Here is a 109,051-nt window from a genome sequence, read left to right on the forward strand (position 1 = left end):
GAAGACTTCTTCTTCCAATAATCATTTAGAAATGGTAATCCTTAAGCTTTGAAGTACTCGTGTATGTGCCCATTAGTTTTACTCACAGAAGTGTTTTGGATATCTAGGAAGTTGATGAACCTATTACCACTTCTATTGAGGACAAGATAGCTGGAAGCAAATGTATGCGTACTACAAGTTTATCTGTGGTGCTTGGTTTTTTTTTTTTTGTTTACTTCTTTGATTAAACTTAGCTTCATATAAACTCTCGTTTTGATTTCAGTAAGCGGTAAGAAAAGGACGGCGCAACAAACTTTCAAGGACGAAGAGTTCTATATCAGCTCCATACCTGTTAACCACGTATGTTTTAGCTCTCAAAGCTACAATGCTTATGATCATTTTGTTTATTCTACTGATGTGGAGATGAACGCATGAGTTTGACTCTTTGTTTCTCTTATTAACGCAGCATTCGGAGGCAGGACTATCTGTGAGGGGTAATGAAGGGTTTGGATCAAATAGGTAACAAGATGTGTGCCTTTTTTTTTAGTTATAGTTCTTTTTCTGTATGATATTGACAAGCCTTATGTCCTTGTTTCGGATTGTAGATTGGACGCTGCTGTTCTAGATCTAGTGGCAGATGATGGCCAGGGAATGAAGCAGCAGAAAACTAATTATCACTGGGACAAGGTGATAAAGAGTTAAGATACATCATAATAATGTCCCAAACTGTAATCTTATTTAACTGGATTTGTCTTTGGTAAACAGAAAAGTAAGAAATTCATCAAGTTGAACAATGGAGATCGTGTAACAGCCAGTGGCAAGGTAATAAGAAACTTGTCTTTTGGTTAAAAGAATGTTTGATGGTTTTTAACTTGCAGCTCTCTTGTAACTAAATACAGATAAAGACAGAGAGTGGAGCTAAGGTGAGGGCAAACAAAACAGGTGCAATATACAAGAAATGGAAAGATAGCACGCACAAGAAAGCGTTCAGCCGTGAGGATGGTGATGGAGACGACACACCAAGCATGTCAGGTAGAGGTGGGCGACGCGGGAAGAGATGGTCAGCATCAGTGCCTAACGCGCATGTGCGTTCAGAGATCAAAGATCTGGAGCAGGTGCGCAAGGAGAGGCAGGAGAAAGCTAACAAACTGTCTTATCTGCATAGCAAGAGAGGTGGTGGCAGAGGAGGGGCCAGGGGAGGTCGTGGTGGAGGAAGGGGAAGCGGCAGGGACTTTGATGGTGGAAGCGGGAGGGACTTTGCCGGTAGAAGCAGTAGAGGGGGAAGAGGTGGCGGAAGCAGTAGAGGAGGAAGAGGTGGTGGATTTGGCGGCGGAAGAGGTGGTGGGTCTGGCGGTGGCCGCGGTGGTAGTAGCAGAGGTGGTGGTGGAGGGAAACGTGGGAGAGGGAGATAGCCGTGAAGACTGTACTGACGAGTTCAGAAGAATCGTCAAAACTTTTGAGCCTATGCGAAACTATATTCTACTCAAGTGTTATGTTACTTACAGAACCATTCTCTACTCAAATGTTGTGCAACAAATTTTTACATTCTTGTTTGATTTTCTCCAGCTTTTTTTCAAGCGTATTCTACTATTCTATGTCAGAAATGGACAAGTGTAGTAAAATGGACAAGTGTTGAAGCTCAAGCTGATTCATGATTGGAACATAAGCTACATAATGATGCACAAGAAGAAAGACAAGAAGGTTCTATGGTGTAGTGGTTAGCACTCTGGACTTTGAATCCAGCGACATTTTAACGAAATCATAAGCTATTTTTTTGTCTCCGAAAAAATTTAAATCAAACATCAAACTATTTATATATGACAAAAAATTTCATATATTGCAAAACTGTGGTTACAATGGACAAGTGTAGTAAAATGGACAAGTGTTGAAGCGCAAGCTGATTCATGATTGGAACATAAGCTACATAATGATGCACAAGAAGAAAGACAAGAAGGTTCTATGGTGTAGTGGTTAGCACTCTGGACTTTGAATCCAGCGACCTGGGTTCGAATCCCGGTAGGACCTTTACTTTTTATTAGATTTTGTTTCTTTGCAAAATTTTAACGAAATCAGGGGATTTACTTGCATATGTAGACATAATGTTATTTTACCTATATTTGGATATTTGATTTCTTATTAATTTAAAAATCAGTACGATAAGCTATTTTTTTGTCTTCGAAAAAATTTAAATCAAACATCAAACTATTTATATATGACAAAAAATTTCATCAAATATATATATATATATATATATATATATATATATGTTTTTATTGTTTAAAGTCACTCACATATTAGAAATATATTTATACAAATATTTTTGTTTGATTATATTTAATTATAAATTACTTTTTATCTTAATTTTTAACCGTTATGATAAAAATATTATTTCTCGATAGCAACATAATATATATAAGAATTATATTATTTCCTAAAGTATCTTCTTGTCAATGATCTACTATAAAATATAAATATAATATATCGAACATAAAATTTGATTTTATTAAAAAACAAATTATATGTAAAAATTCATTGATAGTATAAACGATATTAACGTTCTACCGTTTAACGTGATAGCTTTGTTGCAAAAATCACACGTTAGAAATATTTTAGAAAATATATTTATACAAATGTTTTTGTATGATTATATTTTAATTATAAATTATTTATATCTTAAATTTTCAATTCTTATAATAGAAAATATTATTTTTAGATAACAACAAAATATATATAGGAATTATCTTTTTAAGAATATTTATTAGTTCAAAACAAACTAGCACAATAAGTTATTATTTATGTCAAAATTAAATCAAAACTCAAAATTATTTATATTTGCTAATTTTTTTCATTTTAAACACTCGGATATAAAATATTTTAGAAAATATCTTTATGAAATTTTTTTTACTTGATTAATATTTGATTATAAATTGTTGTATATCCTAATTTAAAAATCTTATAATAGAAAAATATTATTTCAAGATAACAACACAATATATCAGAATTATCTTATTTTTAGAAAATATTTTTAGTTATAATATATATATATATATATATATATGTAAATTCATTAAGATAACTACACAATATATATGAATTATCTTCTTTTTTTTAAAAAAAATTGATATTATTAATATAAATTCGTTTTTTATTATATAATAAAATATATAAAAATTCATTAAGGATAACTAGGACATTAACGAGTTTAACTTTTAACGTGAGATCTCCTTTTTGAAAAATTATTTCACAAATAATAGTATAGATGTATACTCTTCGAGGTGCTATTACATGATTAATCATCATTTTTTCAAAGTTCAACAATACAGTAAAGAAATGGGTTCTTGTTTAATAATGTAAACAATGATTTTGAAAAGCATGAGATGAATGAATGATATAAAGCACAAAGTGAACAGTCAGAAAAAGAAGAAAGGGAAGGTGTGATTATTAGCTCTTCAAAAGGCATAATTGTAAGGCAATCTTTTTTTTTTTGCATCTTCAAGCAGATCGCCCTATAGAAACTAGCTTCCAAAAACTCGTGTAATAACTCAACAAATAAGAATAACTATTTTATTAATTTTGGTTTAATATCTAGGTAAACGTTTTTATTCAAATTCACATAAACAATATTAATAAGTAATGTATTATTTCGTCCTAAACATATTGAGAGAGTGAGCCTTCTAATGGATTGGGAAGACTTTAATTTTTAACCACAGTTTTAACCATAATCCGTTTATATAATTTTATTAACCAACCAACAACTTTATGTATCATGTCTAATATATTAAGTAAACTAGGGGAAACCCGCACTCCGCGCGGGACATTATATCTTTTATTTTGTGTTTGCTAAGAAAGATGTTGATTATATGTTTCGATGTTTGTTTAGGACATGTACATGGTTTTTTTTTTTTTTTTTTTTTGCAGTGGTGGGCTACATGTAGGTGATATGCTGAGAATGTGGGCAAATAATAATGTGTGTTTAAGAAATGACGTAGGTTTTGTTTTTACTTTACCATTGGTCGTACGTGCTATATACATTTGGGTGTGGTAGAAAAAGAGAAAATGGGAGAATTTTAATAATTATGATAATAGAGATAGAGATATGATCAACTTGACTGAGGTCGGGGTAAATATATCTTTTATTCAGTCACACCCAATGGTCGATGAAAAATATGTGGAGTTGAATTGAACGAATTTTGTCTCACTGCTAAGCTTAGCTCTGAAACAGAAAGACCAAAGTTTTAGATTTCTTTTGAGGTTTCTTACTCTAGAATATGAGAACCAACACTTAATGAATAACTTGAAAGATGTTACTATCTATGGAAGAAGAAGCGAACATGGTTCAGATATCATAAAACTGTTATAAAACTTGTAGAAAAAAGATGGTTCAAATAGGGTCTTAAGTTCCATCACTTCAGCAACTACTCCGCGCGTGCTTTTTAGTGTGTTTACTGCAGCTGGAACCAGTTGTTCCTCTGCATTGCTTCCGCCAGAAGTGGGCTGCTCAGCAGCGGCTGTTGCATTCGATGCACCAGGGTGGATTGAGAGGTTGTCATCACCTCAGATGATCTGGTCAGTAGCTGTTTTCTCACCATCTAAGAAGTTGCAGGTGATACCTCTAGGATAGTTGTGCCTTGCCTGTTTTAAATGAAAAACGTTAAGCTTCATGTCAATAAAGAGGTGTGCAAAGTATGAACTGAATTTGGGCTGTATCAACATCAAATGTTGCTGTAGAGAGACGATGGTGGCGATCCAACATGAGTGCAAGAGTGAAGGTCTGATGTATTGAGGAGAAATTGAACTCAGTTTGCTTCAGCTGGAACGTGTATGTCTTCCCCACAATTTCTTGTATAAATCGTGGGACCTCTGCATCTAAAGGATCTCCAACACCAGCACCATGCATAACGACAGATCTTTATATATAGATATATATATTCTGTCATTTATGTTTCACTATATTCTAGCCGATAGTTACAGGGTGGTGACAGATCATCATCATATTAATTAAGATCGGAAGCTTAGAACACTATTAACATGAGTTTACGATCAGAATCACACTGAGAAAGAAATATAATCAACAAACAATTTATAAATTGATATGAAAATGAGTTAAGAACACTTTGACATGAGTTTAGTTTAAGAACAATATGAACATGATTTAGAAAAAAACAAAATCATTAAGAACACTATTAATAGAAGTTTACGAACAGAAACACCTAACAAAGATCTAAATTCAAAACCTTGCTAATGTTAAGATTACACGCCGAAATAGTTTAACCTAACTATGACCACCAATTCAAAAACAGTATGAGAATATCCACGCCGATCCGCGTTTGAGGTTTCAGGCTTTCCAGCATCTGAGCAATCTCACCTCCATGGTTGAAGAACAACGGCCTGACTACAAACTTCAAATCGGAAAAAAAAAGATCGATGAATCAGCCATTTCAGAGAAAACGGTTTTTTACTGTTTCCACAAGTTTAGATGATGATGATGTTCAAGGAAAAAGGCTTACCTTTTATAGAAGTAGATACCGAGGGGTCATGGAGTCAAGGAGTATGATGAATCAATCAGGCGAAACGTTTCCGTTGATTAGATGAGAAGAGAAAACGCCGGGATCGAAGATTCACAAATCTGGTTTGTTTTGGGCTGAATCAAAGAACACGAAACCCTAAAAATCTGGTTTCATTGTTTTGGGCTGAATCAAGGGAATAAGACCCACTACATATGAGAAACAAATAATTGAAATGCTGCAACCCAATGCCACTTTCATGAAACGCAGAGTTTGGCTAAGAAGAGACACGTGTCATGCTCTGGTGAATCTATTTAGTGACATGGCAGCTTATGAGTAGAGAATCACTCTGCTTTATATTATTAGATTAGATGTCTACTATTTAATATGGTAATCAAACCGTATATATCCAAAATCACATATCTAGTTAAAATAATATAATATTATTAATATAAATTATAGGTATAAATTATAAAATAGTTTAAAATTGAAATTAAATAATCAATGAATTATTATAATATATTTGCTTCATAAATATTTATATTCTTGCACAAGCACATAACAATCATATAGTAATATGTATAGGGGTAACAATGTCACAAATAAATATACAGAGTGGTCAAAATAGTTATAATTGGTAGATAGCTAAATAGTCAAAAGTTGTTTGATAGGAGTCCCAATTTATCTTAATACATACTATATAACAAAAAAAAATTACTAGCTTTACTATAAAATTAACATAATTTAATAAAATAATAACTTTTATAAATATTTTTTAGTTCAAGTAATACTATAAATATATATATTTAGAACATATACATATATATATACTAAACTAAAAGTTAATTTAATATTATTTGTTTTCATACTCAAAATTAAAATATCATCACTATCATCCAAACTATTTTACTACATCAAACATGTCTAAATTTATAAAGAGTTTTAAATGTGGTAATTTATTTAGAGCATCTCCAAAAGTGGCAAAACTTCATATTTGAAGTTGGCAAAACTTCATATTTGAAGTTTGAGGGTGGATCTCTCCAAAAGAAAATTTTCAAATTCAATTTTAAAAGATTATATTTTAGAAACTCTATAAGTTGATAAATTAATAAACACTATAGATTAATAAATTTTCTCGGTCCTAAGTTGGGCCAATGTAAAATACACGATTCAATAAGATAATAAAATAATAGTATTTTAAAAAATTTAAGGTAAATATATGGTCTCATTAAGATCATAGTTTAATAACTACTATAGATAAAATTATATAAATATACACAAAGCATCTGGTTGTTTATTTTCTTCAAAATAAAATTCATCTCTAATTTTATATTTCATTTTATTGAACAACATATAAAAGTGATTGTATGTTATGATATGTTTCAACATATATAAAATAAACTTTTTCTTTCTTTTGCAATTAAATATGAATGCCTTCAGTCAAAAAAACATATATAAAATATTGAACAAAAAAACCAAACAAGCTCTGTGAGGTCCAATGTCTAACCCGTGGGCTACAGGTAGCCGCTCCTCCGCCTCGCCTCCGTCGTCTTGTACCTCCGGTGATAAGAGAAACCTCATCCCCCCAGATCCACCTGACCCTCTCTCCCATCTTCCCTTAGCTCAGTACCCTCCTCTCTTCCCAACCATCCCTTCCCGCCGTTCCAGAGCAATAGCTTCCTCAACTGTTGCTCCTCTACTCTCCACCCCAACTGTCCAGCAGATCTCTGCTAGTCTCTCTTCAACTGATATTGCTCCCTACAATATCGATACTGAAATGGTTTTGTAAAACGCATCTGATGTAGGTCCATAAACCAGATCTGAAGCAACTGTTGATAACACAATAGTTCCTCGGACCCAATCAACAACTACTGTAGCTAGCTCTACATATCTGACTAATACCTCGTCTGAAAACTTTACTGTACTGCCGCCAAAGCCTACCTCCCCAATCCAAACAAATAAAGCGTCCTCCTCATTCACAACTGTTGCTAGTGTCTTTTCTGATGCTGCTCCTCTGCCTTCTGAACAAACCACAACCCCCCCTCCTCCTACCTCTGTTCGCCCTCAAACCTCTGTTAACCCTCCGCCCCTTCCTTCCAACCCTATTCTTGTGGAAAACATTCGCAGATTTGAAGACAAAACCCTTAAAAGAATAGCACCCGCTACCATCTCAGCGTCGGGAAGACCGACTGTCATGATTCCAGATACTGTCTTCCAAAAGGGAACTGATCTGCACAAGGACTTCATTGTCTGTGTTTTCAATGGCAGATCCCTCCCCTTCAGTCAGATACAAAGTGTTCTTAATCACTTATGGGGTAAGGGAAAGAGATTGGAGATTCATAACAATCCTTCTTCCCGAACTGTTCTCGTTCGCATTACGAGCGATTACTTGAAGCAAAAAATCTTGGAAAAAGGATACTGGTATGTTGGTGATTCCTTGTTCCACACTCAGCAGTGGACATCTACTACGAAGTCTACGGCACCATCCTTCTCATCAATCAAAATTTGGGTGCACCTTACTGGTATTCCTCTTGATCTCCGACACCAGGATGGTCTCAGTCTGGTAGCGGGCCTTGTAGGTGAACCTAAAGAAACAGATGATTTCACAAAGAACCTTGTTAGCCCTACTCTTGCGCATGCCAAAGTGGAAGTTGATCTAACCAAACCTTTACCTGATGTTGTTGAATTCACTAGACAGACGGGAGAGGTTGTTGAAGTTCTTGTCACTTATCCTTGGCTTCCTCCTTCTTGCTCCCATTGTAAAGAGCTAGGGCATATCGCGAAGAATTGCCTCCTTATTCCTCCCCCTCAGAAGGCTCCCCCCCCTCCTGCACCGCGAACCAAAATTCCTCATGCCCCCAAAGAACCACCAGTAGCCAATCATCACCATTCGCCCCCATCAAAAACTCCTGCCAAACCTTCAGCTAAAACAACACCAAAAACTCCAATTCCCATTAATCCTCCCATCGCTCATTTAACTGCTACAACTACTCTCTCTATAAAGCCGAGTCCCTTCATGCCTCAACTTGATCCTACTTTTGCTGTACCTCTTTCAAACCCCTTAGAATCCCCCTCTGCTGGCTGTTCTTCTTCCTCTTTCTCCACCCCTAAAAAATTAAAAGCAAAAAGTTTATCAATTCTAAACACTACTACACCCATTTCATTCTCATCTGCCAATCACCCTACCCTCAATATACCTAGCCCCTCCTATCAACCTTCCCTAAAACGCTCCCATTCTGACCCCTCTATCTCACCCCCGAACTCCTTAAGCCTCCTTTCCAGCTCCTCCAAACCCCTCATTTACCCTCCCTCCTCTAACCATTTCTCTCTTTTGGCCACCTTAGACTCCTCCCATCCTATGGGTGAGTCTAACCCCTCTTCTTAATGTGTACAAAACTATTTTTTTGGAACGTCTGGGGTATAAATGACCCGGGCAAGCACACCCCTTTTTGTGATTGGATTCGATTCCATAAACCCTCTTTTGGTGTACTACTAGAAACCCATATTAAAGATCAGAATGTTGCTAACCTTATGTCTACTCTGTGTCGGGGATGGCGATACGCATCTAATCATGACTCTGATGAAGATGGTAGAATAATAATTGTCTGGAAGGATGATGTTAGTGTCACGGTCATGCACCAGTCAAGACAATCCATGACCTGTCAAGTTACTCTTCCGTCTACTGCTCCTTTTATCTACACTGCAGTCTACGCTTCAAACTTCAGAATGGAGAGGATTGATTTATGGGTTGAGCTCCTGAATGTCTTTTAGACATTCGATCTCCACCTTCAACCTTGGATTGTGGGAGGCGATTTTAATGCGATCATGCATCCCTCGGAACACTCCCTCATGGAAGTATGCATTACTACTCCGCAGATGCAAGAGCTCAAAGACTGCTTGCAGCAGCTAGAGGTCTTTGATATGAGATTTCAAGGTCCTCTCTTCACGTGGAGTAATCACTGTCCTGAGAGCCCCATAGCCAAGAGGCTGGACCGCTTGCTAGTCAACCCCAATGTCATCTCCATATTCCCTAACTGCTCAGCCACTTTCCACCCTACCCTTTTCTCAGACCATAGCCCTTGCATCCTTGACCTAGCTCACCACCTCCCTCTTGCTGGAACCAAGCCATTCCGATTCTATAATTATCTTATCCGTCACCCCTCGTATCACCAATTGGTACTTGAGACATGGAGTCAAGCCGGAAGTCCGGCCCTGAACCTCACAAAACTGAGCTGGAAGCAAAAGAGTGTTAAGGGAGTGTTAAAAAAACTAAACCGAGAGAATTTTTCAAATATACGAGTGAGGGTTTTAGAAGCTAACAGTTTGTTACAATCTGTGCAGGTACAAGCTCTAACTGATCCCTCCACTGTTAATTTTCAAGAAGAAAGACGCCTCCATGAGAGTTGGGTCTTCCTTCGTGGTATATAAGTGAGCTATTTTCGACAAAAGTCAAGGATCAACTGGCTGCTTGAAGGATATCGGAACACCGCCTACTTCTTCAGGATTTTTCAAACTCGGTGTAGCTACAACTCCATAGATCCTTCGCTCTGGCCTCGGGGATCATCATTACGGACCCTCGCATGATGAGTCTGCATGCTATCACTCACTTCCGTAATATTTTGGGGCCTGACATAGTAGTTGTTCCTCCAATTTACTCATCTCCGGCTTGGTTTGGGTTGTTAACATCATTCTCTCCCAGTGATGCTCAGATCTCCTCCATGATTACGATTCCATCTACTAAGGAAATAACTTCGCTACTCTTCAAACTGAACCCCAACAAGGCGCCTGGCCCCGATGGTCTAACCTCAGCTTTCTACAAATCTTCTTGGAGCTTTCTTGGGCAAGAAGTTGTGGCAGCAACAACCCATTTCTTCCATCACTCTTTTATGCCCTCTTCTACCAACTCAACTATCTTCGCTCTCGCTCCAAAGTTCCCTGGTGCTTCTCTCATCTAGAATATAGACCTATCAGTTGCCTTAACACCCTCTACAAGCTGGTAGCAAGGCTCCTGGTGCGGCGGCTGAAGCCAATTCTCCCAACCTTAATTGTCCCTAACCAAACGGCTTTTGTCAAGGACAGGCTGATAGTGGAGAACACAACACTAGAAGGGGAATTGGTAAATGGTTACCATCGCAGACAAGGGCCCAAAAGAATCACTATCAAGGTGGACATAGCGAAAGCCTTCGACAGCATCTCCTGGGAATTTCTTCTCAACTGTCTACAAGGACTTCATGTTCCCTCTCAGCTCATAGGATGGCTCAAAGCGTGTGTCTGCTCCACAAACTTTACTATTGGCTACAATGGCATGATCCATGGATATTTCAAAGGCAATCGAGGTCTCCGGCAAGGGGATCCCCTCTCCCCATACCTTTTTGTTATTGCAATGAATATCCTGTCTATCATGTTGAACAATGCGGCTGCTGACCTACGGATTAAGTATCACCATAAATGCTCATCCTCAAGGCTCACACACTTATGCTTTGCAGATGATCTCCTGATCTTTATAGACGGCTCCATTGACTCTGTGCAGAATGTTCTTCAGGTTCTAAAAGAGTTTGAGCTACGCTCTGGTCTAGCAGTGAGTGTACAGAAAAGATGTTTCTTTGCGTCTGGCCTGTCACAGCAAGAAGTTGACTCTATCAAAGCTTCGACGGGCATTCCAAATGGTCTCCTCCCTGTGCGATACCTTGGTGTCCCCTTATGTACAAAGAAGCTCACTCTCTCCAACTGTGAGGTCCTGCTACAACAAATCAAGGCAAAATTCAACTTGTGGACAGTTAAGACCCTATTATTTGCGGGAAGATTATTGCTAATCAAAACTGTCATTGCGGGGATAACAAACTTTTGGTTCTCTAACTTCTTACTTCCTAAGGCGTGTATTGCAAGGATAAACTCTCTCTGTGGGATGTTTCTGTGGAAAGGCTCTATAGAGGGATATCACACTGCTAGAGTATCTTGGGAGACGGTAACGAAATCGCGAGAAGGCAGGGGACTAGGAATCAAAGATTTGGGGACATGGAACAAAGCTTGCTGTCTTAAGCTAATTTGGATGCTGTTCTTCCAAGGAGGGTCAGTATGGGTAGCTTGGTTCAAGACAGAGATCCTAAATGGCAACCTATCTAACTACTGGACGGTAAACACGAGCCCATCAAATTCTTGGTTGGCCAACAAATTAATTAAGATGAGAGGGGAAGTATATACCTGGATAGGGCTGAGAGTTGGGAATGGAGTGAATTGTCGCTTCTGGATTGATAACTGGTTATCGCTTGGATCACTCAAAGATTACTTTGCACTGAATGCGTCCTCGAGGCAAGGTATTCCCCTGTCCGCTACTCTGTCTGATTTAAATTGAGCTGGAGATTGGAATCTCCCTCAGCCTCGATCGGAAGCAATGTTGCAGGCGCATATAGCATTGACTACGATATCACTGGTGGAAGAAGAGGACAGTCATGAGTGGGTAGTTACTGGTGTACCTACAGGGAGGTACAAAACCTCACTGATTTACTGGAAATTGAAGGGTGAAGAACAGACGGTGCCTTGGGCGAAGATTGTTTGGACAAAGGGTGGGATTCCTAAGTATAACTTCTGTTGGTCAAAAATCAACGCATGCAAGTTGGTGATTGTGAAGAACACGTTTTTTTTTTGTTTTTTGGTTGGTAAGTTTGGTTGTTACACCAACTCACCACCAACTCACAAATCCCCCTCCTATAAATACATGCATGAAGGAGGAGGGGAAATTCATCCCAAACAAGAAAAACAGAGAGAAGAAGAAGAGAAGAAGAAGAGAAAAAACGTGAGAGAGAGAGAGAAAAAAAAAAAATTTCTTTTTTCACAAATATCTTCCGTAAGAAATTACGAGTAATTTCTGATTGTATTTGGGATCGGGGTTGAGTTGAGAGCTTGTAAACATTTCCCGGTGATAATAAAAAGATCTGTAGCAGGTCCGGAGACGTAGGCAAAAGTTGGCCGAACTCTGTTAACAATTTTGTGTGTGTTTTCCCGCTCCCATAAATTCCGCAAATTCTGGTTTTCCGCAAAATTTGACCGCGTATTTCCTAACAACTGGTATCAGAGCTTGAGTTACGGTGATCGGTTAAATTTTTTTTTTGCGGAGTTACTATTCACGTGAACAGTAATTCGTGAATAGTAAATTTTGTCGGTAACATCGGTTTGTCGACGTAGGTGTTCTAATACACGGTGGTTCCAGAAACGATGGGAGGCGAAGACGGTTCAGCGCACAGTATCGGGAAATTTGACGGTACAGATTATGCATTTTGGAGAATGCAAATTGAAGATTATCTGTACGGAAAGAAGCTTCATCAACCGCTGAGCAAAACGCCTGAGAAGATGGATCAGGATGAGTGGGAGCTCCTTGACAGACAAGTTCTGGGTGTTATAAGGTTAACACTGTCGAAGAACGTTGCTCACAACGTTGCGAAGGAGAAGACCACAGAAGGGCTCATGAAAGTTCTCTCTGATATGTATGAGAAACCTTCGGCAAACAATAAGGTGTTTCTCATGAAGAAACTCTTTCATCTGAAGATGGAAGAAGGTGGCCTGGTTGCCGCACATGTGAACGAGTTCAACACGATTGTCAACCAACTATCATCAGTTGAAATCGAGTTTGAAGATGAAGTGCGGGCACTGATTTTGTTGGCATCTCTGCCAAATAGTTGGGAGCCAATGAGGGCAGCGGTTAGTAACTCTGTGGGTACTCAAAAGCTCAAATTCAATGATGTTAGAGATCGTATCCTTGCTGAGGAAGTTTGAAGGATAGACTCTGGGGAGGCATCAACGAGCTCTGCTTTCAACGTGGAAAACAGAGGGAGAAACCCAGATAGAAATAACCGGAGTAATGGCAGATCGAAGTCAAGGAATGGACGGGGTCAGTCCAAATTCAGACAGCCTGCAGAGTGCTGGAATTGTGGAAAGACATGCCACATTAAGAAGAATTTCTGGGCACCACCGAAGAAGGAAGACAACACTAGAGGCGGAGCCAATGAAGTGACACGTGAAATCGCTGATGCATTGGTAGTGTCTGTTGATTCTCCGAGGAAAAGTGAAGCTCGTGATGCAGCTGAAAATAACACCAAAGCGTCAATCTCCTATGTTGATAGCCCAGTCGATTCATAGGTTCTTGACTCAGGAGCGTCATTCCACACCACACCGCACCATAACATCATGGAAAATTATGTTGCGGGAAATTACGGAAAGGTATATCTTGCTGATGAATTACCTTTGGACATAGTTGGTATTGGAGATATCAACCTGAAGATGTCAGACGGACGTGTGTGAAAGATTACGAAGGTCAGACATGTGCCAAAGTTGATGCGAAATCTGATCTCAGTAGGTCAACTTGATGATACGGGGCACGATGTTAATTTTGGTGGTGGAGCCTGGAGAGTCAGAAAAGGTTCCATGGTGGTTGCTAGAGGTCATAAAAGAGGTACTCTTTATATGACGACGAGCTATGAAGACACTGTTGCTGTTGTTGAGGATGCCAAACAGACCAAGTTGTGGCATTGTAAATTGGGGCACATGAGTGAGAAAGGGATGAAACTCATGGTGGCAAATGGCGCTCTTCCGGATCTGAAGACGGTGGATCATCAGATGTGTGAAAGCTGCATCCTCGGGAAACAGAAACGAGTTAGTTTCTTTAAAGGAGGAAGAGAGCCAAAATCTGAGAAGTTGGAGCTGGTACACACTGATGTGTGGGGACCCGCTCCTGTTGCATCGCTGGGAGGTTCGTACTACTATGTGACCTTTATCGACGACTCCACAAGAAAAGTGTGGGTTTAGTTCATGAAGAACAAGCATGAAGTGTTCTCGGTTTTCAAGAGATGGAAAACCATGGTTGAGGTTGAGACGAATCTCAAGTTGAAGTGTCTAAGGTCTGATAATGGTGGTGAGTATATCAGCGGCGAGTTCACGAGATACTGCGCTGATAACGGGATCAAGATGGAGAAGACTATTCCTGGAACGCCTCAACAGAATGGAATAGCGGAAAGGATGAACCGAACCTTGAACGAGCGTGCAAGGAGCATGAGATTGCACTGTGGATTACCAAAGACGTTTTGGGCAGATGCAATCAGTACTGCAGCCTACTTAATCAACAGAGGACCGTCTGTGCCGTTGGGATTTAAGATCCCTGAAGAAGTTTGGAGCGGAAAGAAAGTAAACCTTTCTTATCTAAAGGTGTTTGGTTGCTTAGCTTATGTTCACATTGACGATGCTGCAAGAAGTAAACTTGACTCGAAGTCTAAAAAGTGTTACTTCATCGGTTATGGTGACACGGAGTTTGGTTACCGGTTTTGGGATGACGAAAATCGGAAGATCATCCGCAGCAAAAATGTTGTGTTCAACGAAGAAGCGTTGTACAAGGATAAGCTAAGAGAAGGCTCGAAAAGGAAAGAGCTTGGAGCTGTTGACTTAGATGATATCCTGACACCAGGGTTGCCACAGGATACCGCAACAGCAGAAGAAGAAATCTCTCAAGACGAGAGTGGTGAGGCTGAAGAAAGTGATGATTCTGAAGTGGTCCCATATACACCAGTCACAGAGTTACGACGGTCAAGCAGAATCATCAGAAAGCCAGTAAGATTCTCTCCATCGCTCAACTACATTCTGCTTACAGACAGAGGCGAGCCTGAATGTTATGAGGAAGCTATGCAAGTTGATGAGTCGATCAAGTGGGAGCTTGCAATGAATGACGAGATGGACTCGTTGTTATCCAATCACACGTGGGAGTTAGCAGATTTGCCTAAGGAGAAAAAGGCATTGCATAACAAGTGGGTCTACTGAATAAAAGAAGAACCAGATGGGAGTAAGCGCTATAAAGCGAGGCTTGTTGTGAAGGGATTCCAACAAAAAGAAGGCGTTGACTACACCGAAATCTTCTCTCCTGTAGTCAAGATGGTGACCATTAGAACGGTTCTTGGGCTGGTAGCACAAGAAGATCTGCATCTTCAACAGATGGATGTGAAGACGGCATTTCTTCACGGTGATTTGGATGAGGAAATTTATATGAAGCAACCCGAAGGCTTTGAGATCAAAGGGAAGGAAAGCCTTGTTTGCAAGCTGAAAAGGAGTTTGTACGGCTTAAAACAAGTTCCAAGACAGTGGTATAAACGGTTCGACAACTTTATTAAAGGCGTTGGTTTCTTGAGGTGTGAAGCTGACCACTGTTGTTACTTCAAGACGCTTGAAGAGTCCTACTTGATATTGCTCCTATATGTCGATGACATGCTGATAGTAGGAGCAGACTTGTACGAGATCAATAGCTTGAAGACGAAACTCTCAGAAGAGTTTGCGATGAAAGACCTTGGAGAAGCTAGACAGATTCTAGGGATGAGAATCAGTAGGAGCAAGGAAGGTCTTAAGCTATCACAAGAGGAGTATGTGAAGAAAGTTCTCAAGAGGTTTAACATGGATGACGCGAAGCCAGTTAGTACTCCCCTGGCAAGTCACTTTCGGTTATCCAGAGAACAGTCTCCAAAGACGGAAGACGAGATGGCATGTATGGATAAAGTTCCATATGCTTCTGCTATAGGAAGCCTGATGTACGCGGTGATATGTACAAGGCCAGACATTGCACATGCAGTGGGAGTCGTTAGCAGATTTATGAGCAATCCAGGGAAGGAACATTGGGAAGCCGTTAAGTGGATTTTCAGATATCTAAAAGGAAATCCAAGTTTATCGCTATGTTTCACGAAGTCTAAGACGGGATTGCAGGGATATGTTGATGCTGACAATGGAGGTGACATTGACAGCACGAAGAGCACAACCGGGTATGTCTACACCTTTGGCGGTACTGCAATTTGTTGGGTTTCAAAGTTGCAGAAAATTGTATCTCTATCAAGCTGTGAAGCTGAGTATGTTGCGGTAACGGAGGCAACAAAAGAGATGATATGGCTACAGTCTTTTCTAGAGGAGTTAGGCCATGGCCAAGAGAAAAGTGTGTTGTACTGTGATAGTAAGAGTGCCATCGACTTGGCAAAGAATCCAGTTTACCATGCTCGGACGAAGCACATACATCGTCGATATCATTTCATCAGATCAGCGTTGGAAGATGAAATGTTGGTGCTTGAGAAGATCCCAGGAAGCAAGAATCCAGCAGACATGCTAACGAAGGTCGTGCCGTATGATAAGCTGAGGTTGTGTGTAACCTCAGTTGGCTTGTCAGAGTAACAAGCTGAGAAGACCTGCTACATTGATCAAGGTGTGAAGACAGATTGAAATCAGTCTTCAAGTGGGAGATTGTTGGTCAAAAATCAACGCATGCAAGTTGGTGATTGTGAAGAACACGTTTTTTTTTTGGTTTTTTGGTTGGTAAGTTTGGTTGTTACACCAACTCACCACCAACTCACAAATCCCCCTCCTATAAATACATGCATGAAGGAGAAGGGGAAATTCATCCCAAACAAGAAAAACAGAGAGAAGAAGAAGAGAAGAAGAAGAGAAAAAACGTGAGAGAGAGAGAGAAAAAAAATTTCTTTTTTCACAAATATCTTCCGTAAGAAATTACGAATAATTTCTGATTGTATTTGGGATCGGGGTTGAGTTGAGAGCTTGTAAAAATTTCCCGGTGATAATAAAAAGATCTGTAGCAGGTCCGGAGACGTAAACAAAAGTTGGCCGAACTCCGTTAACAATTTTGTGTGTGTTTTCCCGCTCCCATAAATTCCGCAAATTCTGGTTTTCCGCAAAATTTGACCGCGTATTTCCTAACAACTTCCTCACATGGCTTTTCGTTTTGGATAGATGTCCTACTAGGGACAGCCTTCGAAGTTGGGGACTGCCGGTGGACTCAAAATGTTTGCTTTGTAACTTGGAGGATGAAAGTCGAGATCACTTATACTTCAGGTGCTCCTTCTCATGGCGGGTCTGGTCTGAGATTGCTCGTCGATGTTCTATTGTGCCATCTCAATTGTGGTCGGATACGATCAGCCAGCTGATCTCTCTCCAAGGCAACAAACTGCTCAAGCGTTTAGTTCATCTTTCCTGGCAAGGAGTGATATACTCTTTGTGGCGAGAACGGAATCAAAGACTTCACAATCATTGCTTCCAGACTTCAGACACCATCATCGCCATTATCAATCGGCTAATCGAAGATAAGATCCTTAGTTTCAGAACTGCATCTCCATCGCTCTCCTCCTCTCTCATGCAGATGTGGGTAATGACAGAGGCGACTCCTTGATCACGGCTGCTCAGTTTCCCTTCTTGGATTGGGCCTGGCAAATTAGTATTCTGATTTCAACTATGAGTTTAAATTATGGGTTTTTTTAATGAGTTGGGCAATCTAATGTAGGTGTGACTATAACTCTATGTTTGTAAAACTTTTTCTTTCTTTTGCAATTAAATATGAATGCCTTTAGTCAAAAAAACATATATAAAATAGGGAAATTTGTCAATATTGAACTAAATCTGTAAAGTATTGTCCCCTTAAAACTAAATTAAGGGTGTGATTGGTAGTGGCTGTGAGTGCTCTCTACAACCTCATTTCTTTCTAGAGCACTAAATCTACACCAATCTTGATTTCTATTTTTTTTTAAGTTCACAGCTTTTTTATAAAATCCACAGCACTTCTTTGAAATTATGTCTTTACAATTTCTCTGCAGAGACAAAAACCTACAGCCCATATTTAAAGACTTTTAAAAATTAAAAATTTAAAACCAAAGCAATAAAAACCACGGCAATATTTCTACAGTCAAAAAATGAAATCACAATGAAATCACAGCAGTTACCAATCAACCCCTAACTTTTCGCATATTGGCAAATTTCCCTTAAAAAAAAAGGAAATGAAAGGAGGGACTTGTAGAAGAGACGAGAGCTTTTGACATTTCTCTTGGTATCTCACACGTGTCTAGCTGTTACTCGTCATTGCTTCGCCGCATAACCGAGTCGTCTTCATCCTTTTCTATAAATCTAAACCCAAAGACCTCTTCTCTCTCTCACAATTCAGTTTCTCAAAATCAAAAGAAAACAATCAATCCTCTCTCAAATCGCGAGTTACGATCAAGGTAGAGTAGAGATTTTATAATTAGGGTTTCTTCGATCAACTCTTATTTCGTTCTATCGGTTATTGATTCTTCTTCTTCTTTGAATTAGATCTATCTTCTAGGTTTTCGATTAGGGTTTGTATTATTCGCGGCGGATCTCTCTTGTTTATGTGAATTTCGATTATTGACGTTAGCTTTTGTGAACAACAGATGCAGATTTTCGTAAAGACTCTCACGGGAAAGACGATCACCCTCGAGGTGGAAAGCTCAGACACCATTGACAACGTCAAGGCCAAGATCCAGGACAAGGAGGGGATCCCTCCGGACCAGCAGAGGCTCATCTTCGCGGGCAAGCAGCTCGAGGATGGCAGGACTCTAGCTGACTACAACATCCAAAAGGAGTCGACTTTGCATCTCGTCCTCAGGCTCCGTGGTGGTATGCAGATTTTCGTTAAGACTTTGACGGGAAAGACCATTACTTTGGAGGTGGAGAGTTCAGACACTATTGACAATGTCAAGACCAAGATTCAGGACAAGGAGGGTATTCCCCCCGACCAGCAGAGGCTGATCTTTGCTGGAAAGCAGCTTGAAGACGGCAGGACATTGGCTGATTACAACATTCAGAAGGAGTCTACGCTTCACTTGGTCTTGCGTCTACGTGGAGGCATGCAGATTTTCGTTAAGACACTGACCGGGAAGACAATCACTTTGGAGGTGGAGAGTTCAGATACTATTGACAACGTGAAGGCCAAGATTCAGGATAAAGAGGGTATTCCTCCGGACCAGCAGCGTCTGATCTTCGCAGGCAAGCAGCTCGAGGATGGTCGCACCTTGGCTGACTACAACATCCAGAAGGAGTCGACCCTTCACTTGGTGTTGCGTCTACGTGGTGGTTTTTAAAATCTCTCTTCTTGCGTCTCTGTTATGGTTTTAAAAGTCTTGCTGTTTCCTTTGGGGCCTTGTGGTGTTCCCTTGATGAATAATTAATCAACTATGTTTGCGTTCTGAGACCTCTCTTTGTTTTAAAGACAAATCGAATCTCTCTGTTGCAATATATCGTCTTTGCTTTTAATTATCGTTTGTCTCTCCATTCATCTATGATTGCTAGTTACTGTTATCAAGGGGAGACTGGTTGATTTAATATTATTCATGTGAGTTTGGAAACACCGAGTAGGATGTGTTTTTGTAAAGAATTTAGCTCAAGGTGATTGTTTGTTAGCCAGCACATGTAGTTCTCAACTCAACTCTCAAGTGATTCTTTAGCGCCTTGATTGGTTATCTTCCAGTTCAAGGGTTGCTCATACACAATCGATAGGTTGATTAAGTCCATCAAAAACACTCTTGACACTGTAAGATGATATAACCATCAAGAAAAAAAAGTATTACAAACACAAACTTTCCTGTGTGAAGAATTCAGAGATCCAAAAATGGTCCAACAAAAGAACAAAGGAGTGTATTGCAAAGTGTGCAAGTGTTCATATATAAAATGGAATCTACTGCGTTATTAGTATTATTATTGGTCAAGTGGCAGCCATTCAGCTCTAATTCTCCAGACTCTACATTCTGAAGCTTGATCCTGCTTCAATTTCCCATCCACAATGTTAATGATGCTGTCATCTATTAGCAGATTATCATGAGACTTTAGCCATTTTCCCAATCTACATATCCCCAAACATCTCAGGATCCCCAAATGCCATTGCAGATGTTACCAGAGGTTGGATGTCGAGTTCAGCTTCTCACATTATGTCATCAGCAGAGAATGTATCATAATCATACACTTCCTGCAGTCACACACAAACCCATAAGATATATATAACAGATAACAAAACTTTGATGTTCTTAGGATAATAGGCTTACCAATTTCACTAGACCATAGCTCTCAGGAACTGTCTGTTCACAACCGTTGTTTCAAGTTTTTGAACAATCAACAAAACATGACGGTAGCTTTTAAGATCCACTAAGTTAGTACCTTTCTTGACAGTCACCTTCAACAATCCAATAAACTCTACCATTCCTTCCTCAAACTATCAAATTTTATAAATCTATATCAAGAAAGAAACTGTTAGAAAAAAATTGCAAGTTAGAAGTTTCTTTATTTCATTTTGTTAATACGTAAACAAAAAAAAAAAAAAAAAACTTGTAGATTAATTTAACAGTTTACCATAACTAGGTAGGATTAGGAAACTTGATTCTCAAGCTATCTTCAAGCTTACTCCAACACACACACACCCTCTCTTGTGCCCACCTTCTTCCCTACATACAGACACTAAACCAAATATCTTTTCGTTTTGATCAGATCATGGTGAAGGAAACAGTCTACTATGATGTTCTTGGTGTCACTCCCTCAGCTTCCGAGGAAGAGATTTGCAAGGCTTACTACATCAAGGTTGAGTTGTTTCTTATGATTTGTTTTCTCTGTACTTGGATGACTGAATCTTAAATCTGTAGGCAAGACAAGTTCATCCTGATAAGAATCAAGGTGATCCTCTAGCTTCTTAAAAGTTCCAGGCAAGTTCTTTATAATCTCATCCAATTTTCTTGTTTTTGTTTTGATCACATCTAGAGATTTCTTCTTGGCAAGGAACAGGTTCTAGGTGAAGCTTATCAGGTTCTAAGTGATCCTGTTCATCGTGAAGCCTATGATCTAAATGGATTGAGTAAGATTGATACATGCTTAACTCTTCTTTCTCTGGGAATCTGTAATGGCTTGATCAATCAGAGACACTATGGTTGATCCAAGGGCTGTGTTCACTCTTCTCTTTGGAAGTGAACTAGAGGACTATATAGGTCACTTTAGTTGTTGCCTCAATGGCTTCTGAAACCGAAGACTCTGATCAGTTTTATGACAAACAATAGATTATATAGCTAACATAACCATCCTCTGATATGATCTTACATAAACAAAGATCCTTCTTGCAGGCTGTTCACAGAGAAAGAGAAGAGAACCTAGCTAGGTTTCTCATAGATTTTTTTTAAACCAATACGTCCATGGAGACAAAGAATGTTTCATATACCGTGCTGAATCTGAAGCAAAGAGACTATCAAATGCAGGCATTGTCTTCTTTCACTTGTTAGTTAATTATACAAAACATTTGTCTTCTTATAAGTGTATTTGTTATAGCTTTTGGAGCGGATATGTTGCATACAATTGGATATGTATACACAAGACAAGCAGCTGAAGAGCTTGGGAAGAGACTTCTTTACTTAGGAATTCCTTGTTGTGGCTTGTGCAGCAAGAAAAGCAATTGAGGAACAGTACAACGTCAAGAAGAGAAGATGATGACAGTAGCGGTGATGATGATTCTTCACAACCACTTTCATACAGAACTCCTCTGCTCACTCAGGTGAATACTTTCTTTATAGGTCACTCTATAATGAGACTGTTGAACCAATAAACAGATATTTAGATTCTTGACTGAACATTATTATGAAACTGTATACAAAGGCAACTGATCTAACACTACATTCACATTGCACTTGATGGTCTCACATGTGAATGTGATTGCACCCACTAAGTTATGCATTTCTTTATATATATGTTTTGTAATGCTGATGATTTGATGGATCGAACTTACACAAACTTATACAAAATATTGTTAAACAAAGTAAAGAACCTTGTAATCATTTTAAAGGTTGCTGTAATGTAAAATCTTGAGATGGGAAGATAAACTCAAACAAATAAGCTTTTATTTCTTAACCTTGGGCTTATATGTACACATACCAAGGAAGAGAGACCCCTCTGGCTTACACACTGGTGGCTTAATGAGCCGGGTGAGGGAGAGCGGTGTGGGTGCGGTGAGCCTGGAGGATACAGGCACAGTGAACTGATGTTAGGTTCAGACAACCACTCATGACCAGAGAATGCCTGCCTGAGCAAGTGTGGAGCGCAGGGAATGTATCACAGACAGCTTGAACCGCTGAAGGTGTGAGGTAAGTGCATTGGCTAATGTTGAGGCTTCTTAGACCTTCTTCATCGAATTTTCCTTTCTTAACCGACCGCCACATCTCGTTCTTGTTCTTCACTCCACTCTGAGCCAGTGAGTACATTGCTCTGTCTGTTATGTTCCTGCAATAGTATAACCCCAACGACCTCAAGTGTACACACTTATTTGCCAAAGCAACAACACTCTCATCTACAAAAACAACAACAACAACAACAACAATGTCTTAAGACTGATTCAAGTTTTGTAGAGGTGTCTTAAACATTATGAGCTTTACCTGTAATTAGAACACAGCCGCAAAGATCAAGGGTTCTTAGATCAGGACAGCCATAAGCTAGGCTCATGACTCCATCATCACTTATATTCTCACACCATCCCAAGTTTAGTGACTGCATCTCATTGCAGTTTTCTCCAATAGCCTGCATAAATTTTTGTTTCCTTGTTAGGTTGTTGATATAAAGATATTGCAAGGGTGTTGTTAAGAAGGGAACCTGCAATGCATTGTCAGATACAGCTTCCACACAACCACAAAGATTCAGAACTTTGAGCTTCCTGCAAAACCTTGTCAAATAGGCCAAAGCAGTGTCGCTGAATGAAGTGCAGCCGCTAAGGTTGAGTTTAGTGAGGTTTGTGCAACCGCGAGCCAGAGAATAGATAGAATGGTCGGTGAGTTTCAAGCTTTTGCTTAGGTCAAGATCTTGTAGCTCGTGACAGTGATTCGCTATTGCTTCCACTGCGTTGTCCTCAAGCTGAGGGTTGTCCTGTCTCAATACTAATGTCTGAAGCTTGACGAGTTTTGGAGCAAGAGACAGAACCAAACTGTTCAGGTTCTTCTTGCACCTGAAGAAACAAAAAAGTTAAACATCAAAACAAAACCGTACTAGTTTCTTGGTACATATACAAATCAGAATCTTGAACTTGAAACCATCATATCAAGAAACTGTTCTCACAACAAAATCTGATCAATCAACAACAAATTTTGATACTTTCAGTGAGGCATGGACCTTCGTTGTCCCGTTCGGATTCAGTTTGGTTGACTTGGATTAGGATTTTTCTATATTATACTCGTATATCCAACTAGGATTTTACTTATTTTCAGGTGGGGTTTGGTTCCTTTCAGTTTGGATTATAGTCAATGTATAATGTATGAAATCGCTCAATTTTTTAAACTAATGAAATTGACCAAAAATATACTCAAAAATCTAATTAAAAACTAGTTAAACTGCCTAAATTAACCAAAAAAAACATTTGAAATAATCAAAAAAAATATCAAAAATACTATAAAATGTCTAAATAACCGTAACATATGTAAATATATTAATAGATTTAGCGGTTATTTTCGGATCATAGTTCAAAACCCGAAAGTACCTAATTCTTAAGCCTCTTTCGGATAATTTTTTTATAACGGTTCACATTTATATGAATTTCGGTTTTCGGTTTGGATTTTGTTTAGATTTCGGGTTTGGTTAAAAAAAGCCCAGGCCTACTTTCAGTCACATGATCCTGTCAACATAGCAGCCATCAACAAAGAAGATGCTGTGTATACATACCAAGAGAGGGAGAGACGAGTGAGACCAAAGGAAATAGCATCTCTCCAGCCACTGCAAACACCAGAAGCAATGATGACCGTCCGATCATCAACAAGGTTAAGGATCTTCATGAGAAGCTCCACAGGGATATCTTTCCACTCGCTGATCACGATACCTTCCATTTTCATCTTTTCAAAGCATCGGTCAAGTGTTGCTGACCCTTCTTCACTCACCATCTTTTAATACTTCTTGAAGCGGTTTCTTGGTTCTTTACCATCACAAAAAATAAACAGAGATTAGAGAAAATAACAGAGCCTTGAAAGACCAAAACTGTAGGAAAATAATAAGAATGAAACTAAAGATTGAAACTTTGGACTATTCTGATCATACCTCCGTTGCTCTTACAAGTAACGCGTGGATACTCGTGAGGATGATAACGAGAGGAGAAGGAGAGAGAGACAATGAGTTATTTGTTGTAAGGGTAAAAGGGTAACAGACAAAGAGTTAACTTACGGACAATGTATACATGACACGTGTCGGAAATTCAACGGTGACACATTACATACTTTTCTTTAATTTATTTTCGGAAAAGTAAATAGTTGTAATATAAATATTACAAATAACAACACCAAAGTTTCGGGAAAAGTAAATGAAAAGTTAATTAAAAATTAGGGAAAAGTGAAAAGATGATAAACCTTAATTAGGGAAAAGTTAGAAGACGATAAACCTTCTTTTGGATATCAATAGATGGGAAAAGTGAAAGGACCCGACCCATTTTTTCGTAACATGAGTACGAGTCTGGCTCGGCTTCCTCGATCAGACTTGGGCCGTTTTCATATTTTTCCTTACTTAGAATTATTTCAGAGTGTTAGTTCTTTTTCAGACAGTCAAGTAAAGCATAATACGATTTGAATAAATAATCTGAGGTTCGAGTTAACAAGTCAGTTCGCTATAGGCTATTACATGTTAATCTCGTCCTATATCTACCCAAACCCACCATCCTTCCTTCCTGCCCTTGCCTCGCGTTCAAGTTATGTCTTTACCCTTTCGGGTCTGGTCCTGATCTGCATCCAAACAAGAAGGCATAAGCAAACAGTATGCTTAGTGAGAGCGGTCATTCCGTCCCACTCAGCCAAGTAAAGCAATCGAGTCAATCAGTCAATAAACGGACATGCTTATCATCAGTCAGTTACTTAGCCGACCCAATCGTTCCAAGCCAGCGCGCCATCAGATTCAGTCAAGCCCTAGCAGGCCAATACGGCTCTAGGCGCATGATCTGATCCAGATGCGTCGATGGAAGGAACCGACTGTTCGGACCAAGCCAGAACTTAGCAGATAATTTGAATTAGACAAGCAATCAGTACATAGAACATTCCTATCAATCAGACTACGATTCAGTACGATATGCCACAGTCACGCACTCACCTTTGTCTTAGAGTCGGTTTGTTCTGTTTTATTCGGTCTCTTCTGACACCTCTTGAGCGGTTTCTATCGGATCTTCGAACGTTCAGACAGTCGGATTCACCCCACAGACGATCGTTCTTGACTCGGACTTGATCAATCCAGCCAAATATCGAAAACTCTCTCTTAATCGGACTTTTCTCTCTTTGAGTTTCTCTCTGGTTCTTTCTTCCCGTTTCTGTACAGAAATGGCAAAATAAGACAGAGGAGAAGATTAAAATGGGCAGTTGGGTGGTTTAGGCCCGAGAAACTTCCAAGTTAACCGTTTCCGCTTATTTTACACGGGGCTCTTAATCCGTAACCGCCACCCCGCGCTCTAAAGCGTTCCAGCGCGAGTTTTTCCCTTTTTCGGACTTTAACTGTTCCCGCCAGTTTTACTTAGACGAAAATCGAGCTAGAGCTGACTGATCCAGTCGACAACTCTAACCACCTTGTCTGAATCAGACTGATACTACTAAATCAGCTTATCTCAGTTTAGCCGACAGTCTTTACCGCCTTGTCTGATTTCCGACAATCGCTGTCTAGCCGACCAGTTCATCCGTCTTGTACGAATCCAACAACACTTGTCCGGATCCGACCATCGCTGTCCGAAAATTCCGCTTTGCCTGGATTTTCATCGAGTTGTCCAAACATCCTGAGTTCCACAAACCGAACGGCCTGTCCAATAACCCGAGCGTAAGACTGACTGATGGAGCTTTGTTTGGCTCAAAAATAGATCTGTTCCTAGCTTTAATCGGGTACATGGTTCCGCTCTAGTCACTACTAATCAGGCGCCGATCCAAGTTCTCCCATCCACCCACGGAAAGTCCTTCGAACTCTGATCAGCTCTTTCTAGCATCATCCAATCCATTCAGTACGTTCTCACAGTCCGGCCAGTCAGTCCTCAGATCATCCTAACATCGATCTTCGGAACACGGTCGCTACAAAAAGCCCTATGCACAATAGTGCTTATACTTTTTATCATATGATTGTTCAGTTCTAATTGATGGTTTTGGACCTTTTGGCGGAATATATATACTTGTAGGACCTTTCGGTTCTAATTTATGGTTAGAAGACAGTGGAAAATTTTCGACTGTTCCACTGATTACTAACAAAATAATATTTTGCAAGTTCAACTCTTAAATAGCACCCTTGTTCTAAAAATCGGCCGTCTAGGCGCTACGCGTCACTCTTCTGCTCCGATTTATGCCAAATCGGTTAAAAAAATCGGATATCCAATTTTTTCCGCCTAGACCGCCTAAATGACCGCCTAGCCGCCTAGCCGGCCGCCTAATCTATTTTTTTATTATTTTTTATTTTTTTTATTTTTTTTATTTTTATTTTTTTATTTTTTTTTAAATAATATTTTTATTTGTTTATTTGATCTAAAATTTTATAAATATCATTTATATTCATAATTTTGATGAAAATTACACTATATTAAATTTATATATTCTATTTGTGTGTTTTATACAATCTTAAACATGTAAATGTATTAATGTTATACACAATTAAAGATTAACATGTTTTATAACATAGTAAACCATCTAAAAATTCTGCCCCACATAATTTTCGATTAATCCCCGATTTTCTCATTAGGCGCTAGGTCCAACCCGACCGCCCGACTAACGCCTAGCGCGTTCCCGAACAGGGAATAGCACCATCGAAAATCACAACAAAAAATAATAATAACATAGATACAATAATATCCATTGTAAAAAACTAATACTCCCTCTGCACCATTTTAAGTGGTGTTTAAGGTTTTTACACAAAGATTAAGAAAATACAAATTTTTATGTAATTTATCTTGGTTACATAAAATTGCATTAAATAAAATCAGTCTAACCAATAAGAAAAACAAGTAGTATTTTGTAATTAGTTGCAAATTTCAATTGACATTAAATTTTATCTAGTAATGTGAGAACATCACTTATTATGAAACAAAATAAAAATGCTTAAACACCCTTTAAAATAGTACGGAGGGAGTAACTGTTATTGTATTTGTTAGTATTTAATAGTTAGTACACCCTTTTGTTTTTTTTTTGTATTATATAAAACTCTTCATACAACCATCTAAAATTTAATCACCAAAAAAAAATACATTTGACCGTAATAAATAAGAAAAATAAGAGATCCATATAATTAAGAACAGAAGAAAGAATGCAACACGCAATAACGAGACAACATGCACCTTGATGCTCAGGAGGGAGGCCTATGGGTTGGTGAGCACGTTTTTCCAGCGATGGAGGAACTTCCCACCTATACTTCATTCTTCCACTGCTTGAGATTTGATTGGTTCTATTGTTAAGTTACTGACACGTTTTGTTATTAACCAAATATACCGTAATTTAGTAACTATATTGGTACATTCATGACAACACTAATTATACATATGACAGAGTTGATGAATACATCATATTTTTATTATTTCGCCATGTCAACACAAAGATAATCAAAATCTAAACTGTCATATTCACCGGTTTGTTTGTTTGTATGCTCACGTAACATACCGAAAAAGATTTATTCAAGAACATATATATTCAACAGGCAATAACATTTTTATTATTATTTTACATAAATATAAAGAATATACGCAACCTGAATCGTAAACATAAAACGTACCGTGTGGATTGTTTCAACGAGAAGGAGATTGTAATTCTTTTTAGGGGATTACACAACGAGCTTTATTCTGTAAGTACTGCTTAAAAGACATGTATATTTTCAAAAAATAAAATTATTATTATACATCTAACAATATTTCAATTAATAGAAAAATAAATAAAGAATATTGTTAATAAATTTTGCATTAAAATTTTAAAACAAATTTTTATTCTAAAACAATATTTAAATTGAAACGGATAGAGTAGTAACCAAGAAATGACATGGAAACAGCAAGCCGTTAACTTTTTCCCTAGTTTCGTGCATACTTTAGACTAGGCTGTTAGCCTTATCATAGGCCGCACTCCATGCCGTTTTCCACTATTGCTTTTCGACTTTCCCACCTCTACTCTCCATTAGTCTTCCCCATTTCTAGGGCCTAGCCATAACAGAAATATTTAATTTCATTTTGAGTATATAAAAACAATAAATGACGTTTGAGATGAAACTAATAATGCAGTTTCAAACTTGGAGGTGGGCCTGAGCATTTGGGCTCGCAATTGGGTTTCGATTATGTCCAAGGTCTCGGTTATTCGAGTTTATCAAAATCAGCTCCATTCGGATTATATGAAAGTTCGGTTCGAGACTGATTCGGGTTCTATCAGGTTCGAGTCAGAATTATTAAATCTTCAAAGAACCGGTACAACCCGATGTACTTTCGGGTTCGGCTCCCAATCGGTTCTTCGGTTTAAAAATACCTTATTTGTATTAACATAAATAAAATCGGTTCTTCAGTTTTAAAGTACCTGATTTGCACCTATTTTGTAACCAAAACATAACTAAAATCGATTCAAAAATAAGAGAGGAACATAAAAAATGTTCATTCAAAATTAAACGAAAGGTAAACATAGTTATTGATAGAAAGAAAATCAAATAAATGAAAGCATAAAACGAAAATCAAGTTCTCATGATATGAAAAACAATATTCAATGAAAACAAAACCAAAATCTAAAAATTTCAAGATTGAATCGTCACTTTCAACCATCCACCTCCATGTAATAGATAATTATTTTAGATTTTTTCAATAATATCTTAGTGTACCTTTCGTTTACATATTATCAATTGAGATCATGTTTGGTACAAAATAATTTTTGGGATTTTGAATGTTTCAGATTATATCGGGTATCCATTTAGGTTCGGGTTCGGTTCGGATAACACTTATAACCCAAAATACCATAAAATAAGATCCATTTGGTATTTGTGTCGAGTTTGGATCGGTTTGGATTCAATTTTATCGGATCAGGTTCGGTTCGGTTCGGATTTTTGGGATCGGTTTATTTGTCCGGTTCTACTTGGAGGAATTACGAACTTTGGTCCATTTGTCCATAAACTTCTAGTAATTAAGAAATAAACTCATACACTCATTGTCATGGCCAAGTCATACACTCATACAATACCTATGTTTAGTCAATCCTCATTGTCATGGCCAAGTCAGTGCACCAACTTAATAATTGAATCACAACATAGATTCCTCAGAAAAAAAAGTTACATTAAAAAATGACAAATCTTAACAAAATGGATATTATACATTTGGGACAAAGACAATAAGGTCGCGAGGACCGAGTTTCATATACAAAAGCAAACCTTCCAACAGGAAAAGTTCCATATTATTCTACCATGTTCAAACGGTGGACTTCACGGTCATACTATGACTAAAGTAAAACCAAAATCCCTGACCAAGTCAAAACACTCCCACTAGACCTTCTAGATCATACATATTACACATTTTACAGTACATTTTTATCCACACAAATGTAACAACATTTATATACAAGTTACCTTGTCTCTCAAGGCAAGAACTTCTCCAGCAAATTCCCAAAGAAGAAACTGGTTTTGGCCCACCCTCCTCCTGTTCCAGCTTGACCTTCTTCTTTCCATCTCCTGCTAGGTACCTTGTTCTTCACGTTAATCATCATACTGTGTCCAATCTCTCCACGTAACGCCTCTATCGTCTTCACGTCCACTGGATTCCCTGAAGCATCTCTCACATAGAAAACGTTAACCGCTTGTTCTCCAACTGTTGTCACACCAGCTCGAGTCACTGAAAGACCATGCTCTCTCAGAATCCTAGTCACTTCAGACAGAAGTCCAACTCTGTCCTTTGCACATAGCTCCAAACTCCAGCCCTAGAAATAGTTTCAGACAATAACTTAAAGAAATTATTGCTTGTAACGCAAGAAACACTAAAAGAAGATGTATGTGTTTAAGCGTTAACTTACCTAAATACAGTTCAGACAATAACTTAAGGAACTGTTACTTCTAGTGAAAGAAGCATCAAAATAAGATGTGTGTGTTTAAGGGTAAACTTACCTCACTGAATTGAGTTTCAGACTATAACCTAAGGAACTGTTGCTTCTAATGCAAGAAACATCAAAAGAAGATGTGTGTGTGTGTTTAATGGTTGGCTTGTCTCACTAAAATTGAGTTTTAGACAATAACTTAAGGAACTGTTACTTCTATTAAAAGAATAAAACTAAAAGAAGATGTGTGTGGTTAAGGGTTAACTCACCTCTCTGAACTGAGTTTCAGCCAAAATTAAGAAACTGTTACTTCTAGTGCAAGAAACACAAAAAGAAGATGTGTGTGTTTTACCTCGCTGACTCTTCTATGTATTGCAGCTTCTAGGCATTTGATAACTCTCTCTTTCTCTCCTTCAGAGTCAAGAGTGCAACCATCTTTGTGTCTGATGAAATACTCCTGAGAGGCATGAGGACCACTCGATGTAATCGTGGCGTGAAACACAATGTACTGCATATCAGTAAGCGTGCATACAATGTCGAACATCAGCTTAGCTCTATCCTCACAGCTCACGCTTATCACAGAGTAACCTTTCTCTTCACAATGCTCAACAGTGATCTTAGGCTCGAGTCCAGAACCATCAACCTTACTCACTGCATCATAGTCTCTATCAGCGAAAAGCATCTGATGAAGCCTACGGTCAACATGAGTGGACCCAATGGAGAGACTCGTCCGAGCAACTTTCTCATTTTCTTGTTCAGACCCGCGTATCACAAGGTTGAGCTGCTCTTCCATTGCAGACAATCTTTCTGGATCATCAACGGCTCTAGAGGTCTCGTTATCATTCACATAGAGAACACAAGCGATCCTACGGTTATGAGTCCATGCTTCAGCTGCCACTACATTGAAGTGTAGGTCTGCTAGTACAGCTGAGATCTCAGACAAGAGACCAGGACGGTCACGAGCAATGATCTCGATTGATGTGTGGTCGCCTAGTGAGTGGACACCGACTCTTTTACCTGGCCAAGTGTTTTGTGAAGACGCAGCATGACCCTTTGGTCCCAACACCTGACAAGAAGTACAAGAATCATATACTCCCTTTCTTCCACAATGATACATTTTTACTGGTTTCACATATAATAAAAAATGATTAATGTGTAAAAACAACTTCCTATAAATTAACCTATAATTTAAACCAATAGTTTTAATCATAACTACTTGAATTTAACAAATTTTTTTACTTATTAAATATGCATACAAACTTTAAAAAATATAACTTAAAACAAATTTTTTTCTCAAAACATTCATATTCGTGGAGCGGAGAGAGTATATATATACAAAACCATACATTTACAGGTTTTTATTACATACCTTCTCGATGTAATCAATTGTTTTGCTATCAGTAACCTTGTTTCCTTGTTGATCAGTGACATGGAAAACTATTAAGATGTGAAAGATGGAATCAAATGAGTGCTTCATTGGAGTGAAACATTTATATAAATGTGCAGTTATTACCGTCCATGAACCATCCACCATCAGAAGAGATGTATGCTTTGGTGATAGTGAGATCAAGATCGGTTAGAACTTGCACAACTTCTAGTAGTATACCAGGTTTGTTCATACTGTCAACCTATTAATAAACACTCACACACATCAAAATTCAAAACCAATTTCAAATGGTGTTAATTAGAGAAGGAAGGACGCTTTTACCTTGACAAGAGTGCATTGTTTGCAGCTAGTGTTGTCTATAGACACACTTCAACAACAACAACATAGAAGAGTATGAGCTTGATTAAGTATGTGATAATCTTAAAGGAGTTGGTGATTAATATTACCTTGGAGGATTTATTCTGGAGCTCAAGTTCTCATATTCAGGATCAAAGTAGGGCCAGTAAACTTTAGCCATTAATCTTTAAGCTCTTCACACGTTCTGAAGTTAACCAAAAGAAGTTATATATATCAAACAAGACACATAACAAGACAGAGCAGCTCTCAACAAGTTGCAAGAAAAGCTTTTGCCTGCAGGATCAAAATAAGTGAATCTTGGCCTCTAAGTAACTAGACAGAAGAAGAAGATAGAGAGATAAAGATTTTCATAACGAGAAACCACAAACTGAGATTCTCTTTCCTCCTTTTCTAGTCCTTCTCAACCAGAGGAGATAGAAAGAAGAATAGATTCGTAAAAGTCTCTCTCTAAACTATGAAAATCAAAACTAGAAAGATATATTCTGAGCAACTGTTTTAATTCTTTTCTTTCTTTTTTTCTCTAAGAGTTGACATGAGATTCCTCCCTAGTATGCATAAAGGATCCATGAACTTAGAAGTAGCTTTTAAAAGTGAAAAAAACATGGAGGAATATATAAAGTAATAAAAAAAAAACTTTGATGTAAGAAGATATGATTGGTCAAAGATGGAATCTAAAATGTTAACACTGTACACTAGTATAAAAATAAAATAATGACAATATGCCAACTTGCACCACTGAGAACAGCGTCACACAGCCACACCAACAACAACAACAACAATGAAAATGAGACAAACTCTATGTTAGTCGATTCCATGATAAATTTTTTTTTTAAAACCCATTTATGGCAGAATCACAACTTGAGAAAGACAGTGGAGAAAACCTAGAAAGATTACAGATTTGAAGTGTTGAGAGAGTGAGAATCGTTTACCTTTAGTATGAGAGAGCTCAGAGAAAGCTCAAGTTTTGTGGAGACGGTGATAGGAGAGAGACAGAGAGAGAAATCTTGTGGAGAGATTATTACAAATCTTTACATCTTTTAGAAGACAAAAGATACACGGAGGAGACAGAGACAGAAGCAGAGCAAGTGTCCTCAAGCAAAAACAAAAGAGATGTCTGTCTGCCTCTACTCTTTCTTTTCTTTCTCTTTTAATGAGTTTGAAGTAATAGGAATCTTAATACGACAAACCCTCTAAAATTTAATTGAAACTGTTTCATTTCTAGAGCCTTTAATTAAATGAGAATTAATCAGACATGACGAAGCGAACATTATAATTAGTGGTGGTGTTAATACGAAACTATTCCACTCTCTTACTCACGCTAGCTACAGCGCGTGTCTTACACTCTCCATTGTTGATGTTTTTAAGTCCATTAGCACTTAGCAGTGTTTACAACTTGATATTTGATAACATTATGTGTGTGCTTTGTGTTGGAGTTAATAATTGTAGTTTATATCACTAAACAGTCTAATCTCAACAATTACTTTGTGTATAATAACGCAAAGAGCGCGTGAAGATGGAAACGTTTGGATATCACGGTGCGTTTTTTTCACTTGATTGCTTCATCGACATGAAAAACGTCATAAATAGCGTTATAGTGACAAAACTACTGAGTTCAAAAACGGTTAAAGTAAAGGTAGACGATATAACAGACGCGCATAAACAATAACGGCGGTTTAATATAACACTAACACTTTTTTTTTTTTTTTTTGGATCAAAATATAACACTAACACTATTAGATAGGCCTGAGACTTATTATCCGAGATCCGGATTCGATCCGAGATCCGCTCCGGATCCGCTCCGAAAATAGGATATTCGGGGTGCCCGGATCCGAATCCGGATAGTAAAATCTTGGATCCGTGTAAACCGAATCCGGATCCGGATATCTTAATTTTTAGGTCCGGATATCCGGATCCGGATCCGTATTTTTAAAATACATTAAATTTTTAAATTTTATTAATATTTATATTTGATATATTAATATTTATACATGAATTAATCTTATAATATTATAATTTAGCTTTTACAATATTATAAACATATATAAATATATTTATAAATATTTAATTTATGTATTTTATTAAAAACAAATTAGTATTTTTTGTTAAAAAAATTATTTTTAATTATTTTGACGGATTCGGATCCGGATCCAGATATCCGCGGATAATAGAATATCGAGACGGATATCCGAAACCCGGATATCCAGAAACCACGAATCCGGATCCGGATATTAAATCAACGGATCCGACGGATCCGGATCCGGATCCAGATACCCTAAATTTCCCGGATATCCGGATCCGTCCCAGGGCTACTATTAGATAATATTTGTTTGTTTAAAGAGTCTATTTTGGGCTTCATTATTTTCCAGTTGTTACATTTTTGTAAGGCCCAATATTCAAGAAACTCCAAACTGAATTCTAAACATCTCCTCTGATCATCCTTGCAGCTGGTGAGGCAGGTGTTCTACCTCCAGACATGTACTAAGTCTTCTTCAACCTGTTGAGCTTATAGTGGATGCTATTTTTAAAAGCTAATATTCTCAAAAATATCATGAATTCAGTTTCCATTTTTAAAATTACAAATGGCATGTGGCTATATATCATTATTTTTATCATTATATTTGCTTTCCATGGGCTTCTCCTACTACCACCAACACAACTTGCCGTCAATTTGAATGATTCACATCATCCCTTGATATTGTTTCACCAACTTATGTTTCTTTTTTATAGTGGTTGCTATAAATTAATGAAAAATGCCAGTCACAAAAGCTAAGAGAAGATTCCGTATCTTTGCTGTTTAATCTAATGGCCTCCCCTACATTACATCCTCTCGACGTCACTTTACCCCAATGGTCCATTAGTTACTTTATTTTGCTAAACTACACCCATCAACTTTGTCTTATATATCCATGCATACATCACAAACCACTTCACTTATTTTCTTTGTCAACCACAAACAGTACACATATAATCCAGCCAAATCTGCAATAATTCATAACCTCTACCAAGATTCCTATAACAATAAGTGACTGTTTTGAATTCCTCCTTAATGAGATTGTTAACAAGTTCAAAGCATGTGTACTAAAAAGTGACTTAGATTCTGATATTGTAATATGCTGTACTGATAACATATTACACACAATAAAACTATGGTTGAACCGATACCTCAAAGAACATCACTGTAAGAAGAAAGATCAAATTGTTGACCTAGAGAGATGTGAAAGATTGATTCTCCTCAATTATGGGTGGCTCATACTCTCCATTATGCTTTATTTAGATACCTAAATTCGAATTGTTGTGTCACAAAGGATTATTATTGAAATAAAGTTTTGATGACGATAGAAGATGAGAGATTTCTTGAAAAGGAATAAGCTTTTAATAAAAAGGAAACTGGCAAGAGATAGAATTTGATGTGAATGGGAGAGATCTTCAAAAGTCTCAATAATGTATTCCACATTTTGTGTTCCTTGTTAACTCCATCATCCTCTCGCTCTCTATTTTACTTCTATTTTCGTTTACAACACCAACAAGAAAAATAGAGTTATGCCAAAGTGCTTTTCCTACAAAGAACATTACTTAGTGGAACATGTGATGGCCTCAACCTCTCCCACCTTAAATGTTGAACAACAAAAGATATCTTCAAAACACTATTTTTGAAACAACCCTTATGCTTACCACTTTGGTCCACTCAAAAAGATTGGGTGACTCACATGATGCACTCAGACTTTAAAGTCAACAACTACTATTTTTACTTGGACAAGAAAACCAAAGAGGATAGCGATCTTGAGTTTTGTGTCTCAGATTAAAATCCCTTCAACCAATGTTCTTATTCCTGGAGATTCCTGCGGCAGAACATCATATTTAATTGGTGGAAATGTCCATAAAACAATCTAATCCCTTTGTTTTCAATCACAAATCTGTGATGGGTGACATAGAATGACTAACAAAGCTATTCATGTTCTTCTTATTATGTTGCAAAATCAAAATGGATGTGTCTAATTTCGTTTCCAGTCACCAAAAAACCCATAAAAAATGGAGAAGACCTAAAATTGCTATTCTCTATGTAGTAACAATAAGAACTGCTGCATGCACCTCAATAGAAAGGTGAGAACTGACCTCTAATGGTTGTTGATTTGAGATTCTTTTTTGAAGTGAAGGATTATTCCATCTTATATCCTCTGCTTCAAATGTATAGATCATGGTAGTCCTTGGTGCAATAAGTCCAATGCAGAAACCAAGGACCAGAAGCAAATAATTACTTAATGGGCCAGACAGGAACTATGACAGAAGACGTTTAGCTTATGTTCACCAAACGTCAATAAGCAGTTTTGTTTTAATGCAATTTTTCCCAATCCATTTGAAGCATTTCCTCTGACTCAAACTTGGCTTGTTGTTCATCTTCTAATTGGTATTATTCACATTCAAATTTGAGTAATCAACACTCAGCCCAACTGGAACCTGGACTCTTATTTACATGCTTCTCTCTCATCAGTTTTCTTACAAGCGCTGAGCTTTCCCAATCTCCAGAAGTTGCAAATATGGCGGACAACTGCACATAAGCTACTGAGTTCTCCGGTTCCAGCTCTATAATCTTCTCAGCAACTTTCTTTCCCATGGCTTTGTCTCCATTCGCTACACATCCTCTTAGAACAGACGACCACATGCTCGCATCCGCCTCCAAAGGCATCTCTTCCACAAGATCCATAGCTTCTTCCAAATAGCCAGCGCGAGCCAAAAGGTCGACCATACTTGAATAATGCTCCCTGTCTGGAACAAAACCATTATCCAACTTCATTGCCTCGAACAGTTTCCTTCCCTCTTCCACCAAACCACAGTAATTACACGCTGTCAGAACAGCCATAAAGGTGATCCGAGTGGGTCTTACACTCATTTTCTTGAACAGCTCAATCGCTTCAGAACCATAACCATTCGTAGCATAACCTGATATCATCGAGTTCCACGGTACTTCATCTGATTTCACCGTTGTGTCAAACACTCTCCTCCCATGCTCCACTGATCCGCATTTGCAGTAGAGGTCGATGAGAGAGGATGATACTATCTGATCAGAGTCAAGACCAACAATAGTCGCCCTCGCGAAAACCTGCTCGCCCAGTTCGAGAGACGAAACGCTTGCGCACGCGCTGATGACGCTGGAGAGGCTAAACTTATCCGTAGGCAAATCCAGCTTGTGCATTTGGCGGAAGTACTCTAACGTATCGCCTGGACAACCGTTTTGACTGAATCCTACAGTCATTGAGTTCCAAGAAATCAAACTCTTTCTCTCAATCCTCTCAAATACCTTTTTTGCATCTTCAACTCTTCCGCAGCTGAAATATACTTTGATCATAGAGTTCAGTAAGATAGTGTCATAGCTTTTGACCTCGCTGAAAAGTTTGCAAGCTTCGTCCGGGCTCCCACACGTGGAGTACATGTCAAGCAACGTGCTAGCTACAACAATGTCATCACCTAACCCAAATTTATAAGCATGGCAGTGAAACTGTTTCCCAGTCTCTATAATACCCAAACCGCTGCAAGCATTTACAACAGCTGCCAGAGTACGCGAATCTTCCTGAGCTTCATTCCTCATCTCCTTGAAAAGAACCAAGGCCTGCGTTTCCATATTGTTGGCAACATAACCAGAGATCATAGAGTTCCAGAGAAACACACATCTGTTCCTTCTCCTATCGAAGAGTGCTCTAGCCTCATCCACACTCCCACAACTAGCGTAACCCGAGATCAAAGCAGATAGAGAATGGTCATCAGGCTCCCCGACACGATCCACCATACCGCTAGCCATTCTCAAATCACCACACTTTGCATACAAATTAACCAAAGCACTATTCAGCACGTAATCATATTCAACACCACCGATCAAAACCCTCGCATGTATCTCCTTCCCACATTCTAAAGCTTCCAACTTTGCACAAGCCTTTAAAACAGTCGTCAATGTAACAACATCAGCTCTCAATCTCACTTCTTTAAAAAGTCTCAGACTTTCCTCAGCGTAACCGTTTTGAATATAACCGTGAAGCAGAGAGTTCAACGTCTTAACGTCTTTCTCAGGCATAGCGTCGAACAACCTCCTAGCAAGACCTAGCTCGCCGGCTTTAGCGAAACCGGAAACAACCACGTTCCAAGAGTACGAATCTCTCTCTGGCATCGTGTTAAAGAGGTTTAGAGAAGACCCTTTATCCCCAGAGTTCATGTAGCCTTCGAGCATTGTGTTAAATGAGAAAATGTTTCTCTCAGGCATTTCGTCGAGCAGGTTCCGTGCATTGTTCATTCTTCCGCAGCGCGTGTATATTTGGAGGAGGTGGTTAGCGACGATGACGATTGAGCTGAGGAAGCCCTTCTTGAGGAAGAATCCGTGGGTTTGGCGCCATAGAGTTTCTCTGTTGCTGCATGACTGAAGAAGACCGACGTAGCGACGCCGATAGTCTCCTTCCATCAGTCAACAAAACTGGAAAAGGATCAAAATCTTACGAGGACTAAACGGCGCCGTATTATAAGGATCAGAATCACTCGACGGCCAAACGGTGTCGTACGACGAGGATCAAAACGCGCGACTCTCGGATTTTTAAAGAACTTTACAAGAGTTATATTATATTTTTAAAATAAAAAGTAAAAAAAAATAGTAGTTACAGAAAAAAAAATTACAAATTTTTTTTTAACGTCGTCGACAAAACACTAAACCCTAAACCCTTAATCATAAATCCTACACCCTTGGGTAAATCCTAAACCCTTGGTAAACTCTAAACTTTTGGGTAAACCCTAAACCCTTGGATAAATCGTAAACTCTAAATAAAAACACTAAACCCTAAAACTCTAAACCGTAAACCCTTGAGTATTTTAGTGTTTAGTGATTTTGATTTAGAGTTTAAGATTTATCCTAAAGTTTAGGGTTTACCAAAGAGTTTATGGTTTAAAATTTAGGGTTTAGGGATTATGATTTAGGGTTCAATGTTTTGCTGACGAAGTTAAAAATATTTTTTTTTGTAATTACTACTATTTTTTATTTATTTCTTTTTACCTATTAGTTTTAAAAATATAATATAATTTGACAATATTTTGTTTTCTTTTTTAAAAAGATATCAAATATAAAATAACACAATCCTATTGTTCGGTGAATCTAGAGGTGAACCCAAAAATAAATCACTTTATAATCAGGATTGAGGAGTGTGCGTTAAGTAATTCTAGAAGGAAAGCAAAAGGGGAAGAAGTACAACGTTAATTAAAATATACTGTATGTTTTCTTATCAACGTTAAGGGAATATCTGTTGGACGTATTCGTGGTTGATTAATCGGACAAGTAATGTCAACGATTTTGCCTTATTCATAGAAAAAATGAATTATATTGTATATCGAGATAGTGAACGTTTAGCAACAAGACATACAAGTTGACTTTTTATAAAAAAAAATGGACTTGATCAAAATTGCTATCAATGTTATGAATTATTGCTATTATATATATATATGGTTAGGCGTAGTTGTCGAAATTGTTATACCGATTTTAGCTCACATAATTACAATCATAAGGTATCGATTTTTCTTTTCTTTTTTTTGTTAACATAAGGTATCGATTTTAAATTAGTTTTTTTTTTCTCGTTTTTGTAAATTATTTCTTCATAGGTACTAGGTTAGTTTTGCCCATAATTAAGTAACTCTAGTTCTTGTCGAATGTTAAGACAATAAATACTATATACGTTTACTAAAACTAAAACTTTCTAAATTATGAGTGAAAATCAGATTCAGAGAGGTGTTTTTATTCATACGTACGTGCCAATCTTCTTAAACAAAACACGACTTTACTGTATTGAGTTGAAAGCAAGTAAAGCAACATAGAAAGTGTCTCTCACCGTAATATTCTCATGTTCTTTCTTCGTCTTTTTTTTTGGCTTAACATGTTCTTTCTTCGTCTTGATAGATACGTTATGGAATTATGAAGGGAAAAATAATCCATTTGACACGATTATGCCCTTTAGTAGAAACATCAGAATGACTAATGAATTATTGACGTATCTTTAACGCAATGAACGCCTATATACTCCTATTAATAGTCAAATAATGGCAGATTAAACAGTTTTATCTAAAGGAAGTTTCGATGGTTTTTAACTTCTAGAACAAAATATTGAAATATTATTATATTTTCAACTAAATTTCCTTCATGATTTCATCGCATTACAGCAACCGCAATTAACATACTAATAATGATTCAGATGTTATATATACAACAAACTAAAGTATCCTTTTGAAAAAGAAAATAAAAAGTAACATAAACCAGTCATTAAATATAAAGGGAACGTACCAACTAGCAAGGGTTCACATTTCCCGTTATATAAAATCATAAACCCAAATGATTGAGAAAAAAAAACATTTTCTTATGTTAAGGGCGAGAGCATGAAAAAAACATTTTCTTATGTTTAGTGGTTAACAAGTACGGACGAGTAAATTAAACCTAAAAATAGATAACACAACAAAAATGCAGCCGGCAAAAAATAAAAAACCACTATGGTATTAGCATGTAAAAGATTTTCAGAATCTATTAATACATCACATTAAATAATCTATTAATTTACAAATATTATAACCTAATGGATTTAGATTATCTCCGGCGCACGCTTTCTTTTAGAAGATTTGCCTATATCAATAAATCATTATAAAAAAAAACCAAAATAATTGTTTTACTATATTCTATTAATTTCCTAAATGTTTGTCTCTAAAATAAATTGTAGATATAAATACATTATTACACAATGCAGTTGATGCGAAGGGCGTGTATGAACAGAACAGAACAGAGTTTCTTTGTCAAGTTGCGAACAAGACTCTAAACTGTTTGTCCCTTCAAAGCAAGATCCGAAAGATCAACGACCACCATCATCGTCACAAAAAATGTTTGATCCTTCTTCAAAATCGTTCAATACCCATTTGATATTCCCCAGAGCCTTCGATGATCATCCAGATTCCGGCGTCTGCTCGCCTCCTCTGTGGAGAACCAGCCCACCCAAGAGCCCTCAAGCCAATCACCAGAACCTCTCTCCTGTTTCCAAGGCTCAGGTCATCGCTCGTGGTCAACGAGAGCTTATGGAGATGGTTAGCAAGATGCCCGAGTCGTGCTACGAGCTCTCCTTGAAGGATCTCGTTGAGGTGAAAACAGAGGAAGAGGAGAAAGATCCGAAAATGTTCGATGAAATGCCTCAGAGGAGAAAGATGCAGAGCAAAGTCGTGAGGAAGTCAAAGAGCGACAGATGGGTCGATCCGGTGAGAAACAGGGGAGTGAATAACAGTGGGTTTCTTCTGAATTTAGGGTTTCCTGTTAGCTTGGGCGCCAAGAAAAAGACCAAGAAGAAGGATGAAGATGATGGTTCTGTGACAAGCAGAGGCTCTCCCAGGCCTTCCATCTCAGAGGATAAAGATTGGTGGAAGTCAGAATCGAGTAGGAGTCAGAGAGAAGTCTCGAGGATCAACAGTGGGGGCTCAAAGAGCAGTGCTGGTAGTAGTAGCAGAAGCAATAGCTATCGAAGCAGAAGCAATAGGGATCGAAGCAGAAGCAGTCTAAGGTATATCCATAAACTCTGCGGGAAGTTAAAGGTTTTATTTTTAATATATTTTTGATCATAGAAATGCTTTATTAGTTTTAGAGTTGAGAATTGATACAGAAAGAAAACTGAAATATGATTTGGGTCTTAATTCTTACTGATGCCGACGAACTGTTTTGTGATACTCTTGTCTCTTTGTCATGTGAATCTTGTAAGGATACTGTGGTATTGGTCGCTTGTTGTGGTGGGTTTGAAGTTAATGGTCCTAGAAAAGGGTCAATGTAGGTTTGTTAGTTGCACGAGATTTTTCTTTACAGCTTTGGACTTTGTTTGCTCAATGGTGATGACTGAAGATGCTAATCATGTGCTGTGTAGAGCAGTATACATTGATTACATGAGCAACTAAATTTATGCCTAACTCTCTCTCTCTCTCTCTCTCTGTTTCCTAATACAGGGATAAAAACAAAGGATGCTTATCTTTCCTCTGGAATGTAAATCTACGAGATTGAAACGAAATGTTCTTCTTGGTTTATACACTTCTTTGACCAAGAAGATTACTGATTTTTTTTAACCTGAGCTGGATTTAGTGCGTTCTGTAAATCCATGGACGAAGGAATCCAGGAATGGTGAAGTTGGAAGCAGAGGACATGAACATCTTCTTCAATGTACAACCAAATATTCTATCCCTTTGTTCTTCTTATAGTTCTATATACACTGAATTTTCTTTATAAGCATATGTAATGCATGCATAGAGCATATGATGATGATCTTTATAATATGTAGATTGGTACTCTAGCTTTTGCTAACCGATAAAAGTGTACCAATGCTCATCTGTATATATCAAAACTTTACGGTTTTGCTTTGGTCTAAAACTAAATCAATGTCAATAATCTTTGCCTTCGCTTCAAGTTCAAGAAGAGTGAAGTCTTTTGTGTCTGTTTATGCTCTTGTTGGATGATGATAGAGTTTGGTGATCGGTGGGTCCTTCACTCCTTTGTGAGCTTGTGTGAGATCCGTTTAGGCCTAGGCAAAAAAAAACCAGAGATCCGAACCGAAAATCTTTTGTATCCGATACGAATTGTAAAAATATGTAAACGGATTGTATAGAGTTGTATACAATATATCTGAATCCGAACATGTTGCCCAAAAATACGAACATTGACAAATTATTGAGGGTATAAATCGGAAGAATTATATTGTTAAGACTCTCATAAGAAATAAGTTACAATATGTCTCATTTATATAGTAAATGATTTAACATAATATTTTAAATAAATATGGAATAATATATATAGATAATCTAATATATTGATGTATATCTTATTATTGACCATTGGGTTTAGGTCAATCTTTTAGATCTCCCAATAGTCTCTTTCAAGTTCATGCGTTAGACAATTTTTGAAATATAGTAGTAGAAGTAAATCAAGTAGGAGAATCAAATCCTGGGGATTTGTAACATCCAATTGTATGTTCTTATGCACATTGAATTGAGAGCTTATGCACTAATCGTGGACATCATAAAAGCTCTGAGTCGAAGTAGAATTTGCAACTTGACGAAGTTCCTTCTAGTTTATTTGTCGTTGTAAAGTAAAAATTTCATTTTAAAAATAAGTGTTATTTTATAATTTTAATGTAAAATTTATTGACTTTACATTTTAATATATTTTTTTCATTAACTGAAATGTGGTTACATGTATTGATAATGATATTTTTATTTTGAAAATATGCAAAATTATATGTTTTCTTAATCTGTGTGTCCGATTCTAAAACGACAATTAAAATGAAACGGAGGGAGTATTAGGTAGTGGTACGGCTTGATGAAGCGCAATAACTGAAGTAATAACTTGAAGAGAAAACACCATTGGTTTAAGAAACAACGACGGTTATTCATGTTGCGGAAGATTGATGATTTTTGGTTTGATTGTTTGTTTAATTTTATCCATTCTATAATGAGATGATTGTTTGATGTCTAATCTTCATGGTAGGGTGAATTGGCTGCCGGTTTAGATAGGCTGCCGTCAAGAAATCTGAATTTCTTTCGTGAGCTAATAGCCATGCGAAAGTGGATGATGAATGAATGCTTGAATTGTTGAACAATTTCCCTTGCTTCAAATCGAGAAACAAATAAAATGTTAATAGAATTGTTGGGCTACGATTTGCTAGAACAACAAGATTTTAAGAATAGCTGTGAAGATTTTAGTTTTGTTCCCATGACAAATTATTGAGAGGATGAATCTGAAGAATGATATTGTTAGACTCTTATACAATATTTCTAGTTTAGATAGTGAATGTTTTAACCTTATTTCCTAAACTAATATGGAATAATATATATAGATAATGATTAGTATCCTATTTTAATATATCGACCAGTGGATTTGGGTCGATATTCTAGATCTCCCAATAAATATGAAAAATTTTGGTTCTAAAATTCAAATTAGTATCTGAAACCTAAATAAATATTTCTTGCAGATTACAGGAAATGCAGGTTGCAAGTTCCGGAGAAAGCGATTTATTAAACAATTATGCAGACTACGGAAGAAAGACTTACAAGAGATCTTTAACATGGTGCAAATAAATCTGGTCTGACGTGGATCTTCATAGGACGGCAGTATTGTCGGTTGTCGAATCGTCTATGTAATCTTTCTCATATCATAATTGTAATATCATAATAAATTAGCGTTAAAAAAAAGAAACCTAAATAAATATTTAAAATATATAATTTATTATTTTTAATTACTTAAAACTAAAGTACGGGATAAGTTTGAAACCTAAATATATCTTATATAGAATTATAAAATATAGCTAAACTCAAAGTATTATTAACGGAATCCAAACCCAAACATATACAAAACCGTAATGGAGCCTAGAATACTGAACTGGAAAACCCTGAAAGCTCTATCGGGTATCCGAACGGTCATAGCTAGATGAAGTCGTCTTACAAACGCGTTTTCATTTAGTTATTTTATTGCAGTTAGGAAACACGCTTTAATATGGACTCCTAGGAAGACAAGTCAACGAGATAACGTTTTGTGATCGGTTTTACGGGTATTTTTGCCGTGTGTGGACCGATTCTTAATCTTGAATGATTCGAAAGATTGTTAATTGCTCCCCAAGTTTTTAATTTTAATTTATAAAAATGACCAATAAAAAGCAGACGGTGACTTTGCCTTAATGTTTTAGGTATCAAAAGCTAGAGAAAACCCAAAACACAAGTTTGCAACTGTTTGTGCATCTAGAGAAGAATAAAAGTTGGAGTTGACTCTAGACGTGATACGATCAGAAATACACTTACCGTGTCGGAAAGCCCCCTTCAAATTGTTTCATCTCTTTACGAATCCCGAAACTTACAAATCTTTCCTTGTTTCTTGTTCTTCCTTAGGTTTAGGCCTGAACAAGGTATAAGAGTTCTTTGTTTGTTCAGCTTTAAATTTTCTTGTTAGTTATAGCTGTGTACTAAAGACATCATGGTGTCTTCATAGGAATTTCGGAAATTTGGGATTTGATTGATATAAGAGATTCTAAGATGGCAAATGATGCGGGAACATGGGCAGAAAGGGCTACAGATGATATGCTGACTGGTCCAGACTGGGATAGTAACATTGAACTCTGTGATATTATCAACATGGATCCTAGGTTAAAAAAATATATAGTCTCTTACTAGTCACGATTGTCAAGCAAAATTGAAATAGTTTCAGTTTTGGCTTTGCTCATTGAAGTGTAATAGTTTTGACTTTGTTCAATGCCTTTAGTCAAGCAAAAGAAGCAGTGATGGTGCTGAAGAAGCAGTTAGGAAGTGAAAACCCTAAAGTCCAGATTCTTGCACTTCATGTAGGTATTCTTGGATTGAATTATTTGTTTTGGGTTCATCTATGTGTTGACCTCATTTTTAATTTGGATGACGCGTTGCGCAGGCGTTGGAGTCTTTAAGTAAGAATTGTGGTGAGAACGTGGCCAAGCTAATCGTTGACTGTGAACTTTTGATTGACATGGTCAACATAGTGAAGGAAAAGGTGTTTTTTTTTTTTTGTTTCCTGTGCTATAGTTAACCTGCCTCTAATATCTCTGGTAGCCTGGGTTGTAAGTTTCCAACTATAATAATGCAGCCTGGCCTAAATGTGCGGGAAAAAATTCTAAATTTGCTAGACATATGGCAAGAAGCTTTTGGTGGACGTGGTGGTCAATACTCACAATACTACAATGCATATAATGAACTAAGGGTATGTTATCTTTTTATTTCATGGGTTATGACAATTTTATTTAGCAATAAGTTTTTTTGACAAGTTAATGGTTCAGTCTGCTGGAATTGAGTTTCCACCTCGAACGCAAAGTAGTCCACCGTTGTTTACTCCACCTCAGACTCAGCCCGTTCTATCAGATGAAGATGTTGCTATTCAAGCGTTGCTCTTAGGAGATGATGTTTCTAGCCTCAGGTATTCTCTTCTAAGTAGACCATGTTCTGTATCTGTTGGGTTTTGTAAGGGTGAAATGTTGTTTATTTATGTTTTTTCGTTAAAAGCATGGAAGAGATTCAAAGTGCCGAGGGATTAGTTGATGTTTTGATGGACATGCTTGGAGCACTTGATCCCGGTAATCCCGAGGTAAGGATTTGGTTGTACTGTTCCTTACAAGGAACTGACTCTTGTGTTTCAAGTATTGAAGATTAAGTGTTTGTATCTTCTGGATGTTATTAGGGTTTGAAAGAAGAACTCATAGTTGATTTAGTGGAGCAGTGTCGTACTTATCAAAGACGTGTAATGACTCTTGTGAACACTACAACGTGAGTTTTCTTGCTTCATTCCCTGCTGTGATGATGGGTTTTAGTAAACAGTTTTCGTTTTCTTTTCTCCAGAGACGAGGAGCTTATGTGCCAGGGACTGGCATTGAACGATAATTTGCAATGTGTTCTTCAGCATCACGATGATATGGGCTCTGTTACTTCAAATAGAGGCAGCATGACAACTCCTCCAGTTCAGCTAGTCAACAGCAATCATGATGATGACAGTGACGAATCAGATGATTACTTTCAGCTTTCTCACAGGTAAGAGTAGTGTTCCTATTTGGAGAGAGATGATCTCTTGACATTAATTTGAAAAACGATCTTTTAACTTTGCGAATAAATTTACTCTCTACAAGGTCTAATAGAGAGTTGACCTCGATGCTTCCTCCTCCACCACCACCACCTACAGGGAGACCAGTACATGAGACTGATTCAAGCATGGTGGATGATGTCAATAAACTCAAGGCTCCTTACAAGGAGTAAAGCGTCCTCGTCCTCCTGCTGCTTCATCTTCTGCTTTAGATTAAATTATTGTGTCTTTATTTTGTAAGCCTTTATTATACCTCATTTTTCACCTTTTCACTTCACATACAAGTTCTTATTTTGAGTGTCAATTTTAATTTATTTTATTATTCTACATAGTGGTTGCTTATCTTCAACATGAACATATTGAGAAACACAAGAACACTGAAGGAGAAAAGCTTTACTGAATACGTTTTATTGCTTTCAACTTAAGACAACGCTACAACATCATCACCTATTTATACAAAGCTTAGTAAGCCCTAATACACGAAAGCCCTAATACACGAGTCAAGACAATTGAATCTGTTGGAGGTGATGATTTGATGAGCTGGAAATGAGACCGTTGCGGTCATGCCTTACTAAGTTTTGTCGTATCTTGCTTATGGGCTTCAACCTTAACTTCAGTGGGCTTGTCATGAGTTAAGGTAATAGGCTGAGTATGGCTAATGCACCCCCTCAAACTTGGGGTCGGATGAAAAGAGACACCAAGTTTGGTGCGTAGCTTGAGGAAGGCATCATGACCGAGAGGTTTAGTAAAAACATCAGCCAGTTGCAGAGAAGCTGGGATGTGTTTCACCTCAAGAGCCTTCAGTGCAACCCGCTCCCTGACGTAGTGAAAGTCAACATCAAAGTGTTTGGCGCGTTTGTGAAACATCGGGTTTGCTGCAAGACACACGGCGGAGAGGTTGTCACACAGCAGAAGAGGAGTTCTCTGTTGTTTGAAGACCCATGACACGAAGAAGATTCTGAAGCCAGACAATTTCAGAAGCCGCAGCAGACATCGTACGGTATTCAGCCTCAGTCGAAGACTTGGAGACTGTATCATGCCTTTTGGCAGACCACGAGATGACATTAGAGTCGAGAAGAGTACACAATCCACCAGTAGACCGTCTTGTTTCCTTGCACTCTGCCCAATCACTGTCGCTGTAACAGATGAGAGTGGAGTCAGTGTTTGCTTTTATCCCGATTCCCATTGCAAGAGTGCCTTTGACATAGCGAAGAATGCATTTGAGCAGAGCGAAATCGGATTGACTAGGCATGTGCATCTTCTGACAGTTGAAGTTAACAACAAACTGCAGGTCTGGTCTGGTGAGAGTAAGGTATTGAAGCTTACCAGCTAAGCTCCGGAAGTATGAGGGATCAGAGAATGGTTGATCTTGGCCAGGGACCTTATCAAGCTTGAGAGGCAACAGAGTGATCATAGGGGCACAATCTTGCATTCCAGCGGTGATGAGAAGATCAGTGGCATACTTTCCTTGGTTAAGGCACAAGCCGTCTTCATGATGATGAACTTGAACACCAAGAAAATAATGAACAGATCCCAAATCCTTCATACGAAACACTCTATTCAACTGATCAATGAGCTTGTCAAGAAGAACATCATTGTTTCCGGTAATGATCATGTCATCAACATAGAGCAGCAAGTAGATGACATCAGAATCATGGTGATAAATGAACAGAGAATGATCAAGGAAACTGCATTGAAAACCAAAGTCTAGAAGGAAGGAGCTGAACTTATCAAACCAAGCACGTGGAGCCTGTTTCAGACCGTAGATGGCCTTCTTCAGACGCTAAACATAGTCAGGTTTCTCAAGGTCCTCGAATCCAGGAGGTTGTTTCATAAACACATGTTCCTTCAAGTCACCGTGCAAAAATGCGTTTTGCACATCAAGCTGCTTTAATGACCACTTCTTTGTTACAGCTACATGAAGAACCGTTCGAATAGTTGCTGATCGAACCACTGGACTGAATATCTCTATATAATCAAGCCCCTCTTCCTGTTCATTGCCTCTGACAACAAGTCTCGACTTCAGTTTTAGAACAGAACCATCAGCATTTCTTTTGAATTTATGCACCCAGCCACAACTCAAAGGATTCTGATCATCAGACGGGGGAACAAGCTCAAAGGTTTCTGTTTCTGACATGCTATCCATCTCCACGCCCATTGCTTTGTTCCAACCAGGATGTTGTAATGCAGCTTTGAGTGACTTCGGTTATGTGAACTCATCTTTCATTGTGATTAATGCATAGCGTGGGTTTGGTTTGATGATGCCCGCGCGAGCTCGTGTAGTCATATGATGAAGAGGAGGTCGTTCGGCAATTGGAGCTCCTGGTCGTGGATCCTCATCATCAGAGTGTTGATGATAAAACATAACAGGAGATGCAGGAGGAGAAACCACCTCTGGAGCGGCTGGTGTGGTGACAATCGGCACTGGAGCTAGAGGAAGCTCTTCTTCATTAGGAGAATCCTGATCAGAAGAGACAACTTAAGGAGCAAGATGGGCATCTCTCCAGGCTTTGAGAAGATTGGAGTTTGTATCTGTGTGAAACTTGCTGTATAAGTTTTCAAAAGGGAAGGAGTTTTCATCGAATAAGACATGGCGACTGATGAAAACCCTTCCTGTAGGGGGATAGAAGCAACGATAGCCCTTGTACTTCTCATTGTAACCGAGGAAAATGCATGCCAGAGACTTGGGATCGAGCTTATTCTGCATGTAGGGTCGCAAAGAAGGAAAGCACTTGCAGCCAAAAACTCTTAAAGCTGTATACACTAGAGCAGAGTTATGCAACAACTGAAACGGACTCTCGTTGTCAGTAAGAGCAGTGGATGGCAACATATTGATCAAGAACACTACAGTAAAGAAGGCTTCGACCCAAAGCTGATGTGGAACACGCGCATGAAACATCATAGTAAGGCCTAGCTCAGTCAAGTGTCTATGTTTGCGCTCAGACAAGCCGTTTTGCTGAGGGGTATGAGGACAAGAGATTCTCTGTTGAATCCCGGCTTGAGTCAAAAGTGTGAGAAGCTCCTTACTGATAAACTCCCCTCCACCATCAAACTGAAACTGTTGTATGCGACACTCAAATTGATTCTCCACAAGTTGTTTAAACCGCACAAACACAGAGTAGAAATCAGATTTTGTCCTTAAACGGTAGAACCAAGTGAACCGTGTGTGATGATCAATGAATATAACATAGAACTTGAAACCTTGATTAGAAATCACTGGGCTAGGATCCCACAAGTCACATTGTATGCGTTCCAAAGGACGAGAAGATATAAACTCAAATGTAAGAAAGGGAAGTTTACAACTTTTCTCAAAATGACAAGCATCACAAACAGACTGAACACTTGACTTATTTAAAAGGATAGACTTAGTGCTGGATAAAAGGCGAAGAATATCCGCATGAACATGACCTAACCTCTGGTGCCAAATCTTCTCACAAGCAGCTTGTTGTCTTGATGAATAGAAAGCCTGAAACCGGATATCCTTCAGAACATAGAGATCTTTATGCCGTCGACCTTGGGTTATCACCTGCTTTGTCACCTTGTCCTTAACCAATAAACATTTATCATCAAACATAAATTCACATGGGTAGTCTGATGTGAGTTTAGAAACAGACAGTAAGGACTTGGTAATGGCTGGACAAACTAAGACATCAGCTAAAGGAAGTATACCTTTTGGTGTGCGCAGAGGAATAGAACCAATGTGAGTGATTGGCAGATAGTCACCATTTCCTACTATGACCTGATCATTGCCAAGATATGGTTGAGCAGACTGCAACTGAGAACCGTCATTTGTGATAAAGACGCCCCCGAGTCTGGATACCATTCTTGACCCGTGTACTGAGATTGATCAGACAGTTTCATGGCAGATAACGCATTGTGAAGGTTGTCGGGAGTTTGGAAAGCTTGATCAAAGCGATTGTAGCAGTGAGCAGCAGTGTGACCCACACGATTACAGATCTGACAGGTGGGTCTTGAGCCTGAAGTGGCGCTGGAGAACTGCTGGTGAAAACCACAACCACAGTATGAGCCAGAACCACGACCTCTGTTTCCTCTGTTACTGTAATAACCACTCCTTCTGGTAGTGTAGCCACGACCAGTTTGGAAAGCAAGATGAGGAGTAGGTGCAGCTTCACTTTGAGCTTTAAGCTTGTCATCGAAGTTAACAAGCTTGAAAACTGAATCCTCAAAGCTTGCATCCAACACTTAGTCCATAGAGTGCTCTATGACAGTGTATATTGACTCATACTCACGGCCCAAACCATTCAAAGCAGCATAAATCATTTCTTGAGTAGAGACATGACAACCAATAGAATCAAGCTGGCCGCAAACTCCCTTAACATCATTAAGGTATTCAGTCATAGATTTGTCTTTCTTTGACATACCTTGCAGCTTTCTTTGGAGATCAAGTTTGCGAGTAGCAGAGATGCGGTTGTACGTCTTTCCCAAACAGAACCAGACATCTTGAGCCGAGTTGAGCCCATAAACAGAACGCAGTGCTTCTTCAGACAGAGAACCAAACAACCAAGCCATGACAAGTTGATCTCGACGAACCCATTTGACGAAATCAGGATTTGCTTCTTCAGTCACGACATCACCATCTCGCTTTGCAACAGTCGGAGGAGGACGAGGAGCAGATCCATTAATGAACCCGAGAAGAGACTGACTGGAGAGAAAAGACTCGAACTGTGTTTTCCATAGGAGGTAGTTTGTGGAAAAAAGCTTCAATGTCACGCATTGAGAGATACTTAAAGACGGAGTAGAAAACGGATTTGGTGCTTCGGCCATGGCTCAGGATTTACTTGCTGAGCTCTGATACCATGAGAAACACAAGAACACTGAAGGAGAAAAGCTTTATTGAATACGTTTTATAGCTTTCAACTTAAGACAACGCTACAACATCATCACCTATTTATACAAAGCTTAGTAAGCCCTAATACACGAGTCAAAACAATTGAATCTGTTGGAGGTGATGATTTGATGAGCTGGAAATGAGACCGTTGCGGTCATGCCTTGCTCATGCTGTCGTCTTGTACGTTGAGCGTCTACGGCGTGAGACCAGAAGAAGAAAACAGCCTGAGTTTTGTCGTGTTTTGCTTATGGGCTTCAACCTTAACTTCAGTGGGCTTGTCATGAGTTAAGGTAATGGGCTGAGTATGGCTAATACATATCACATATGATAATCATAATTCATCGAATCAATTGTGACATCTGTTATTAGTTTAGATGATGATATATCTTAAATTAGTAATTAAAAATTAAAACATTTATTTTTATCAAATTGCTATTGATACGTTTGCAATGTGTTACAGTTATTCTGCAAAATAAAATCATTAGTAAATAGTCTTTAAGATCATACTCTTACCCTCGTTCTCTATCGATGATGAAATGATCGAAAATCAACATTATGCATCATTTGGTTTCGTGGGAAATATTCATTTACTTCTTGAGGATTGTTCTCTTTGACATGCTGTGTCAATGATCTACCACCCACCACCATCTCAACTACTTCTCACCCATACTCTTAATAACTATCTCTTTGGTACGAATTGAACATGTTGTGTCGATGATCTACCCCAGGCCATCACCCGTTGTTGTTTTCACCCATTGTTTTAATAATTATCTCTAGTTTCATAGTCAGTCTTATCATTTATTGTCTAAGTTTTTCATAATATCACAGTTTTTTTTTTCCTTACCTATACAAATATAGTAAATCTTTATCCTTTAAGAAACTAGTTAACACTGATTTAAAGACAGTTCAAATTAATTAAACTTATCTTCCAAAAATCTCAACTTATTTTGTTTTACTTAAACTGTAAGAAGCACAAAGACCATACGGCAGTACAAAAGTGATGGGTTCTAGTAACTATTATATCCAATCCCGTTAGCCTATGTATTAGGATTTCTTACAAGAGTGATCTCTTATAAAATTCTATGTAATGTGAATGATGAGACTAAGTTTGGCTGCGTTTTAGCAGTCTCTCCTTCTCATATTTATAATCAATAACTCTTGAATCTCTTGAAGGAAATCTACAGCTTCTTTGCTTTCTTGTATTTTTCATAATAAAGCTCTATCATGAGCTATCTATTTCTAGTTTAATAAACTCATCATACATCTGTCTTGTAATGAAACTCCTTCAGTAACTCCCCATGCATGCGCACTTGTATATAATTGCATCAATACTACTACTGCCTGCTACTGGTGAATCCGGGTATTCCTGCAAATATCTAAAGGGGTTTGAAGGGAAAATCTACCTTCAATACGGCTGCAAAGGGGTATATTCTCCTATATTTTCGTTTGCGACTTTCTTGATCCCGAAAATCTTGTACTCAGAGTCATCATGGGGTTGAAGATGGTCCCAAGGGTCCCGTTTATTTTCCACGATTTTGAATTTTCAATAATAATAAATGAGACTTAATTAGGAGTACTAAGCTAGAATTTGAGATCAAGTTCTATGTCAATTTTAAAAAACCTTAACCTTCTTTTTTAGCAAGACTCCTCTAATTCCTCTATTTTTCTGTTCTTACTAGACATCGATGAGTACAAAAGTGAGTTTTCGTTCTTGTGTGAAGCATAAACCTGTAAGAACGTCATTGGATCTTTCCGGTGCAAGAAAAAGTAACAGAGTGGAAGACAATCATTCTTGGTAAGTTCTTACAGGTTTGGTGCTTCCCACAAGAACGAAAACTCATTTGAAGCTAAAACTCAAGCTCTGGAAACCAGAGAACGGTGGAATATTCTTAGTACAAAGACCTCTAGACTCTGGTGCACAATCATCGAATGCATCTGCCAAGATCTTCAGTGAGAAAGAGATCAAGAATGCGACTAAAGGCTATAACGAGACCAGAGTCCTTGGTGCAGGAGACCAAGGAATCATAGACGAAGAAGAGATACTATCAGACAGTGTTGAAGTTGCCAGTAAAAGCTCTCGAGTTGAGAACTGCAAACAAGTGGTTCAAATCAACCTTCCAAACGTGGTGAGGCTTTGAAGTTGCTTTAAAGAAACACAAGTTCACCTCTTGGTTTATGAGTTTGTGTCTGGTGGGACTCTTTTTAACATCTTGGTCGGAAAGGTTGAAGATTGCTGCAGAGATGCCCAAACTCTTATCATACCTCCCGTGATGTCAAGCTTGACAACACTCTCTTGGATGAAATGTTATCTGATTTTGGAGCGTGGAGTGTCTCTACAGCTTCGGCGTGGTGCATGGAACTGGTGTCAGGAGAAAAGGCGTTGTGCTTTAACTGGCCACATGCACAAAATCATCGCTTAAGCGAAGTTCTTACGGATCCGAGGGTGATGAATGCAAAGAATCACGGAGTGATCTATCTAGTAGCTCTGTTGGCGATGAGGTGCACCGGAGTGAACGGAGATGAGAGACAAGTAGCTGCAGAGCTTCGGGTCAAAACGTGTACGTAGGGTCCTCCATCTGTATCCGCTTTTGAAATCGAAGAAATCAACTAACATATCCTTTTGGCTGAAGAAGTTGAAACAAGCAAACTTCCAATATCTTTTGTTTTTTGTCTTCTTGAATATTGTCAATTATCTAAAACGTGTATAACAAGTAATTGGAGAAATAGACTCTCAAAGATAGATATTAATTCAGGTCAGAGGGAAACACTTTCTAAGTCTTGATCCTTCTCTTCGTGTCTGAAAAACCGTGTTCATATATATATATACGCGTTTAGTTGGACTAATTATCTGGGTTGTCTGAACCCATTGCAAAACAAGTTCATATAACCATATACTAAGGAGATAATCACATATGTATATATATCGTCAATCTGAATGTCTATAGCTTTAATATTCCACTAGATTTTGATCCGCGTTTTTAAATCGCGGGATTATTTGTTCATTTTTAAGTTTTGTATATATATATATTTGATTTATGTGTCTGATCTATTTTAGTTATTTTTAAATGTTTAAAATTTTTAGATTTTGAGAAGAATTTTGACCAATGTTATGTCTAGTTTCATTCAATTATTTAAAGGATTTTTAATAATTAAATCCCTCAACTAAAGATGAATCGTAAAAAAAAATCATCAACTAAGATCATGTGAAATAAATCCTCAACTTTAATTTCGTTAACATATGTTACCCTCTGTCTAAAAAACCGCGACGGATGGTGACATACGTTAACGGTTTATAAATTGATGGTTTATAATGTTGAAAACTTATACTTCAAGAAAATGTTGATATTGCGACCAATTTTTGTGTCAAAATAATTTGTCACAATATTATGACGATTTACTGACAAATTTGTGACAAAACTATTATGTTACAAAATAGTAACTATTTAGTCATAATATTCTGACATAATAAAAAGTAACAAAAGAATGTCACAAATGATGACAAACTAGTGACGAAAAGTTCCGTCTTACATATTGTTAGTAATTATGCGACCATAACTCGTCACTAGTTCGTATATATTTGTTAACGTCATCAAATTTTCTGAGTATTTTTGTTACAATTAGTTTCTTTATAATAAAACATGTAAATTTTATTCGTACGTGAATATAACATAGTGGAGAGTCATCGATTCTTACTCCAAAAAGTTTTTTTTCTCAGTTTCAAAAACTAAACCGTTACTTCTATTTGTAAACATGAGACTAGATTCTCTAAATATGATCAAATTATAAAATTTAATCAAGCCCATATATCTGTGTTTTTTTTTCTTGCTAAGAATCTTAATATCATTGGTGATTGAGATTTGCTACAAAGTATTTTGATCTTTCGGTTACAAAGTAGTTTATCTAAGCATCAAGAAACTCTGGCAAAAAAAAACTAAAAAAACGGAGTGTCAGTCGAATGCAAGAAGACTAGATAGTAGATGATCCTCGAGTGAAAACAGATGCTGAGCGTCACAGTTGAAGGATCAGACTAACCATAGAGACGTGAGGGATTTGATATTCTTCCTGTCCATCATAGCATGAATGGTGTCTACTATTAATTTCTCTGAACACAGCCATTAGCGGGACCAGAGTATGGTTGTGGATCATGTTGTTTGTTGCTGCCATATGTAGTAAGTCACTGTCTGAGAGACCAGAATTAGTGTTATCCAACGTGAAATTCTATTGATCGCCTATGACTTGTCGAACTTCTTTAGTTTGGCATAAAATTTATTTAGTTGGCATAAAATTTATTATATCGTTTGCGCCTTCAAAAGATCAAGCCGACTATCACTTCCCAATGAGGGGTATTTTCCTTGTCAAAATTACTCAATGTAAATAAGTAAATATTTTTTTGTTAAAATTAACACACGGCTTAAAATTAGGCCTGAGACTTATTATCCGAGATCCGGATTCGATCCGAGATCCGCTCCGGATCCGCTCCGAAAATAGGATATCCGGGGTGCCCGGATCCGAATCCGGATAGTAAATCTTGGATCCGTGCAAACCGAATCCGGATCCGGATATCTTAATTTTTAGGTCCGGATATCCGGATCCGGATCCGTATTTTTGAAATACATTAAATTTTTAAATTTTATTAATATTTATATTTGATATATTAATATTTATACATGAATTAATCTTATAATATTATATTTTAGTTTTTACAATATTATAAACATATATAAATATATTTATAAATATTTAATTTATATATTATATTAAAAAATTAGTATTTTTTGTTAAAAAAAATTATTTTTAATTATTTTGACGGATCCGGATCCGGATCCGGATATCCGCGGATAATAGAATATCGAGACGGATATCCGAAACCCGGATATCCGGAAACCACGAATCCGGATCCGGATATTAAGTCAACGGATCTGACGGATCCGGATCCGGATCCGGATACCCTAAATTTTCCGGATATCCGGATCCATCCCAGGGCTACTTAAAATCAGGTAGTGGGTTTCTAATATTTTTTAATAAACCGCGTTAAAAAATTTAAGTGGAGCCATAACTTTTTCCTTCTAGCGCTTTAAGTGTTGCCAAGTATTTCACGAACTCAATTATAACCCCAAAAAAACACAAGTACCTGAGGCATTTGATAACCTCTGCCCCTAACAAATCTAAAAACGAGATTATTTTTGTAGATTTTTCTCTTATTTGTTTCTTTCTCCGTCGCCTTCAGTTAGAAAGGTAATTTCTACATGATGTTGGATTTTGAGAAGTTGGTTTGAAGTTGAATTGCTAAAACTGTATCAAAGTATCGTATCCTTGCTAAAACTGTACCAACGGATCGTATCCTTATAAATTGGTTTACTAGATGGCTCCACCAACAATAGGTGGACGCTCTTATGAGAGATCACCGAAAGCCAAAAAGACGAGTGCTAGTGCACGTGCGTCTCGATTGTCTTATCGCAATGGTTTAGATCTACATCAACATAGAGCTGGTTTATGTTCATATGCCAAAGTTCCAGATGTGCTAATAATGTTTATATTTCCATTCTTAGTTTCTCTAGATAATTTTGTATTATTTATTTTCTATGTATTTTTAATTATTTGTAGGAAGCAAACAACGAAGACTTCTCTTTTATTGCTGTAACGAAGAAAACACATTAAAAACCGGAGGGAACTTACGTTGATGAGCGAGCTCGATTGGTTGCAGAAACTTATGAAAAGCATGTAGAAGAACGCCTGGGACAACTTGAATCTTCTGGTCTACAGAATGTGACACCTGAGAATCAGGGTGAGAAAAACGAAATTTTTATCAAGGTAACATTTTAACCTCTTGCTTCATGCTCTGTTAGTTTCTGTCTTGATTTCCATTGGATTATTAGATTTTTTAGTTGCTTATTTACTTCTAAAATGTATTGTGTTAGTTTTTAACAAAAAAAACATTCTAACCTCTTGTACTACTGTAATGTTTCAATAATTTTTTGTGATATATATTAATGCCAAATATTTACAGTTAGTTATATTATTGATTATTTCTCTTATTTGTCCTTAATGATAAACAATATATAATTGAAGTACGATTATAAAATAGTAGTAGTGATATGTGTTTCTTAAGTGTCAAGTCATTGTGTTTGTGGTTTGTTTGTTACTCACTAACTGCACCTGGATTTTTTGTGATGCACATAGTGGTAAATATAGTACTCATTAATTATTACTACAATTTTGCGTGGCTTTAGTTTTTGTTCACATGTTTGTTATTTTTATTAGGATGCTGGAACATCTAAACAAGGACATGTCTTTGGACTTGGAGCACTACACAGTAAGGTTTTACCATCTATTGAAGCTCCATCCAATGAATCACATGCTTCTGAAGAAGTGGAAATAATAACAAAAAGATTGCAAGAGGTGGAAGCAGAGCTGTAAAGAGAATCTGCAGTTTAAAAAAAGACTTGAAAATATGGAAAAGCTTGTTCAGTCAATCACAAGTTTGAATGTCTAGGTCTGGATCCACCACCAACACTATCCAGTTTCCATGGAGTACGTTCACCCCATGTTCTTAGTACTTTTATTATGTATTTTGTTAAGGCTTTTTTCTTGTAGTTATCTTTGCAAACCTACTTTGTTCTTTGATTTGGATGCTTGTTCTTATTGTATATATTTGGTGGTAATTTAACGTTTTATTATGTGTTTCATTGTATGTATTATAGATATTTGAAAAATAATTACGTAGTCACAATATATGACTAATTTGCAACAATTTTCATATTATTAATAATAATGAACTATAGTAGTATCAACAAAACGTCACAAATTAAAAGTTTGTGACAATATTATTACTATCTTTTGGTCACCATTCGTGAGGGATTTGTGATTTTTTCGGTCGGGGTTTATGACTAATAGGTGACACAAATTTGGTAACAACTTCTAACGAATCTGTCACTATTTTTTTTTGTCACGGCTCGTGACGTATCTGTTACATTTTAATCGTAACAAATTGTGTCATTTTTGTGACTTTTATATTTCGTCACAATTGGTAACAAATCTGCTACCGTAGTAGATCGTCATTAGAAGTGTGGCGATTTTGATACAAAACATGATTTGTGATCATTTTATTGTGACTTTTTTGAATTTGTCACATATTAGTCACAATAAAAAATTTGTGACGAAAAATCTATATATTGTGACAAAAATTAAAGTTGAGGGTTTATTTCACAGGATTTTTAGCTGAAGGTTTTTTTTTATGATTCATCTTTAGTTGATGGATTTAATTACTAAGAATCCTATATAAATTTACTTCTATTTTATTAAGAGTATTTCAAAATTTTGAGAACTCTATCTTAAAGTATTTGATTTGCGATATAATTCTCTTGAAATATTTAAATGAACATTTATTTAAATTCATTATTTAAAACAAATATAAATTTAAGACTTTAAGAGTGTTGTTTGTTTTATAGCCCACACTAGTACCACCACCTTGTATCACCACCACTCTTATATACATCGCTGGCACCATTCTTAAAGCCGCCAGGACCCCGCTCTTGTAGCCGCTGTTTGTTTTGGTATTTGTTGCATAAATGTATGCATCGTAATTCGTTAATTAAGCAGCATGAACGTGATTGACCGGCACTTAGTTAACGCAAGAACCAACTGCGTCAAGGTCTTTCGTGTCTTGTGCCTTTCAAATACGCGGCATTTTCTTACTGGCATTTTCTTACGTGAAGTTATAGCCAAACGAGACGGGACTGAGACGCCAATACGTTTCAGGTTCGATCCACCTGCTGCGCGAAACTAAGTCACAATTATCCTGGTCACCTAACACGGATATGGGCTTATGCTTTAGGGCCCATTTGAATACCCGGAGAGAAGGTCTATCCGTGGGATGCACCTCCCCTTGGAGATTAGTCTGGGTCTCTCCATGGGCCTGGGATACCCACAAAAAAAAAAAAGTTATAGCCAAAGGAAAATCGAATCGATGAAGGTAAGCAAAAAAAATACTATTTTTAGGATTTTTATTAATTAAATCTTTCGGCTAAAGATGAATTGTAAAAAAACCAACTAAAAATCCAGTGAAATAAACCTTCGACTTTAATTTCCTTAACATATGTTATTCTCCGTCTAAAAAACCGTGACGAAGGATAACATACGTTAATGGTTTATAAGTTGAAGGTTTATAATGTTGAAAACTTAATTGAGGTTTTTTTTTAGGATTTTAACGTTAAAACCCCTCAATTAAGTTTGTTTTAGGTAAAAACCCTCAAACTAATATTTAAAGAAAAACCTTTCAAACTAACTTTATTTAATGAATTAAACTCTAGCATGTCATAATTATCATTACTACCGGTAAATCTTTACTTTAGGGGTTTCTACATTGAGTAAACATAATTGAGGGGTTTTACCATTAAAAATAAAAAAAATTCAAAATTTAATAATATTATCTAAAAATTAGTAACTTAAAATTTTAAAATTATCATTTTAATTTTTTTTTGTAAATATATGAAGTTGATGTGTTTTTAACGTCAATATTATATATAATAAATTAAAAATGTAAAAATTCCTCAACTATTTTTGAATTGTAGAAAAAAACTCTCTATTAAGTTTTCAATATTATAAACTCTCAGCTTATAAATGCTAGTTTTCTTTCTTACTTTGCCTATTTATTTTGTTTTTTTTTTAAATTCTTGATCTCTGTGAAATACGAATGCTGCGGATGTTGTGCGAGCCGAGTTCCTGTTGTGTTATCATTATTAGTATCTTAACTTAGATTTCTAAGTATATTATTATATTAAAACTTAAAGTAATTTAATTTTGTAATTACATTAAAAAAAATAGGTGTATCAATAAAGATAAACACGTGTACAGTTGGTCTCTCAAATCTTGTTAAGAATATACTTCAAAAAATGATCAATTCTCTCTCTTTCTACGACCTCCTTCCATATTTTAGTTTTTTTTTTTTACTAGGTACTCTGCTAAAAACTCTCACTGTTGGTGGCCTAAAAACATCTCTATAGTGATGTAGATATCCACTTAAATATTTTCACCATAAAATATTTATACTTTTGTTATTATTTAATTACATACTTATTTTCTTATAAAAATTAACCATTCAAAAGTTTACATGTGTCAATTTTACTTTTTAAAAACAAAATTAAATTCGAAGCTTATATGTGTTTCCATGGGGTTTGAGAGGGTTCTTGTAGTCTCACATATCGCAAAAAAAGTTTTCTTCTCTTATACAATTTGTTTTTTTTTTTTTCTTTCAAAATTAAGTTAGTAGGTTAGATACCCTTTATTTAGAAACTGGACGATAGACATGCATGGCCTAAGCTAAGCGAATAAAATTCTCTTACGGTACACTTTGAATTTAGGATTCACCAAAAGCATTTGTAAATAATACTGTTAACAGTTACTAACTTACTGTAGCTGAAAAGGTAGTTTACAAATACAAGCTTTAGGAAACACATTACTCATCTAAATTAAATAGAGTAATTGCACTCTACACCCAAGCAACATTATATGATAATTAGGTGTATACCCTATTTACGTTTTCAAATGCCTAATGCCGAGAATTCCATGACTTTTTTACCCTTTTTCACCTCTAATCATGAGCAACCGGTTACCTTTTGTAACCCAAATATTCTTTTTTTTTTTAATATATATTTTCTCTCTGATAGCCCCAAGACAAGATGCAAGTAGATATTTTACCGTTTTCGAAACTTTCCCATTAGCTCGTAAATCACGGATCTCAAAATTCTCTCAAATCCTCAATCTTATATTTCAGTTATGTCTCATTGCTTTCATTCATATTAAAGAGATTCAATTTCGTTCTTAATTCCTTTCATTCCATCAGATTCTGTTAAGTTAAACCAGGATCAAACCGGACTAAACCGGAATTAATTAAAATCAAGTATCTAGCGCCTTTGTAGTTTGTACCACCCAGTGGCTCCAACCGCTGGCGAGTTCGCGTCTTTCCGAGCGACGTCCAGTGACCACTGTCATTGATCGCTGCAGACCCGCGAAGAGGTGAGCTCTGACGTCCAGTGTCCACGCTCGATCTGCGACCTTTCCACCATTAGAGCACCGGTCCAAGCTCTTCGATCAACAGAAACCTCTGTCATTACCTCAATCTCGCCGTCGTAGCTTCCAATCCGATCATGGCCTCCTTCCCCGAAACCTCCATAGGCGTGAGTCTACAATCCGCCAGCTTCTCCTCGTGTCGCTCTCAGCTTCAAGTCATCCTCGTGGCTGAGCTCGAGTCGTGGTAGCCTGTCCCGAATCTCCAGAGTCTTTCCGAGCGACGTCGCGGCCATCTTCAGATTGAAAAGCTCGGGAGTTCCACAATGGTTCTTCTCAAATGGATCCCAAAACTCTCGACATTACATATGTGTCCTCACAAATCAACCTCAGACTTTCGATTGCGCAACCCAGACCTCTTCGTAATTGCACAAAGTTCCCTCGGATAGAGTGCGTATGCTCAACCGCTAACTGCCTAAACTCCTTTCTATCCATACCGGCACAAATAAATTGTTACTGATAGGCTATATTATATCAACAAGCAAACAAACGATTAATGTAGCTTTGTAAGAAATCGTCATGATTTAAACGGGGCATCCACAACATCTTACAAGCTACGACCTGTGCCCACCACATTCCCACTAATGTGTATAGCATTATACTTTTTTGTTTAAACTCTATTGCTATAACGACGTCGTACAACATTCATGTAGTTTTGCTTCCTCTATACGAGCTCTTTGATTATCTAGCTGAGACTTATTCTTGAGTTCACCCCCTATGGTGAATTTATAGGTTCACTAACCAATATGATTATGTTATTTTATATTCGATATTTTTTATAAAAGGAAATAAAATATTGTCAAGTTATTTTATGTTTTTAAAATAAAAAGATAAAAAGAAATAAATAAAACAATGGTAGTAATTACAAAAAAAATATTTTTAACGTCGTCAAGAAAAAACTAAACCTAAATCCTAATCCCTAAACACTAAATTTTAAAACCAAAACTCTTGGGTAAACCCTAAACCTTTGGATAAACCTAAACCCCTGGATAAATCCTAAACTCTAAATCAAAAACACTAAACACTAAAACACTCAAGGGTTTAGGATTTAGGGTTTTAGTGTTTAATGTTTCTGATTTAGAGTTTATGATTTATCCAAGGGTTTAGGGTTTACCCAAGGGTTTAGGGTTTAGGGATTAGGATTTAGGGTTTAGTGTTTTGCTGACGACTCTAAAAAAAAAAAAAATTTATGTAACTACTATTTTTTTATATATATTTTTTTAAGACATAATATAACAATATTTTGTTTCTTTTTCTAAAAGATACCAAATTTAAAATAATGAAATCTTATTGCTTGGTTAACCTAGAGGTTCACCCTAAAAGGTGAATCCAAAAATAACTCTTTAGCTAATATAAGTAGTAGCAGTCTAATATTATTTCTTAAACGAAATTTCTATCTTTTGAACTCTTAACTTGTTGTTTGCATCAAAATAAAATTTTACGCGTTCTTTATCTATTTCTTCATCTTTGTAAATGGATCGCAATCACCCCATTGTTTAGACTGTTTACCTGTCTTTCCTTTTATATTTTTTTCTTATATGATATGCGCAAAGTTTATAACCTAAAAAACTGTAGACACAAGTAAAGTTTAGATATGATCGGATACTTATAACTCTGGTGGCTACTTTGTCACTAAATATGTTAACTATATATGTCAGACTAGCATTTAAACATAATAGTTAGTTTTATTATGTTGCTAATATAAGTACTCGTTGTCCAATGTTGAATCTCAGACGAATTTTTTTTTTTTTTAACGCTTAACCTATTGGTCGCATAAAAACAAATTTGTACGTTTTCTTTATCGACTTCTGCATCAATGTAAATGGATCACAATTGCCACAGTGTTTATATTTTCTTCCCTTTTATAATCTTTTCTTATACGGTCACAGCATTGTTTATAACCGGCTACTTATAATTATAAAAGCAACTTTGTCAACATACATGCTAACTTTATTTTTAGCACGTCCAGTTCCACCTTAATTCGTTCTTAATATGTTAGATTAGCATAAATTCGTCTTTATTATGTCAGTCTAGCATTTAAACAGAATTTGTATCTATGCTCTCATTACTTTCGTCTCTACTTTATATTGCTACAACTATGTTTAGCAGTCTAGTAAATAATTCAGCACGGTAGAAAAGTTTACGATTTTTTTTCTATTTATTATAAAATGGCCATACATCTTTAATACCTACACATATTCATGGATGTGAATAATTCAGCACACTAAAGTTTATAAACTAAATCATTTCAGATGCCCAGCTAAATATTTCATATAATCGGTTACTTATAATTCTGGTTGCTATGTTGTCATCAATCATGTTAACTATATATTTGACACGAAATATTTATTCAACCAAACATTTAGAGTGCTGTTCTCGTTATAAGTATTCAAGTAACACCTTAACTCCTTCTTAATATGTAAGATTTGCCTAAATTCGTCTTTAATATGTCAGACTAGCATTGAAACATAATTGTGAGTTTTATTATGTTGTTAATATAAGTATTTGGTGTCCAATATTAAATCTCATACCAAAAATATATTTTTAGAACTTTTAACCTGTTTTACGTATTAAAACAAATTTTCTACGTTCTATATTGGCGTTCTCTGCATCTACGTAAATGGATCACAATCGCCACAATGTTTATACTGTCTACGGTCTACTTGTCTTCTTTTTATAATTTTTTTTATTTGGTGTCAATAGTATTTATAACCGGCTACTTATAACTTTAAAAGTTATTTTATCAACAAACATGCTAACTTTGTTTTTTACACGTAAAAGAAGCGTTAACCAACCAATTAACGTGCAGTTTCACTTCAATTTGTTCTTAATATGTTAGATTAGCATAAATTCATCTTTAGTATGTGAGACTATCATATAAACAGAATTTGTATCTCTGCTTTCATTATTGTCGTCCGTACGTTATAACAGTCCGACAAATAATTCAGCATGACAAGAAGTTTGGTCTTCTCTTTCCCGTATGAAAAGCTTCTCATTAGTCAAATTCATTTTAGCCATCACTGACGTATCTGATGGGGGGAATAAATCTTAGGTTAATTATTATTTATTTTTTTTTTTTGAATAATATGTAAAATTTATTCAGAAAAAGTTATGTTTTACAGACTAAGCTACTTGAAATTTGAGATTTTGAGGTTTTTGAAAAGAAACAGAGCATAATGTTTTCCAAAGCTTCTATCGTGTGGCAAACCAAGCCTGAAGAATAGTTCCGTAACGTCGAGCCCTCCTTGAACCCAACAAGAGACACTGGTTTCGAATCTGTCTATCAATAGTCTTGATCATTACGGAGGCCGGTGTTGGGAAATCTCCATGCCTACGATTGTTCCGTTCTCTCCAAACTGTGTAGAGGATCACTTGAAAGCTATATCTCAGGAGATAGATCTGTAGCATCGGCTGGGTATTATCTGACAGTAACTCACTGATATCTTGCCACCGAGAAGAAAATCTGGAAGGCAGGATGTTGCGAGTCAGGTTCTGCCATATCTCTAGGGTGTAGCTACATTCAAAGAACAAGTGTTCCCTGGTTTCCAGTTGATGTTGACATAAAACACAGCCAGGGTTTAGTCCAGAGTTCCAGAGGAGCATTTTGTCTCCAGTGGATAACCGATTATGCATCGCAATCCAGACCATGAAACTGTATTTCGGAGTGGAGGAAGGGAACCAGACAGTAGAGTACCAGCTAACTTCCGGTTTTGAGTCACGAATCAACAGCCAAGTGCTTTTTGTGTCAAACTTTGGTTTGAAAGTGTTCAGATTGTGTTTCCATAACACAACATCTTTCCCATGATTCATTTTGCTCCTCTGTTTATTCAATGCTTCCTCAATCATAACATAAAGATCATATCTATGTCGCCGTGGGCGACGAGTCATAGCAGATTCCACCGTTGCGGTAAAAGAGATTCCCATATCAATACAACCCCTTGCTCCCACAATGTCAAATAAGCGACCCATATCTGACCATTCATCGAACCAGAATGAGGTACCACGTCCATTGTTAACTTCAATGTGATGAAACTCTTTCGCTTTATCGCGATACTTCAACAGTTTACGCCATACCCATGATCCTAGCGTTGAGTTTGAATGAACTGCCCAGAACGTCTTTCCCTTGAATAGATATTCTTTAACCCACCTAGCCCATAGAGAGTGAGAAGATGTGACCCTCCATATTAGCTTCAGACAACAAACTGCATTAACTTCTTTCAGTGGCCGTAGACCCAGACCCCCTTCATCTATCTTTGTCGTGACCACCTCCCAAGCAATCTTTGCTTTTCTAGCGTTCAACTCCGGACCTGTCCAGAGAAAAGCTGAGCACAAACTATTAATCTCCTTCAGACATTCTCCTGGAAGGCAAAAAGATGACATCCAGAAGTTTATAATGCTCATGAGCACGGATTTTATTATTTATTTCCCCAATAACATTTAAACACTTTTAGTTTCTGACCTATTATCACCGGTCATTATATAAATCTCTCTTTTATCTCCAAAAAGACAATTTTGTTATTTTGGCTATACTGTATCATTTTGAAGGTCCACAGATTTTGTGTCATAGGTATTTTCTTAATTAGTTACTTCTTCTAGAATTTTGACCCAATTCACTCTTAAATAGAAGTAAGAGTTTTCCCCAATTTAAAAAAGAAAACTCATAATCTTTTTTTCCACGTAAAGTAAGAAGTTTTTACAATTGATACAGCCACCAAAGTTTTACTCAATTTCAATAGAGATATTAGCTAGGCAGTTTCATTTTTGTTTGTATTAGGAAACATTTCACCTCAGTTCCAACAGATTCTGAAATTATAAATGATGAGAAATTGATGTTTCCTTGATAAAATAGAAACTAAAAAATTTGCTTCAATTAATAATATTATATGACAAATAAATAAAATTAAAATTAAATTGGAAAGAAGGTCTTTTCAAAGCCTTCTTGGCACCACAAGACGAGCCAAAAGTAAATCATTCCAGAGAAGAAAAAAAAAATCTAATGAAGTTTAAGATGTAATTTCGGGTTCGATATTCCATAAACGTCACCTTCTTGGCCAGGGAAGTTCAGTGAAAATTTTGGTATGTGGCACAAATAATATTTCTAACATAACAAAATATTTAAACTAATAGACGTAATATGTTTTAGAACTTGATTATGAAACAATGTCCGTTTTGAGCTCAAGCACAAAAGTATGGATTTAGGAACCATAACTATTAGATATTATTTGATTTTTATTTTGAAAAAATATTTGTTAGTCTACTGATAATATTGTTCAAATATGCTTGTCATTCAAGAATTGGAATATCTTTTAATTATTATTTTGTTTTTTAGTTCATTATTGGTTAACTCTAATTTCAAAATTGTTTGTGGTCTTCTGTTCTACAAGAAAAGAGTAAAACGTAATTGAATAAAATTATTTTTAATAAAATTACATACGTGTAACATACAAATTATAATCGATTGTAAAGAAAAACTAAACACACAATAACTAAGTTACAAAGAAAAGTAAAAAGGGAAATTATATATTTTTAAAAAAAATTACGTTATACAAACACATTACCCCCCCCCCCCCCCCCCTCCTTCATTTTAAGTGGTGTTTTAGAAAAAAAAAACATATTATTTCATTTTAAATGATGTTTTCAATAAAATGTAAATATAATTTGATGTTTAAGAATATTAGTATTTTATAGTATGGTTTTTTTATTGGTTAAATCACCCGTAGTTATCATTATTGTTAGGCAAACGAGATAAACTGAATAAAAGTTTGTAATTCTTTTAATTAGTATGCAAAAATCTTAAAAATCAATTATTCTGAAACATAGAAAGTACTTTTGTAAAATAAAAGAGAAGGTAGAATGTATTTCTCAATTAAAAAAAACTCAAAATCTTTTGTTCCACTTAAAGAAAGCCCTTACAAATGATACAGCTACCAAAGTTTCAAATCAATTTCGATAGAGATATTAGTTAGGCCGTTTTATGTTTGTGTTAGGAAACATTTCACCTCAGTTCCAACAGATTCTGAGATTATAAATTATGAGAAATTGATAATTGACAACGTCAACGAAAACAGTCCTTGATAAAATAGAAACTAACAAATTGCTTCAACTAAAAATATTATATGATAAATAAATAAAATTAAAAATAATTGGAAAGACTGTCTTTTCAAAGCCTTCGTGGCATCCCAAGACGGGCCAAAAGTAAATCATTCGAGAGAAAACAAAACACAAAGAAAAATCTAATGAAGTTTAACATGTAGTTTCTGCTACTACTATTCCAGTAACATCTACTTGCGTTTAAGATGTAGCAACCGCTATTTCCAAGAACTTAAGCAGGTAACTGATTCGGATTAATCCTATGGTCAAAATAGTATAAGAGATGTTAATTCAGTCCTAAGTTCTTTCAATTAATGGGAATGCAAATCATCACCTTATCTAAGCAATAAGAGGAGAGTTACTTAGTGGTAACAAAGTAGCAATGTTCAAATTCAAGTAACGAACATACTAATAAAGTTATCATCAACGTTAAAGCATGAATCCATGTGTCAGGGCATTGACATAAGGTGATCAAGATTCAATCTAGAGTGTGCATGCAACAATCAATCAAGTTCTAATGCAATCAAGTATCAGGCCGGCTTAAGGTTACGAAGGGCTCCTGGGCAAAAACATTTTATGCCTCTTGATTAATTAATTTTGATATTATAATTAAAATATTATTTAAAAGAATATTAAAATTTTGAAACAAAGTAACTAAATTTATTATTTTCGTTTGCAATTTTGTAAATTTTAAAATTTAGATTACTATATCACTAAAACATTGTCTAAATTTGACACTAAGTATCAAAAACAAAATCTGGGCCTTTTGTTATAAGAAAAATAAATATCGGAATGCTTTGTGATATGAAAATTTTGTGGATTTTAGATGGACCCTGGGCGGGTGCACTGTTTGCCTTCCCCGTTAAGCCGGCCCTGTCAAGTATGCATAATTAACAAGTCTATTAACTTTATAAGTTTTTCTAACATTAAATCCATTTGGTTAAACAAGTAAAAAGTATTTTCATCGATCTTGGACGAGCACATTTCTTGGATGCTGGCAGTGAAGGTTGGACACTGAAGTCGGCCGCTGGACGTCCGATTCCCTTTGAGAAGTAAGTGGTCGGCGAGTGGTTGGTATGGGCGGAGGTTTGTAAGCTTGGATCGTCAGGACTCGCCAAGTGCTTCATTTCTGCTCCTCTCTAGTGTTTCAATGTAACCACTTCAAATCCTATATCACACAAATGCACATGCATAAACGATGATTATGTACTTTATTTAAATAGAATTACAAATAAGAAATAACCTTAAGACTTACAACTTAATTACAATACAAGGCCTTTGAAGTAGTTAATAAACTTAAATCTAAAATAATTTTTTTCCTAAATTTATTCCACAACAAATTCATGATAAATATTACACTTAATGCACATTAAGACTATAAAACTTAATATGTAAAGTAGAAAACCTCTTTCCATAAATTCGTGGGTATTATCTTCTATTAAATAATGTTTATTACATTTTAAAATTTTTTATTGTTAATGAAATTAATTAACAATATTTAAAAAAATTAAAGGATATGCCGTATTTAGGAATAAAAACTTAATAATGAGAACATATTAAAAAAGATCCATTTTACTTGATAATTCTAAATTTGTACCTAATTAATATTTTAAAATAACCAATTTGACTAATCTACTTAATTTACGATATTTTTTTAGATATATATAAGTAAAATACTATTAGAAAATTATTTTTAAATTATGTATGATATTACATATGTTCAATTGAATTTTACCTTAATTTATTTTTCTTTAGTAAGGGTTTGAAATATTAGATTCGGTAATAACATGTACATTTAAGTATTAGTATTAAAAAAAAAACACCTAAGAATTTTCTTATAAGAAAATTGTAATAGGGAAAGTTTCAAAAGAATATTCTTCAAGTTTTGTATGTAAAGAAAAACATTTAGACAAGATAACAATGTTCTAAAAAAGAAATAAAAGTTCATACAAAATAAAAATCCTACATATGATAAAATGTTAAAGTCAATAAGTTAAAATAAAATTAATTTGATAATAATATAAATACAAGAAATGTAATTACTCATTCTAACAAATTACTCATTTTAATAAGTATAATATAAATATTTTACTAAAAATGCATGACGAATATTTATATATCGGGTTGAGAAATTAAAAATTAAGACTACTTATATAACGGGTTAGAAATTTAAATATAATTATCATTTATGACCAAAAACTTATCGAAACATCTCATATATTATTTTCGTATATATATTCTAGTTTATGGAAAACACATACATAAACTAAAAATAAACTAAAATATATATTTTAATTATTATGCGTAATGTCATAATAAAAAATACATAATATGTGAAAAAATAAATAAATATTATATTATTTACAGAAAACAAAAGTATATTTCTAAAAATGAAAAAGTGGTTTCTCTTTTTAACTGGAACCCAAATGTTGTAAATAATTCTTTCCAACGCGTATCAAACCCGACCAATGAACTAGTATCTACTTTATTGAAATAGAAGTACAAATAAAAAATATCCCTAAGACTTACAACTTAATTACAATACAATGCCATTGAAGTAATTAATAAACTTAAATCTAAATTAATTTTTTCCCTAAATATATTCCACAACAAATTCATGATAAATATTACATTTAATGCACATTAATACTATAAACCTTAATATGTAAAGTAGAAAACATCTTTCCATAAATTCGTGGGTATTATCCTCTGTTAAATAATCTTTATTACATTTTTAAAATTTTTATTGTTAATGAAATTAATTAACAATAATTAAAAAATATAAAGGATATGCCGTATTTGGGAATAAAAACTTAGTAATGAGAACATATTTAAAAAGATCCATTTTACTTGATAATTCTAAATTTGTACCTAATCAAAATTTTCAAATAGCCAATTTGACTAATCTATTTAATTGACGATATTTTTTTAGATTTATATAAAAATAAAATACTATTAGAAAATTATTTTTAAATTATGTATGATATTACATATGTTCAATTGAATTTTACCTTAATTTATTTTTTTAGTAAGAATTTGAAATATTATATTTGGTAATAACATGTACAATTAAGTATTAGTATTAAAAAAATTAAAAACACCTAAAATTTTTCTTATGAGAAAATTGTAATACGGAAAGTTTCAAAAGAATATTCTTCAAGTTTTGTATGTAAAGAAAAACATTTAGACAAGATAACAATGTTCTAAAAGAAGAAATAAAAGTTCATATAAAATAAAAATCCTACATATAATAAAATGTTAAAGTCAATAAGTTAAAATAAAATTAATTTGATAATAATATAAATAGAAGAAATGTAATTACTCATTCTAACAAATTACTCATTTTAATAAGTATAATATAAATATTTTACTAAAAATGCATGACGAATATTTATATATCGGGTTGAGAAATTAAAAATTAAGACTACTTATATGACAGATTGGAAATTTAAATATTGTTATCATTTATGACCAAAAACCTATCAAAACATTTCAAATATTATTTTCGTATATATATTTTAGTTTATGGAAAACTAAAAATAAACTAAAAATATATATTTTAATTATTATGCATAATTTCATAATAAAAATACATAATACGTGAAAAAATAAATAAATATTATATTATTTATAGAAAACAAAAGTATATTTATAAAAAAATGAAAAAAGCGGTTTCTCTTTTTTACAGGGAACCCAAATGTTGTAAATAATTCTTTCCAACGCGTATCAAACCCGACCAATGAAAGGCTACTAGCATTTTCTTTACCACTAGTCAACTCGGTGTCGGGTAAATAAAAATGATATCGGTTAAATAAAAACAAATATTCGCGTGATTTTACATTTACAGTATTCTAAATCATTTTACTCTTACTATTATTGGAATTTTGTAACAGCAATATATGTATTATGTGATGTATTTTTGTCACTATTTTATTATAATTTTTATTGGTATAAAAAATATTTAGTTATATTACGTAAACAGACCGGCGGATCCAGCTCTAGGAAACAATTAAAATGCAACACATCAGTAACCAACGGGATTCGACATTTCAAATAAAATATAACAAACTTGATAGCTATTGTAGAAAAAAAAAACAGAAAGAGAAATATAAGATAGTTTCTATGTTGCTACTATTCTAGTTACGTAACCTGTAGAGTTGACATTTCAAATATATTCAAGAATTTAAAATTTTCATGAGACAATAATATAAAAATGGTTAATATATAATTTCGATGTTCCCTTCGTATGTTTTAGTATCCGTATAGCTGTTTAGACTGCAGTATAAGTCGCATTATTAAAATTTAATTTAATTATAAACCTTCGATTGTAGTTCTAATGGTTAGTTTACATTTGTTAGTTCAAAAAAAATCTTTTTTTTTGTTAGTTTACATTTGCATTTGTTTAATTGTAATTAGTATTTGTTTTCTTTGAAAAAAGCTTTACGATAATACGATTAGAAACAAATTTTATTTTTGGTTGAAATGCAACATTTTGTTTGCGTTTAATGTTGATATTTGCACTTTTCCAAGAAAAAACAATGTATAAAGGTGGAATTTGTTTTGATTTTTTTTCACATAAACTGGCATTTGAAACAACCAAAAGGCAAACAAAATATATTCGCAAGAAAATTATAGTTGAAAACGTGTTACCACTTTCAACTATTATTTTTCTCTACTCATTCACATTGTGTGTACAATAAAAATCGACCATCGAACCATATTATAAGTAGAAAAAAGGTCTATAAATACTGGTTGTCAAATGTTCATGAGTCATCATTTCTCAAGTCTTGTAACCAGAAGAAGAGAGAAAATGGTATCGAAGCTACTTGTGGTTAAGCTAGTTTCTTTCATGATGCTATTTGCAGTATCCCATGCTAGATGGTTTCGCCTAGGTACCGGTACGTTGATTTACATAAACATAAAACTTTATTTAGGACAATAAATTATATCAGCGCTATTGTACTAGTACATTATAATTACATATTTATATATCACTATTATGTATATCAATATTCAATAGTACTATTGTAGGTAAAGAGATAAAGCTCGACATCTCAGTGAGTTGTTTATACTTGTAGGTCCGAAACAAGTTCACAACAGGCCTACCCAAAAGTGCCTCTTAACGTTTTTACCGTGGTGCAAGCATACCCCTGATCAGCTGCCACCATCAAACACTCCAACTCGGAAGCATCAATCACCGTATACTCTAACGCCGGAACTTCCACCATCATCACCTACTACGGAGCTTCCATCCTGGTACACTCCAACTCCAGAGCTCCCACCACCGTCGTACAACCCTACTCCTGTGTTCCCTCCGTCATACACTGCAACTCCGGAGCTGCCACCATCGTACATGCCTACACCAGAGGTTCCTGCTCCTTCACCGGCGCCTTATTAATCCATATTATTGTTGTCTATGAATGGGAATTCAAATTGGTCACAATATAGCACATGAAATAAACAAGGATATTGCTTTTATAATTATTAAACGAAAAAAGGTCTGTATTTTGATCACTATTTGTTATAGAATAAAAAGATTGCTCGATTTTGATTGCCGTGTTTTCTGATTGATCTAGTAGGCGCACTAAATAAAATCCTGGCTTTGCGAAAAGCCTTAACCTCTGCCCTTGATCGTGGAATAGATTCCCTTCTCGTCTTTTCTGATTCACAGTCACGGGTCCTCGTCAATTTGATCAACAATCATGGAAAGGAATTTGGAGATTGCAGGAGTTCTCAACGACATTTATATCCTCTCTCTTTTCTTTAATTTTATCCAGTTTAAGGCTATTCCTAGAGCAGATAATGTTTTTGCTGACCCTGTAGCCAAACAAAACCATTGTTGACAATGACTTCTATTTAGTTCAATGAAAAAAGGTTTGCACAAAAAAAAAGTAGGCGCACTAATAAATCAAAACCTTTTAGAAACACGTTGTTATTGTAATTTTTTTTAAGGATAATAAGGAAGAAGGCATTCTCCAATTTTCGAAAAATTGGTGAGAATTATTGGATTATGTATTTTAATGGATTTAGAAATCTTTCTTGCATTTGGAAATCTTTGGTAAATCCAAAAATTCTAAAATCATACAATTCGATTTTAAAATAAATCAGATGAACTTCAAAATCAAATCAATGGATTATTGTAAATCAACCGAATGGATTTATAATAAAAAGCATATTTTTTCATTTTTTTCTTTCATATATCTATATGTTGTTCTCAGCTTCTCATGACATATAGAATATCTCCACATATTTGTTGCTATGATTGTTTTCAACTGATTGATATGCTCTATGCGCTGATTTTAGGTTACAAGAACTTCGTCATCAAAATCTTTTTTTTTGGGTTCTTTGTGAAAAAATGAAATATTAAAAATATACTTTTTTGAACCGGAAACGTATGATATTAAAAATGGTTGATTATAGAATCGAGAATATCGAAGTTGGTTTGGGGAAATATGAGTGGTGATTATAGAATGGGAAAAACTAATAATACAAATCCAACTAAATAACAAGGTTTAAAGCAATATTTATTTCTTTGTATTTTGGTCTTAAAAACACTTATAATCCATTAAAATTCAATTTCAAATCAAATCCTTAAACAAATCACTACTATTGAGTAACACATGATTTTAAAATCTATTTTTTTATGAAATTTCAAATTTATTAATCATCGCAAAAGAATATATGTACAAGACTTAAAGGTTTATAGTTTAAAAGGTAGAGTCAGAACCAAAACTTTAAAAGCTATTTGCTTCAAACCATCTTCTCATTAGATCTTGTAGCCTCGGCTTCAAAGTGTATCCAGTGGAGTAGATACGGTTCCTGGCCATTTTATCCACCAATTTAGCAACGTGATCGACTGGCCTTGAGGAGTTATTGTGCTTCCTGTCATTCCGCTCTCGCCATATATAGTAGATGGTAACTTGCAGTACAAGCCGTAACACAAGATTTGACTTGAATTTTAAAATCTATTTTAAATTCATAAAACCAGTAGTAGTGAATTTATATATGGATTTTAAAATCATAGAACCAATAACGCTGAATTTTGGATTTGGAAAACCAAATCCATTGAAATACACAAACCAATTTTTCCGATTTAAAGAAAGCCCTTACCATTGGTGTTTCAACTCAATTCGATAGATTGTATTAGTTACGGTATTTTTATTATTAAGAAACATTTTATTAGAGATAAATTGGATAGCAAAATGTGTATTTTGCATACCAAAATTGTAAAACTTCTAAAGATCATGAAATAGTAAAATGAAAGATTTGAAAGTCAAACATATAGTATTTGGCATATTTACATTATTATGATATATTTTCAGCTGTGTTGTTTTGGGATTAGGAAAATTCACATTATGTAATTTTAGCACAATGTTCCAAAGCTAACTATTATAACTCCAAGACATTATTTGAAAAATGGTTTGATTATGTGTCATCTTCATATTTATTTTCACCACAAATATGATATGGCATTGCAAAATTGTGGCATGGATTTACTTAATTATGTCATATATAATTTCCTTTATAAATGTTTATATTTTTGGCAATATATTTTTAATAAGGTAACACCTAATAACTCCTACATCAACCATTAAAATAATTTTTATTTACAAAAATTGATTATGTCAATATTTTTGATGTATACTAATGACTATTTTTTTTATGTTTCTGAAATTTGATATAAATGAATAATATATATATATATATATATATATATTATCAAAATTATTTGTAAGTATCCCTTACAAATATAAAACCAAAACAATACTAATCAAATAATTTTGTTGTTGATATTTAACTGATTGAAATTTTATTTAAATTTATATGTTCCTTAAATAAATTAACAAATTGATTTTTACCTTTGCATTTACGGAGCTACTTCCGACAAAAAGAACTTGCATGTAGTATATTATAACGCATTAATTTTATAATGGTTTAGTTTGCAATAATATATGACTACTAATGTGTTTAACTGTTTTTGGAAAATACAAGGCATTGGAGCATTTTTCAGGGATCTGAGCACACACACTCTTAAAGAAGAAGTCGTAGAACAACTTCACGAGAACATTCACATCTTATTGTGCAACTTGGAGAAGATATTTCCTCCGGGATTTTTTGACGTCATGGAGCATCTAGATGTCCACCTCCTATATGAGGCATTGCTTCGTGGACCTGTACATTACGGATGGATGTATCAGTATGAGCGAGCCATGAAATACTTGAAGGGAAAAGCAAAAAACCTCGCAAAAGTTTCTATAATTGCTGGAAGTTTGACGGAAGAAACTTCTAACTTCACATCGTAATACTTTGCGTCAAAAGTACGTACCCGGAAAAGAGCTCCAAGAAGATATGATGATGGTGGTGTTGCGCCAACATATGCAGTTGCTGGTGTTTCCAGACATCTTTAGCCAGATTGGGCGAATCGGTGGGAAATCGAAAGAGGTTTGGTGGTCGAGTGAAGAAGACGCTCATAGTGGACACACCTATATTCTACTCAATTGCGAGGATCCATTGATGCGTTATTTTGAAAGGTAACATATTTTATGGAAACTTCTAAACACATATAAGTATAAATTAAATAATTTTCAAAGATTAATTAATATAAAATGTGATTTTACAGCCTATTTGTTTTTCAAGTCGAAGAAACATTTCCATGTATATCCACAAGTGACGTAGACAGAAGGAAAGATCAACACTTTATTAAGTGGTTGAAGAATCAAGTATTAACTCAAACTCTTAATTTTTGCAGTTTGATCAATCAAACTCTTTTTTCATACATGATCTGTATTTCAACGTTCTCTTTATTTTTGCAGGTTGATTATGACGACGATGCAAATTATCCTACGTGGTTTCACGAAGTAATTCAAGCTCCACTTGCAAAGGTCACCACATCACAAATGTATTTCACACGAGGCTATACTTTTCACACATATGAGTATGGTAGACAGCGGACGACCAGTAACTATGGAATATGTGTGAAAGGCGAAACAGATTTCTACGGGATCTTGCAGGAGATTATTGAAGTAGAATTTCCAGGGTTATTGAAGCTGAAATGCGTCCTCTTCAAATGTGAATGGTTCGACCCCGTCGTCAACAGAGGTGTTCGGTTTAAGAAATTCGGTGTAATTGATGTCAATGGTGGACGAAGGTACAACAAATTCTTTTTTTGGCATACATGATTTGTATGATTAATTTCTACGTTGTCTTTATTTTTGCAGGTACAACAAATTCGAGCATTTCATCTTAGCTTCACAAGCATACCAAGTTAGCTTCCTTCCATACCCTCGGATGAAAGAATCGGGAATAAATTGGTTAGCCGTGATCAAAGTTACACCTCGTGGATGAATCATCAGTGGAGAAGAACCACCATTGCAAGAAGAACAGATAAATGAAGTCGAGGAACCTGAACAAAAAATTGATGACATCCTTCTCATTGATCCGCATAATCATGAGTACGAAGATCTTACCGACGATGCCACGGACGAAGTTGTTGAAGACGATTTTAATGAAAATGATGATGTTTCTAGTGATGACGAGAATGTCGATGTATCCGATTGATGTATTTGTTTTTAATATGATTGATTTTGAGACTTAATGCATGTGATTTGATGGATTTAATCATGAAAATCTATTAATATAAAATTTGATTTTGTGTAAGGTAATGGGGGGGGGGGGGGGTTTGAATTAGAAAGAAGAGATTGAGATTATAAGTTAAGAAATTAGAAAGGGAAGATGGGTTTGGGGTTTGGAATATATGAAGTAGAAGATAAGGAAGATGGGGTTTGGGGTTTCAGATTTTAGGGATTTAAACATAATCCTCGTTATTTCCTCGTAAACTAACAAGGAACTTACGACGAATCCTAAAAATAAAGAGCGCGGGACTCGGTAATTCCACGTAAGCAGAATTCGTCGTAAAGACCTCGTAATAGGAAAACGCGGGCCTTTGTATTTCCTCGTAAATAAAAACATGGGCCTTGCTATTTCCTCGTAAATTAACAAGGACATTACGAGGAAAAAAATGCGGGCCTTGCCAATTCCTCGTAAATTAACGAGGACCTTACGAGGAAACAAAACGCGGGCCTTGCTAATTCCTCGTAAAAAAAAAACATGGGCCTCGCTAGTTCCTCGTAACTTTACGAGGAAATTACGAGGATTACTAATTTCTTATATATACACGCGAGCTTCTCACTTCCATTTCGTACCCACTTCCTCTCTCTTTCGTAGCAATGGTACGTACTCTCTCTATTTTCTCTCTAATTTGATTAGTTTAAGGTAGATTAGGTGGTTAGTGTAGGGAATTTAGATAGGTTTACGGATTTTATGTTAATTAGTGTTGATTAGGTGGTTAATGTAGGGAATTTAGTTAGATTTATAGAATTTATTAATTGTAAAATTTGTTAATTACTGTTGATGTTAATTTTAAAAATTAATTTTTTTTTCCAGGTTCGAAAGAACAGACTTACTCCCCATTACAGAGAGATGTTCGGTGAGCCTGGTAGTCGTTTAGACCCGTCTTCTTCAGCTCCCGGTTCTTCGGGTCCAGAGACTGTCCCTAAGACTCAGTCTTCTCAGAGAGTCTCTCGGTCCCCTCCTTCTAGTGCACCATCGGTTCCTCAATTCGTTGCACCACCGGCTCCTCATGCTCATGTCCAAGAGGTGCCTCCTCCTATGCCTCCTCTGATGCCTCCTCCGATGCCGGTCGGGATTCGCCCCGATTTGATGGTGCCGCCGAGTGCTCCTTACTCGTAGTACATTGTCGAGGACCTTCTCGCTCAGCTAGGCAGAGAAGGTTTATAAGTCCTAGACCCCGACCGACCGGACGGAACTTTGTGGTACGTTACATTTAAAAAACCAATTCTATAAAATTCTTTTATAACAATAATAAATAATTTATACTTTTTTTTTCAGGTTTGGGGTTGACAATTGTGTTGCTCGGAACGTAACCGAGACGATCAAAGGTTACTTCTCCGAGCCACATCCGAACTAGAAGGAGACGCCGATCTACGTCAGAAAGACGTGGTTCAAAAATTTCACTATAAGTTACTATTAATTAATTATATATACTTTAACTTTTTATGATTTAGATTTTTTAAGTTTTTTAAACTAATTCTTAAGTTAATTTTATATGTTACAGGAAAAATACCATTGGTCCATGGGGGTCAATGAGAGGGTGAAGAAAGCGTTTAACGCGAAGGCGAAAGCTCGCTTGTTGGACACGGTCTCCAACTGGAAGGGTGACTGGATCGTGAAGGGGTATGAGCGCGGCAAACCCCCTGAGCTCACCATGGAGGTGTGGGACGGCCTCATCCGTTATTGGCGTGATCTTGACTCCATTAGAGTCGCCGAATCTTACTATGCCTCCCGTCAGACGGTACATGAGCACGACCATGGGCAAATGCTTCACTCTATAGGTCAAAAACCCCATGCCGGTGTCCGTCTGGATATGGTATTTAAATATTTAATTTAATTAATTTATATATATATATATATATATATATATATATATATATTCTAACTTTCTTAAATATTTTTTAGGCCAAAGAGACGGGAGAACTTCCGTCTCTTTTGCAACTTTACGAGAGGACCCACAAGAACAAGGCGGGCCAATTTCTAGATGCTAGGTCCGAGGAGATCTTCAACGACTTGGTTGGTCGGGTTGAAGACCGCCAGACCCAAGAGTCCACCGACGGATTACCCGTCACCTTATCCACACTTGAAATGGATAAGATTTACGAGGAGGTAAATTTGTTTAAAATTTTAAATTTTTTTCTCTTTTGCAACTTTACGAGAGGACCCACAAGAACAAGGCGTGCCAATTTCTAGATGCTAGGTCCGAGGAGATCTTCAACGACTTGGTTGGTCGGGTTGAAGACCGCCAGACCCAGGAGTCCACCGACGGATTACCCGTCACCTTATCCACACTTGAAATGGATAGGATTTACGAGGAGGTAAATTTTTTAAAAATTTTAAATTTTTTTATTATTCATTTAATTTAACTTTAAATTTTTACTAACAATATTTATTTTTTGTTTTTAAGGTTGTCCCTAAGAAAAAGGGACTTACGTTAGGGATTGGTTCCGTCAACGATGTTCCGAGAGCGACATCGTCTTATGGTCAGAGACGGGATGATGAAGTCACTCAGTTGCGTAACGAGTTGGACTCGACGCGATCTTTGTTCACAACTCGTATGGGTGGAGTCGAGGGTTTCTTGGACGTTGTAGCGGCCACAAATCCAGAATAGGACTCCTTGTTGAGGAACATGCGACGACAAAATCCCATTCTAGGCGAGTCATCCGGCACACATGACGAGGTGGATGTAGAGAGGAGGAGTGAAGAATTCTACCGGGTGATGAACGACCCTTAGTTCTTTTTCTTTTCTTTTCGTTGGTTGTATTATAAATTCAAAAATTATTTATGTATAAAATATTTTCGTATTTACGTTTATTTTTAAATTATATTTTTATTAATAAATTAAATAATTTTTATTATATTTTTTAATTCTGGAAAATATAAAATCGAAGTAAATTCGTAGCTAAATTACGACTACATTACGTGGAAAGTTTACAAGGAAGTTACGAGGAAAACTTTTACGGCAACACTACGAGAAAAGCTTAACGAGTATTTTACGTGTAATTTACGAAGAAATACTTTCGAGGTATTTACGAGGAAATGTAGCGTCCTCCTTACGTTGAAACGTTACGTGGTTTTTCGACGAATATTGTTCTTCGTCTTTACGACGAAATGTGTTTCTCGTTGTTTACGACGAATTGACGAGGAAATATGTATTACGACGAACGAATAACGACGAAACTTGTTTCCTCGCTAATTCTTCGTAAAGCCTATTATACGATGAACTTAGTACGAATTTTGCTGTCGTTAATGTAGTGTTTTATTGTAGTGCTAGTTATATAATATGATACACAAATATAAAAAAATGAAAGGATAGACTGTCTTCTCAAAGCCTTCTTGGCATCACAAGTCTGGGCAAATAATAAGTCATTCGAGGAAAACCAAAACACAAGCTCTAGCTGATGACCATTAAAATAGAAATATGAATGAATAGGAAAAAATGTGTAAGAACAAAATAAAGTAAATAAAAAAGAATATTTATTACTTTATTCCATGTCAATTTTGATAAAAAATGTTTTTGTTCTATAATTCCTTCAAATTTAAAGAATGACAAGGAATCATACACATCAAATATTCTTCATAAAAGGTATAATTTTTAAGTAATGAGTAGGAATTGGTTATTTTCGTTAGTTCTCTATGTCACCATTTAGACCCAAAGAAAAAACTAAATTTAATGAAAATTATTTTTGAAGAAAATAAATCTAATGAGGTTTAAGATGTATTTTCTGCTGCAACTACAATTAATAATTTTTTTAAAGTTATGGTGATGTATTAAATTTCTAAGAAGCCTCTTGATAAAAATGCAACATAAGAAAGGAAAAACTTTACTTATAATTGTATTAAATAATAGAAGTATAAAATACTTCAGAATGTTTCTTAATATAAAAAAAGTCAAATTCTTTTTCTTTTCTTTTTTTGAAGCAGTCAAATTCTTTTTTCCATGTAAAGAAAGCCTTTACAATTGATCCATCCACCACAGTTTTAACTCAATTTCGATAGAGATATTAGTTAGGCAGTCTTTTTGTTTTTGTTAGGAAACATTTCATCTTCCAACAGATTCTGAAATCATAAATTATGAGAAATTGATATGTTTGACAAAGTAAACGAAAAATAGTCCTTGATAAAATAGAAGCTACGTTTAACTAATAATATTATATGATAAATAAATAAAATTAAAAGACTTTGTCTTTTCAAAGCCTACTTGGCGCACAAGACGGGCCAAAAGTTAGGTAAGTATTTGGAAAGAAACAAAACACATGAAAAACTTGATGAAGTTTAAGATGTATTTTCTGCTGCGACTGTTCGAGTAACGCCACTTTCTTGGCGCTACAAGACTGTTCAAAAGTTAGTCATCCGAGAGAAAACAAAACACAAAGAAAAGTCTAATAAAGTTTAAGATGTATCTTCTGCTACTACTATTCCAAGAACGTAACCTGTGGGATTGTCATTTCAATTATAACAAACTTGATAACTATTGTAGTAAGGAAATATAATTATATTTAAGATGGTTTCTCAGTTGCTACTATTCTGGGCGTCGCCTATAAAACTGACTTTAAAAATATACTCAAAAGTTAAAACTGTCAAAAGAAAAATAATTCAAAATGCTTACTTTGAGTCACCCTTGGACCCTTCGTATAAGATCGTATCGCTGTTGAGATTGCAGTTTAAGTCGCATAATTGTAATTTAAATGTAATTCTAAACATAATTGTTTGTTAGTTGAGCTTTTTGCAGAATTGATCTAAGTCAAACACAAAACTAACCTCTTTTTTTTTAGAAATTGGTTTTGTCCTATTCACTCTACAAGTTCATATAATTCACGAAAATGCCATCAATTTTTTTTTTTTTTGAAAATGATATTTTTAGTCTCTCACCCTCGTCATCTTCAAGTAATTACAAGATTGCCATTGTCATCAATACCCCAACCACCATGAACAACCAATTTGAAGTTCTTAATGCTCCCAAAATCGAGTTACCCTTCTTCTATTTCCATTCTCGTGAACTAAACACAACATATCTCTCACTTTCTCTCCATAATGAGCTAAAAAAAACCCAAGATTTTGATTCTACATTTTTTATGGTTCATAGAGTCATAGAAGCTAACGATTCCGGGTGGGTCACTTTCGTTTGAGATTATGTGGGCTTGGAGAAGCCTTATGTGTGCTAAGGATGTTATCTCACCAATTTAAGGTATGAAATCGAGTTTTTTTCCACATCTGTTCGTCAGACGACTTACATGGGAAGTCGTCTGGCTGTAGACGACTCACCTGGAAGTTGTCTGGTCAACGCATAAGTTATTTTTGCAATTAACTTTGAAATCGGTTTTCTGAGACGACTGAAAGTTAAGTCGTCTGATTTTGTTTGGTTACAAAAAATCTCCAAAGAACCTAGACTACTTACATTTCAGTCGTCATAGGTTAGTTTTGCATTTGACTGGATTATTTCAAAAGTTTGACTTTCCCGGACGACTTACATTTCAGTCGTCTGGTGAAAATTGAAATATCAATATTTTATTAACACTAGACGACTTACAATTAAGTCGTCATATGTTAGTTTTGCAATTGAAAAAAAAACTTCAATATTTAATCATACCCAGACGACTTACAATTCAGTCATCCGCCCGACGACTTACATGTAAGTCGTCCAGGATTTTATTCCGAGATTCTGGTCAAACCTCGTAAATCCTGAACGACTTACATGTAAGTCGTCTGACGGACGGCTGAATTGTAAGTCGTCTATATATAATTAAATATTGAAGTTTTTTTTCAATTGCAAAACTAACCTATGACGACTTAATTGTAAGTCATCTAGTTTTAAAAAAAGTACTATTATTTTAATTTTCACGAGACGACTGAAATGTAAGTCGTCCAGGAAAGTCAAACTTTTGAAATAATCCAGTCAAATGCAAAACTAACCTATGACGACTGAAATGTAAGTCGTCTAGCTTTTTGGAGTTTTTTTTAACCAAACAAAAGTAGACAACTTATTTTTCAGTCGTCTGAAATAACAGATTTCAAAGTCTATTGCAAAAATAACCTCTGCGTTGACCATACGACGTATAGTTTAGTCGTCAGGAGTACTTAGATTGAAGTCGTCTGCTTCGATCTTTAATAAACTTTCGTTTTCTTTGTTCTAAGTTTGCTAATGTGTTTTATTTTGACTTTTTCAGATGATGCGTCAGTTACATGCAGTGTATGGAGAATGGTTGTTGAAAGATGGATGTTGGAATTTTGTGGTTGATCATTTCAAAGGAGCGAGAATGTTAATTTTGAGTGAAGGTTCGACACATGCTGATCTTGTTGCAATGGCTCAAGAAGATTATGACCTGGACATGAACACAAAGTCTGTGAAGTTAACCTACTCATTACAACAGATGGCTCCAGACCTTCCTCCTATTCATGTTACAAGTGATAGACATGTTTGGCATGACACTTGATTACACCACTTCATACAGAGCATTGTTATATGCGCAAGAAATGGTTAGAGGATCAGCGGAAGACGAGCTACTGAAGTTTATTATTTCATTGATTTGTTTATTATTGATAAAAAAAGGCTACTGAAGTTTATTATTTCATTGATTTGTAAATGTGTAAACACATTGTTAGCACATGTATTACATCTTGGGAAACTTTATTACTGATTTTACAAAAAAATCACAACTAAAAGAGTAGACATGCAATTCACAAAACAGACCACAAACAAAACTATTATAGATCATTCCTCTACAAAGACAAGCTTGGACTCCACTTGATATGGAAGAAGACTTTGTGAGAAGACTTCCAGGAAGTCCAGATGACTTCCAGGAAGTCTAGACGACTTTCAGGAAGTCTAGACGACTTTCAGGAAGTCTAGACGACTTAAATGGAAGTCGTCTTGAAGACTTCCTGGAAGTCGTCTAGTGCATTATATTTTAGACGACTAACATGTAAGTCGTCTCAGAAGTCTTCCAGATCTGAAAAACCTGCATATCAAATCCAGATCTGAAAAACCTGCATATCAAAAAACGTTCAAATGGCTTAAAAACAGAAAAAATGAGTGAAAAATTAGATAAATCTACCTTTATAGAACACACAAAATATGTATCTAAAATTAATAGATCTACCTTTAAATGAGTGGAAGATGAGTACCATCTGATTAAAAATCTGCAAAAAAGATAGATTAGTAAGAAAAACATGAGACAAAACTGAAAAGTTCATATAAAGTTTGGTGTTTTCAAGTCAAAGAGATTAGAGTGGATTTGAAGAGTTTTAGTTTGAGAAAAAAATGAGAACCTTATACAACAAGAAGTTACAAAATGAAGAAAAATCATACATAAAAACTTATCAAAACGCTCAGATCTATTATGAAAGGGAGACTTCGTCAGAAGACTTCCATGAAGTCCAGACGACTTCCAGGAAGTCCAGACGACTGAAATGGAAGTCGTCTGGAAGACTTCCTAGAAGTCGTCTGGAAGACTTCCTAGAAGTCGTCTGGAAGTTTAAATTTCTTCACCAGACGACTGAAATGTAAGTCGTATAGACCCTAAACATAACCCCTAAACTTAATTAACTAACTAAACACTTCATAAAATCAAATTAAACTTCAAAAGTGTTTACTATACACAAAAAATAAACATGTATAGGTAAAAAATTAATTTTTCAAAAAAACATTCAAACTTTCCAAAATCTAACCCTAAGTATACATGCAATACTACAACATATGTTGCCAAACCCTAGACCAAAGAATACCATGATTCACTACCTACACTCATCTATGTTGAAAACAATTCAATTTTGTTATATTTTAATTTATATCACTTAAAACTGTTTATAATTACTTGATTTTAATTTTTCGCTTATCAAAATATTTTTTTTAAAAATTTATAAATTATTTTTAAGATCAGCTACACCAGAAGACTTACTTCAACATCTTAGACGACTCAGACGACTTACTAGGGCTATATTCGTAAAAATGACTTCTGTTTTTTGTTTGGTCACAAGGGACTGGACTGTAATTTCACAAGGCTTTTAGGTTAGTTTTGTATTTGAATCAAGTTTGAATATATGTTTGAGGTTAAAATCATGCTGTGAGTTAGTTTTGGCAAATTCCCGTTGTTAGTTTCTATTTATTTTAATTGTTATTTTTCTTTCAAATAAGCTTACTATTAAAAACACAGTTACCTTTTGCGCTTAAGGTTAATAGTAACAACACTTATCCGAAAATAATTTATAGTAAAAAGGTAGAATTTTTTTTTCACATTCAAACACAGTTTAAGTATATTATTTTTTTTGTAAAGAAATTTAAGTACATAAATTGGGATTTGAAACGACCCAATGGCAAACAAAATATTTTTTACAAGAAAACTATAGTTGAAAGGTGTTACAACTTAATTAGCATTGTTATTTTTCTCTACTCATTCACATTTGGTATACATATTTTATCATAAAAATCTACTTTCGACCCATATCATAAGTACAACCAAAAGTCTATAAATACTGGCTTTCAAAGTTCATAAGTCATCACTTCTTAAGTCTTATAACCAAAAGAAGAGAGAAAAATGGCTTCATCAAATCTATTAGCGATTAAGCTTTTTTCATTCATGGTGCTATTCGCAATATCACATGCTCAATCCTTTTCTCCAGGTACGATATATACATAAACATAACTTAATCTTAACACATATAATGAAATAATACCAGAGTTATTGTTATAAGTATTATAATTACATATTTATATATCACTAATTTGTATATCAATAGTAGTGGAGGTTCCAACCTTCGGTTACATGTATAAATAAAGACACCCGATTTTTTTGGTTAAAATGTTAAGAGACACCCGATTTTTTTTTAAAGACACACGATTTATATATATGCAGGTCGGAAACTATTGCAGTACATTCCTACTACGAAGTATCCCCCGGAGATGCCACCGGCGTACTCTCCTACTCCGGAGCTGCCACCATCGTACACTCCAACTCCGGAGTTTCCACCGTCGTACAATCTTGCTCCGGAGCTCCCTCCGTCGTACTTTCCTACTTCGAAGTTCCCATCATCGTACACTCCAACGCCGGAGCTTCCACCATCGTACACTCCAACTCCAGAGCTGCCACCATCGTACACTCCAAGTCCGAAGTCCCCACCACCGTCGTACAATCCTACTCCTGAGTTCCCTCCATCGTACTCTCCAACTCCGGAGCTGCCACCATCGTACATGCCTACGCCAGAGCTTCCTCCGCCGTATTTTTCTGCTCCTCCACTAGCGCCTTATTAATCCAAATTATGGCGGTCCATGCATGAGAATTTAAAGTTGGTCACACACACTATCACACATGAAATAAACAAGGATATTGCTTTTACAATTATCAAAAAAAAATATACTGTATACTTCATTTTGATCACCCTTTGCTAGCGAATAAAAAATGTTGCTCGATGATGTTTACCGTTTTTTTCTGATTTGTATAAGGTTAGAGCAACTCTATTGGTAAGATACTATTTTCAAAAATGTTAATCAATAAAATATTAAAAATTTAAGTTAATTTAATCATGTTATTAAATTGAAGGACACAAACAAAATTTAAACTAAAATTGAAGGACACAAACAAAATTTAAACTATGTATAAGTAGATATGTATTTGAGGACCTCTGTAGTAGATATTTCAAATGGGTATTACATGAATGTAAAAGAAAAATAACTAATATGAAGAGAGAAAAAGAAAAATAAGCTTTCTTATGTGACTTAGAAAAAAGATTTATGGAAAATTCATAGAAACATTTGTGTCTTTCTGAATGGAGTAACTTTTAACGAAAACTTAGGTATATAACTAAACTAGGGTCGGCCCGCGCTACGCGCAAAATTTGGGTTACATGTAATCTATATAAATATATAATTGTATATTTTTATTGTGTATTTTATGTTCGTTTTTGCAAGAACAGTATATTTTGACGTTTATGGTCTAAAATAATATTAAAGGTTGTAGGAATTATGTTTGAGGTGTATGTGAGTTTTTTTATATATTTTTTAATATAATTAGTAATTCATAATTTGTTGGTTAATTATGGTTGCTCTAATCTATGGGTCTTAAGTGTGTGGGCATGTATATTTAGTACTCGGCTTAACTTTTTTTTGCATGTAAAAATATTAGCCACAGATTGAACACCTATAAATTTATTTGAAGTATCTTAGGTTAGAACTGAAGTTTGCATTACGCTTTTGTATGTTTTTTTATGATAAAATGAAAAAAAAAACATGATTTTTATGAATAAATAAACTTATAATAAAAATGTACTTTAAAATATTTAATTAATTTTAATAAAAAATCGCATTTATTTTCATAAAATTTACACAATTATTCTAACTATTTATTTTAATATTCATTTTAAAAATTATATGATGTCAAGTTATTATAATATTTTAATTATAAATATTTTTACAGTTTTTTAATTCAGTGGTGTTATAAATAAAGTAAAATAAAGTTATTTCTGTCTCTTTTATATATATGTTTCATAAAATAAATTATTTTTTTCTTTTTATTTATACAATTCTCCTTAAAATTAATGCTTTACACGATATAAAAGAAATAACTTATTCATTACAGCTAAAAATATTTTAAAATACAAAATCTGAAACTGTCATTTACATAGATGTTTATATGATAACAGTTGTTAGCAACTGTATGGTCCGATGTGTTTGCATCAGGCAGTTCGATGAGCTGGTTTTCATTAGTCTTAACGTATGGTTGATAATATGTAACGTATGGTCCGATGTGTTTGCATCAGGCAGTTCGATGAGCTGGTTTTCATCAGTCTTAACGTATGCATAAATCTCACAGTTTGATATCATGTTCAACATTGCGGCTCATATTATACGGGTTTTAACTATTAAGTTTAGTAGTTGTCAGACCTTATAGCTTTTAACGATAATAACATGTATCATAAGGTAACTTAACGATTGTATAATACATGAGCCCTAATAATTAAACTTTATACGTTATTATTTACTTGTTATCATAATATTCAGGCTCCAATCGAAATTAAGGTTTATAATAAAACCAATGCATTAATGGGATAAAATAATCATTAACTATACTCCAACACCAATAAATAATAATTTTAAAATTTAAAGGTTTAAATAAATATATAGTTTTTTAAAGAAATAAAATGTTAGCTAATAAATCTAATCTGGGAAGTTTTACCAAAAAAAAATCATTTTCTCAGATTTTGAATCAAAAGGCTTAAAACAAATGTATGAGTAAAAGTAAATTAGAAAAGGAAGGTTAATTGATAGATAACTCATATTAGGAAGATTGTACGAACCAAACATATAATACCCATAGATTGGGGAAAGACAAAAACAGAGATAACCAATACTCGAAAGGAAATGAAGATGCATAAGCATTATTTAAATTTAGGGTAGTGAGTTTATAGTTCTTTCTAGTCCATATCAAGCCACACACGCCTTCTTAACCACCTCGGAAGGTGAGTTGGCCGTCTTCTTCTGCGTAGCACCAACTGGATCTGTATCACCATTCAACGCTGCCTCACCACTGCTCCCTCCAGTTTTAACCTTAACAAGAATTGGATTGCATCTGGCATGTCGACCCCATCATCATCGCTACCTCCCTGATCCAACCAGATGGTCATACATACATTCAGATGTAAATAGCGAAACAACATAATACCCATTATACTTACGTTATCGACAATGTCAGGGACAGTCACGTTCATCGAGAATGTGCGTGATGGTGAATGTCTGATTGCTGTGAAGTTATATGTACTAACAATGACTTGGAAAGTGTATATCGTTGCTTCCATATCGGTAATAAATGGAGGCATCTTAGTTCTCAGGGTTTACTCCTTCAACCTATTTGGCAGAGGAAGTTTTGTAGATGTGTTAGTACTTGGTAGATGATAAACACATAAGGAGACAGACGTGTATCTTACCAGCATTAGACCAGCTTCACTTGCTCTGAGGGTATGTAATTTTGTCATTACACCATCAAAACTAAAGAATGCACCTTCAGCAGTACCACCAGCAATGACCATCTCCACGCGATACCTAAGGGAAAAACATAACAAAGGTAAAGACAAAGTATTGATACACATGTGTATACGTACGGAGAGATATATTTATAAACTGAAGATACTACGTACTATAGAGTCCCGACAGCATGAGCATTGTCGCATCGCACAAACTCAAAAACGGAGACAGTGCGCTGCAGTTTTTACTGCATTTGGAGCATGCAGCATAACACCACCCTTTGTCCATGTCAACGCGAGCAACTCTCCCGATACATATGAAGTCAATGTCCTACATGTTGGATATCAGAATCACATACAGAGCCATAACCATCAACATCTATAAAATTAAAACAGCTAGTCCATTTGACACATAAAAGACACTAAGACAGTACATCTAAATGTAGTTATAGGCCGTTTTGCCATCAACTAAAAACATATAAAAGTTGTAGGCAAACAAACTATCTCATTACACGCAATATATAACCAACATCGACCAAGAATCACAAAACGGTTTGGTATTCTTGGAACATGAAAAAGAAAGAAGAAATATTACAAACAACAAACCTTATACTGTCATAACCCGGTTCGTATAAGTAAAAAAAAATACCTAACCAATGTCATGAGTAAAAAAACACGCTTTACATTTAGGGAAAAAAAAAGAAGACAAATCAATAATATGAAATCCAAGAGGAGGCAGAAACATAACCATTTTGGTTGTGTTGTTGTTACTTGTGGGAGTATTTCATGAAGCTAATGATCTTGGAAATCTCATACCAAATCCAAGCTTCACCTTATCCACCCTGTTTCACCAGTTATTTAAAAACATTTCAACAAAACTTCAAACTTAAAACGATTCTTATGTATCTAGTGTGATTATTGGCTTACGTTGGGGCTAGTTTGCCAAGGCTTTTAAGTTCTTCCCCTGACTCTCCATCAAGGATTCTTCCTGATATATCAAGTATGTAAGAACGGTTCTTGTCTCTAGGAAGACCACGACCGGCTAGTAACTCCAAGTCTCTCTTGTGAAGCTCTCTTCCGTTCACACACGCTTCTGTGTTCCCTGCAGCGCAGCTGAAGAAGGATACCCCTGACATTTATTTGAACAGATTTTTATTTCCAGAAAATAAATAGATTTCTCTTTGAATAGATTGGTAGGATGATTTCCAGAGTAGGGATGCTAACCTTTTTATACTCAAATCTCCACCGCCTTTAAGAAGATTGATTTAAAGAGAACTTTAAGAAGATGATTGTGTAACTGGTAAATTTCAGGAACGGAAGAAGAAGATGAAACAAATCAATGGAAACCTAGAGTTGTGAGCATATATCACGACGGCGGAGAAAAAATAGGTTCAACTTTTACGCTACAAAACGACCCGTTTCGAGAATTTAGACTTATTCTCTCTCAGTGTGGGCTTTACAAAGCCTAACACAGACACTTTGCAAAATCAAAGGCCCACACGAGTAACAAACCTGATTAATGAAACGCAAAGTATTAGTTAAGTGGACACGTTTCACTCCCAAAACCCACAACTTAATGATATGGCATCACAAGAGAGAAGCAAACATTTCTTTATATATAGATAGATTACATTAAAATATTAATATTATTTTGCTTGAGAATTTTTAGAAGGTCCTAAAAAGTACTGAAGTTCTTACGAGAGTTTTCTACGGAGTTTCCAGATTTGTTAAAATTAGAAAAAAAAATTCATTTTTTTTCATTTCCATATTTATTTATATTATCAACAATATTTAATTAAAAAAATTAATACCACCAATATTGTGGATACTTTCATCTATTAACCTGCATTTTATAATGTAAAATAATGGAAAAGTTCAATAAAAATACTCCAACTAATACCCGATTCTTTTTGCTACCTAATTCAACACCTCAACTAATTATTTTATTCATTTTAATATACTAATTTTTAAGGTGTGATTTTAGTACTGTAATTATGCTTATCTCAATCAAAATATTGATAAATTTTAACAAAATTTTAAAATATCTCAAACTAAAAAATCTTTACAAGGTCTAATTTAAATGTAAATTTTAGAAATAAAAATAACTAAATTTGGGATGAAATACTAAAATTTATAAAAACTTAATTTTGAGTGAAAGATAAATAAATTAGTATTTAGTTTCGTAGAATAAACTAAATTTTATATTGAAAATAAAATGAAAATTTAAGTATTTAAGGTTATCTACAATTTAGTTTATTTTATTCTTAAAATTTAAAATAAAACTAGAAAATTTTAAGATTAATTTTTAAATTTTACATATTTTTAAAATTTTGTTTAAAAGTTATCAATATTTTTGATTAAAATAAAATAGTTTAAGTATTAAATGAACATAGTTTTAAAATTTAATGTATTGAAATGAACAAAATAATCATTTGAATTATTAAATTGGATAGCAAAAAAAAAATTAGATATTAAAGAGTTTAGAGATATTTAGTTGAAGCGTTTAGAGAGTGAATAAAAACTACGAGTTAATTAACCTTAATGTTTCATTAATAAATGAGTTAAGACATATAAGTGGAACAGTTTTCTTGTGGGACCCTAAGCTTGAATAATTGATTAAGCTAGAATAAGCATCTCAGTGTCAATGATTACTCATTAATCATATTTACTTAATAACCTTAGTCCATATGGTCCATGTTTTTAATATTTGATCAAATCTTGCTTGTTTTTGTTTAGGTTTATTTTTACGATGACTTCTTCTCTTTGGGTGAATTTGTGAATTAATCAAGTTCTCAATATTCATTAAGAATATATCACCTATAATTAGAAAATGAAGTGAGTAACTAAAATCACAGTTTTTCACTTTTTACCTTTCGCACCATAAACAGAAATCTAACTATAAAAAGAAAGGTTATTCTACCATTTGACGATTACTCTGTTTATTAATAAAGTTTAGATACATAATATTATTCTATAAAGAACATATATTGATAGTTTTCAAATATAATTAAATTAGACTGAGTAATATATGAAATTTATGTGTAGAAATAGACTTATGATAGAAAATACATTCTAAGTTTTCAAAATTTGTTTTTTCCGAAAATAGTATAGAATTGGTAGAAAAAATAGTATAGACTTACGATAGAAATTATAAGAAAAAATATATGATTGTGAAGAAAATATCAACATATAGAATAGAACGATAGTATATTCTATATAGTATGAAAAAATTACTAATTATATTTTTTAATATTTTTTGAAAAAAGATATTTGATTAAAAAATTCAAGTTATGTTATATGTACCGAAAGATTATATATACTCTTTCAGTTGGATTTTCAAACTGGTTTATTGTATAGTTTAAAAATATTTAAGAAATAAAAGTGAAGAGAAAAGAAATTATCTGATTAAAGGCATTGTACACGCAAACTCTGGAAATGTAGAAATTATTGTCACCAATTATGACTTACATAACTCATATTTTATGTTTATCAATATTTACATTTGGAAAAAGTTATATTCTAACATTTTAACCTAGTGGGGTCTAAATCAATTGAAGCCTCCAAAAATCATATTGAAATTTTTGCGGTTGGTCTAACATTCATTATTGAATTGGTACATTTATCTACATTCTGAGAATCTTTATTGTTTATAAATAACATGTTGTGTTCTATATTTTCATTCACAACGCTGAATCATTATAATTTCTATTGCATCCACATCTTATTTTAACTTTGTTTACAAAACGTCGTTACGTTGTACCGGATATACTCACGAAGAAGATAAACTTTTATGTCAAGTATATATGGAAATATCTCAAGATCCAATCAAAGGTGTTTATCAGTCGTTCGATCAATTATGGTCTCGTGTGGCAGCTACTTACGAGAACGGAAAAGATGCAAGTTGGAGTGAACGTACAAAGAAGTCTATCCATTGTCGAATTCAAACTATTGAGAAAGCAACAAAAAAATTGCATGCATGCATCAAGCAATGTGAAAACAGACGTCCAAGTGGTGCTTCAAATGATGACATTGTAAGTGTTTTTTTTAGTTTGTGTAATATATATTTTACTTACTTTGCAATAATGTTTTCTGTTTTAAAATGATATGCAGTTTAAACAAGCCAATGTTATTGGATGATCCAAAATACAAAGGAAGTTGGAAGTTCGATCATGTATGGAGTATTATAAAGAATTTTGAAAAGTTTAAAGATTGTGACACATTTATGAGAAAAGTATCAAACTCATGTGGTTTCGGGGATACAAATCCAGAGTTAGAAAATATTACATCTGATTCTACTACACAAGAATCTCCAGGTTTGTCTATTTTTTTTCTATGAATTTAGATGACAAAGAAAATTTAATGGGTGGATCTTTGTCTAAAAAACCAATTGGAGTGAAAAAAGCCAAACTCAAAAGAAAAATTGATGATCAAACATCACTTGTTATTAACACCTTGGAAGAAGGAAATAAAAAACTATTGGAGAAATTAGAGAATATAAGCGCACAAAGACATCAACATTTGGAGATTCAAAACAAGAATTATGCTTTTAAGAAATTTAAAGAAGAGAACAAAATTTTATTTCGTGATTTGAACTCCATACAAGATCCTAACGTTCGTGCATACATTCAATCTGAACAAAATCGAATTTTAATAGAAATGAGTGAACAACAACAAGGTCAACAGCCTTCTCAAACAGCCACTTCATTTGGACAATATTTTAACAATCTTAGTAGATCTGAAAATGGTTTATCAGATTATCGAGTGTTAGTTTATAATGTACTAGGTTTTTTTTTTATTTAGTTTGATGTTTATCAAGTCTTTCAGTTTTTATATTATTTATGTAATTGTGTTTCATCTAAAGTATTAATAAAAAAAGAAAAACATGTTTCTAGTATATTTTTAATATTTTAAATTGATTGAATAAAAGAAATAATAAAAACTTTAAAAGTAAGTTGGTAACATTAATTCTTATAGTTTATTTAAGTAAAATATAAGAACAAGTTAAAATTAAGGGACTAATTTGTAATTAAAAAAGTGTCATCTCAAAAAATGAAGAAATGAAGAAAAAATGAAACATCAATGGAGCAAAAAATGAAGCAAAAAATAAAAAATGAAACACCATTGGAGATGTTCTTATGTCGCCTTAGTTTATTTTATAATGCTATTGCAACTTAATAATGTCGTGTACGTTTGGGTCCTGTTTAAAATTTAATTTATTTTATTCGATATTTAAAGATATACTTTTCGTGTTTTTGCTTCGATATGAACAGTAAACAGAAATATCATTATGATAATTGACGACATACACTTTTTGTTTTGACAATATACATTTCACATAACAAACTATAGTGGTTACCAACTTACCAGTAATTGAAATCGCACAATTCGAATCTTATTTCCCTCAACCTCAGGGTAAAATCGCACCATATTATAACATAGATCTCATAAACGTTCCATATATGTATTTATACATAGATAACCTAAACCAAATGAGAAGGCACCACAAACACAGGCACAAACATCAGCGAGCAAGCTTTTAACTCTCAAGATTCATGTGGCCAAATTGGAACTTTGATGGCGAAATCTTCTTTTCCTTTTATCCGTTGGACCGCAGCCAGGTGGATTGAAGCATCTCGGAGGAACAGGAGCGTACGAAGGACCGGTGTAGGCTTGGGCCGGGGAATCTTGAAAGAACTTCCCATCTGAGTTCATATCCAGATATCCTAATTAACCATATTAATAACAATAGTAATAATACTACTGATGCGAAATAATGAAATACGGAGATGTAATTAATATTCATATATATTATAGTATTAAAACACCTTAAATTCCATAATATGAAAACGTACCTGGAGAAGAGGTTTGAGCATGGGCCATTATGAAAAGCGCCAAGAATGAGAGAAGCATAACCACATAGATCTTCGATGAACTTGGCATCTTAGCCATTTCTCTCTCTTATTTTTATCTTACAGGACTTGAAAAGTGATTGGTATTTATAGACTCTAGAATATGGGGTTTAAAACACATTTTAATATCATCAGGCTCAGAAGCTCAGGCCATTATATACCCAAGAGTCAAGAGAACCGGACAAAATATGATTAAACCTTGCTGACAAAAAAAATGATTAAACCTAATCCTAATTCAGTAAAAAAATTTAAAGATGTTGTTCATTAATAACTAAAATTTAATTATTTTATTTTCTCATCTGAAAACACGCTTTTAAGGTGAAGTTTAATCACAAATTAAATCCAATACTAGAAAGACTGTAACTTTTTTTTTGGTCAAAGAAAGACTGTAACTAAGTTCTTATTAATAACATCTATTAATAAAACAAAGAATTATTTGTAGTCACTAGCCATCACCGGAAGATGCCATTTTCAAGCGTGTACCTAATATTTTGAATTATATTTTACAAAAATCACCAGTTTTGTGTGTTTTCGAGTGGACATGGTCTAGACGCGTTAATGACTACTCTTGAAGCTTATCTCCAATGTACACAAAATGCTAGTTCCCATATTGATTTCTTAAGGAACATACTTTGTCTTGATCAAATTTTCTTAGGAAAGCGACGTATTGTCAATATCAGGCAAAGAAAATTATGCGAATACAATCATCAACAAAAATCGAAGGAGGGATAAAAAAATACAAGCCATAAGTTTATCTACCGCTAAAATAGTATGACTCCTTTACTAGGGAGTGACAAGACATTTTCGTGTGATAGCTATAATTAACTTTATAGAAAAACACAATTATTATATCTATAGTATTAAAAGATGATCATTCTAAAAATCTACTATAAGAAAAATTGTTGCATCCATATAACTATTTATTCTTTTTTTATCATATAATTAACTACTCTAACCACACAATAAATTAAATATATAATTTCTTATTCTATGGGAGTGACTGGTAAATAATAGTGTAAACTGGAGTATAAACTGGAGTAATTATAATGGAGTAAATTAGTGAAAAAGTAATAGAGTAAATTGGTGAAAAAATGGTAAAGAAAACAAGTTAATAAAACAAAAATAAAAGTTAGTGGCAACGAAAATTTCCTTTTTCAAAACGACGACGGAATAAAAAAGTTATCTTATTTAAACAGTAACTAACGTAAATGAATAAAATATAATTAATTTTTTGTTTCACCTAACTGGTAAAACATACTAGCAGAACTGAGAGGAAAATGTTTCTCGCTGAATTATTATCCCTAATATCATATGTAACCGTTTTATAAGTATGTTCAACCTAAGATTGAAAAATGATTCCATGTATAAAATGATTTATATAAAATATTTTTTATAAGATGATTCCATGTATTATACATATGTCGAAAACGTTTTATATATAATTTTTGCATCAATGATGGTTTGAAGTTGGTATATACAATGGTTTAGACCAAACGTAGGCACATATTTAATGTAATATAGGTTAACGGTTTTGATTACAAAATTTAAGGTCAATTAAAAATATTAAGAGAAATTGCACTCAATAACTAACAAAAAAAGTTTAAATTAAGTAAGTAACCAAAACTCCATTCTCTCTCTTTTTTTCTTTCTACCTCTCTTCACCTTTTTTCTAAAAAATCTTATTTTGGTTTTTTTGTTTGGTTATTTCACCAATTCTCTTTTATATTAAAATGTTATAGGATTTTATTTGGTAGTTATAATATTTGAGTATATATAATAGGTTGGGTTAGAAAATGAATAGGTGCAGCAACTTTTTTAAATAGATTTTAGGATGATATATTTTTTAATAATATAGATGTGTTATTAGGTTAAGATGTTTGAAAGTCGAAAAAGAATATAATGTTAAAACTTATTCATGAAAGCCCATTAATAATTTCAAATGTCAAGCCCATCATGTGTTACCTCTCGAGATTACTTCTTTTCTTTATGATCAATCTCTCGAGATTACTTTATGGTATCAATATATAGGAGAGATCACTATCTTATCATATAAAAATAAATGTGTTTCACCTACTTTTAATCAGAGTTGGACATATAGTATATAAATAAAATTAATTTGATTCTACTAATTATAGGTATATAATTCTTCATATAGATGTGTTTTGAGTTTTTTTTAATCATTTTCAAAGCCATGTATTCTATCTTTAATTATGTAAATAATTATATTCACAAGTATTAAATATCATATATTTTAGATGAGACCTACCCGTATATATGTGTTATGCCTTTTTCTGGTAGAACGTGCATATCTTATGTCTATGTTGAGGTATTTATTAGGAATGAAAATGAATCTTTGACAAAGCAAAAGATTGAAAAGGAAGCAAAAGACAAAAATGTCTGAATTTTCGGATTTATTGTTGCTGTAAAATTTTGAAATTTTCGAAGGACCTACAAAGCAACCATAAGATATTAAACTGCGTCACCAAATAAATAAAAGTAGGACTACCTGAATCTATCTGATTAAGTTCTAATTAATATATGTTTGTACTGCCACATCTTCACCACCCTAGTTTCGGGGGGTTGAGTTCTATTAGTATATGTTTGTGTTAAAAAAAAGACTACCTGAATCTATCCAACGATACTTAATACTTTAGTATTACATGTATTTTCATTTTTACATATGTCATCACTCATCAGCTCTGTCGGCAAACCGAGGTCCACTTTGATCTTTTCTTTTTGTTTTTGTTTTTTCTTTTTCTTTTCTCATTTCTCCTTTTTGTTTAGTGAGCTCCACTATAGTAACTTTACTTCAGCTAAATTACATTATTTGTAACTTTTTTTTTTTTTGTAATTCAGGATTCCCCGCTTCGCGGATCAATCCCTGGGCCCGGTCAAGCAGCAGGCCAGCTTCACCCGGGAGGTTTTTCCCTGAGTCCGAAGGCCCAGTACCCGCTTTAGTGTCCAGATGAGACAGGGTAGTTTCCGCATGGGGGGGATCGAACCCGGATGGTGGTAGCCACCACAGGTCCGTCTTTTCACTTGGACTACCTCGTCCGGACATTATTTGTAATTTTATTTCTAGTTTTTGTATTTCGATTAATATATTCCGACAATCTAAGGCAAGTAGATATATGTTATTTAAGTGGTTGTCAGTGAAACTGAGCGTAAATCGTGGTCACTTATATTTTAACCGAGCTTTGCGTTAGACGAAAAGATTGAATGAACCATCAACTATGTGTAATCTCCTAAGGCACGGTTAACTAAAATGAACTTAGTTAATTACTCACATGTAAGTATGTAACGTGTGTTGCAAATTTTTTTTTTAGTCTAAATGTTAAAATTTATACTATTTTCTGAGTTTTACAATGTTGCAAAACACAACTTATTACAAAGAAACATGAGAAAACAGAGACTAGAAGAAAAAGGAGCAAACACAAGATCAATGCAGAACCGACACAAGCAACAAGCTAACTGAAGGGAGAGATGAAACAGAAATAGAGCTGCAGAAGAGACGTGTGTTGCAATTTAGTAGCTAATAACTTGTTTTTAGAAGTTAACGCATCGGATAGAAAAGGAGATACCTACTCGATGTTCCCAAAACAAATTAACAGGAGCGAGGCAGTGGGACTCACGTAGTATTTTATTTTGTAAGTTGAAATTTTCAAACTTGGAATGGTCCCATATCATCTATCTTTCCTGTTATAGTAGTAAATGCTTCAATACATTTTCCCATTCTTTATATGTTTCATTTTCCTTAGTTTAAAAAAAAAATCATTTCCATGGTCATGATGTTCCTCATATTATTCACATTTACTCTTAGGAAGACTGGTCGGTTATCAGATAATGGAAGAAATCTCTATTTAAATTTCATAATAAGTTGACAAAAAAAATTCATAATAAGTTAAATAAATTAATAAAAAATGAAAAAACACTACAAGAAAACAGCGGTATTCTGACGGACATTCCGACGGAAAATGAAATCCTCAGAATATCCCGAAGAAACACAAAATTGGGTTTCCTCGGAATTTCCTCGGAATATACCGACGGAATTCCGAAGAAATATCAATCCGTCGGAATATTCTGAGGAAATTCCGAGGAAAAATGTGTTCCTCGGAAAAAACCGATGAATTCCGAGGAAATATTATAGCCGTTGGAGAGCCGTTGGGGGATTTTACAAAATTCCGAGGAAATTCCGACGAACTAGCCTTTTCCGTCGGAATTCCGTCGGAATTTTCTCGGTCTGTCGGCAGGATTTAAACTATAAATACAAGCACTCCTCTTCCTCTTCATTCACTCCATATCTTCATCCTCCCTCTTACTCTATTTACACACGAATTTGATTCATAAAAAATATGTCTTCTTCAAATTATTTTCGTTCTTGGATCGATCGACCTCATTTGGATCCGAACACGAGATTGCTTACGGAAGAATACCAACGAGGTATAACCGAATTCATGGGGTTAGTTCACCGACAACCGGAAGCAAAAACAGGTATGTTAAGATGTCTTTGCTCTAATTGTAAAAATAGAAAGGTTATTAAAGAGTGGGATGTTTGGACTCATCTATATTTGAGTGGGTTTACACGAAGTTACAAAATTTGGTATCATCATGGGGAAACTGATTATGAACATGGTAGTACTAGCGAACCTCAGCCAGCGGTTAGATTAGAAGAACCAATTAGAACGGATGTAGATTATGGTGTAGGTACTGAGCAGATGGTAAATGATCATTTTAGAGGGGAAGATTTACCCAATGCACAAGCTAGAAGATTTTATGATATGTTGGATGCTGGAAAGCAACCATTGTACGAAGGTTGCAGAGATGGTCATTCAGCTTTATCATCTGCTACAAGATTGATGGGCATTAAAACAGATTATAATTTGGCTGAAGACTGTGTGGATGCGATTGCTGATTTTGTAAAAGGTATTCTACCCGAGGATAATGTAGCTCCTGGTTCATACTACGAGGTTCAGAAACTCGTAGCTGGTCTTGGTTTATTGTATCAGGTAATAGATGTATGCAGCGACAACTGCATGATTTATTAGAGGGCGGATGAACAGCGGGTTACATGCAAATTTTTTGGAAAGCCTCGTTATAAAGATACGAGTGGAAGAGTTCCAGTGCCATATAAAAGGATGTGGTATTTACCTTTGACGGAAAGGTTGCAGAGGTTGTATCTGTCTGAACGCACAGCGCAACCAATGAGATGGCATGCGGAGCACTCAACAGATGGTGAGATCAGACATCCTTCAGATGCAAAAGCGTGGAAGCATTTCCAATCAAAGTATCCCGACTTTGCGTATGAGAGAAGAAATGTCTACCTTGGATTATGTACTGATGGTTTCAGTCCGTTTGGCAAGAGTGGAAGACAGTATTCTCTATGGCCCGTCATTCTTACACCATACAACCTACCCCCAAAATTGTGCTTGCGACGAGAGTTTTTGTTTCTCTCGATTCTCGTTCCCGGACCAGAGCATCCTAAGAGATCACTTGATGTGTTTCTTCAGCCACTAATATATGAGTTGCAACAACTATGGGCTCAAGGTGCTGAAACATACGATGTTTCGTGTAAAGAAAACTTTCAAATGCGGGCAGTACTAATGTGGACAATAAGTGATTTTCCAGCATATGGTATGTTGTCTGGATGGACAACGCATGGAAGGCTATCATGTCCATATTGTCAAGATAACACTGATGCTTTCCAACTAAAACACGGAAGGAAAACGTGTTGGTTTGACTGTCACAGGAGATTCCTACCACCTGATCATCCATATCGTAGGAGTAGGAATTTGTTTACGAAGAACAAGAGGGTGTTTGACAGTCCACCTCCGGAAATTTGTGGGAAAGATTTGAAGATACAACTAAGAGATTTTGGTGCAGAAAGGACGCCAGACGTCGGTGGACATGAGCGTTTTCCGGTAGATGCTGTTGGAGAACTACATAACTGGCACAAAAAAGTATTTTCTGGGATCTGCCATACTGGGAGGATCATCTGCTAAGGCATAATTTAGATGTCATGCATATTGAGAAGAATTTTTTGACAATCTCATGAACACGATCCTTAATGTTCAAGGTAAAACAAAGGATAATTTGAAGTCAAGACTGGATTTAGTCGATATATGTGCTCGTTCAGAACTTCATGTTGATGAGAATGGTAGGGCTCCTTTTCCCATATACCGACTTGATGCAGAGGGAAAAGATGCGTTCTTTGATTGGATTTCAAACGATGTGGAATTTCCAGACGGTTACGCATCAAATTTGCGTAACTGTATCGACAGAAAGGAAGGAAAGTTTACTGGCTTGAAAAGCCACGATTGCCATGTAATGATGCAGCGCCTCCTTCCGTTCGCCTTCAAGGAACTATTACACGAAATGTTCATGAAGCAATTGCAGGGATAAGTGGTTTCTTCCGCGATTTATGCACGAGATCAGTGACTCTTGAAGGTATTGAAAATTTGAAGACTAACATAGCCGTGATTCAGTGCAACCTTGAGAAGATATTTCCTCCCTCATTTTTTGATGTTATGGAGCATCTTGTTATTCACCTGGCAAGAGAATTGGAACTTGGTGGTCCTGTGCAGTATAGATGGATGTATCTGTATGAGCGGTATATGTTCCATTTGAAGAAGATGGTGAAAAATTTAAGTAGGGTGGAAGGTTCTATAGTCGCACAGATGATCAATGAAGAAACTTCAAACTTTGCCGAGTACTACTTTCCAGCAGAAGTTCAGACCAAAAACAGAAGACCTGCTCGGCATGATGATAGAGGCGAACGGGCAACATATCATGTTACGGTTCCAGACATTTTCACAGACGTTGGACGACTTAGCGGAAAACCAAAGGACCGTCGACTTACTGAGCAGGAGCGCAGTCATTTGCAAACATATTTGCTCACCAACTGCGAAGACGTTCTTCAATATGAGAGGTAAATAAATGAGCTTACAAATTTTTATTTTAACAAGTTGAAATTTAAATCTTAATTAATTACATTATTGTCATCATATACAGGATTTTCATGGCAGAAAAGCGGTTCGAGTATAGATACGCCACAGAGGACGAACTAGAAGAAATGAAGCAGAGAGAATTTACTGGATGGATGTTTACTTATGTGAGTGCTTTAAACAAATTAAAATATATTTTATCACATATTTATACTAATTCACATTTATTGATATAACATATATATATGTGCTATTAATAGGTGTCTGCTGGTTTGGCCAGAGGTGAAACATTTGACGATTGGATACGTGAGATGGTCGTTGGACCAAACTTTGTTGTGAAGTCATATCCGAGATTTTGTACTCGAGGATATGCATTCACAACTCAGAAGAGGAGACGTTCGAGTACGACTTATGATGCTGGCGTTTGTTCTGCATCAGGAGATGATGTATACTACGGACACATACATGAGATTTTGGAAATCAAGTATTTGGGCATGGTTGGATTGCGCTGTACTGTTTTCTATTGTGATTGGCACGACAACACTCCAGATCGAGGTGTGAGAACAGATGCATTTGGTGTTACATCAGTAAATTCGAGGCGAAAGCTGCAATATTATGATCCTTTCATTCTTGCTTCTCAGGCCGATCAGGTAATTAAATGTTAATTATTCAGAATGATTCATCATCATGTGTATTAATTTATAATTTTTCTAAATGTTACAGGTTTGTTATATCAAGTACCCCCGGGTAAGGAACAGAGATGATCCATGGGTTACTGTTACAAGACTCAACCCGAGAGGCCGAGTTCAGGGAAGTTCTGAGCTGGAAGACCCACTACAACCAAGCACATCCGACAACTTAAGTGCAGCAGAAGATTTAGCTGGAGTTGGCCTTGTAGTCGATTTAACCGACTTCGGAGAGGAAGCCGTCGTTCACGTAGAGGATGAATCAGTGATTGGAGAGTTTCACCAAGATCCAGATTCAGATTCATCTGGTGATGATGACTCGGAAACAGACTACCATTGATTATTTTTTTTTTTTTTTTAAGAAATACCGAGGAAATTCCGAGGAACACTTGATATAACCTCTTTCCTCGGATATTAGTTATTTGGTTTATCTAGCAAGGCAAAGCTGAATACGAATTAAAAACTACTCAAAACACAACCAAATAAAACGAAGAAACCATGTAAAAAAAATACGAACTCATAATTAAGAAAAAAATAAAAAAAAACTAAGTTCAAAATTAACAGAAAATAAGACCATAAAACGTTAGAATAGAAAAGAAAATAAAATAGCGCGGTCGGAATCAAATGGCAATACTGGCCGGTGATAGCTCCTACTCCTCGTCTCCTGCTCCAGATGTTCCTGCATCTTTGGGTCTCTTGGACCTCTTTCTTACCCTGTGTGTACCACTCGAACCCGAACCAGAGCTGGATGGAGAGTTGTCCCGATGAACTACATCATCCTTTTGGCAACGACACGGCCTGATACGTGAAATGGCAGCCCAGATCTTGTGTAGCATGTCGTTGTTTGTCTTTATGCTCTGATCTCTCCAATGTTGTTGCTGGCGCGAAGTGGCGTTCGGTGGAAGCTCTTGCAGCTTGTACTGGCTGGAGTCTGATGGGAGTAGCTGATGGGGTTGTGAATCATCTGGAATGGCTTGTGCAGCCTCATCTTCTCCTTCTTCATCAACCACGGCCTTGCCTTTGGTCTGATATTTTGGCGTGAAGAAGGATGGCTTGTCTACTAGTGCGGTAGCAGGGGGTAGGAACTCAACTGCAGCCTCTGAAAGTAGAGCAGTCAGGCCGATCTAAGGCAGGTGGCAGTAGAGTGTTTTCTTCGTTCGGTCCTGGAATACGTAGACGTAAGGACCATCCCGATCGATCCTCGAGTGGGGACCAGCTATGAACTCCTTACTTACTAGAGAAATGACATCCAGGTAGTTCCAAGCAATGTTGTTCGATCTGTCCAGTGCTACCTGATGGTTCTCGCAGTCTACACCCACATGTGTAAGGATCCGAGTAATCACTGCACCAAATCCACATGCACTGCTCTTTGATTTGGTTACTTTCCCCTTGTATCCTGCTAAGTTTGCGGCCAGCACCGCTCCCATGTTGAAGGCAGTAGCAGGTGGGAATGTAGAGTTTCCAAATGCTGGTAGCAAATGCCTCACACCTTGGTACAGGAGGCACAACTCCCATTGCGTGACTGATGCGGTTGTGGTTGTCCCGTATAGCAATGAGCCAATGAGGCGTGTGGCATATCTCAGTATTGGGCTCCGGATAAGTGACTCCTTTGCCTGAGAAGATCTATAAACCCATGTGCCAATCGTTTCCCAGAAGTTCAACAGCTCTGAAGTCCAATAAAGACCAGATGTCCTCTCCCCTGCACTCAATCCAAATAGTCCGCAGAGGTCTGTGAAAGATACCTCAAAGTATACTTTCTGCACTACGAATGCCAGAAAACCTTCCTGATGGCTATCATCGGGATGGTTGACGTATGCAGATGCTATGAACTGGCGTACCAACTCCGGATAAGTGGGTTCGTTGAGGTTGCATAGTTGGCCTAGACCCATGTTCTGGAACAGTCCTTCAATGTCTGATTTGATTCCCAATATTGTCATCGTCTCAGGACATGCTAGTTGTGTAGCCGGAACGGCTACCTTCTTCATGTTGTTGTAGTGGGTGGTATCAGACTTATCCCACTTCTTTGGCCTTTGCTTCTCTCGCTGAGACGAACCCTCTTCTTGTGTGTTCTTCTTTGCTGATGTTTTCGTGCGCTTCATTCTCTACAAAATAGAATCATTGCTCTCAACATGGTTATAATCAATTAAGAACTCAAATCAACATGAAAATGAAAGGCGAAATCGAGTTGTGATAAAAAAAAACCAAATTGAAAAAAATTCTCAATCCCTAAATCATCTCAAATCCTGTTCCAAACTCGTTGATCACAGACAATTGTGTTCTATTCCATGTTTAAACATCTGTTTCATGCATATTTGATCAAGGAATCAACACGGAAATAAGAAATTCACAAAACCCAAAAAATTGCTCAAGAACACGATTTCAGAATGTGGAGATTCGCGGAGTATACCTGTCTTAGGGTGAAAACGAGTGTAGGAATCAGGTAGAGCTCGAAAAATCAAGGGGAATAGAGCCCAAAATTGTTCAAGTCGGATGATTATAGAGAGAGAAAAAGGGGGGGGGTCGAATTATAGGGGAAATCGGAGGGGATGAGAGTTCTGAGGTTTTGATCCAAAAAGTTCGGGTTTTGCCTTATAATTCTGTTTCCCGCACACGCATCGATCGATGCGTTTTTGTACAAATACGGATCGATCGATGTGTTTAAAAAAAGGCTCCCGAGATTTTGTTCGATCCATCGATGGGATAATCTAATCGATCGATCACATTGTTACGCTTTGGTTCATCTTAGTGATTGATCGATGCGTTTTCGGACATATATCCATCGATCGATCCTTTTATAAAAAAACTTACACGATTTTCCAAGGACATTCCGAGGAACGTTTGAGATTCTTGATCGATCGATGGGATAATCTAATCGATCGATCACATTGTTACGCTTTGGTCCATCTTAGTGATCGATCGATGCGTTTTTGGATATATATACATCGATCGATCCGTTTATAAAAAATCGTACAAGATTTTCCGAGGACATTCAGAGGAACGCTTGAGATTCTCGATCGATCGATGGGATAATCTAATCGATCGATCACATTGTTACGCTTTGGTCCATTTTAGTGATCGATCGATGCGTTTTTGGATATATATACATCGATCGATCCGTTTATAAAAAAAAATTGACGTATTGAAACCCCAAACACTAATTCCTCAGAATTTTCTCGGAATATTCCGACGGAATTCCGAGGAAGAAGAGGGTTTCCTCGGAATTCCCTCGGAATAATCCGAGGAAATTTCGAGGAAATAGGGTTTTTAAACCGAAAACAACGTTTTGCGGTTTGAATAACACCTATATAACCCTTATTAAGTGTCTTACGTTCATTATGAAGTCAAAAAATTGTTCCTTACCTTACCGTATAATTAACACTTTTCCGATTGTATGAACGAAATCCCACAACATAAGAGAAACACTTATACCTTTTAATGAACGGTAAAGGGAATACTTTCAATTAGTTTTGAAATTTGTTATTTCATGGTTTATGCTCATCTATACAAAGAATCCTCAATGGTATGCATTACAATTGTATAAGAAATGAAATACGGCAAAAAAAATTGATGTTTTGAAACCCCAAACACTAGTTCCTCGGTATTTCCTCGGAATATTCCGAGGAAATTCTGACGGATATTTTACTATCCGTCGGAATTTCCTCGGAATATTTTCATTTTACCGGGCAAATATTTCGCGAAAATTGAAATTAGAATTCCGACGGAATTCCGACGGATAATGTCCGTCGGACCCTAGGTTTTATAACCACGAGCCCCTTCTTCTTCCCCATTTCTCTCTTCTTCCTCTGCGCGACTCCTCTCATCTCTCCGGCGATTTCCCCCTGAAATCCGACGATATCTCCGGCGATCTCCCCCTTCTCTTACACAAATCATGTAAGGACCCTATCCCACTCTCTTAGGTTCTATTTGTTAGGTTTTTGTGTAGTTTTGATAGATTTTTGTTAGGGTGATTGGTTAGGATTGTGATTTGGTTGTATAATAGGTTTAGAATTGTGATTTGGTTGAATAATTTGTTTTGTTGAATTGATTTAGAATTTTTTTATTTTTTTTTGTATTTATAAAATCGATTTTTGTATATAAAATCGATCTTTGTATTTTACAAAACGATTTTTCAATATAAATTTGATTTTTTGGATTTTACAAAATCTTTTTTGTATATAAATTCGATTTTTTGGATTTTACAAAACATTTTTAATATCTATAAAACTTTTTTTGTGATTAAAAACTATTATTTGGGCTTTAAAAATATTTTTAATATATATATATATATATATATATATATTATATATATAATTATTAAACTATTTTTTTAATTATTAAACTATTTTTTATTTATTAAAACTATTTTTATATATTTATTAAATATTTTTAATATCTATAAATCTTTTTTTGTGATTAAATTATTTGAGATTTTTTTAAAAAAAAAAAATTAATTTATATATTTCTGTATTTATTAAATATATTTTTTTAATTTACAGGTCTCATGATGATCAAACCCGGTCTCGACAGCGTCGTGGTCGTGGTGGTACGGGGAGCCAGTCTCGGGATTCCAGCCATTTACAGGATTCCCCTTCGCCCCACAGCTCTAACCATACATCTCCCTCTGCTGCACCCGCTCCTGCTCCTCTCGCTCCCGCTGCTGCATCCGCTTCTGCTCCTCCGGGTCCTCCGGGAGTGATGAGTGTTGCGGAGTTGATTCAACAGCCCGGTCGTGACCATCTTCCGTATCTCACTCCGTATCCAAAATGGACGGGGTCAAACATGGTAATTAAACATTTTTTTTCTTTAAATTTGGATTCATTATTAACCGTTTGTTCTTTTTATTAGGTTCAACTGATCCGGGAACGGGATCAGCGCATGGATCAACCGTATGATGTACTCGGCCCTCGACAGGGGACATCCGACTTTCACTCACTTCCCTACCGACAAGCAGCATCTGTGGTTTCGTCAGTTTGCGGTAAGTATTCTAATTTTTTACTTATATTTTTAATCTTTAATATAAATTTTCTACTAATTGTGTTTTTTTTTCATCAAGAGTTCAACTGGAATTCCGATGAGACGCTCTTTATCTATCACCACTTCGTCCATAAAGTTATGGACAACTATGGGAAGCAGATCCACGAGTGGAAGAAGAAATGGGAAATTAATAAGGTTCGATTTAATTTATTAAGCAATTTTTTAATTTATTAAACTATTTTTTAATTTATTAAACTATTTTCTTTTTTTTTTTTAAAAAGGTCCCAAAGTCGATGAACGACACGGTCTGGAAGGAGTTGTGTGCGCATTGGGATAAGGAAGAGATTTAAGAAACTTCTTCCACCAACTCCACCAACTCCACCAACCGCAGGAGCGACCGTAAAGGGAAGGGCATCTACAAGCATAACTTGGGTGCTCAATCTATTGCCACTCTGGGAGATCGCATGGTAAGTTCAACCGCTTTTTCTTCAATTATTTGAGTTTCAGAATTTTAATTTATTGTGCATTTCTTCTAATTTCTAATGTTTTTTTAATTTATGTTTTTTTTCAAGGCGGAAGAAAATGATGGCGAGCCGGTTGATGATCTCGCCCTAATGAGGAGGGCGTATACCAACAAGAAGACCGGCCAGATTGATGACGGTCTTGTGAGGGACGTGGTCGACCTGGTCCAAACTCAGGTGGTAGACGAAGTGTCTCAGCTTCAAACCGAGGATGACGCTTAGACGGCTTCGACCAACTTGTCCTGGTTTCGAATTAACGAAATCGTTGAATCCGTAAGTTTTTTTTTTTTAAAGTTCAATTCATTTATTTCTTGGTTTAAATTTATAAATTTGGCTATTTTCTATTCAGTCGGTTCCAAAGAAGAAGGGACGTTTGGTCGGTTTGGGTCGTCGCACCCGGTCGGTTCCTCCTTCTTCTGCACCACCGCCCTTTGTTGATCCAGAAGTACTTACGGCTCAGTTGAAGGACAAGGATGATCGCATATCTTTGTTGGAGACCCAGATGGCAGCTCAACAGGCGGGCTATGAGGCACAGAGGAGGCTGAACCAACAAATGATGGAGATGATGCAGAGGATGTACCCGAACGAGGTGTTCCCGGACGTGCCAGACCCGTAGTTTTTTTTTTTCCAAAAACTCGGAATGTTTTATTTTTATTTGTGAAACTTTGAATATTAATTAATATGATTTCAATTTTAATTTTAATTTTATATTTTCGAATTTAAATTTCAAAATTTTATTTAAAAAAAAAATTAATATTTTTTACATTCCGAGGAAATTAAT

The 109,051-nt window shown here is 35.5% G+C and overlaps 9 protein-coding genes, 3 long non-coding RNA genes, 1 other non-coding gene and 1 pseudogene across 16 annotated transcripts in view; 8 read left to right on the forward strand and 6 right to left on the reverse strand.

The window, feature by feature from the left end:
• The window catches only part of LOC106386031 (putative DEAD-box ATP-dependent RNA helicase 29), a 3,980-nt gene extending 2,432 nt beyond the window's left edge, over window positions 1–1,548 (forward strand). The window contains exons 4-10 of the mRNA XM_013825925.3: window positions 1–34; window positions 108–162; window positions 263–339; window positions 446–498; window positions 585–666; window positions 745–801; window positions 879–1,548. The exon at window positions 1–34 is cut by the window's left edge and continues 80 nt beyond it. Coding sequence (XP_013681379.2) covers window positions 1–34; window positions 108–162; window positions 263–339; window positions 446–498; window positions 585–666; window positions 745–801; window positions 879–1,391 — 871 coding nt within the window. The 3' untranslated portion in view covers window positions 1,392–1,548. The remainder of the gene's footprint in view (window positions 35–107; window positions 163–262; window positions 340–445; window positions 499–584; window positions 667–744; window positions 802–878) is intronic.
• A 384-nt stretch (window positions 1,549–1,932) lies between these two features.
• On the forward strand, window positions 1,933–2,004 carry TRNAQ-UUG. Its single transcript has one exon. It is a non-coding gene; the product is annotated as a tRNA-Gln (tRNA).
• A 3,040-nt stretch (window positions 2,005–5,044) lies between these two features.
• Window positions 5,045–5,727, reverse strand: LOC125589272. Its single transcript, XR_007325461.1, has 2 exons — window positions 5,487–5,727; window positions 5,045–5,378 (listed from the first exon to the last, which is right to left on the reverse strand). It is a non-coding gene; the product is annotated as an uncharacterized LOC125589272 (long non-coding RNA).
• A 12,564-nt stretch (window positions 5,728–18,291) lies between these two features.
• LOC125588929 (polyubiquitin 11-like) lies at window positions 18,292–19,556 on the forward strand. Its single transcript, XM_048760899.1, has 2 exons — window positions 18,292–18,502; window positions 18,692–19,556. Exon 2 carries the CDS (start codon window positions 18,692–18,694, stop codon window positions 19,379–19,381), a length of 690 nt encoding a protein of 229 aa, XP_048616856.1. The 5' UTR covers window positions 18,292–18,502; the 3' UTR covers window positions 19,382–19,556.
• A 2,481-nt stretch (window positions 19,557–22,037) lies between these two features.
• LOC106376596 (F-box protein SKP2B) lies at window positions 22,038–24,443 on the reverse strand. Of its 2 annotated transcripts, XM_013816686.3 has the most exons (5): window positions 24,342–24,443; window positions 23,973–24,219; window positions 22,914–23,262; window positions 22,700–22,841; window positions 22,038–22,614 (listed from the first exon to the last, which is right to left on the reverse strand). In XM_013816686.3, exons 2-5 carry the CDS (start codon window positions 24,185–24,187, stop codon window positions 22,241–22,243), a joined length of 1,080 nt encoding a protein of 359 aa, XP_013672140.1. In that variant the 5' UTR covers window positions 24,188–24,219; window positions 24,342–24,443; the 3' UTR covers window positions 22,038–22,240. The 2 variants fall into 2 exon arrangements, with proteins under 2 accessions (XP_013672140.1, XP_048616855.1); XM_048760898.1 differs by lacking the exon at window positions 24,342–24,443 and having other exon boundaries at window positions 23,973–24,339.
• A 5,113-nt stretch (window positions 24,444–29,556) lies between these two features.
• On the reverse strand, window positions 29,557–33,211 carry LOC106386061 (ACT domain-containing protein ACR3-like). Of its 3 annotated transcripts, none has more exons than XM_013825958.3 (7): window positions 32,963–33,211; window positions 32,123–32,217; window positions 31,998–32,043; window positions 31,803–31,917; window positions 31,659–31,726; window positions 30,642–31,355; window positions 29,557–30,175 (listed from the first exon to the last, which is right to left on the reverse strand). In XM_013825958.3, the coding sequence occupies exons 2-7, from the start codon at window positions 32,191–32,193 to the stop codon at window positions 29,837–29,839; spliced, it is 1,353 nt and encodes a 450-aa protein (XP_013681412.2). In that variant the 5' UTR covers window positions 32,194–32,217; window positions 32,963–33,211; the 3' UTR covers window positions 29,557–29,836. The 3 variants fall into 3 exon arrangements, with proteins under 3 accessions (XP_013681412.2, XP_048616857.1, XP_022560646.2); XM_048760900.1 differs by lacking the exon at window positions 32,963–33,211 and adding an exon at window positions 32,307–32,933; XM_022704925.2 differs by having other exon boundaries at window positions 32,123–33,177.
• Window positions 33,212–35,454: 2,243 nt separating this feature from the next.
• On the reverse strand, window positions 35,455–38,540 carry LOC106386108 (putative pentatricopeptide repeat-containing protein At1g77010, mitochondrial). Its single transcript, XM_013826004.3, has 2 exons — window positions 36,147–38,540; window positions 35,455–35,872 (listed from the first exon to the last, which is right to left on the reverse strand). The coding sequence occupies exon 1, from the start codon at window positions 38,476–38,478 to the stop codon at window positions 36,466–36,468; it is 2,013 nt and encodes a 670-aa protein (XP_013681458.2). The 5' UTR covers window positions 38,479–38,540; the 3' UTR covers window positions 35,455–35,872; window positions 36,147–36,465.
• A 2,231-nt stretch (window positions 38,541–40,771) lies between these two features.
• Window positions 40,772–42,424, forward strand: LOC106386117. Its single transcript, XM_013826008.3, has 2 exons — window positions 40,772–41,587; window positions 42,021–42,424. Exons 1-2 carry the CDS (start codon window positions 40,920–40,922, stop codon window positions 42,073–42,075), a joined length of 723 nt encoding a protein of 240 aa, XP_013681462.2. The 5' UTR covers window positions 40,772–40,919; the 3' UTR covers window positions 42,076–42,424.
• Window positions 42,425–44,514: 2,090 nt separating this feature from the next.
• On the forward strand, window positions 44,515–46,980 carry LOC106416938 (TOM1-like protein 4). The gene is given in 11 exon segments (XM_013857819.3): window positions 44,515–44,962; window positions 45,046–45,199; window positions 45,316–45,394; window positions 45,478–45,576; window positions 45,670–45,783; window positions 45,860–45,996; window positions 46,083–46,164; window positions 46,258–46,343; window positions 46,416–46,604; window positions 46,700–46,800; window positions 46,803–46,980. Coding segments are annotated over 10 exon segments (1,065 nt in total). The 5' UTR covers window positions 44,515–44,962; window positions 45,046–45,089; the 3' UTR covers window positions 46,871–46,980.
• A 574-nt stretch (window positions 46,981–47,554) lies between these two features.
• LOC125588930 lies at window positions 47,555–48,811 on the reverse strand (annotated as a pseudogene).
• Window positions 48,812–52,154: 3,343 nt separating this feature from the next.
• On the forward strand, window positions 52,155–54,284 carry LOC106386125. Its single transcript, XR_001277401.3, has 2 exons — window positions 52,155–52,926; window positions 53,182–54,284. It is a non-coding gene; the product is annotated as an uncharacterized LOC106386125 (long non-coding RNA).
• An 18,066-nt stretch (window positions 54,285–72,350) lies between these two features.
• On the forward strand, window positions 72,351–73,208 carry LOC106416951 (extensin). Its single transcript, XM_013857827.3, has 2 exons — window positions 72,351–72,555; window positions 72,736–73,208. Exons 1-2 carry the CDS (start codon window positions 72,417–72,419, stop codon window positions 73,053–73,055), a joined length of 459 nt encoding a protein of 152 aa, XP_013713281.2. The 5' UTR covers window positions 72,351–72,416; the 3' UTR covers window positions 73,056–73,208.
• A 12,551-nt stretch (window positions 73,209–85,759) lies between these two features.
• Window positions 85,760–86,696, forward strand: LOC106353493 (extensin-like). Its single transcript, XM_013793262.3, has 2 exons — window positions 85,760–85,906; window positions 86,140–86,696. The coding sequence occupies exons 1-2, from the start codon at window positions 85,822–85,824 to the stop codon at window positions 86,532–86,534; spliced, it is 480 nt and encodes a 159-aa protein (XP_013648716.2). The 5' UTR covers window positions 85,760–85,821; the 3' UTR covers window positions 86,535–86,696.
• A 7,806-nt stretch (window positions 86,697–94,502) lies between these two features.
• LOC106416959 lies at window positions 94,503–96,739 on the reverse strand. The gene is made up of 2 exons (XR_001283340.3): window positions 95,092–96,739; window positions 94,503–94,941 (listed from the first exon to the last, which is right to left on the reverse strand). It is a non-coding gene; the product is annotated as an uncharacterized LOC106416959 (long non-coding RNA).
• Between the last annotated feature and the right edge of the window lie 12,312 nt (window positions 96,740–109,051).

The sequence above is a fragment of the Brassica napus genome, chromosome C6 (assembly GCF_020379485.1).
Source record: "Brassica napus cultivar Da-Ae chromosome C6, Da-Ae, whole genome shotgun sequence".
NCBI classification, from domain to species: Eukaryota; Viridiplantae; Streptophyta; class Magnoliopsida; order Brassicales; family Brassicaceae; genus Brassica; species Brassica napus.

Coding starts and splice junctions, on each gene's coding strand:
- LOC106353493 (XM_013793262.3), top strand. CDS start 85,822: ATGGCTTCATCAAATCTATTAGCGATTAAGCTTTTTTCATTCATGGTG. Junction 85,907..86,139: donor TGCTCAATCCTTTTCTCCAG/GTACGATATATA, acceptor ATATATATGCAG/GTCGGAAACTATTGCAGTAC.
- LOC106386061 (XM_013825958.3), bottom strand. CDS start 32,193: ATGGCTAAAGTTTACTGGCCCTACTTTGATCCTGAATATGAGAACTTG. Junction 31,918..31,997: donor AACAATGCACTCTTGTCAAG/GTAAAAGCGTCC, acceptor GTTTATTAATAG/GTTGACAGTATGAACAAACC. Junction 31,356..31,658: donor CAATTGATTACATCGAGAAG/GTATGTAATAAA, acceptor ACTTCTTGTCAG/GTGTTGGGACCAAAGGGTCA.
- LOC125588929 (XM_048760899.1), top strand. CDS start 18,692: ATGCAGATTTTCGTAAAGACTCTCACGGGAAAGACGATCACCCTCGAG.
- LOC106386108 (XM_013826004.3), bottom strand. CDS start 38,478: ATGGAAGGAGACTATCGGCGTCGCTACGTCGGTCTTCTTCAGTCATGC.
- LOC106376596 (XM_013816686.3), bottom strand. CDS start 24,187: ATGGTGAGTGAAGAAGGGTCAGCAACACTTGACCGATGCTTTGAAAAG. Junction 22,842..22,913: donor TATCTGACAATGCATTGCAG/GTTCCCTTCTTA, acceptor AAATTTATGCAG/GCTATTGGAGAAAACTGCAA. Junction 22,615..22,699: donor CGGCTGTGTTCTAATTACAG/GTAAAGCTCATA, acceptor TTGTTTTTGTAG/ATGAGAGTGTTGTTGCTTTG.
- LOC106386117 (XM_013826008.3), top strand. CDS start 40,920: ATGTTTGATCCTTCTTCAAAATCGTTCAATACCCATTTGATATTCCCC. Junction 41,588..42,020: donor CGAAGCAGAAGCAGTCTAAG/GTATATCCATAA, acceptor TTCCTAATACAG/GGATAAAAACAAAGGATGCT.
- LOC106416951 (XM_013857827.3), top strand. CDS start 72,417: ATGTTCATGAGTCATCATTTCTCAAGTCTTGTAACCAGAAGAAGAGAG. Junction 72,556..72,735: donor ATGGTTTCGCCTAGGTACCG/GTACGTTGATTT, acceptor TTATACTTGTAG/GTCCGAAACAAGTTCACAAC.